This window comes from Lethenteron reissneri, chromosome 40 (genome assembly GCF_015708825.2).
Source record: "Lethenteron reissneri isolate LAM-NWPU_2019-01 chromosome 40, ASM1570882v1, whole genome shotgun sequence".
Classification (NCBI taxonomy): Eukaryota; Metazoa; Chordata; class Hyperoartia; order Petromyzontiformes; family Petromyzontidae; genus Lethenteron; species Lethenteron reissneri.
Genome location: NC_083818.1, coordinates 10,966,966 through 11,088,861, shown reverse-complemented (window position 1 = coordinate 11,088,861; position 121,896 = coordinate 10,966,966). Strand labels below are relative to the sequence as shown.

The 121,896-nt window shown below is 46.5% G+C and overlaps 1 protein-coding gene across 1 annotated transcript; it reads right to left on the bottom strand.

The window, feature by feature from the left end:
• Nucleotides 1-15,283: 15,283 nt before the first annotated feature.
• On the bottom strand, nucleotides 15,284-64,906 carry LOC133352406 (neprilysin-like). Its single transcript, XM_061568027.1, has 22 exons — nucleotides 64,720-64,906; nucleotides 61,507-61,548; nucleotides 58,204-58,365; nucleotides 55,336-55,419; nucleotides 51,891-51,986; nucleotides 51,041-51,159; nucleotides 49,828-49,893; nucleotides 49,108-49,242; nucleotides 48,083-48,172; nucleotides 46,702-46,840; nucleotides 43,118-43,209; nucleotides 42,087-42,215; nucleotides 38,323-38,421; nucleotides 33,654-33,737; nucleotides 32,489-32,592; nucleotides 31,706-31,764; nucleotides 30,155-30,274; nucleotides 29,062-29,195; nucleotides 22,269-22,334; nucleotides 21,001-21,096; nucleotides 17,492-17,568; nucleotides 15,284-16,906 (listed from the first exon to the last, which is right to left on the bottom strand). The coding sequence occupies exons 1-22, from the start codon at nucleotides 64,862-64,864 to the stop codon at nucleotides 16,807-16,809; spliced, it is 2,238 nt and encodes a 745-aa protein (XP_061424011.1). The 5' UTR covers nucleotides 64,865-64,906; the 3' UTR covers nucleotides 15,284-16,806.
• Nucleotides 64,907-121,896: the final 56,990 nt, after the last annotated feature.

Sequence of the window (121,896 nt, the reverse complement as noted above, 5' to 3'; positions counted from 1 at the left end):
AAGATACATATTTTACAAAGTGCTTATACTTTCACGCTATGAAGCATCTGTACATTAATCACCATCATCAATAAAAATCCACTGCTGGATGAAGGCCTCTCCAAGCCATCGTCATCTCTCGGGGAATCTGCGATGTAATAATCCCCCTAGCACCTGTACACGAGGCGATTTCATCGCTCTATCTCCTCGGTGGACGTCGCGCTCACATGCCTTCCATGCATGCCAACGTGTTATACACATTTTTGCACTGCGGCTTTCATGGTGCGTTATAGTGGCACCCAGAGAACATACTACGAGTTTTAGTATCGTGCTATAATAAACTAAAGTACGTTATTAAAACTAAAAAAGTTTTGCTGGCTGGCTTTCTAGCTGACTGGCTGCCACGTGGATGGTAACGTGCGCGGTGTTGACGTCACCGCGCTCATCTGTGCGCGGTGACGTCACCCGCGTGCCACGACGTTGAGCCGAATTTGTGCATCGCGTGGACGCCGCCACGACCCCCTGGCCCACCTCCTCCTTCTTCCCTGCCCGTAGAACCCACGCCGATGCCGCGGACAGTGCGAGTTACTCCCGACAAACGGGGCTCAAAATGTCAAGCAAGAAGCCAAGGCGAAAGGAATTGCTTTCACCTACTGCACACCAATTACCTAAACCTATATAATGATCCATTACTCTATACAAATCCACGAGTAGTGTGGTGGAGCAGTGGCACAGTGGTTGGAGCGCTGCGCAACGAACCCAGAGATGCTCGATCATGGCTAAGAGGATTGGCGAGTGGCATCCCAACCACTCCTATGCAGCCCGCGCCGAGCAAATTACTTGGTAATACCGCAACATTGAGAGTGGTTTGAAGGCACAAATAACAAAAAAACGCCAACACATGCGTCAATAATACTGTGACCTTAAAAGGAAAAAACAAATAATAGGCGGAGGGTTACGACACATTTATAAATAACGCGCTCTAGCCCAAAAACCTTTATTATGAAAATTCTACTATTTTATATATTACCATGTAAAGCCCCACTGAGCTATTGAGCTCTTTCAGATTCGACCGGGCCACAAATGCTACCTCAATGAAGTGGCTTATCAGGTGGAATTTTCAAGCAGCTAAATACTCTAAACACATGTTTTCTAAATGTGGAGGGAAAACCGGAGGGCCCTTGCAAATATCCACGCGACCACAGGGAGAGAGACATGCAAACTCCAAATATACAGCAGGCGTCTGGGTCGGGATCGAACCCACGCGCCCCTGTATACCAGGCGAGGTGGACAACATCTCGCCACCGCGGCGATAAGATGTTGAGCGGTGTTGGGGTGAGCGCAGAGCTCCAGAGCTAAAAGCATTCCCTTGCATCTGCACAGAGCTCGTCGCAGCTGTGTGCACGTGCCCCTCGGACCAGGCTACAGTTCACAGCACATCAGCTGTGAATCCTGAAAATTGCGGCGGCGAAATGTGGTCATGGGTAGGGCCTTTGTCTAACTGTATATAGGCGGCTGTTACACTGTTATGGACGGACCTTTATTATCAAACAGTATGTGTTTTTTTTTGCGGGATCACTGACTTTCACGCGCATTTCAATCCGCTTTAAATATTTGAAATGTATTTTTGGCTCAACGTTTACCAGGACAATACTGTGAGTTGTCATGGAACGAACACAATGATGCAATCAACCACTGCAAGTGTTATTTATAGGCAATAAAAAAATAATGTATTGCAAATATCAATATTTCCAAACTTCCTCTCATGCTGCGAGCGGCCTTCAAAACGGCCAAGCGCCCTCTTTGCATCATCGTCAAGTTTCGCGTGAGAAAAAAAAATGCGTCATGGAATAACATTGGAATTACGAGATTGGCTGAAACAACAACAACAACATCGCACCAGTGAAACTGTGACGACTCTCCAGCTTCTTCCACTTCATATCTGTGGTCAAAGAATTCCGCAACAAAAACAGAACCTGACTTCTCAATGACGAAGCTCACGAGCATAATGACTAAACATGCCCTGGCATAGTCACAACGCACTGCTGGGAGATGGCACCGATGACGTCTACACAATGAAGGTATTAAAGCCACAATACGCGTGGCCTGCGTCATTTCCGTCCAACACGAATTCAGACACCCGTTGCTGCTGACGATATGCTTGGTTAAGCAATGAACCGTAGGCGTGATGATTGGGAGTGCTTTGATATAAATGCACCATACTACCGCTCCAAAGATAAAGATCGCCCGTCTAGCCTCAACAGATTGTTGGGGCAAGTACTGTTAGCGAGCAGCACCTATGAAGACTGGCACGGTACACGAATAGTGGGTGACTAGCACCAAACCCGGCCGCCGGGTTTTGATGTTTACACACTACACCAGGTACTAATTTGAAGCTGAGTCGACCTAGGGGAGGCCCAGGACCGGTTCAGATAATCGTCGCCGGTGTTGGCATTGGTTGGGGATCGAACCCAGGTGACCGACTTCGTAACGCGGCGCGCTTACCGCTCGGCTCCCACTCCCCACACGCGCGTACACACCGAAAAGCATCTGTATCTTTCCACCTGTGATGGTGTTTAGATTGTTGGGGTCAAGGGTGTTAATAGTCACCTTTGTTCTTGCCATTTCTAAGAACTGACGCATTTTCGGTTCATACTAAAACAGGGAGGGCCCAGGCTTACGCACGAACACCTATTGCATCTGACATGCGTATGTTAGGTTGTTGGTGTTCTATTATAAGAAATAAAAAAAAGGCCCCGCCTCTCCTTGTAAAGTATTCTTGTTGGAGGTATGTTGGAATGTTGATGAAAATGCCCATGCGGGGCCTGCGCTGGGATGTTTGGTCAATTTCACTCCTGGGTGTTTGACCTGATGTGGAGAAGAAACCAGAGTACCCCGAGGGAAAATAAAATAAACCACTACCTTCACATATTCTATGGGCGTGACACTCAAGCACTGACATCTCCTCGCAGCCGCATGCCTATAACACCTGGCAAGCAGCCCCAGTAGTCACCCATACAAAGTACTAACCAGACTCAACACCCGATGAGCTTCTACTATTTCACGAGGCTGAGCACATTTATGGTGGTTTGGTAATCAGCATGTCCATATTCTATTACGAGTGGTTATCGCTTAGTGCACTAATTACCATAATTACATTTTGTGAAATAAAATATTAAATATACGGGGGCAGACACACGAGCACATGATAGAAGAAATCACTCGGATGACACGGGGTGGGCGGAAATGCTCCATCAAACCGAACTATCGCTCTATTGCCATCATCACGCACGAGTAATCCCCAGGGTTCATTTTAACCGCTTGTGGCACCCCATCAAAAATGCTAAACCTGCTATGAATTTGATGGCAAAAGAAGAACAGCTGTTGTAAATTAGATTAACTTTTTCGGAGTCACTCATGATTAAACTCAAGTGCATACTTCACGCTGGCATCAGTCCCTGGTTTTCTAATTATCCCCCTTTTCTCTCATAGGTGTGTCTTGTTTGAATAAAAGTGTTTTTTTTTATTAAATAATTTTTAAGGGGGGAAAAGCGTTTCTTTAATATGCATCAAGCTCAAGACTGTGACATTTCAGGACGACAACGACAACAATGATGAAGAGTCTCAACATTGTGTTGTTAGTTTTTGTTTTACTTTCAGAACGGTTTCTTGCATTTGGCACGTTCGGCCAATTCCTTTTTAACAAACGGTTTTGCATGCCGGAGGAAACGGAAATGGCCTGGGGTAATCCGGAGGCACCGGTGGCTCTCCGTTATAAAGCAAACGCGGCAAACGATTTGGGGGGGAGGGGAGGGGGGGAGGGGGGCCGAGAAGGTCGAGGGGAATCGCATTCGTGATGTGATGAAAAAAAATGGACTGGAACGTCCCAAACAGTCGTCTCTCGAATCCAGATCTTCGTAAGCGTACCGAGCCATATCAAGACTTGTTTTGATTGTACGACAATAATTAATCTTGCGAGCATCTGTCTGCTCTCGTCTCGTTCCATCTCTACCTCATGCCTATATATCTTATGTCATCTCACGAGGAATTTATAGACTGAAAGGAGGATGGTGGGGGGGGCAAATAAAATGTCTGGCTCAGCACGGCCCCGGCATGGTTTGTTTGTAGAGTTGGAAAAAAATGGGTTTACTTTACCAAACAAACATTGATTCCGCACCTCTGATTAGCACGGTTGGTTACGCGCGGCGCGAAATAATGGATGCATACTCTTTGGTTCTTTCGGTGAAGTCACGTAGAAAGAAAACGAATTAAATAATATTATTTAATGTATTAATTCATCGAAAGAATTCCTGCGGTCACGAAAGCGTCAAATCAAATGTAGACATACACAAATACAAACGATTCAAACAATCTGGTTGAGTACACGCATACGACAGCGGACACCATCGCCCCTGAATGGTCTTCCTAGGCCATAGGCGACAACTTTTAAACGGCCACAATAGAAATTCCTGACTGGGCGTGAACACTCAAATCCAACTTATTATCACTGCTCAGCCAATGCGCCTCTAACGTGCCGCCCCAAGAGAATGCGGATAATCCTCAAAGCCATAACCTATTCTTGTCGTCAGTCTACTCCGCGGAGTTTATTCCCAATTGTCGGTGCCAATCACCGACCCCCCCCCCTCTCCAATGTTGTGAAAAATCGCCGAACGTTAAATCCCATAATTAGTGTCAGTCTCTCTTCAAAAGAGCTTAACTGTACAAACACATACTGCACGTACCATGTTGCTCACTAAATCCAGAGTACAAATGTTGCATTAAATCAACACTGCCTTTGCATTCAATAATATGTTACATCATGGATGATAACTCCAGCTCCCCAAGTCGCATTTTACAGAACTGCATTATGGTCTCCCTGCCGTGGGGCATTTCTGAGACGAGTATACGAAATTTGTCGAGCTGGTGTAGATTACGTGTGTATGATTTTGTTGTACTTCACTCGCTGAACGGCTCTGATGTTAGTTGTGGAGCAAATTGTGCCTTTAAAAAAGCACTGGGCAAACCAACATTTGCTTAATTGAACGTATGTATTGGTTGAACTTCTTTCGCGCCGTACGTAGCCAACCGTGATAAACGGAGGCGCGGTACACACCCTGCTGACGAGACTCGGATAAGTCCAAACTGGTTCAGTGGGGGGCTTGCCTGCTTAAACTTATCTTGTTGGGAAACATTGGCATTTTTATGTCTGATCGACCTAATTGCTATAATTTCACAATAATTGGCGATGCGGTAAAACAGACCGATGCGCATGGGAGAACAACACGGAGTAGACAATCCAAGCTGGTTGATCAGAAAGACTCTTCCTCCACTGTCATGAATCGGCCATCGCCTGCACTGCCCCCCCCCCCCCCGCATTGCACAAGACCTGGGGGGCAATGACGGGAATTGGCTCCCAGGTCAACCCAGACACCACCCGCACCTCCGATTGGCATGGTTGGTTATATACGGTGCGAAAGAATTTCAACATACATACGTACATATGTAATGGCAGTAGAGTCGGCCTACAGTGCGAATTGACTAGTGGCCACGGGAGGTAATAACAGGGGAGTCAGCTTGCAGTACGAGTGGACTGTTGGCTGCGGGAATGATCGAGAATTGGAGCGTGGCCAGGTGACAGAAGTGGACGTTGGAGTCTGCCGGTAGAGCGAGCGTCTAGAACAGGGGTCCTCAAACTTTTTAAACAGGGGGCCAGTTCACTGTCCCTCAGACCGTTGGAGGGCCGGACTATAGTTTAAAAAAACTATGAACAAATTCCTATGCACACTGCATATATCTTATTTTGAAGTGAAGAAACAAAACGGGAATAAATACAATATTTAAAATGAAGAACAAGTAAAGTTAAATCAACAAACTTGCCAGTATTTCAATGGGAACTATGGGCCTGCTTTTGGCTAATGAGATGGTCAATGTCCGGTTCCATATTTGTCACTGCTAGTCGTAACAAGTGATGCAAGTGTGCATGACTGCTGCTCATGGTGACAGGAATGTTATTAGTACTACATATGCAGCACGGGCATATGTAGTACTAATCACATTCCTGCATTTCCTATAAATATGCTAAATTCCTCTTGATATTGAAATTATTTTGTCAAGGCGCTCTTTCCCCCGCTTTCAACGCAGCTTATATATGCTCCAAGCTCGTGTGCTGTTTCATTCAGACGCTGTCTCCCCAACAGACCTGGTTTTCACCTGAGGACGGCTGCTTGCGTTGTGGCCGAAACGTCGTGAGAATTATTTTATTACTTCCCTTCTATGTGACTTTACCGAAAGAACCAAGAAGATGAATCCCTGCAGTCACGAAAGCTTAAAATCGAAAGATATCCTCTCCTGTAGTTGTTCCTTTGATGCTTTGCAGTGCAGCAAGCTCTTCTGTGACTTCGAAATAGTCATTCGTCGCACGAATAAAAATTTGAAGTTGTGCAGAATCACGAACATCATTGCTTTCGTCGAGTGCCAAGGAAAAATAGGAAAGTTTTTTTGTGGAGTTTTGCAAATGCTGATGCAAATTGTCTCCCATTTCTTCAATCCTCCGTGTAATTGTAGGTCCTAAAAGACTCACTGTACTAAATAAATCGGCCTTCTCTGGACACATCTCTTTGGCAACAGAAAGAAGGCATTCTTTAACAAATTCTCCCTCCACGAATGGTCTGCCAGTGCACGCTATTAGCTTGGAAACTTGAAAACTTGCTCGCAGTGATGAAATATTTAGCTGCTTCTGCTTCACAAAACTATTTCGCTGAGTTGTTAATGTATTTTTCAGTTTTAATATTTTATCTTTTCTCACTTCTCCGACCAAACAAGCATATTTATCTTTATGTTGAGTTTTATAGTGTTGACGTAAATTGTATTCTTTGAACACAGACACTATATTCTGGCATATCAGACACACAGCTCTTTCCTTGTACTGCATGAAAAAGTAATAAGTCCACTGTTCTTTGAATATCCTACACTCCGAGTCAATTTTTCTCTTTCTTGACATCATTGTTTCCTAGGGAGTCAAAATTGATATTAGTAAAATACCAATATATACAGCGCTACAAAAACAATATACCAGTAATAACTTTGCCCACACAGAGACATACAGACTGCACTGCCCATCAATGCAGTCTGATTGGGGGAAACTCCGCCCCCTCTCCCTCTTCCACCAATGACCGTCCTTCTCATCTAGAAAAAAAGTAACAGACAGGCAGCGGCGGCAAAAACACCCGGCGGGCCGGATAAATGTCCTCGGCGGGCCGCATGTGGCCCGCGGGCCGTAGTTTGAGGACCCCTGGTCTAGAACCAGCGAGAAGGTTCGGGCATGGGGGCGTGGCCTCGGACCGTATATCAGGGAGATGCGCTGGAGACTGGGGGCTGTTGCAGTGGGGTCCTCTGCCTGTTGGAGTGTGAGCACGTGGCTGCTTAATAAAGAAACAATCTCAAGACAAGTGCATCCAAGTCGTCATTACACATACAACCCGGCTGTTGTGGCTGTAGGTCGAGACACGGCGGTGGCTAGGAGATGTTAACTCCCTCGCCTGGTATGCAGGGGGTTGTCGGTTCGATCCTGACGCTGACAACTGCTGTACATTTGGAGTTTGCGTGTCTCTCTCACCCCGTGGTCGTGTGGACTTTTCTCCGGGTCCTCCGGTTTTTCCCTCCACATTTAGAATCAACATGCGTTTAAGAGTATTTGGCTGCTAGAAATTTCAACATGGTAATGCCGCTTCATTGAGCTATCATTTGTGGCCAGGATCACTTCTGAAAAAAACAGGTATATCGCTAAGTGGGCCTTACATGGTAAAATTCAAATTTTATTCAGATTAGTAGAAAATCTGGAACCTCGATTGAAGGGGCTTAGACAGTTGTGGCAGATCTGTGGGCGTTGAGGAGGGCACTACTACGGCCCCATGCTGATCGAGTGTCTTAAGTGAGCGAGGGTATCCCTTGCAGGGTAGGCAGACCATGCCCGTTCGATCCACCGACACCCTCCCACATGATTGAAATACCGGCATGGATCACCACGTCCAGACAGATGCTGCAGTGGCACAATGGTTAGCACGCTGGGCTTGCTACCCAGAGGTCACCGGTACAATACGATCTTCTCCTGGCATGGCAGGTTTTGAAGAATTCAGTGATAGTGGTGTAAAACCTGAACCCATATAATAACTTTTTTTTAATATGACTGCTGAACGAAGTGCCCAAAGGCCCAAAATGCCTGAAGGCCAGCAATAAAGAGCAACCATCAAAGTTGTTAAAGATTATGGTGTAAGGCGTCTCTTGAATTGAACAAGGTTACTTTCATTGTTATTGTTAGAGCTTGTGGGGAAAAGAGCCAATGGGAATGAATTCCCAAGTGGAGCGGTGCGAGGGTCGAAGCAGAAAGAGAAGAGCTTTGATCTACAGTGTGGCGGTTGAACAAAGTAAAGATTTCAAAACCGATCTTATCCCGCAGCCTGTGTCAAAGCAAGCATACTCTGGACCGGTTTTAACCTTGTGGGCTTCATCAGCAAAGTCAGGCTTGTAATACGTGAGTGGCATCCTCTCTTCCATGGACATTTCAAAACTCTGTAATGTTCCACAGATCGGTTACGTGAGAACAGGGCGCCAAATATATGAACGAATTTTAACAATTACTTAATTCACAATTGCTCTTCTAGATTACAAAGTTGAACCAGTCAGCTTCCACGCTGCCTATAAAGTATATTGCACACACATTCTTTGCAAAAATGTCTTAGTGGCTCAAATGTGTGACTAGTGATAAGCCGTCTTGACGTCATCAAGAGATAATGGTGGCAGTATCAATTGACCTTTGAAATTAGGCATTTTATGGCTTCGTGAAATAAGCATTTAAGACCTCTATAAATCGGAAAACAGTGCAATGGTTTGAAAAGATTTTTCTTGCGCAATCAAAATAAATGATTGCCTCTTAAAATGTGTTTTTTTTAACGACTTCAAAGAAGACGTTCTCACTGAGTCCATTTTTTTTAAATCATGGATACGTGTTCACAAAATGTGTGCGGAGAAGGGCATTGTTTAGAGCTGGGCTATCTTATTATTAAATTAATACTGGTAGGAACCACCTGGTTCCACCAACCCACAGGGGATTATTGTGTCCGTCCGTCCGTCGTGTATCCAAAAATGGGAGGGGTGGGGCTAGGGTGGAGAGGGGAGGGTGGGGAGGGGCTGGGTGAGGAGGGTGGGGAGGGGCTGGGTGGGGAGGGGAGGGTGGGTTGGGGCTGGGTGGGGAGGGTGGGGCTGGGTGGGGGTGGGAGGGGTGGGGCTGGGAGGGGAGGGGCTGTTCACCCCGTGGTGCCCTTATAAAACTCAACGTTTAACCTACTCACGCTGGCTTGTGCCCGCCCTCACCCTGGCCATTGACCGAGCAACACAACGTTTCTACCAGCTCCCTCCGCAGGAATGTGTTCAGTTAATCTTCTGATTTGGTTTGTTCAACTCGGATTACACGAAAATAGCTGGAAAAATAGGTTTCACCTCTGTTCCCACGTGTGCCGCTGGACGGGTGGTGATGGACGGAACTTGTTGACACCATCATGAAGGTCATCAGTCGCGTCACGCTGGGCGTGGCTTGTCAGGGGATTTCCCACCTTCGGGGAGGGGCAGCGTGGTGCGACTCGCCATTTGTTAAAGGGACCCAAAATAATCGATTCCACAAAAAATAAACAATGACTCACTTTTGTTGCTAAATTAATTGACTTAATAGACTCATCAACCAGGCTCTACCGCTGTTCAAAAAATACCGAATCGTTTGAGTACAGTCCGGTCTTCTATAACACGTGCGGTTTTCACGACGCGAATTGGATATAACGCGATGAATGTATTAGGGAACACATTTTTGTTATAATGCAGATGCGAATTGGATACAACGCCATCGAGCGAACGGAACTACGTATTGCTAGAAGGAATAAGTCGTTGTACGGCTGCCTCGCCGTAGCATTACGCAAGGCATTGGGATGCTGCTGGATGTTTCCAGATGCTACAACTGCGCCTGAAGTCTTTGTTCAGCCTGCGTACGCATCTCACGTGTTATCGTGGACAGTGATTTACCCCCAATATTATTTATTATGACGCGATTTTGCCATAACGCTGTGTTCTTCAGAAACGCAACTATTGCCGCATCGCTAAAGGAGAACGGACCATACTTCCCTGGCGAATGTGTGTTAGCCAACAGAATGGCACTTAATTAAACACAGAGCACTTTTACAATCAAACCACAGTAATCACAATTAAATTTCGATTTAAAGCTTTCGTGACTGCAGGGATTCATCTTCTTGGTTCTTTCGGTAAAGTCACGTAGAAGGGAAATAATAAAATAATAAAAATAAAACATAATAAAATTATTCTCACGACGTCTGTCGGAAAGACAGCGTCTGAATGAGATGCTGTCTTTCCGACAGACCTGTCTGAATGAGACGCTGTCTTTCCAACAGAACTGTTCTTCACCTGATGACGGCTGCTTGCGTTGTGGCCTAAACGTAGTGAGGATTATTTTATTGTTTTATTTTTATTATTTTATTATTTCCCTTCTACGTGACTTTACTCAGGAATGCTACGCTGAGTCGGAAGACGTTGATTTTCAGGAGACCAACTAAATTGTATGTGTTTAGCTATTGGGGTAGTGGCCGTGCAACACACAGTGGGCCACGTAGCGAACCTCTGTAGTCGACACTCCTTCAAAGGCGGAGGAGGAGCAGCAAAGCTCCACGACTGAGTCCCTCTTTCCTGAAGCCCTCTCGTCGTGACCAGCATTTAGCTCCGGAACATTTCGCCATCGTACGCAACAATAGGCGTAGTAGCCATGACAGGAAACCGGACAGACTGAAGGAAAACCACGCAGAACAGGAAGAGAACGCACAAACACCACGCGGAGAAAGGAGGCGCCCGCAGGCAGGAATCGAACCGGGTGCCTACTTGCTATGAGCCACGAGCGTTGCCATTCTCTGCAGTGGCGAGGTTGAGTAATAACAAACGGCAATCGTCGGCCTGGGATTTGTCCTGGAGAATGCGAGCACGTGGACAACGGCACGTAGAGAATGTGGGAGTTTGCGGCGGTTTGGTTCGTGGTTTTCTTGTGATAGATTTCCCCGGCGATCGAAGTTTTAGAAGTCAATTTCCTCCCTTTTCATGATTAACCACTGCATTATGAAACGTGTAGTAAAAAAACAACAAAAAAGCTAAATAACACACACATAAAAGTTCCTACTGTATTGTAACATTATGTCATAATATATATTGTCTATGCAATGATATACCTGATCAAAATGAGCAAATTGCAGCTATTTTAAATTGAAAATGTTCTTCACAGGAGCTATCTATAAAACCGTTAAATCGATGGCATCAGAGAGTTTTCTTCAGTAACAGTTTGATCTCGTCAAGGAGCACAAATAATCACACGAACTCCGGTCATCCTTGACGCAGCAGCAGCTTTTGGCTGGCCATCGAACAAAGACGGTCACCGCATCGCGCGCTTTCAGATGCGCTTCTGCGGCCGTCTGGAACGCTCTTCCTTCTGATATTAGGAAGCCACTTTTCCATCTAGATCAAAAACTTCGTTTTCGCTACGTATGGTGCGAAAGAAGTTCGACACACATACATTCAGTAACCTTATATGCAGGTAAAGGTGCAGCCCTGATATTTCGACTGCTTAAATCATTGCCCCCGCTAGAGGGAGATTAAGAGAACCAAATTTTAGAAATATTTTGGCCTACTCTTCCACACTGGCCATAACAACTTCGAAGAGGTCGGAGTACAAACACTCCCTCGTCTGGTTTTTATTTCTAACCAATCTGTTACTTTAAAATGGATGTTGTGGCTAAAGCAACCTTTGGAATCAATGAAAAAAATAAAAAAAACGACTTCAACAATGAGCGATGGCTTGTGACGCAATCAACATTGGCGATGGAAATTTTAAAAGCTCAACCATTTACAGGGAAACGTTGCATCGCATCAGCAACGCCATGTGTTTTGCTGTTACCGTCCAATAAAACGAGACATTATCTTGCGACGAGGGTTACGCACGTACATTTGAAGAGGGTAAAAATTATTTTAAAAAAACTTATCAACCGCACTGAAAAGTCACGGCCAGAGCCACGACGAAAGATTGACGCTGCGGCCGTGAGTTGTTGTTGCATGTTTGACTGCCACGCCGGGCGAGTGCGGCACTCCAACGTTGTGCGACACCGTGACGCGCGGCTCACGCAGAGGTCGAGTGGGCAGCTAGAAGGTCACGCAAGGCTCAACTGTGGCACGAGGCGGTGAGGAGGAACTCAGGGTGTTGTGGCATGTCAGAGAGGATGCCCAGTAGATGGGACCGTGAGTTGGAGGTGGGGTGTTTTTTTTTTTTAGAAAGGGAATATTTTCACGCAACGCAGTTAGAATCGTCACCGAGATTACGGAGGGTGTAAATATTTGACCCCGGGGATGAAAATGATAGGGGTGGAACTAGATTCGAAGCTTTCGTGACTGCAGGAATTACTCGTTGGTTCTTTCGGTAAAGTCACGGAGAAAGAAATTAAATTAATAATGGAATACGACGTTTCGATTGAAACACAAGCAACCATCATCAGGTACAAATGAATGAGAAAGCAAACATATTCGTGGTTCTTTCGGTAAAGCCACATAGAAGGGAAATAATAAAGTAATACAAATATATAACAATAAAAAGTATATATACATTGTTTTATATTTGTATTCTTTTATTATTTCCCTTCTACGTGACTTTACCGAAAGAACCAAGAATATGAATCCCTGCAGTCACGAAAGCTTTAAATCAAAATAAAACAAACATAGTCAAATAGTAAATATAATGCATTACAACAAATGTATTAATCTTTTGGAAGAACGTAAACAACCATGTGGGTGTTGACAGTTTTGTTGGCCGACTCTCTGTGTTGTATTGCATTATATTTCCAAGTTGACTATGGTTGTTTTCTCATTCATTTGTACCTGATGAAGGATGCTTGTGTTGCAAAAGAAACGTCATATTCTATTCTTATTTCATTTATTTCTACGTGACTTTACCGAAGGAACCACAGAATGATATTGATGATTCAGAGGTTATAATGCTATTGAGGATTTGTTTTTTTAGATACTGATGAATGGGAGCTCCTTTAGTAGCTGGAGGCATGACATAACCCCAATTAAATATAAATATTCACAGGCACAATGACACATTTTTAGTTACCTACAGGATCAATATTTACAGATTAATCGATGCATACATCCACACCTACTAATCACTGTAAATACGTCACTACCAACACCGACACATGTGATTTTCTTGATGAGATATACATCAGGAACAGAAGCACTGAAGATGAGTCTCACACGAGGCTGTGGCACATATCCAGTGGTATCCTAGTCTTGCTGTGTGACATTCGCCCCATCACTGGCAACCCAGCTTGGTGGGCCAGGAATGACCTCCGTTTGTGTTTCAGGGTCAGCAACGCGGCCCTGGGGATCTGTGCCCCCACATGTAACACATTTTTGCTTCGGGGCACCCAAACGGCCAGGCCCATTGCACCCCTCCCGGCCCCAACTTTCCAAACCCAGACGTGGCATCGGCCTGGCCCCAAATTGGGCCCCTTCCTCACGTGAACCGGGGCCAACGAGCCCCGGGTTCGCGATCCGAGTCGGCATCACCCTTCCGAGTGGTCACGGGAACGCGGGCATTTGGACCACATCGAGCGGGCCATTGCGTGCCAGCATCGTGGTCCACATTCAGCAACAACCGGAACATTATTCGCTTGGAAATACAAACAGCAGCAACCCCCCCCCCCCCCCCCCTTCAACACCCTTCGCCCTACTGACAGATTAGCGTCCAGCTTGCAGGCCAGGCCCTGAGTCAGTCAGTGCTGCACACGGACAGCTGACCCTGGGGGTGCCCTGTCGTATATTCGAGCTGCGATGCCAGTTCCCCATCGCGTGTAAAGCCCTACGATGTGTCCCGGCGTAAAGGAGGGCAGCACTATGACAAACAAACCATTCTTATTTTACTTGAGCATGCACAGTGTGCATGCCAATGCAAGTAGAGAGCTTTCTGCAACCACTCAACATTGACATTACTTTATTTATCCTCCACCAATCAACCAGAGCCTGAATGAGCATTACTCCCACCACACCCCTTTAAAAGTATGCAGGGTCCTCTGTGTTGGATACAAACATTTTGGCGACACCGACATTGACAGTGGCGCACAACCACAAATACACGTAACAAATGCAACACATTCAGCAACAACACTGTGGCCGAAAATGCTAAAAGTATATAATAGGTGACGTTTCAGGCAATGGTCCTTCTTCATATGGCACAGGGAGGCCAGAGAGGTACCGTGGATAAGATTTGGAATTGAGCATTAAAATTTTTTTTCAGACCAGGCTACATGAAGTTCCTATTAAATTGAAGGCCTTTTGATCTCCGATAATTGTGGCAGAGGATTAGCCGCTCCCCCTCTACTCGCTCGTGTAAATATCCCCAGGTGAACACAAGCGTGTCTCCCCTCGCCGCCCACACAGAGCCACTGGAAGCTTGCCCAAATGGGTGCGAGCAGTCGCTGATTGCAGCCTGTCGCGGCGATTCAAGGGGGCGACCAACGCCCCCGTCGCGGATGAACACACTTCGACGATCGCGCCCAGAAACGCACCTCCACGCCCGTTTCATTGCCAACATTGACACAGTTGCGGTCAGAGTTCAATCAGTAGCGTCTGCATTACGGGAACACAAATCCTACCTAATCCTTTATCGACACGATTGTGCCTGATCTCGTTAGATCTCATGGTGCAGGTTTTTAGTAGTCGTGCCTTGCGGCTCTCCTCTGGTGAGTTTTCGCGTTGTGCCGAATGTTGCTGTTCGGCGCGGTGACCGACGTTTCGCCCTCAGTTCCTGAAGAAGCCGTGGAATGTTTTTAATTAATTGTACTTTTCAGCGACGTGGGCCTACGGCGGTGTCATTGAGAGCCGCGTCGTGATCTGTGCGCTCGTCAACTGTGCACAAATCGACACGATGTTTGGTGATTGCGTCATCCCTCCAACTCACCGAGTTGAAATCCCGATCGAGCGTCGATCCAATTAAGCAAGAATGGGTAACCACTTTGTGAGAAGTCACGAGTTAACATTCTGTGGAAATATTCACTCCTGATGTAGTAATGCGAAATGTCCACCCCCTGTCCCAGTGGTGCCAAAGGAAGTGAGCACCAACCCCAATTCTCCTTCAAGGTAATATATTGCCGTTTTATTTGACGTGTCTTGTTGTTCGCCGTTACAACACAGGCCTCGCTGTTCGTGACACACATATTGCCGGGAATGCTCAGGGCTAACAGACTGACACGAGCAGGCGCGATTATTTTTTATACTTTTAATGCCATCTATTTTTCTCTTTTGAAACGCTTTCATGGTTAGTCACACCGTAATCCCGAGATGCTTGCGGTGAAATCCTCGTGTTAAATTTGTCTTGGTTTACATTTACAAAATCGAGTATGAAAATATAATGTACGGCAACAACTACATATGCTCCCAAGAAAGAGTTATATATGTGTGTTGAACTTCTTTCACACCATACGTAGCCAACCAATAGTAGGATGTCACTGGAGCTATGCACTTTAAAATCTGGAATTGAAACTCATTCCTTTACAACTGCTTTTCGTGTTTAGTTTGTTGTCCTTCCCCTGCATCTCTGATTAGCGCGGTTGCTTACGTACGGTGTGAAAGAAGTTAAACATACACACATACACGCGATCTAATCGGAGGCACTTGGGAAGGACAACAAAGTTAGCCATATACATAAGTTCGCTCGCCCTCTTGCTCACGTTGCAAGACTACACATTCAAAGCAGTACATACAAGTATGCAGGACACAGACGTTTCCCATGGAGCAATGTAACGATGCGTGGACACACCGATGGTAATAAGACAGAGGGTGTGTGCATATGGCGCGCAAGCAAAACGAGCCCGTACCATAGTCTAGCTTTCCCGTGAAGTCACACCATTGCTTAACACGTAGGCCTTTCGCGACCGAAAAAAAAAACCTGTTCTCATGGATCACACCATTGCATTTGAAATCTGTTCCTGACCGTTTACATATTCGTACGAGAGTCGCCCTATGTCACCTGAACAGGAACCAACTTTAACTTTGTTAAAAGGCACTGGAGTTTTTATTATCTTTGCTATTATTATTATTAACGAGATCTAAAGGGTGAGGATCGTACATCATTGCTGGTACATATATATGTATTGTATATACAATCGGAGTAGCAGGTGTTCGACAATAACTTAAGCAAACGTTGGGCACATAATATACATTTTTTTTTCAAATTCCCGGGAATGTGCAGTTACTGTTCCACAGTCTCAAGTTGTTTGCTGGATGTGACAACGTTTAAAGGAAAGTAAGTCTGGAAAGATACTGACACATACACGAAAACAACATCTTGCTCAATCATTGCAAAATAAAACAAGTATTTGTTTTATTTTTACACAGTGTGTGGGTGTGTGTGTGTGTGTGGGGGGGGGTCTGGTCACCAGACCACTAATCCCACAGTGGTTAACGCACTGCACTACGAACCCAGCGACCCGAGTTCGATTCCAGCTCACGACCAAAAAAGCAATACATGTGGAAATTATGTGAACTGGTCTTGGGCCTACCCTAGGTCGACTCAGCCACAAATGAGTACCCAGTGCGGTGTGTAAACATCGCCACCGGGTGCAGTGCTGGCTACCCACCCCCTCGTGTGCCGATGCTGGCCTTCATAGGTGCCCGCCAATAGCGTTTCCCCCAAAAGTCTGTTGAGGCTATACAGGTCATCTTTATCTTGCCTTGTCACCAAACGCGGCATTTTTGAGCTGGGTGCATGTAATCGCCGTGCTTGCACTGAAAGGCGTCGGAAAATTCCTGAAAGTTTTGCAAGGTCCCAATGACTCTGGAAAGGCGAGAAAAAGAAAAGAAAAACACGTACATATATTACAAAAAAAAACAAGCGGCTGAATAGCACACAGTCTATATTTCTGTTTAGGAAGTGACTACTACCATACCAGGCAAATGCATGGGAAACAAACTGCGTACGTGGCACCATTGTCCCCGCCTATGTTTATCCAATCGTAGACAAAGGGTCTCATCCAATCACTGAGCCCCCTTGGGTTTCTGGCGATGAAATATGTAGGGTTTGACGCTTCTTTAATCCTCGTTGCGGGTGAATTATTTCGGGTTGGGTTTTAGTGTTTGGGCTTTCGGAGCAAGGGATATAATTTGTGGTTTAAAGTTATGGTTTAGGGTTAGGGGGCCGCGGTTAGGGGCAAGTATTACCGAAGACGATTCTTCTCGGCGCAGGTATGTCAGGTCAAGTGAAATATAAGACAGATTTTCATGGCCTGCATCTGTGGGGTCAGTAGTTTTGACCTTTTTTTGTTTTTTTAAATCATAGAATACAGCATAATAGTACACTTTGCAAAGAACTGTACTATCAATACCTGAAAGATACATACACATACTTAGATTTTTTGCTCACCTGAACAAGCCCGGACTGTGGACATCTGCCTTTATCATGCTGCTCGCAAACTCTGGCCGATGCAAACCACACCAGACCTGGGAGCGGTGAGTGAAAGATGAGCAAGCCATTTGCACACAATTGGTGTATTCATTTTAGCGTAGCTTATTTAATTAATCGATTAGTTTGCTTACTTATGCACCTCTCCTCTTATGCTTTCAAGTGACAACGAAGGTTCACTCGCTGTGGACGGCTTCTTCTGCGGCCGTCTGGAACGCTCTTACTTCTACATTAGATGTTACGAAGCCACTGGAGCTATGCACTTTGAAGTTATCGAAATAGAAACACTCATTCTTCAGGACCGCTTTTTGTGTTCAGTTTGTTGTCCTTCCCCCCGCACCTCCGAAGAGAACGGCTTGCTACGTACGGTGCGAAAGAAGTTCAACGTGCATATATACACGAACAGTGGAGATGCTCCCGGCACGCGAAATTAAACGTCGGACATCGCGCCGGACAACACGTGGTGCGACCCGGAAGCGCATCGGAGACAGCAACCACGAGACGCAGCAGAGTCACCCAACTACACAGTGTTGCCATCTCTGTCCAACGCATGTTTTGTTCGTACATTCGGTAAGCCATTGTAACTTATTGGAATTGCTTACGTTATTATAATTTTTACTTTAACAGTGGTCGTGCATGAAAACACGCAACACGAGCGTAAAAACATGATGATGATGCGAATAATAAATTAAACTTGTAACGCACTACACCGTGTCCGCTCGCTCTCGAAGCGATAGAGAAAGACTCGGAACCGAGAGAAGGAACCACGAACAAGCTGGAAGGTAACGGCCAGGCGGTGCTGCCAACGATTTCCCAAGCTCTGCAGCCCCCTCTTTATTCAGGCGTTATCGGCCAATCAATGAGTGTTCACACATCTGGGAGGAAGCTGCAGTTCCCGGAGAAACCCCACGCAATACTCTCTCCCATACGAATGGAACAGATGGAGATTATCCCCACATATGCGAACAATAAGCAGACAAAAAATATATAACGATAAGCAAATAACTGAGAGGCCTGTTTTTCAAAGAGAAACTCGATCAACATTCTATTGCTTGAACTCATTCGAGCGGCTGTCAGAACACCCTCTATGCATACACACGTTTAACCAACAAAATAAGTTAAGTGTAAAACACAAGAATAAGCAAAATGATACGCCTCCGTGACACATCTGTCCCTCAACGTAATAAATACAAAACGTCGGCCACACGGCCTTCTGAGATTGTATAATTCCTGTAACATTCGCCGCCACTCTCCGATTTTTCTTAAAACACAACCACATACTTCATAGATATTTTTGAGTGTCAACAATTTTTAAGTGGACATTTTAGCCACGCTTTAATGAGCACCTATTTTCGAATCGACTCTGGACATCTTTACCACCGTGCTTCTCCACTGAGTGTGACGGGAGTTGGTGGTGGGTGGGTGGGTGGGGGGTGGAGCGGCTGGGAGGATGAATGCACGGCGAGGGCTCCATGCAGCGTCTGCGGCAAATATTTTGCGCGCGGATTCGTTGGCAATTGTGTTTTGATGGGTGGACACAACGGCGGATACAACTGTGGACACAACAACTGTGGAGGCGTTGAAGGCGGACGTTTAGTCGCGAATGTGGTGGCGAGGTGTTAACTACCTCGCCTGATATACAGGAGGTCGTGGGTTCGATCCCGACCCTGACGCCTGCTACTGTATATTTGGAGTTTGCGTGTTTTCTCGCTCATCATCATCATGGTGGCTAGGAGATGTTAACTACCTCGCCTGGTGTAGTGAAGGTTGTGTGGGTTCGATCCCGACCCTAACGCCTGCTGCTGTATATTTGGAGTTTGTGTGGTTTCTCGCTCATCATCATCACGGTGGCTAGGACATGTTAACTACCTCACCTGGTGTAGAGAATGTCGTGGGTTCGATCCCTGTTGTATATTTGGAGTTTGCGCGTCTCTCTCCCCGTGGTCATGTGAATTTTTCTCCGGGTCCTCCAGTTATTCCCCCCACATTGAGAAACATGAGTTTTAGAGTATTTTGCTGCTGCAATACCTTTCCACATGATGATAAGCCACTTCGTTGAGCTATCATTTGTGGCCAGGTCGTTTCGAGAAAAATGACTATTTAGCTCAGAAATAAATGAAAATGTGCCTTTAATTTTTTCTGAGAAAGATCGTGACGTAATTGTAATGTCTTGAACCCCAAATTGTCAGGAGGTCACACGCCCTCTACTGGCCAGTGCAGTTCACTCTGTCGTTTTGTCGCTACTTGAACGGCGCTTTGAGATTTTTGCAGCACGATGGTGCGATATGAAAAAAACACAGCTGCTCTGTTAAAAAAAAATAGCTGCTGTGTAAAAAAAATGGAGTTTGAGGCCCAGGAAGCAAGGTTAATGGGTAGAAAATAGGAGATTGAAAAAGTGGCGGTCAAGGTTAGGGTTATTATCTTGATTTTCAGCAATTATGTGGGCGCAGGGTGGAGTAATGGTAACGCTTGCACATCACAGCAAGAAGGGCTTGGGTTGGAATCCTGACTCAGGAAACCTTTCTGTGTGGAGTTTGGATGTTCTCTCCCCCTGTATGGTATGGGCTTTCGCTGGGTTCTCCAGTTCCATTCCATTGTTTAAAACAAATAAACAAAGGTACAATGTAATAGGAATTGGACAAACATGCCAGTGCCAATTAATACGTGACTGAAATTGGGATTTACACAAATCAACATCGCCTTGTACTGAGCAAAAACCTTCGCAGTACCTTCCTGGAAAGGAGTCTTTGAACTCGGAGAGGCTTTTCCTGAGTAAGCAATTGTAGTAATAAGAATGAGTACATTTGGTATCCACACACAACGTTGCATGCGCGATTATATATATATATAATCTCCCGGTAGGGGGGCAATGTTGCTGCAATGTGGTTTTACCCGATCTTTTTACAACTCCGCAATTTTTTACCGTGAACTCTGCCACACAAGTATGTACGTGTGTTGAATTTCGTTCGCACCGTATGTAACCAACCGTGATAATTGGAGGTGCCTTCATCTAATTGGATGGGATTGGAGGAATGGTGGGGGGGGGCAGTTAAGGATAGTTTTAAACTAAATTGCTGAACTATTTATAATTTTACCAGATAAGGCCCACTGTGAGTCTTTGTGTCTCTCTGCTTGTGTCTGTGTCTCCGTGTCTGTGTTTTGTCTCTCTCTCAAATTTAGTTCTACCTGATGACGATTGCTTGTGTTGAAATCGAAATGTCGTATTCTATTACTTAATTAATTTTCTTTCTACGTGACTTTACCAAAAGAACCAAAGAGCACTAATGATAGCTCAACTGGAGGACCCGGATAAAAATCCACACCACCATGGGGATCAAACCCACGACCTCCTGTATACCAGGCAAGGTAATTAGGCCTGCTGATTGCTCTACAGACAAACATACAAGACGCTCCATCTAGAGAGGCGGCGAGCACCTCCTGCGCATGAGCCCCGGGTGACGTTCGCGTACCTGGGCGAAGTTGAGGAAGAAGAGCTGCTTGTGATTCAGCGCGAGGCCGGGGAGGCGCGCCTCTTCCCCGTGCTCCTCGACCCAGCGTCTGTATGCCTGCGACACAAGAGCAGCCGACAAACGCATAAAGATAAACATCCCCCTTCTCCGGTATAGCCTTAACAGACCGTTGGGGTAAGTGCTGTTAGTGAGTAGTAGCCATGAAGGCACACGATGGGGTGGGTGGCCAGCACCATGCCCGGTCGACTTTTGTCACCCCAGTGGCGATGTTTACACACCACACTAGGAATTCAATTGAAGCTGAGTCGACCTAGGGGAGGCCCAGGACCGGTTCAGATAATCGCCACTGGTGTTGGACGTGAGCGGGAATCGAACCCGTGTCGCCAGGTTCGTAGTGCAGCGCGCTAACCGCTACACTACCGCACCCATACACACGTACACCCATACACACGTACACACATACACACGTATACCCATACACACGTACACACATACACACGTACACACATACACGTACACACGCACGCGCGCTGTAGCCGTACGCATGTCACCTGCCGGCAGTCTTAATGCGTGGTGCTCATCGACTGAGCACAGCCCTGCCAAACCAGCAGTGGAAATTCCACATTCCTATGGTGAGGGCGAGTTCATCCATAGGACAACCACTGTTGACTTATGTGCAAAGTGGTACCCATTTTATTGATCCTCGAATGATGATGATGATGGGCCGAGTTCAACCACCAAACTGGGATTATGAATTCGCTCTATCATTGGGCAACTTCATTAGCCTTTGGAAGTGTTTAGACAGAGCATCTTGAGATGGCGCTGTATGAAGATAATATACACATCCAAATCATCATTGTACGTGCATACGAGTGATGTGCATGCACACTGCTCCACGGAAGCGGTGGCATTGCACATACTCCACACTGCGATCGTCCGAATCACGCCCGCTCAACAATGCGGCGAGATTATCCGCGACATCGCACGCCGTACAACCTGAGCATGTTGATGACCTTTTGCATTTTTTAAAGGTGCATTTATAATTCGCGAGGCAGGGAACTCGGTATATGCCATAAAGCATGATGATCATTATCCAAGTCGGAATACTCCCTCCACAGGAGAACTGCCTGAGCTGACCCCCCCCCCCCATCGCCTGAGTACAGCCGCGCCAGCTCTTACATGTTTTATTCTAACCACTCATTTCCTTCCACGGCATCATTTAAATTAATCATCTGTCGACTGACAGCGCGAGGAATGTCTCTCATTACCCAGTAGGCATGGCGAACGCCGCCGTTGTCCGCAATGTTTTCTCCCAGGGTCTTCACTCCGCTGAGCTGGAGGAGTCAAACGCACGCGCATTACATATACCACACGCGCGCACACACACACACACAAAGACAAAAATCCCGCCTAAACACCCACTCACTCCTGGATAAGCCTTAACAGACTGTCTGGGAAAGTGCTGTTTGCGAGCGCCTATTAAAGGCACACGACGGCTGGCGTGCACCACGCCCGGCCGCCTTTGTCTCCCGAGTGGCGATGTTTACTACACACTGTACCAGGTACTCATTTGATGCGGAGTCAACCTACGGTTCGAATTCGTGTTGCCGGGTTCGTAGCGCAGTGCGCTAACCGCTATACTTCCACTCCAACAACAACAAACGCCATTCGCCACTGAGTGGCGGCGATATCACCACGGCGCTTGTGCCAGGCTATGTGCACTTTAAGGCCACGTGAAATGTCGAATGCCCACTGGAAGGAGGTCACGCCACAGACCCAGGTGTCCATGGGTCGACTGACTGAGATGAGTGGCAGATGCACCGCCTGTGCCAACTTGCCACGAAAACGCACAAGCGACAACAACATCGCGCGGTGCAGTCCAGGAAGACACGTGCCGCGAACGCGCACTTCACTTCTAGAAGAACACAAGTCCATTACGACGTGGTGGCCGCGCAAATCACGACACAGATGTGCCACGCAGAGGTTGTGCAGCGTTTAGTGTGGAGTGGTAGTGTGAAGTGGTAGTGTAGCGGTTAGCGGCTGCCGCCACCACCAGCACCACCGTACCGGCAGAGTGCATCGGCGTGGATGTTAATTATCATCTGAAGTCTCCGCGTGGGCTCTCACCCGTGGCTTGAATGGGACACACGGCGGAGCTGAGAAGCCAACATCTAACGAAGCAGCGGTCGCCTCTCGCCAACGAAGCGTCCACACATGCCAGGGACGGGGCCCGACAGAACGAATTCAATGCCTGGTCAAGGGTCATGCCTTAGCCGCGCGGCCGCTCGCTTGCACGCCACTGTGCCCTCGACGACGAAGCCTATGACGTTGCGGTGATTTGGCCTACTCTTCCACGATGGCCAGACCTGTCGATTGCATCAACCGCCGCACCAGGAGACTGATTCGGACCGGCAGAGACCGCTGGATTGCAAGACCAGTTTGTAAACCGTGAACACCACTGCAGATAAATTTGAATATTTGGTAAAATTTTGCGAATATGATCATTAATTGAAGGTCATTATTTTCACGGGAAATGTTACGTTGACGTTATTTGACTTCAAAATAGCCGGAAAAAAAATTCACTTTAACTCGAAAACCAGACTGACAGTCATCGACGTTTACATTAACAGGCGAGAGACGTTTAACAACTTGTACTTTCCTTCTTTATACATATAAATATTACATTTTTATCCTCGTGAATTAAAATAAACGTCAGCCCACGTAGGGCACGCTTGCCACAGTGCATGCCTGAATGCATTATTCAGTGTTTAAAAGTGACAGTATTTTCTTACAAATGAAGTAAAGTACAGCACAAACAAACACACATACTGGGAATTGGCAGTCATCCAACTGAAAACGTCACCAAACATTCTGTTCCTGTGAAGTTTAAGCAGGATGAGCACTGCATGTGAATACCTTAAGAGGATCAAGTCCTCCTCACCATCAGTCGTGGTCAAACCACTGCTGGATTAACGCCTCCGCCGAGAAAACGGAATTTGTTTAATTGAAGTCTTGCGTGGGTTGTGGTTAAATACACACGAAACTGTGAACTTGTAAACAGTGCTTGGAAGATACTAGATTTGAAGTTTTTGTGACTGCAAGGCTCCATACCCTTTGGGTTTAATCGGTAAAGTCACGTAGGTGAAAATAAAAATTAAATAAAAATGAAAACAAATACATTTAATTGTTTTCATTTTCTGTTGTTTTCATTTTATTTCATTGTTATTAAATTTTATTTTCACCTACGTGACTTTACCGAAAAAAAGAAAGAGTATAGTGCTTGTAAGCATGTATAAGAACACAGTCGGGCTCTGAGCAGGGTTGCCACCTGTTATGGTTTTCCTAGTATCATCTGGTGCAGAAAGCCATGACGATGAAGCCACTTCCAGAACATATCAGCCTCTCAGTGGGTCTCTATGCGAGTCGATGGTTCTGTGTGTGAGACTACACCACCACCACGACCATGACTACACCACCACTTTCAATAACCGCACCCCTTATCTTAAACACTATCTGACGTGCAATGTTACACTTGCTGTAAAGCAGGACCAAGTTTCAAGTTGACGCTGTTTTTTGTTTTACTCCCGGGCGAGAAGTCAAGAGACCATCAAAGGAGTCTCGTTTGCGTGCGTGACCTGAGTCACCACATTGACCAAGCGACTGTCATTCTTTCCGGGTCCACTGACATCCGCTTCTGCCCCACACCGGTTGTGTAAACGCGGCGTGACACTCCGTGACGTGGCGCGTGCTTAACGTGACGTTTCAGTGACCGTATCGGAAGGAATCATTCGAAACAACACTTCAACGATTCGCTCAGTCTTCTTGGTTCTTTCGGTAAAGTCACGTAGAAGGGAAGTAAGAAAATAATTAAAATAAAACACAATAAAATAATTTGTGAGAATTATTTTATTGTGTTTTATTTTAATTATTCATCTTCTTGGTTCTTTCGGTAAAGTCACGTAGAAGGGAAGTAATAAAATAATTAAAATAAAACACAATAAAATAATTTGTGAGAATAAAATAATTTGTGAGAATTATTTTATTGTGTTTTATTTTAATTATTTTATTACTTCCCTTCTACGTGACTTTACCGAAAGAACCAAGAAGATGAATCCCTGCAGTCACGAAAGCTTTAAATCGAAAGATTCGCTCAGTGTTTGTTCACGTTGACTGGAATGGTATTCGCACATTAGGCTCTTTTAACGTATTCAGACAACGTACTTTAATGTCACTGTACTCAAGAACAACACGATAAAGAGACCCCCCCTTACAACATCATACCAAGCTTACTTTGAGATAATTTACATTCAGTTGTTTAACAAACATCACCTCACTATACAAGGTAAAGGTGCAGCCCTGCAATTTTTTTCTCCTAAAACCACTACTGGCGAAAGCCTCCCCGCCCCCCCCCCCCGCTAGAACGAGCTCATTACAGCCCCTCTAAAGGGCGCTTGGCCTACTCTTCCACGTTGGCAAGACGTGCCGGAAGAGGAGGGGAAGTCTGTTCACGGCAAATAATTTTTTGTTTCCAAATATAACCGGATTCAGCGACTTTTTTACCCAAAAGTGTTTGAAATAACCTAAAGGCCGAGCTAGATTTTGCAAATATAGCTTCCAGCTTACAATCTACAATGCATTCTGCTGGCTTGATGTCGAACACGAGCTGAACACAGCCATGCTGGACCCGACTCGCGCTTGCGGGGATTTGGTTCTCGTAATTGGTGGCAGTCTGGATTCAGCAGCTTATTAAATCAGCACTTCGAACCAACTGCCAAAACACTGCACCTTCATGCGTTCATGATTACAGCTCGTTTAAGAGAAGTACAATTGTGTTGTTGTTGGTGTGGGGGGGAAATAAATCAACGTATCAAAAGGTTATTGCGTTCACATTATCTGATAATGTGAAGGCACCCAAATGACATTCCTATCGATGAACGTGTTTCTCACGTGTACCTTAACTATAAGCCAAGGGCCAAGTGGGGCCATGGGCAGGTCACATCACTGGTAGGAATCCTGGCCCAATGGACGAGACCGGTGAATGCATTTCAGACAAATGAAAGAACGCGTCCGGTAGTACGTATGTATGTTTAACTTGTCACACCGCACATACCCACCGGCGCTAATCGGATGACGATTGCAGAGATGTAGCAATGAGATGAAACTTTGGGCAGAAGCGTACTGGATGGTGATGATGCTGGGGGGATGACTTCATCAGTGGATATATCATTGCTGCTGATGATGATCTTTTTAAAAAGTTCCCTGCAAAGACTCGATTGCTTCCTCACAGAGTTCCTAGATGTTTCTTCGTTTTATAAATCTATCCCAACTCTCAAATCAAGAAACTCTAAACGTATACAGCTATGCAGGATTAACAAGGTAAAAACATTCAACCGTATTATTTTTTTACATAGGTCAAAGGTCATATATCTTACGTTGCTCATCATCAAAAATCGCAGCTCCTTGGTTCCTTACAGGGAGAACGACTTTAATCAACCCTGTTAAAATAACTCAAGCGCTGTGATTAACAGACTGACTCACAGATGGGAAAATTTCTGATTTTTTTTCTATCACGTACATAAATAGTGTGGATGTTTCTTTTTATTCTGCTCACTCTCAATCCCAAAATAGCCTCCGCCAAAAAAATTACAAATCCCACGACCAACATCTTTCAATATAAAAACACTAAATTGCAAAATTTGCCTCAGATTTTAACTTTCAACGACCTTCATGCTGACCTCATGCATTTTCAAGCGTTTCACTTTCATCAAGACTGCCAATAAAGAGTGGTGCCACATTCACTCCGAACTGAAGGCAAGCACAGTCATATATATATATAGCCTGTTCATTTCACATCAGTTCAACATAGCCTCATTTCCCCCACTGCACTTCAAGCTCGATGACGCACACACATATGCAGAGCTCAGAGACCCGATTAATGAAAAAAATTAACCCGTAAAATCCAAGTTTTTCACTCTAAATCCTTTATATGCGTGGCGGCTCGAGTCCTCTCGTCCTCTGGCTTGAGATGGCTGCCACCTATGGGTCAGATGATTGTCTGCCAGCATTAAGCAATTGGTAATTGAATATTTAAATGTTTTTCCCTAAACAGTGTAAAATTTTGGAAAAAAAAATTCACGAAAATTAATTGTCACGCACAACGAGTCTGTGTGCAAAATGTCAGCTCGATTGGATCACGGGAAGTGGGTTAAAAAACGACCGAAAGATTTGCACGGTCGTAAGCAAGCAAGCAAGCACGCAAGCACGCAAGCAAGCAAGCGAACTTAATATAAAGGATTTTAAAAAGGACGATGTGTGAAATGCACACTCAGATGCCGATTTAAACTCCAAAGCATCCCGTGCAATCTTTCACAATCCTCCCAACAAGATGCGGCCTTCTTTTGGCTCCGTGCACGGACCATCGATCTGGAAGAGTTCTAGTCTTCGTAAGCGTTTGAAATTGAGATGTATACTTTGCTTAACCAGGTGGGAGAGTTCAAGAGACTAGGAAGAGACTCATTTGCAAGCGTGACCTGGGGCACAGTGTGCCAGCATGGGGCGATGATTGCCATCGACAGTCATGGGTGAGTAAATTTGCGGTGCAATTTTTTTCATTTTGGCAAATTTAGATTTTGACGCTGATATGCAATGGCTTACTCTTGCAAATGATGTCACGGGGGGGGGGGCGATCTTTGACGTCCACAGTGAAGCTGATGGCACGTAGCGTTGTTATTATTATTACATATTACACGTAACAGGGTCAACCAGGTCGGCCGTTAGTTTCGCGCAAGCGAACCTCTGCAACTAGCGGCCGATCGCCGCCACCGCTGAGCCGCGTCACGCGTGTCCGCGTGGTGCAACGTTCCTTTTTGCGAGATCAACCGTCGTGAAAGCTTTAAAAAAAACAGCGGCCGTGTGGGAGTTCTGTGCTCCCGTTTGTGCTCCGGCCACTCAGAGCCGATTTGCAGCACGTGATTACCCACCGCGTTGAGACACCGTGTGAGTGAAACACTGCCCCTTGTTGAATGCGCGAAGCTTCCAAAGCGGTGAAAGGAAAAAGCCACTGCGGTTCATGTTACTGCGCCTGACGCACGGCAGTGAAACGGTGATTATAATTCAAAAAGCCAGTGGTGTTTACCTGCAGAACTCACCTCTTCCCCCACCCACCCATTTAAAAGCACCATATATGTTACACGCGTAGTGCTTGCTTTTTAAAATACACCTGGCAGACACTGCTGCAACCACAAGGCATAGTCTTTATCTATAGTCGCTTGTTGATTCCATTCCACCCGTCTTGAGGAGTTGGTCTGCCAGGCTGATTGTTTTGTCTCATCCATACTGTGCTCAACCGCCACCACACTGCAGGTCACTATAACACACTCACCTCACCCACCCAATCATTAAATCACTCACCCACCAAATCATTCACTCACTCACCCACTCAACCATTCACTCACTCACCCACCAAACCATTCACTCACTCACCCACCCAATCAATAACTCACTCATCCAATCATTCACTCACTCACCCACTCAACCATTCACTCACTCACCCACCAAACCATTCACTCACCCACCCAACCATTCACTCACTCACCCATCCAAATCATTCACTCACCATCCCAATTCATTCACTCACCCACCCAATCATTCACTCACTCACACCAACCATTCATTCACGCAATCACCCACCCAATCATTCACTCACACACCCACCCAATCATTCACTCACTCACCTACCCAATCATGCATTCACACACTCGCTCGCTCACCCACCCACTCGCCACACTGAAGGTCCATATACTCCTCTTTCCCCGCACCACCCGCATGAGAAATTCCCTCCCATCATCGTCTCTCATTTCCCCCAAGATAATATAACCTCGCTCGTATCAAGAAAAGTATATCTACTGCACGTTCATTCGTGCTGTTTGTTGCCGACCAGTTGGCACTGTGAGCCTCGGGGATCTGTGCTCAGCAACTGAAATATCAACAAAACGACGACGCGGTGAGCTGGAGGACGCGAGCGTGGAACCGTGAGCTCCAGGTGGCGGGCGCGTCACTTACATTTTGTCCAGAAGCCAGGTCCCACGTGTAGCTGCTGTACTGACTGACCAGACACCTGGATCTCGAGTCAAAGCCCTCATCAGACTCGGCGGTCCACCAGTCTACGAGGTTGCCCTCCTTGTCGAACTTACGGCCTGGCGAAGGCATCGCAGAAACCGCGTGCCGTCAGACAAGAAGTGAAAGTTACGCAACGGGTGACGGTGAAATCTATCCGGACCATCGATTGCAATAAGTTCTCATGCTCACGATGAACGTATCGAATTGTGCCTGACAACGGATTAAAGCTGAACTATCCGATTGTTAGAGTAATCGATTACCCTGCAAATAAGATTATATTCGCAAAAACTCCGAACCCATTTGGAGAGGAGGTGATGGGCAGGGCTCAGTGACTTCATCGGTCACGCCACGCTGGGCATGGCTTGTCGGGGGTTTCCTGCCTTCGGGAGGCAGGATTTTGTGGTTACTGCCATTTTATTAAGAGGCCCAAGTGTTCAACCACAAACGAGTCGACGATAACAACTTTAAAGAATTAGAGCTCTGATTTTGTCTTCTTGAGTTTTTGTGTTTTGTCTTTTTTCTCAATCACGAAATTCCAGTCGTGTCACGTGGTGAACACAATGTGTCACGTCACGTGGTGAACACAATGTGTCACGTGACGAGGTGAACACATTGTGTCGCGTCACGTGGTGAACACATTGTGTCGCGTCACGAGGTGAACACATTGTGTCGCGTCACGTGGTGAACACATCGTGTCACGTGACGAGGTGAACACAATGTGTCACGTCACGTGGTGAACACATTGTGTCACGTCACGTGGTGAACACATTGTGTCACGTGACGAGGTGAACACATTGTGTCACGTGACGAGGTGAACACATTGTGTCACGTCACGTGGTGAACAGATTGTGTCGCGTGACGAGATGAACACATTGTGTCTAGTCACGTGGTGAACACAATGTGTCACGTGACGTGGTGAACACACCTCTGTTCGGACTCACAGCAGAAGCAGTGCATCAGCTTGCATCGGAAAAAAAGGCTCAGGAAGACGGCGTCACAGACCCGCTTTTTTTACGTTTGCACCGTGAAGTCTTACCGAAGTTGTCGAAGCCGTGGGTTATCTCGTGCCCGATCACCATGCCGATGCCTCCAAAGTTCAAGGACATGGCCTGGCCCAGGCCGAAGAAGGGCGGTTGCAGGATCCCCGCAGGGAACACTGCGTTGGTGGGGAGTGGATTGAAACGCATTCAGCAGGAAGCAACAATTACATTTGCGGGTAGAAACCTAGCCAGGAGAGCACTGCAGCCTCCACCTGTACTATGTTGCGCTAACAATAATAACAATACAATTTGTAACGCGCGCAAATTTGCAGACGTAGTGGCCGCAACTCAGAGGCGCGGAGCCAAGCTCAGAGTCGCTCGAAAGCATGATTGTAGAGGTGAGTTTTTAAGTGTCTCTTGAAGGAGGCGATTGAGGTGATGCTGCGAATGTGCAGAGGGATATCGTTCCAGACTGTTGGGGCTGCCACCGAGAAGCGGCGCGTAGACATGACCATCCTGGATCTTGGTATTGAGAGGAGGTCGTGAGTCGCGCTGCGCAGGCATCTGCCGTGTGCTGAGCTGCAAGTTGTCAGTAATGAAGAAAGATATGGCGGGCAGGCAGATGTGAAGGCATTGTGGCAGAGGCAGGCGGTCTTGTATGTGACCCTACTGGCAATGGGGAGCCAGTTGAGAGCGCGGAGACGAGCTAGTGAGTCGAGGCGGGGATGACAATGCACGCATACTGCAATTCTCTTTCGTTGTTACAAAAATAAAATGACGATTAAGGCGCAGTCCTGTGACTGCTTGCTCACGTCACTGCTGACAGCAAGGCTGGCAGTGGATCATGCTGTCACGCTGGTCACACATCTTTGGAAGAGAATCTCATTGTGCAATGGTTGTAAAAGGTAGCACTGTTTGCATTTTATTTGGTGAAATATGTATATATGCGTGGCGGTTATAGATTTTCAATGAAAGGCTTAAAATGTTTTTTTTTTCCGAAACATATGTACGTCACGAATCACGTGAAGTTCCACGTGTCCATTACTAATCGTGGGACACAATGTACAAAACACGTCCCCAGTATGGGCTCTCTTAACTACATTCGACAGCCCTTTTAAAAATGTGTTTGACCTCGCTTGTATCATTTTCTATTAAAACGAGACATTAAACATTTTCACATTTTCCCTGGAAAAATAAACACTTGATGATGAATCCCCCCACCCCTGCCCACCCCCCTCCCACCCCCACCGCCCCCGCTTAATGACTGTGAGCAGGTCTGTAATAATTTCCTGGGTCACACTCACATTGCACATTAAGAAGGACAGTGTCAAGTTGACCCAGCAATATAATTTGCGCACATTCGACCAACTCCAGCCGAGGTGGTTGTTTTGCCAGCGAAACCGCATACGCTCTAGATTTGCGTCACTAATGAGCAATGCGATTAATTAAATGAGATGCACTCCTGGATGCCGCTTGCCTCAATCACACTGCTTGTAGCCAACATTAATTGGTGCGTGCAGCGAATAGGAATTTTGCTTCTATGCCTACTAAGTGCGCTTCTGGTAAATAATGGATTTGCACGATCATTTGCTCTGAAAATGCATTACCGATCTGGTTTTTGCTCGGGTCGTAAAAGGCATTTATTGTTGCAGCGCCAATGTCCCACCTAAAATAAGAAACATGAATACGATCATATGAACGCAATTCCTGTGAAAACGGACAACACAATATTTCATACAATAACGATCAAAGCGATTTTCTAAACCATAAAACCATCATGATGACGACGATGGTGGAGGTCATAAACTCATCATCGTGATATTAAAAAAGAAAGATGATAATACATGTTTAGAGGGTCATTTGTCCTTTTGCAATTCATACAACAATCATCAATATACAGTTTGTATTTACGTATGTTGAGCTTCTTTCGCGCCGTGCGAAGCCAACCATGCTAATATTTAATGCGTCAAAGACCAAATATATTGCGCGTGGATGGGGGGGGGGGAACAAACACAACTCAGGTATTTATTGTGATTAACCGATGCAGTCTTAATCAATGTGGGATATGTAGGCTTGGGCTGGCCACATTTATGGAAGGAATGGTGGCTGATGGACGAGAGATGAGCGCGGGCATGCAGAGGCCTTCATTCAGCAGTGAATAAACAATGTGATCATGTTGGTGATCATGATATTAAATAACAGTGAAGATTAAATATTGCCACGCAAAACGCAAACAATGTTGGATCCCTGTTACGTGTCCATAGCCATGAAAATGTATTCATCACAGTCTTTGAAAAAAAAATGTTATGCTAATTATCATTCATTAATGATTTACCAAGGCAAGATGAATCTGCAATTATCCTCCACCAATCACCGCATTCAAACCTTACTCTTGCTTGCTGGTTGTTCGTCGGAGCCTTTTTAATTCGTTTTTCACTGCGAATTCTAAATCTTGAAGGGTGTTTTCAAAATACACGTCTTCATCGTAGTTCAACTTAAAAAGCACATAAATAAAACACATGGCCATATAGGTTACGAAGTTAGCCCAGGGTCACGCCACCACTACACATGGCGGGCAACAGGGGGTGGGTGCAACAACACAAATCAACGGTTGTACTCTATTATTATCTGGCAACAAAACTGACACCTTTTTTTACGAGGAGTCATGTTTGCATAGACCACAATACCCGCAGTCATAATGCAAACAAAAAACATAACTCTGATAATGTATGCACTGTCATTGAAGTTGATTGGTCCACACGTTGTGCGCCTTTTGGCGTCATATGGTCCAACACCATGTGAGACTAGGCTCTAAGAAAAGCTGTCTCGGGTGTGGACCAATCAACTTCAAGGACAGTGCATACATTATCAAAGTTATGTTTTTTGTTTGCATTATGACTGCAGGTATTGTGGTCTATGCAAACATGACTCCTCGTAAAAAAAGGTGTCATTTTTGTTGCCAGATAAAAGGGTAAAAAAACAATTATCATATTTTTCTACTGGCAAATGAGGTTCCAATGGTGGTTGTACTAAGCTTCCATGCTGCAGCACCTGTGCTCTCGGCACCAGTCAGCGAAACGGAATAACGCCCGTACGGCATGGCGGAGGCCACTCATCCAGCAGTGGAGCGACAAAAGCGATGCACTCGTACGTGCGTACATTGAACGTGATATCGACAGTACGAATACGTGTCCGCTTGCACGTTCAAAATTAATATTAACAGTAGCCATCGTTGGCCACTAAGTGGCAGTGACGTCTGCTATGCTCGACACACGGGGCTAGCGTGAAGTGCCGAAGGCTCGCTGGGCACGGGAGGTCACAGGGCAGACCCAGGTGTTGAGGGCCAGTCGAATGGAATGACTTGTGGATGCACCACCAGTGCTCCCCACTGCGCACCCATATATACCAAGGCAAAGACAGACACGCAGGCCTATGCTTGTTAAAAATAAAATATTCTCACAATTGACCCAATGTCTCTCTTGCTAAAGAGACGCGTGGGCTCTTAACTGGTAACGTTATTGAGTCGAGCGCACAACGGGGGTGATAGTTACTTACGTCTGCGTACTCTTCGTCAAGCCTGGGGTTGTTTTCGTCCACAATGTAATCCGCGTACCCCATCTGAGTGGTGATGGCCAACGCCTGTGAACGAAAGTCAGGGTGAAAAAAAAACAACAACGGCCTATTGGCTACACTTTGACTATGGGCATCGGCCATGACTTATTCACTGCTGGATGAAAGCATCACCAAGTCGTTGCCCACCATCACGCGTCTCATGACTCAAGAATGCATCTCGCCTTTGGGCACGGACCTCATCTCATCCCTCCGTCTCCGTGCTCTAGGGCAGTCGCTCTCAACCTTGTTTGGCTACTCGAGCCCCCCTGTTGAATTTTGTCTCAACCGAGGAGACCCGCGCCTTGCCTGAGCCAACATCGTTCTGAGATAATAAATGTATGAATAACGAACATCAATATATTAACCAATTGTCCATTTGTCGAGGTACCCGAACGAGCGAGTAACTGCAAGGAAATGTGTTCATGCTCACTGGTTACTCTTGGAAACCGCAATTGTGTTTAGAAAAGTATGTTATTCAGTTTTAGGTTTCCAAATAGATAAAAATGTCATCCTAGATATTTTATGCAGGCTGGTTCGTAGACGAGTATTCACCAATGACTCTCACGCACGATATAATTTCACACGTTTATAAAAATCACCTTTCGTACCCCCAGGGGTCCACGTACCCCCGGTTGAGAAGGACTGCTCTACGGTGCAATTCCCTCGTCAGTATCAACCATCGGCCACCACCCCCTCCGAACAATGAGTCTGTCCCCGAGCACACAAACTCGTCGTGACAGTCAAATATCACGTCCCTTTGTTATCCTATCTGTATGCATGTGCGTGCGTTGAACTTCTTTCGCACCGTACGTAGCCAACCGTGCTAATCGGAGGTGCGGCGGGTGGGGGGAAGGACAACAAAAACTAAAAACAAAACACAGTTCTAAAGTAATTCGTTTTCAATCTAGATTTAAAACTGCATAGCTCCAGTCGCTTCCTAACATCGGAAGAGCATTGCGGACGGCCGCAGAAGCGCATCTGAAAGTGCGTGATGGGGTAATCGTCTTTGTTCGATGGCTCGTCAAAAGCCGCTGCCAGGATGACCGGAGTTTGCGCGATGGTTTATGCTCTTGACGACATCAGCAAGGTATTGTGGTTCATTTTTGGCAACCACTTTGTGTGTAACGCATGTGCGACCTTATAACGCATTCGTTCGGCAAACTAGGAAGCCAATGCAGCTTGACGAGGACTGGACAGACATGGTAAGATCTTGCAGTACCCCGTCACGACACCTGCCATGTTAGCCACGTGTTTTCTTTTCCGACTCCAAGGATGGCACCACTCCGTGCTTCTTTGCACACTTAAGCCTTTGTTCAGTTTCCTTTTTTTCAATGTCCACGTTTCCGATCCATGTCGGTTACACTCATCCGGCCTAATAGCAGCTCTCCATTGACCATGGCCACCAAGTCAAGGCCCATGTAGATAATTGGCAATACATCGCTGGAAGGTGCCAATAGCGAGCACATCTTGCCCCCAGTGTGAGGGTTGTGCGATGGGATTGTACCGGGCTAGCAGAGATCAATTTCTAGTGGCAACGCGAGGCAGAGGAATCTATTGCAATCTATATCCATCCCTCTGTCGGTATCTCATGGTACCAGCTGACCAGGTAGGGTTTTGGTTGAGCGCTTGATTCACAATTGGAAGGTCGCAAGTTCAAATCGCGGTCAGTGCTCGATTTAGACCATCATCCATCAGGAGCATGGGTCAATACATTGAGTACCATTTTGTGGGGAACCTTTCAACCCGCGGGTTTTTGATGGCTTGTGAATTTGATTCGCACTGCTTGCAGTCACGAGGCCTACCGCTTTTGAAATGGCCCGCAAATTATACATATTTATATATGTACACCCGTCACTGCCAAGCATCTTAGCCGCACTAACCAGGTATTAGAGGGGAATAATTTCAACATAGTATGTATATTGACGTAGTAGGATCTATATAAGGAACGAAACAGGTGGACTTCTCCACAAATCTGGCTGTTGCCTGATAAAGATAGTTGAAATTATCGGCGAAATGTCACAACCGGTGTGCTGTACTAGTATACTACACTATACACTACACTACTACACACTCCACTATACACTACACCACTATACACTACACTATACACTATTATACACGACACTACTATACACTCCACTATACACTACACTATACACTACTATACACTACACTATACACTACACTATACACTACACTACACACTAGTGACGAATTGGCACGTTCTGTTTACGTGACAACCCTTACTAGTTGGCTGTGTCGGGTGGTGGAGGGGTTTAAATATTTACGTAATCTAACCCATAAAAACCCTATATTATGGATGATATTGGTCGCGAAAGCCTACGTGTTAAACTATATTGAACTTATTTTGCATCGTACGTAGCCAACTTTGCTTATTGGAGGTGCTGGGTAAAAGATGGCAAACTGTGTCATGAATATGGAATGTTCATCCACTTCCGTCACTGCAGGAGGCCTCTTGTAGTGACAGAAGTGACTGAGGCATGTGTGTGTGTGTTAATATGTGGTTGGCTGCCAAAGGTATTTTAAACTCCCACCCATGGGATTTCAAATGTCCATAACTGCCTCATGCCGACAATAGAAATCAGTAACACCACAAGCGTAGCTTTTCACATTTGCGCTGTTTAGCTCTTGGAGGTGTTTTTTCTTTCAGGTTGCGCTGCTGGTTAATTGGCACGGTGTCCGACGTTTCGATCAACGTGCTGGGAGCTTCTTCAGGAACAGAGCAAGAATTGAAGCACGCGGAGCAAAACGTCGGACATCGCGCCGACGAACATTAGTACAAACCTGGAAATACATCAGACAGCTGTAGAAAATAAGTGCTGCTCAATTGCTCATTTTAGCAGGGAGTCGCAAGTACTGCTACACAATAAGAAGGAAAAAAAAACAGATGTGTACAAGAAAATACATCCTCCAGAGAGTCAATTACTTGCGTGCAATGGAAATCTCGCGGCACAATTTGTGAAATAAAGCCTCACAACAATGCAACTGCCCGGGACATTGTGATCCGCCAAAGTTTGCAGGGAAGATGAATGTACACAGAGAATGAAACGCTGCAGACAGGGTCAGACAATAGCATGGCGGCTCCCCGCTGGGTAAAGGGGACAGTTGGACAATGGGCCGTTGGCAAGTTGCAGAGGTTCGCGGTTCGCGGTTCCCACCCGACAGGCCGCCCTGGAGTTTACCTCGTTGGGTATTAACCGTAAAATACGACCACGGCGTCTGTTTCACGGTGTGGACGTTAAAGATCTCGTGACGTCCCCTGACTCCCCCAGGTTCACTCCCTCCACCCTCTCCCCTGCCCCTTTCTTTCCCTCCAGTACGTTAGTTATCCTCCCCTTTAACCTCCTGTTGTCCAACCCCAGCACCATTTCCTTCCGATATGAGGAAGCCACTGCAGCAATGCACTTTAAAATCATCTCGATTCAAACTCCTTTCTAGAGAACAACTTTTTTGTGTTCAGGTTGTTCTCCTCCCTCCGCACCTCCAATTTGCACGGTTGGCTACGTACGGTGCGAAAAGAAGTTCAACACACAGCACGTGACGTTATTACCCTTGTCCCAGCCTCCGCGTATGAACGTTCACGTGCTCCTGGTCCCCAAACCCGGGATGATTGCACTCAGGCGGTGCGGCGTCTCCCCAAGTAGCGGGGCATTTGGTGAGCAGCTGGATTTAATGATGGCATCATTTATTTGGGGAGAGGTTTCCACCCATATAAGGGGGCTGGAGCCAGTGATCGGTAAGTGTATTTGGGGATCGGGCAAGCTGCTGCCTTGGGCACGGCTGGTTAGCTCTCCGCTATATGTCAAGCTGTTTGTAGGATAACTTTACATTGTTGTTTTACATTATTGACTAAATTAAACCCGATGGATACAGAAACCTGCTGTGGCTGCTTCAATTAACTCCGAGTCTCACCGCCTATAACAATGTTAACTACCTTGCCTGCTATGCAGGAGGGCGTGGGTTTGATCCCGACCCTGACAACTGCTGGATAATTGGAGTTTGCGTGTCTCTCTCCACGTGGTCGCGTGGATTTGTGTAAGGGTCCTCCGGTTTTTCCCTCCACATTTAGACAGACGCGTTGAGAGTATTTGGCTGCTGCCATGAATGTCCCCGTGATAACAAGCTACTTGGTTGAGCTGTCATTTGTGGCCAGGTCGATTCTGAATAAAGAGCTACATATCTTCTTGGTTCTTTCGGTAAAGTCACGTAGAAGGGAAATAATACAATAATAAAAATAAAACATCATAAAATAAAATAATATAAAAATATTATAATATATATTATATATAATATTATTTTATTATGTTTTATTTTTATTACTTTATTATTTCCCTTATCCGTGACTTTACCGAAATAACCAAGAAGATGAATCCCTGCAGTCACGAAAGCTTTAAATCGAAAAGAGCTACATAGCTCAGTGGGCCTTACCTGGAAAAAAAAATGTTGTTCAGTTTAAATTAATTGCAATCGTGGTCGGCGACTGCAACATTTGCCAAATTTGAATAATTCCACCAGGGATGTGTCCCTTTGAGGAAGCCCGATGCATGACAGGCTGGGGTGGGTGCTGTTGGATTGCTGCACATGAGAGCACCTTTTCGCGCGCCCTCGCTCGTGTCCGATCGTCCATCCACGTCATCTCGTCGAGCGTGCGAATGAAGGCTTCCCGCAGCCTCTCGATCATCATCTCCACCTGGGGACAAATCCACACCGACCTTGCGCTGCCCCGTTTGTGACTCGCAAAATAAATATAACTTTGAGCAAAAATTGCACTCGACACTAAAGCCCACGCGCAGATCGCATTATTATCCTGCCTGCTGGAAGGGGGCTGCCACAAGATATAATCAACGCTACTGCTCGGGTATAGCCAGGTTTGTAAAAGTAATACATATATATACATACGTTTTGCATGAGAAAAATGTACAGCACAAATAATAGATGCATGGCTAATTAGTTATTGAATGCGACAATACACGTTCATTTGTATTGTTTGTTTCTTTGTATGCTATTTATCAAGAACAATTTTCACATGTCCAATAAAGCCCTGCAATATAGACAGACACTAGTCCAATTGGTCATGCATTTTTTATATATTCATTTTTGCCTATAAATCTATGGACCAGCACCACCCCCAACCAACTGCCCTTCATCCCGAGTATTGATGTTTACAAACCACGTGCCGGATACTCGTGTGATCCTCGGGGATATTATCACTGCTGTTAGCCCAGGGCTCAGGAGTCAAACTCGAGTTGACAGCGCATTACGACGAACACTACGCCACTCGCTCTGGAGTCACACACACACACATGTACGCATGTACGAACAAAAGCAAAAACAAAGAGAGACGGAGGGATCTCCCGTTCTAGTATTTAACAGACTATTGCGGCACGCGCTGTTAGCGTGCGCCAATGAAGGCCAGCACGGATCACGATGGCGTCGGTGGCGAACAACACCAAGCCCAGCCGCCTTCCTCTCCTCCTCGGCGGTGAACTTTTATACACACAGCACCGGGCACTCATGAAAGGCTGAGTCGACCAAGGGGAGGCAGTGCGATATCCACGGCACCACCTGCTCTCCAGAATGTGCGCACGCACGCACGCAACCCACGTGCACGCACGCACGCACGAACCCACGTGCACGTACCCACACACATATACGGGGCTTCATTGAGGCAAGTGCAGAGACGGTAATGTACGCCACGGTAGATTGAACCATGGCGACCATTAATCTTGTGGTCGCCAGGCAAAATAAAATATGACCGTCACTTAAGCGCCCTGCCTCGCGCTGCGTTACATTTACTCACGGAGGCAAAGAGCTCTCACGCCGCTCGGCTCCAGCCGCAATCGGCGAAGGAAACGTGGCACACTTCGGCGCTGCGACGCGCAGCACGCGCAATAGGACGACTGATAACCACACTGGCCCTTGGGTAGCCTCCAGCAGCGCTTCACTCTGTTTAGACGTTGACGTTAACCTCTGGCTGCCGGCACACACCGGCACACACCGGCCGTAACGCACGTTACAACGTGACAACGTGCGCCGTGGAGCATTTCACGCATTCTACATCGCCTAGAAAACAACCGATCCTTCCCGAGCCAAATCTCTTCACACCCAGGGAGCGACTAAGCTGGGTCGAACCCTGGATATAGTGGCCACCATGTGGAGCAGGTTGTTATTGGCTGTGGGGGGGGGGGGGGCTATGTTACGCAGCAGTAGCAGCAGAGGACACACACAACCCAATGTTGGACTCTACTTCTATGCTCCGCAGCATTCATGCTCTCTGCCTTCACCAACCCACACCGAGCAGCGTGGTGAAGAACGGTCGAGCAACTCCCATGGGCCGCACTGCCTGGGGAGGCCCTCATCCAGCAGTGGATTCACAAAGACTCGACATGAGTTATTCAGTAATTGTCTGCAGATGAAATTGAATCAAATATTTCAAAGGCTGCTGGGCAATGCTATCGAATTTGGTGGTGAATGGGTCAGGAAGTTGCGCCAGAATCCCCGCGACCCAGGAATCGATGCCTCACCCACGGCAAACATCAGTGGCAAATTAACCCGTCGGAACCCGTCCTGTCTGTCTGCCCACCCAACTCTTCAACAAACCGCTCTGACCAGCGTGGTGAGGTATGGTTAAACAAACACTATTACTGACATGGCGAAGGGGGCTTTTATGCATTTGTGGATTGAGAATGATATTTTGCCCACACATTTGGTACAAAAATAATGACAGTAATAATGATTAAACCAAGATGTTGTTCATGGGACGTATGTATGTTGAACCTCTTTCGCACATTTTACGTTTCTATAGCAAGCGTCGAACAGCTCACCGCAGCGCAGTGTGTGAGATTACACTTGCAAAATACACACGAGGGTATTGCTTAATATTCACACGCCTATGTTGCATGAAGCCAGAGCCCTGCCTTCCCCTTGTGGACATCGAGGGTCGTGGGTTAACCCCAGTGCTGCGCCTAAATTCGCACTCCAAGTCAACATGTTATCGTCGCTGTCCAGATCCCCGCTTGCACGTCAATCACGGAATCACGATTCCTTCCCGCTGCTGCGCTGGGACCGTCCCTGTGAGCGGGAGAGAGATGTGTGCGCCTCAAGGCATGGGCTCCACTGTAAATGCAGTTGATAATGATGCAACAAAAATAATATAATCACAATGGTAATCATAAAATAACGACGCTGCATCCACCAATGGACTTGCAATCCAGAGTTGAACGGTTCGTATCCACCTCCAGGCGAGGGCAGTTGAAACGAGTTTGATTAATTCCCCACCCCCACTGTGCCTCCGTCGGCCCAGCAGCAATAAAGGCGTGCGTCACAGTCAGTGGATCGGTGCGTGTGCGTTTGGTGGGTCAAAAGTGTAGGTGACGTCAAACCATCCCGCCACAGGAGCTCCCGACAGCTCCGTTTAGTCGAGGCTCTTCTGCCAGCAGTGTCGAGAGAGCGAGTAATTGCAGGGCACCACCTTTATCTTTGACTGTCGTGTTTATATGACTCGGTAGTATACGCACAACTCACAGTTGCAAGGTTGCAATTGCAAAATCCTGGCCTGGGGTTAATAAAAAATGAGTACCCTTTCGTGAGACGTCTGCAGCAGTTGTCCGATGGCTAGACTGCCCCCCTCCTCCCCCCCTCCCTCCTAGCCCCGGCATACGAATGTGGAATTTCGACCAATCTCTCAGGCGCGAGGAGCACCTCTCTAGTGGAGGCCATTCAGCCAGCAGTGGCACGAGCAGCCGCGTGGAGCTGCACCTTCATCTTCTTACACTTTTTACAAAACAGGACGGAACTGAATGAGAGCCTGCCGAGTGGGCGACGATGTGGCACTGCGCCACGCGCGTAGAGGGGGTGTGTGCCACCTGTCCACGTTTGAGCCGAGGCACAGTCCAGGGGATCGCCACCTGCGTCCAGGTGGCGAGAATTGATCCGTGCCGACGACTGGTACCCGTCTTCTTGGTTCTTTCGGTCAAGTCACGTAGAAGGGAAATAATAAAATAATAAAAATAAACGTAATAAAATAATTCTCACGACGTTTCGGCCACAACGCAAGCAGCCGTCTGCCGAATCGTTGTGAGAATAATTTTATTATGCTTTATTTTATTATTTTATTATTTCCCTTCTACTTGACTTTACCGAAAGAACCAAGAAGATGAATCCCTGCAGTCACGACAGCTTTAAATCGAGACTGGTACCCGGTTTCGCGTCGACGTTCATTCCAGTGCACGGCACGGTTTTCGACAAGCCTCGACTGTCTTTGAGAAATACGCGCGGCTTTGATGCGCCGTGCAAAAAAGGTTGGCGAACCCCCCTCCAACGCTCCCCTTCCCCCACCCCCGACGCGTTCCGTACCTTTGTCTTGCCGTGTCTTGGGAAGGCGTCGAGCACGTACAGCGCCCCCACGGCGCTCGGGAGGGCCGTGTTCACGTAGTCGACACAGTGACGCCAGCGAGCCCTGGCCAGCAACACTCCGTACAGCATCTTCACCCCCCACCCCACACGCACGGCGCATTTAATGTGCTTCGCGCAACCGCACGCAACCGCACGAGAGCACACTTCTTTTAACTCTATCCCGTTCCGATGACGTGCGTGTCGATCATCGAAATGAAACCAGAAGGAAAACTAAAATAAAATGACTCAATCGATACCGAGGGACCCACAAGGCCAAGCGGGAGGGTGTGTGGCACAGTTTGGCGGCAGCTATCGTAGAGCGCGGTCGTGTCGCTACAGTTCTTTGCGCTGAGTGAGATGTCTTTAAAAACAACGGCGCTACGCTCCTCTATTTAACATTAACGCCGAGCCGCTGGCACGTTCCAATATTCAGAGGTGAACGGGACACCCACCCTGCAACTTGCAGATGTCTCGGAACGGGAAAGGGTTAAGCAGTGAATCAGCCTCGTATATATGCAGTGTTATGCACAACCACCTTGCCATTCCACGGCCGGATGAATGCCTTCCCTGCAGGTGCTGTTTGACTCGACTTCACTGGTCAGTGCGGAGTTGGTGAAGTAGAAACGAAGGAATGGGAGCGGTTTTGATATCACTCGCCCCTTATGTGAGCCGAAATGAGAGATTAATCATTCGTAACGGCAATAGAAACAAAAAAAAACACATCAATGGTGTCGACCAATCAGTTTCAAAGACAATGCATATATTATTAGAGCATGCTTGTTTGGATGTTTTGCCATACGCACGCGTGGTTAATGCAGACTTGATGCCTTGCAAGGTATCTATTTGGTGTGTGAACATCTTAACACCTGTTGTGTTGCCAAAAAGTCTAAAACCAATTCTTATTTTTCCATCATTTTTGATAATAGCATAAATGTCCCATAGATATTTACAAATATATATATCAATAACAATGGCTCCCAGAGTCACGGTACCTTTTGGGTCTCGGCGATGGCCTCCTGGTATTTGTGACTGAGGCTGCGGATCACCTCCGTAATGAGCATCCACACCACGTAGTTGTGCACAGTCACTGTTCACGAACACAACGAGAGTGCACACGCGCGCATGCCATGAACGTTGCGCAAATACGCATACAATAAAAAAAATTACGACCTATTTCTGTATATATCTGTTAAGGCCCACTGGGTGATAGCAGCTCTTTTGCTCAGAAGCGACCTGGCGATCACAAATGATAGCTAAACGAAGTGACTTATCATCGTGTGGAAATATATAATGCAGCCAAATACTCTGAAGGTGTGTTGTTGATTCCGAACGTGGAGAGAAGAACAACTGGAGGACCCGGAGAAAAATCCACACGACCACGGAGAGAACACGCAAACTTCAAATATGCAGCAGTAGGCGTCAGGGTCGGGCTCGAAACCAAGACCTACTGTAGTATACCAGGCGTCTTGCCACCATGGTGCCCAATTCAAACTAATCCAAATTAAACGACAAATTCTAACCCCACCTAAGAGAAAATTGATTTTGCACATTTGCACCACCTGGAGTTTTTAAAGGGTGCTTTATCCAAATATGACAAATTTATTTCAAAATCCGATTTTATTTTTCAATGGTCTTAATATATCAGGAATTAGTTGTTTAACCTTCTCAACCTAGGAGAGTTTGTATCTCAAGAATTCTGAAGGGTTCAAGTTGATTTCATTAACTGGGTGAGAAATCAAGAGGCCAGAATAATATAATTTGGAAGCTACCTTTGTCATCAACATGGCAAACGTAATGAATAAAGAATAGCAAGAAAATAGAAAATCAGTGCAAAGATGCTCAACACAAAAGTAGAATCATAGTGTCTGTAACTCAATCTCTTGTGTAAGTTTTCGAAGGGCATGCTAAATAGTGAGGTCAAGTCTGCTGCAGATTACTTGTGCACATGCTCTTAAATGACTCAATGAGAATTTGCATTCTGAAATTGTCGCATATTGAGAGGAATTATTTCAACTCAACACAATTTGCCACAACTGGATAGAATTTTCCACGCGCAGACTTGGACAGGGGAATGAGTTCCCCACGGTACTGGAAATACGTTAAACACAATTACGCTGAAAGTAACCTAAAACGGAGAGATTAGACATGCCTTTTTGCAAGGTGTGACAAGTGGGTCGTGAAATAAATACAAAGACAAAGTCTACCCCTGTAGCCTTTCGTAGACTGGTAGGGCAGCACTTCTCAGCCGGGGGTATGCAGAACCCTGGTCGGTATGCAGCAATATCCCAGGGAGGTACGCGAGATGATTTATAAATGTGTGAAATCATATTACACATGAGTTGTTGGTGAATAATCATGTATGAATCTGCCAATGTAAAATGACTACGATCAAATGTTAACTAATACTATAACCTCAAACGGTATATAATACCTTTCTAAACTCATTGATCGTACACAACGTGGTTTCCTTAAAGAGACAGCGAGTGTGAACGAATTACGACGTGCATGCAGTTACAAGCTCGTTAGGAAACCTCACAAAATGGACAATCGTTTAAAATGTTGACGTGCATTATTCATACATTGATGATCTCAGAGCCATGTTGGGTCAGGTTGAATCAAAATTCAACAAGGGGGGGGGGGGTTCAGTAACCCAACAAGGTTGAGGGCGACTGCGGTAGGCCAAGTGCTGTTTGGGGAGCACCTACGAAGGCCGAAACGGCGGACTAAGAGATCCTGTGGCCAGCACCTCCTCGTGCCGCTGTTTACACACCGCACCAGGTACTCATTTGAGGCTGAGCCGACCTAGGGGAGGCCCAGGACTGGTTCAGATATTGGGCACCCAGCTTTTGTATGTGTGTAGCGCGGTGAACATTAGCTACTGCTCCACCGTTCCCCAAACACACACATGCGTACACACACCCCCCACCTCGTGCACGGATTGACTTGATCCACAAAAATCAAGCGAGCGACAGCGTTATTAGAAACATGATCTGTGCTTTTTCGAGAAAAAAAGAGGAATAACCTCGAAGAGGTGTGGGGCAAATCCATCTGATAATCTGCAGATTAAGCACAATGATATTCTGGAACATCTTCATAATAACAACGGAAAACAGGATCTTTTAGTTGCGACAATCAGTCGACGGGGTCGATCGGTCCACTCGAAGTTGTAATCGGCTACTTTTTTTATAGTCGATGACTCAAACCCCTTTAAAAACAGAGGTCACCCCCACATTCTACCTTCCGAAGGCGGGAAACCCTCCCCAACAAAGCCACGCCCCAGCATGATGTTGCGAATTATGCCCCGCCCATCACCTCCCGTTCAGCGGCACACGTGGGAATGGAGGTGTTATCCGATTAGTCGAGTAATTGAACCGATGGTTGGTAAAGCAATCGATTACTTCAAATAGTCGGATAACCTAGCTCTAATTAGGATCCGCCAATATAATCACCCCCCTCTTTACTGACGCATGACTGTGTACATGCTTAGTAGCACTTAACCCTTTCTCAATCCAATAACGTACGTACGTGTACTTCACGAGTTTTTCTTCTGATTCCATCCCGATGACGTACACGTATGTATGTGTACGTATGCGTACGTCGTCAAAACTAAACCAGAAGTAAACGAAAATAAAATATTCAATCGGTACCGTGGCTCTCACAAAGCCATGCGGGAGGGCGTGTGGCACAGTTTGGTGCCAGCTATCGTAGAGTGCGGTCGTGTCACGACAGTTCTCTGCGTCCTTTGCAATGTCTTTAAAAACAGCGACGCTACGCCGCCCTAAATACAATTAACGCCGGGCCGCTTGCGCGTTCCAAGATTCAGAGGTGAACGGGACACCCGCAACTCCGCAAACCTGCAGACGTCTCGGAACGGTAAAGGGTTAATATGGCAAGCACACAAAGCGCTGTAATCTGCGTAGCACATCAGGCGCGTGTCCGAGGCTCTCTGCAGCTTTAAGCTGACAGGGCATCCTTTTCTCACCACAAGGGAACTCAAGAAGCCGGCGAGCGTTCGGAACGTTCTGTGTAACCGCAGTAATTGTTGGTAATTCCCCAAAATTATCCCAAGATGCCGGTACAACGTGGACTGTTTTCGTGGAAGTCGTTGGCTCTGCCGAGTTTCTGCGAATGGCCAGACGATGATGAACCTCTTCGGCAGTGATCCCTGTTGGGGAACTGAGGCTGAGAGGCCTGAATCCAGGCACTTGCCACGTGGTCAACCTGCAGGCTCAAGTAGCAACAAAACCCCCGGTGTGTGTGGAGCAAATGGTTACTTGTACTGCAACACGATCCCCGAGTCCTGGGTCTCCCCTAGTTGGACTCAGCCTTTAAATCAGTACTCGCTGTGGTGTGTAGATGTCAGCACTGGGGAGACAGAGGCCTCTGGGGCGTGGTGATAACAGCACTTGTCCCAACAGCCTCTGTGGGCTACATGGGGGATCTTTGTCTTTGTGTGTGTTAATGCGTATATGTGGCCTTAAAGTGCTGATAGCCTGGCACAAGCACCGTGGTGACGTCACCGCCACTTACTGGTGAATGGCGGTTGTTGTTGTTGTTTATGTGTATATAAACACAAACCTGGGTGGATGCCTGGTCAGGATGTCAGACAACTGCTCCAAATATTCAGGAGCCGACACCAAAATTTCCTCACTCGCCTCCACTTCAATGTCAACCGTCTTCATAACCTCGTTAATGAAGAATGTCCAGTTGAAACCCTAAATAGAAGCAAAGATAAAAAAAAAACATTGTTCCATTAACTCTCTGCACAGACCCGGTTCATTCGTTTCCCCTATTAATAGGGACAGCTGCGATCAGGGTATCACCTCGGCTTAAAAAATTACCCGTAAAAACAAAGTTTTTCACTATAAATCCTTTATATGCGTGTTCAATGGGCCACAACCCAGCCCACATTGGTCTTTGAAACGGGCGGCTAGAGTCCTCTCGTCTTCTGGCTTGAGATGGCTGCCACCTATGGGTCAGATGATTGCCTGCCACCATTAAGCAATTGGTAATTCAATATAAAAAAAATTCCCTAAAATGTTGAAAATAAAAAAAAAAATCACGAAAATAAATTGTTACGCACAACGAGTCTGTGTGCAAAATGTCAGCTCGCTTGGATCACGGGAAGTGGGTTAAAAAACGACCGAAAGATTTACATGGTCGTAATCGCGCAAGCAAGCAAGCAAGCGAACTTAATATAAAGGATTTAAAAAAGCTTTTGGCTTGTTACATTAATACAAAATTTTGTTATTTTTTTGTGATATTATTACGAATATTGAACTCCTTCAGCAGAGGTTCAAGCCAAGAGAGCAGAGTGGGTTGTGAGCTGGTCTTAATTTTTTTTAACAAAGTCAGTATGAACACAATTATAGAATTGTGGAATCGAGGCCACTTTTCGCAAAAATAGACTCACCCTGCTCTCTGAGTTTCTGGTTTAAAAAAATAAAACGTGAACCTTCGTTCTAAATTCAACTACATCTCTGACGTGCTTTAAGCGGCAAAATATAATCATCGACAAACGTAGAGTGAACCTCTATTAACGACCACCCTTGTTAACGACCAATCACTTAACGACGGGGGACACCAAAGAGTCAAATGTGTTTGCTTACCCACCATTCCCCTGTTAACGATCGGCTGTTGTTGGTCCAATCAATATGAATGAATGTATTGATTAACCACGTTATTTAAATAGTATGTGTTTACAATGTTGTTAGTATCTTTGTGTATTAATATCCATTGTTTAAATATTATAAATTATTGTTTTTGGGTGAATAAGTGTAACTTTCAATGCTATCGGAGCGAATTAAGCCTTTAACGTGTATTTCCAATACTTGCTTAACGACCAAATCACTTAACGGCCGGTTTTGTCTAACCAGTTACCGTTGTAAACAGGGGTTCTACTATACATATAAATAATGGACCATTTGAATTGAAAATAATAATCATAAAGTACTCACATTAAGAGGAAACTCTTGCTGCAGCTGCATTAAGGTCATCCGGTTGAAAAGTTTCGTGACGTCCGTTCTGTTCTCTGCTGGAGTTATGGCCTGGGAATCGCACGTGTCACAGTCGAGGTTCACGGCACAACCACGTGGTGGTAGACCCCAGCCCTCCTCACCAGCTGCAGCTCCGATAAGTTGGCTACGTACTTTGCGAAATAAGTTCAACGTACCGAAGGCGTGGAGAAGCTATTCCTCACTCCGGGCAAAACAGAACTTTCAAATGCCTTTGGCGGGTCACGCATTAGTCCGCACATCTGTCACTGCAAAGGGTCTTGCGGTGACGGTAGTAACTGAGCGTGCTACAATCGGAAACGTGCTGTTGTCAGGTGGAACATATTCTGGCTCCACTTCGCTGCTATAAATGTGCATGTGATAAGCCACTTCGTTGGGCTATCATTCGTGACCAGGTCGCTTCTGGAAAAGAGCTATGTAACTCAATCGGCCTTTTCTGGTAAAATATAAATAGTTTTAGATTTTTAGTTTTAGTCCCACGGAAAAATAGGTAATTAAAGTTGGAAAATGAACAGCAAAACAGAGCAGTTTTCTGTGAGTAGAAACTATAGAGAGAGGTGTAATTTATGAGATAGAGATGCAGCCCGAAAATTACTTGATAATAAAATCAACGTAGGGGAGGGCCCCATGACCAGTTCAGATAATCGTCACCGGTGTTGGCCGTTACTGGGAATTGTACTCGGGTAGTCGTGCTCATAGCGCAGAGCGCATACCACCACAACAAACATACACACACACACTACCCTACGAGAACGACTGAAAATACAAACGTGACCCTAAGGTGAGACGCATGCCAAACGCTTTTTTTTCGTCGCGTAATTTACTCAAGCGGAAAATCTTTATTTGGGGGAAAACGAACGCAAATTTCCCATGTCACCCATTTCGCTTGATGCGCGACACAGCGAGATCCGTGGCGCGCGCCGGGGGAACGCGCACGGATGGCAGTCACTGCCACTCGCTCACATTACCTCCGCTATTTCCATCTCCAGCCGAAAGGCGCCTTCCATTTGCTCTTGAACGAAGTCAATATCGTCCGTGATATTCTTGTCCGCTCTGATTATCGTCGCCACAGCAATCATAGCCCTGAGATACGTGTCACGTACCTGCACGTGTGTGTGTATATATACAGGCGCGATAAGGGAAGACAGTGGTGGAGAGAGCATCGTGTTAAAATAGAACACATCTTCAAGGAGCCAAAGTGAGTGCTGGCTGTATTGTCATATTGGCCTTCATTGTTGATCTGTTGTTGTTGCGTTCTTTGCCGTTCTCTTCTTGGTACAACGGCCTCCAATACTGGGAGCTATAAGGAGCCGCTCTAGATGGTATTTGGCCTACTCTTCCACGCAGTTCAGGCGTCAAGAAAGAGGTGGGAGTACGCCAATCTTTGCCTCATCACGCGTTCCATGCCTGGACGGCCGACTGTGTCGGTACCCATCTCTACTATCGAGTGGGCGTAGACAGTGGAGGATTTAATCAACCTTCGACATTGTTTGAAATGTCGTGCCGGGAGGTGGAATCGAACCGGTGGCCTCCGGATCACAAGCCCGGCGTGCTCACCATGACACCACTGCAGCATACCAGAGCCCCATTCATCGTCAACATTTTATTCGTTTCTAGCTTCAGGAGTTTAGCGGCAAGGAGCAGCAACGTGTATTTTTCTCAATGTGATGCCACCGTCGCCACCTCACCTGGCTGTAGTAGCCGTTGTCAAAGTAAAAGTCCCGGGTAGGGAGGCCCAGCGAGGGCTGGTCGATCTGTCGTGACAATAACAACGACAAGGTCATACGCATGGTAAGCAACAAAACAATCATCTCCCTGTGTAACGTGTTAAGACTGCTGGGGCTAAGCGTGGTTAGTAAGCGGCTATTCATGCCAACACGTTACCACTGGGCGAAGACCCCATAGCGGGCCCAGGGCACGCTGCTGGCGGTAGGACGATGTCGCTCGGCTGGCCTGGGAATGCCTGGAATTCCCCAGGAAGAACTAGAGTCTGTGTGTAGTAGTGTAGAGTAGTGTATAGTGTAGTGTATAGTGTAGTGTATAGTGTAGTGTATAGTAGTGTATAGTGTAGTAGTGTATAGTAGTGTATAGTGTAGTGTAGAGTTGTGTAGTGCATAGTAGTATAGTGTATAGTAGTGTAGTGTATAGTGTAGTAGTGTAGTGTATAGTAGTGTAAAGTGTAGTAGTGTATAGTGTGGTAGTGTATAGTGTATAGGAGTGTATAGTGCAGTAGTGTAGTGTATAGTAGTGTATAGTGTAGTAGTGTATAGTGTAGTAGTGTATAGTGTAGTAGTGTATAGTGGTGTATAGTGTAGTGTATAGTAGTGTATAGTGTAGTAGTGTATAGCATACTAGTGTATAGTGTAGTAGTGTATAGTGGTGTATAGTGTAGTCGTGTATGGTAGTGTAGTCGTGTATGGTAGTGTATAGTGTAGTAGTGTATAGTGTAGTATAGTGTAGTAGTGTATAGTAGTGTATAGTGTAGTAGTGTGTAGTAGTGTTTAGTGTATAGTATAGTAGTGTATAGTGTATAGTAGTGTATAGTGTAGCAGTTTATAGTAGTGTATAGTAGTGTATAGTGTAGTAGTGTATAGTGTAGCAGTGCTGGAGTCTGTCGACAGGGAAAGGGACGTCTGGACCGCCACTACTCAACACGCTGCCGCCGCGACTCTCGCCAGGACACGCGGATTGAGAAACGAACGGACGAACGAAGTTATCATTGGGATGAAGTACACATGGTGAGCAAACACTCAGAACACCATCAAATACCTCTGCAAAAGGTATTTTAAAGTCCTTAGCTTGGTTCCCCTCCCCCCCCCACTGTGCTCACGAGAGATTCTGCGATTGACCGGGTGGACGCGTAGCTGGCGTGAGCTGGGGGGGTGGGGGGGTCATACGCACGTAGATAGAGGAGGACTTGGAGTCATTAACGTCGCTCGCGATGCCGATGTCGACGATCACCCGATTGCCGTAACGTGACGTCATGAGAGCAAGAACCTCCTCGAGCCTCCACTGGCTGCCTGCAGCACAAATCATCACGGGACGATTCACGAAAGAAGCAAAAATCATCTCCTCCCAGCAGCACCTGAAGAAGCTCGCCGCAGCACGCAGAGCGAAATGTCGAACATAACGCAAAAAAATCAAAAATAAAAATAAAAAATATATTATAAAATATATATTTTTTATCTATTATTATTTTACCAGGTAAGGCTCAGTGACCTATACTGAATCACTTTTTTGATAAGCGACCTGGCCACAAATGCTAGGTCAACGAAGTGGCTTATCACGTAGAAATGTATGGCAGCCAAATAACGCTAAACGCATGTTTCTAAATGTGGAGGGAAAAACCAGACGGCGTGGAGAAAAATCCACGTGACCACGGAGAGGATATGCAAACTCCAAATATACAGAAGGTGTCAGAGTCGAGATCGAACCAACGACCTCCTGCATACCAGGCGAGGTAGTTGACATCTCGCCACCGTGGTGCCCAACATGCGGTACGACTAAAAAAATCACAGCGGAGAGCTGTAAACAACAAATTACATTTACATGACTTACCGTTGATTAAACGCACGCTAATCAGTAGCGGTACGGCCGGGTACAGGTAGCCGTTTGCGACCCTGGTGCGGCCGGGTACGGGTAAGGAATCAAACCCCGTTTGCGACCTCTGCCTTGGGGAGAGCCGCAGGCGGCACCGGAGGCGCTGGTGGCCGACGCTTGCCCGAGACCAGCGCGGACGCGGCACTCCTACCGTAGGTGGAATTCCAATCGACGGTGGCAACGGGCCACTCGAGCACATCCTCCAAGAGCCACAGCAGCGGCTCGGAATCTCTTTCCTCAATAGCTTCTGTAACAACACACCGTCCACGAGTCACGTGAGCCTGCCTGGCTATCAATGGGATGGCAAACAATAAACATAACTCTGATAATGTGCACATTTTCAGAGTCATGTTTTTTGTTTGCATTATGACCGCAGGTATTGTGGTCTATGTAAACATGACTCCTTGCAAAAAAGGTGTCAGTTTTGTTGCCAGATAGAAGGGTAAAACACCAATTGTCATATTTTTTACTGGCAAATGAGGTTCCAATGGTATCAATGGGATCTCACGCACTGCGCACGGCAGTGCATGCAGACGTTCAAGCCGGCCATCACGAGTGTGCCAGCCAGTCAAAGTGTGCGGATTTTCTGAGATATAAAATGCGCGTGTTTGTCAATCTTATGCCGTACATGCCGTGACGGGGGAAGGGGGGGGGGGTTATTTGATCATTCTGTACCGTTGTGGTTCGTGCCGCTTGGTGAAGGCGAGGGGGGGAGCATAGATGTTGGAGCACAGTACAGTAGAACCATCGGATATCGCCGCACGAACTTTTGGTGACAAGAGTAGCCCCGAAGCAACAGCCTATAACACCTGTGCTGTGCACAGTGGTCGCCCATCCGAGCGCTGCCCGAGGCTCAGTACCTGCTTAGCTCCTGTGATCCGAGGAGATCGAGAGAACTCCGGGTGGACGTGGTGTAAAGCGATTAAAAAATAGAGAAAGTTAATTGAAATATAAATTACATATTTACATGGAACATTGTGCTCCCAACTAATGGAGGGGGGGTCATTACACATTGCATGGATAGATTGACAGAGACGTGTATCATTTAACACATTTATACTCATGAATGAGTAATATTGCTGCATGTCATCTTTGGCCACGCGATATAAAACAGGAATGTTATCATCATTGAAAGGTAAAGGTGCAGCTCTGCAATTGCTTGCTCACGCCACTGCTGGTAGAAGGGCCTCCACTAAAGGTAGGCTGCTTTCAAGGGCATGTTTGGCCTACTCTTCCACGCAGTCCAGACGGAAGTACCCACACTTTGCCCTACCACATTCAACCTACCGATATGCGAACTGTGGTGCACCCGTTGATGCTTCTGGGTGGACCGAGGGGACGGGAAGGAGGAGTATTTAAGAAACCTGCAGCGTTGCTTTGAACTTCTGTTCCGGGAGGCCGAATCGGTGATCTCTGGATTGCACGTTCAGTGTGCGAACCGTTACATCGCACAAAAAATGTCCATTCACAATACACTCCCAAGAGATGTTGGTTATTGTTGTCGTCGTCGTCGGCAATGTAGATTGTGATTGAACCCCTGTATTAAAGTACGTTATGTCTTTTTTTGCTTGTTCGCAATACGTGATGGGAATCGAACGAGAGGCCTCTTGCATTGCGAGTCCATCGCGTTCACCATGAGACCGCGGCAGCGCTCCCAACGATAAAAGTGCCACTTCAGAGGCAAGCCCCTAATGCCCCACGCTGCTTAAAAGGGCACCTCGTGAGGTTTCCTGATACGTGCCATTAAGCCCAGCACGTAGCAGAGTAAGTGCAGGAATGCAGATGTCATGTCGACTTGCAAAAGTATGCTGGGATACCAGTAATGTTTTGCTCATGAAGATATCTCTTTCAATACGTACGCAATTTTACATTTATATATCCTGCATCTATATCATCCCTTGCAATAATTCCAGCATGCTGTATAATGCAGGAATGCTGATGTCATCTCGACTCGCAAAGCATGCTGGGATTCCAGCTATGTTATATCTCTGTGCATATGTTTGCATATATACAGCGTATTATCCGTGCACATTCACCGCTCTCCTCCGAGGACAATGGGAGCCCCTCAAGGCAAATGCGTCTTATCGCCTTGCCTCCGGACACTTCATCCTAAGCACCCCTCTGCCGCATTCTAATGCATTCCTCCCGTTCTGTCATGTGCACCGCTTTAGTTGCAATCCCACCCGAATGCACTGCAGCGCAGGTTTCTCTTCTCCTAACGGAGACGAAGGAAGAGGCTCTGTAAAACGTTGCACGCTAATCTATCAACGTGTGCACGGGGTGGGTACGCAGTGGTTTGCTCGTGGGGCTGTGAACCCAACGAACCGAGTTCCCAGCTCCGATTAGCGCGGTTGGCTACGTACGGTGCGAAATAATTTCGGGATGGTCAAACCCCCACTCCTCCACGTACCCATTGTACTTCAACATCACAGATAACGCTGTGATGTTCTTTAGCACTGTACCGTGTGTTGCCCGGCACGATGGCCGGCGTTTCATTCCACGAATCAGCACTTGAAAAAGAGCACTGCCCAGCCCGCAGAGCGAAACGCCGGACATCGTGGCGAGGAGTGTGTGCTACGACTTGAATGCAACAGCTCATCAGAGAACTACTTCCTATCTCCATTAGTTTGCCTCTTCGCCACACTAGGTGGTGCACTGCCTCACATGCCCTGGTATGGAGGTGTTTGTCACGTGGCAATCAACGATTTTTGTTTAATTCTTGCAAGAGCTGAAGTGAGCTGAATTATGCAAAAATAAAGCTATAATTCTACAGCTGCATGTAAAAGCCTTGGTTTGATGTCAAGTGATTGCAAGCTGGATGTAAGGCCGTTATCTGTGGTGGCAATATGATGAACTTCGTTCGCACCATATGAAGCCAACCGTGCTCATCGGAGGTGCGGGGGAAGGACAACAAACTAACCACAAAAAGCAATTCCAAAGAATTGAGTGTTTCCATCTCGAATTTCGAATAGCTTGACAATATTTTCGTGCGTACATCCGAGACCAGGCCAAGCTCATCGACACGCCACACTCGAAAAATACCGTGGGGTTTTCATGACAAGTGTCTGAAACCAAAGATCTCAACTGGCCCAGAAATCTCAACGGCGGAGGGTCCGGCGCTCTGCGCGTATGCACGCATTGTACGTTCTCAACTTCTAGATTTGAAGCTTTCGTGACTGCAAGGATTCATATTCTTAGGTTTTTTCGGTAAAGTCACGTAGGTAAAAAAGTTAAAATTAATAAAAGTAAAATAAAATAAAAATCACGACGTTTCGGAGGCAACACAAGCTTCCGTCTTCAGGCTGTGACGGTTCCACCTGAAGACGGAAGCTTGTGTTGCCTCCGAAACGTCGTGATTTTTATTTTATTTTACTTTTATTAATTTACATTTTTTACCTACGTGACTTTACCGAAAAAACCTAAGAATATTTTCTCAACTTCCTCCACGTCGTACGTAGCCAAGCCGTGTTCATCGGACATGCCCCGGCACGGCCACCTGGCGATCAGCGGCTCTGCGACTTCTCCATGTGGACTCGTCCGGTGGCTCGGTGGCGTTGTTCACCCCCCCCCCGGCCCCCCGCCCGGTCGCCACTCACCCTCGTCCATGCAGGACAGGTAGAGCTGCTTGGCCTTCGTCATCGCGTCTCTGTCCCCGCTGCCGGCGACCTCCTCCAGCAGCCCTGGGGACAACGCGAGAGGCGTTCTTCTCTTTTTTTGCGGGGGGTGAGCGATTCGCATGATGCGTAGCGGTGGATGTTGACGATGCGATAAGAGGCGCCGGCGGGCTGACAGTGAAGCGCAACACGGTAGCACGGCGCAGGATGGAATTCCGTTTTGAAATGGACATCGTAAAAAAATCATGCGTGTGCATCCCTGGCCTGATATATCATATTCGTGCCGCGAAGAAGGGCGAATGTCAAATATGCTGCCATTATATAGTTTGTTTCCTTTTAGAGAAATGTATTAACAAATGTGCTAATCGTACTTATTCACCACAACCAACGCAGTATCACATTGATATTCTTCTAATTCTAATCAAGTATAGATTTCACTTACAACCTATAAAATGTTATGATAATATTTAACTTATTACATTTTCACATTGGATCTTGTTTTCACTTTTCATTAAAGTATCAGTGACAATGAGCTGTGGAGGCCTTCATCCAGCAATGGATTGAACGCGGCTGACGATGATCAATATTGCAGGCTTTTCTTTTGCTGGTAAAATTGGAAGAACATTAATTTTGTTCATTTTAATTACATGGTGGCCTTAAAATAAAAAAATGCTGAAGCACCCGGCTTCGCACTATCCCGGATGGCAGCGAGTGATCATAAACTCGGCATGGGCGACGTGGGCTACATCCGATGCACAGTGGCGCTTATTAAAGACAGCCCCCCTTGCACTGCAACGTCAGCGAACTTCAAACACTGGAGCGCACCGCGAATATCCCCCCCCCCACCCCGCTAGCAGAACAACAAAAAAACTTTGTTCGGCATCAGATGATATTTCTTAACTGGCCATCTAAACTTGATCTACCCTTGCAAATGTTATGTCCACGCTGACGGAAGACGAATAAGACTGCACCGAGGGAGCCACGGCATGGGATGCCTGTGATTCAGCACTCTAAGAGGTGAGCATTAGTGCGTTGTACAGATCTGTGAACCTCCCAGATCCGCTGGGCAGGAAGAAGTACAGCAAGTGGGCTGTGAACCCTGGGCTGTGCTGATCTTTGAGTGGTTGTGTCCTCTTACTCGTTCAGAAACATCATATTTACATTATGTATTTATACTGGAGGAATCCGATGAGCTATTAAGCTCTTTTTTCACACAAATGTTTTCTCTCTGGACACATGCTTTTTTCCCACATGCAAAAACATATTTTAATATGAGTGGCCAAATAGCCCAATGTAGGGGCCTCCTGAAAGAGTGTCTTGGGAGTCAGCGAGGTTTTCCTGAATACATTAAATGAGTAAATAAATCATGGTATCCATCACTTATTTATCGGTTGAATCACACGCCCGTAAATATGTATGAGTTCCTGCTCCTGATTTACCGCAAACACAACAACTGCCACATCCCGCTGAGCAGCGGTGATGTCACCGCAGCGTTAGTGCCGGGTTAGGTGAACTCTGAAGTCAATTGGAGGGGGCGACGGCTTGCCGATGAAGAGTTCATAAGAGCGACTGAGGTATTACGAGCTAATAGATTGTGATGTGCTGTCAACTCCCTGGCCCTGTTCAAGTCAAGGTTCAAGACTTTCTCCCTTTGTCTCTGACTGACTGCCTCTTTCTCCCTCTCAATAATATAGAAACGTAAGAAACACGCATTTAGAGTGTTTGGCTGCCGGCTATAGATTTACACATGATAAGCCACTTCAATGACCTATCATTTGTGACCAGGTCGCGTTTCAAAAAGGACCCATTTAGCTCAGTGGGCTTTATGTCTTTAAAATAAAAATAGTTAAAATAGTTAAATATAAATATTCCCACTGCTTTTGCACATTACCTAGAGATACGGTTGCATCTCTAGACGACGTATGAATCAAGTGGATTTAATTGCAAGCGCATTTGGAAAAGCACTCATGAGATTCAATTGCAAATCCACACACTCAGACACACACCCACGCTGTGAAATAACGCAACCGGCATCTGGGAAGCATGTGAAGTCATCGATGCACAATCTCAGATAAATCAGCATTTTGAGGGATATCTGGAGCTGCAATGTAATGACACATGCGTGGCAACGCGGGATTATCAATGTCAACAACAAAAACAACAACAAAAACAACAACAAAAACAACAACAGCTGTTCCATTACGGAGCCTGCTACCCTGACGTGTCGGCCATCCACCAAAAGGTGGCCTGGTCCGGCCTTCCGTTCACGGCAATCGAAATGTAGTCTACAAGTTTTAAATTCTAGATTTGAAGTTTTCGTGACGACAGGGATCCATACTCTTTGGTTCTTACGGTAAAGTCAAGTAGGTATTAAAAAAATATGTTCCTTCTTTGGTTTTCCCACCTGATGATGATTGCTTGTGTTGCAATCGAAACGTCGTAATTTAATTTATTTTATTTTATACCTACGTGACTTTACCGAAAGAACCAAAGAATACAAGTTTTGTTGTTCTTGTATAATCCCTCCCGCGCCTCTGACAACCCCAGCAGTGTCCGTGGGTAGGCCAAATACCCCCTCTTGGCGGAGGCCCCTCCACTCGCAGCGGTATGAGCAATTGATTTCATGGATGCCGATTCACCCTTTCCCTCGCATGAGAATGATATTCACAATGCGGCCGTAAAGATGAAGGGTACCGTAATGAGTGTGTTAGGGTGGTGGTGGTGGTGGTGGTTGTGGTCCTGTACACGCCTGCAATAAGGTACATTTAAGGCCAATTTTCTGGTCAGTCTGATGCAACGCAGTCCTATACTTTGCGGCTTGGGAACATTGCGTGAGGTTTAATACTTAACTTTTCAGGACAATTTCCAGATGATCGTCCAGAACGTGAAAGGTTCCATAATAGCCACTGTCTTCTGGAATGACTTGCTTCTTTGGCCATCCTCCACAAGCGAACTCGTAGAAATCATCACACGGGTCAGCCGCAGGGTTCATGCCCTCCAGCAAACGTGTGGCTGGGAAACAGAATAACAAACACATGCATACGTAACAAAGGCAAAGATCAACCGGGTAGCTTTTAACATACTGTGGGGCAAGTGGTGTTATGGGGCACCTAATGAGGCCAGCACGGCATACAAGGGGGGTGGGTGGACAGCACCACTTCCGGTAGCCTATTTAGCCCCCCAATTCGGATGCTTACACAGTATACCAGGTCCGAATTTCAAGGCTGAGTCAATCTAGGGGAGGCGTCGTAATGGTTCAGATATTTACCACTGATGTTGGCCGTGAGCGGCAATCGAACACGGGTTGACGGCTTCGTAGCCTGGTGAGCTAACTACAGCGCCACCACTCCCCACGCGCCCTTGCACGCAGACACGCACACGTGTGTATGTGTGTGTGTACACGTGTGTGTGTACACACGTGTGTGTGCACAGAGATGCGCAATACACAGCCCCAGCTCCCACTTCCACACACCCAATGAACCTTGGCCATGAAATATTAGAGACCATTTTAAATAATTGATTTAACTCGTACTGCTCTTAGTTGTACGAGCCCTTTCAGGAAAAAAAAGAGGGTTTTATATAAATTATGATGATGATCCATCGCGGATGTACAACCACTCGACGGGTCTGCCCCTGTCCGCGATGAGCACCGCACGTGCCCGCGAGAGCAACTGGCCGCGGCTCAAGTGCAACCACCCCCACCCACCCCCCCACGGGATCCACTACGGACAACGAACAATTCCTGAATTCTCATTTCAGCAAAAAAAAAAGCCCCCAACGGACGCAGAGAGCAGCAGCAGCAGCGCACTCGTAATTAAATTGGCTCTGCCTCACATTTATCGTGGGGAATCTCTGGCAATTTTTTAATTCACGTCACCGACCGTCGGAGCGAGCCGAAACGAGTCGGAGCGAATGGAGAGAGAGCCGTAGCCAGCCGGAGCGAGCGGAATGTATATGCCCCCCTATTCGTGGAAGTGCTGCGATCGAGTTTGCGGCGGGAGGCATCGGTGTGGGTTGGGAGGCGTAGTTGGCGGCAGGGGGTGGACACGGGGGAGCGCGAGTGATTTTGGAATCAACGACAACCAAGTGGTCAGCAATGCACAGCTCCGCATCATCTATGCATAGTGTGTGTATGTATGTTGAACTTTTACTGGTAGGAACCTCCTGGTTACACCTGCTCACAGGGGATTATTGTGTCCGTCCGTCCGTCGTGCATCCAAATATGGGAGGGGTTGAGCTGGGTGGAGAGGGGAGGGTGGGGAGGGGCTGGGTGGGGAGGGTGGGGCTGGGTGGGGGGTGGGAGGGGTGGGGCTGGGTGGGGAGGGGCTGGTCACCCCGTGGTGCCCTTATAAAACTCAACGTTTAACCTACTCACGCCGGCTTGTGCCCGCCCTCACAGTCGGCCATATTTGCGGAATACACCACGCCGCCGTTGACCCTGGCCATTGACCGAGCAACCCAACGTTCCTACCAGCTCCGTCCGCAGGAATGTGTTGTGGCACCCATAGGTAGCCAACCGTGCTAATCGGATGTGCGAGCGGGGGGGATAACAAACTAAACAGAAAAAGCAGTTCTAAAGAAATGTGTTTTCAATCGAGTTTTAAAAGGCCATAGCTCCAAGACATTAACAACAATAGGCTTGTGTGTCTCGAGAGACAATTCTTTTGCGCCTTACGAGGTCAGCTGTAGGTTTTGCAGTGCCTAGAATGACTTAGTAGGCCAAAGGAAAGTGACTAAATCTTGGATAGATAGCACAAAAAAAAATGCAGAAAATTACAAATATCACAGCGATATGTATGACAAGTCATGGTCAAGAGGATATCATGGCCAATGGCATGAATACCACATTTCACCATCACCTCTTCCTTCTGATGCATGCCACAGCTATTACGCAGTTCACACCTGGCCTCCAAGATCAGCTCTTACACTCTCATCATCATCATCTAGATTATTGGGCTGATATACATTTTTACGTGACAAGCTATTTCGTTGTGCTATTATTTGTGTTTAGGTCGCTTCTGAAAAATAAGTTAATAGATCAGTGTGTTTTACCTGGTAAAATAAGTTTTTGTCTTTAGTGATTTTCTTACCTTTCCCATGCTTGGCACTCCAATCGTGTTTTTGTATTGTTTGTTGTTGTAACTTTCTGACCTGCCCCTACTGGACATCTTTTAACAGAGCTTAATAGCTCATCGGATTCCTTCAGTATAAATATTATGATTCTATTTCGATTTAAAGCTTTCGTGACTGCAGGGATTCATCTTCTTGGTTCTTTCGGTAAAGTCACATAGAATGGAAATAATAAGACTCTGTCTTCTCGACAGACCTGTTCTTCACCTGAGGACGGCTGCTTGCGTTGTAGCCGAAACGTCGTGAGAATTATTTTATTATGTTTTATTTTTATTATTTTATTATTTCCATTCTACATGACTTAACCGAAAGAACCAAGAAGATTATGATTCTAATCACTATCTAGCTTCGAGGATATCCCTCATCATCAACCTCTGGGTGCCAGTCCAATGCCCCGTCTTGCAAACCTGCTCTCCCTCCTTTCTGCATGCACGTCCCACGAGTCACAACCCCCTCTTTCCAATTACATCTATACAACATTTCCCTGTCACATTAATGTTCATTGCATTATCGTGCTACGAAATTACTCCCTTGTGCGACGGACTGAATTGGCTGGGCCCTTAACAACAGCGGAGCAAGTCATTTAAACATTCGGGAAAGGGGGAAAAAAAGTAAAGTCAGTGACATTTCTTGCTCATGAGGATTGAGACAGTGCTCATCTTCTGTTTACAGCCCTGAGCCAACGGCGGAATTTCCACATCTCTATCCACCGCCGACTTTCTTAGAACCTCACACAACCTTCCGACTGCGAGCCACCGGCTCGAGTGCTAAGCCACCTGACTCAGGAAAGGCTGGGCAATAATTTTGTCACTCACCTTTCAAACAACGATTGGATCACACAGATGCATTGCAAGTGGTTCAGGTAATTGGAGCAGATGTTAACTTTCCAACATGCAATTGCCGGTGTTCGCACGGTAAAGAGAACGCACGCTTCTGGTTTAAGCAAACACAGCAATGGTATTCTTAACACAGTTTACAATTTAATTGCGGGCATCATTGTTAAAAAAAAACATCCCATCTCACCTGCTATTGCACAGTCTGCTGATGTGCATGGTGTCACAGGATCTGTGGAACAATGATAGATGGAAAGAGCAAAACAATTTTAAAAGACAACTTAAAATGTACGTTTGCTGGCTTGTTCGGGTGGCTAATAATGCGTAACGGCACTGACCTGGCATCGCTGAGAACCTGGGTTCAAACCCAGGTGAAGGAAGAAAGCAAGCTGACGCTGGACTGGGTTATATCGTCTGTGTCTCATCAGAAGAGTCAGGCGTGTTAAGTAAATTCTGCTTTGTTGCCAAATGTTTTTGGCAAGAACACTCTGTTTAATTAATGTAATTCTGATAATACTGGTCTCCAATGCACACAGACTGGCAGGCTAAAATATATTACTTTTGTCTGGAGGGACAAACGGAGGACTGTTTATTTATTTTAATACTTAAAGCGCTCCACGACAATGCATAAAAAGTTGTTGTTCTTTTAAAATAGAATACTGAATACTCTCTGTATAAATGTAAACAATTTTCCAAGGAAATTAGAATATGTATCAAAAATAAATTTTAAGTTCACCAGCCTATTGGATTTCCAGACTAATCTGATCGAGCGGAATAATCTTATATGCTTCTTGTTGCCGGTCCTGAGTAGGTATACAATTTAATTCGGTGAAATTAAACCGGGGCGCCCACAAAAAGGCCATTTAAATAACCAATTACACTGCAATATATTGCCTTTTTAGCAATTTAGAAAAAAAAAAGAATAAACCATAAAATTCACTGCAAACTGAACAATTACTTGGATAATATTTATAGGTTGCGTAGAGACAGCTTGACTTTAAAATTCGGCATGAAGGTTTTGCATAACTCATCAAATTGCTGCACGCATTTAAACGATAACGGCCACTATATACACTCGGTGATTCCATGCACCGCGTCATCTGCTGCACATCCCACAATGCAGCAGAGCGAGAGTCACGAGGAGGCTCACGACAAGCGGAACCAGACAGGTGGCTCAGCGGTCAGCCCATCGTCCCTCTGGGGTCGATAAAACAGATATCACTTTCGCGTAGGAACGTAGTATTTCCATGACTGACTCAGGGCTATGAATGGAAGATGAGCACCGCCTCAACGCCCCGTTTTGAGCAGGAATTCAGTTACGATTTTTTTTCCCCCGCTCAGAACTAACGGCAAAATATGTTTAGTGAGTGGTCTTTAAATATTTACATCTTACAATTAAGCTTCCAGATTTAGTGGTAGGGAATAGCTGTTTTCCATTGCAAGAGTGAAATTTCTGCTTCATTTTCAGAATACTTTCAAGATATGATGACCTGCCAGGGATGCTCTCAGCAGGGCCATTGAAAATGCGTTCACAGTTGTACATTGAGAGAAAAAAAAATTGATGAACAAAAACGTCCTAAGCGGACGTCCGAAAACAATGAATGCATATATAAGAACTGAGTGGTGTCAATATATTTTCAACTAATGCCTAGCCAAATAAACTTGGTGTCCATTGCACATGCCCCATTCATGTTATGACCCACTGTAAAAAATTCTTATTCACGGTTCTACGTAAGTTTATCACTTCTAAGCACCCACTTTGTCTACCCAGTAGCGTGTTAAGTTTATTGTCCTTCCCCTGCACCTCTGAATAGCACGGTGGGCTACGTACGGTGCGAAATAAGTTCAACATACATACAAAGTAGAAGTGGCTACACCACAGTTAGTCGATTGGTGGTACTATTAAAGCGTGGGTCTGGCCGCGTCTGTTAGCGTGGCAGAGTAGGCCAAAGTCTCATCAAGTGGTGGGGGTGGGGGGAAGGCCTCGCTAAACTCATCCAGAGCTTCTCCGTGTGGATGCCCTTCCATCAGCGGTGGGCGTGAGCCGTGTTAACGTCGCCAAACGTACGCATTCCCACGAAAGTGGACGCTATTATTGTCGCCATGGCTAAGAAGCTGGCCCGGTGACACAGCGTCCTAGAATTACACGGTCAGAGAGGCACGCCACCGTTCTCTACAGCGCGCCCACACCTTCGATCGGAGTGAACCACCACGTGTAACTGCCGCATTTCCGACGTCGCAACGACGATCCTGTGATTGAGCAAACACAATGATAGGATAACGCACTTTGGCTCTGGCTTGTTATCCTGACATCGAGTGACAATCATCGGACCCGCGGAGTCAAACGAGCCACCATCTGCGACTCCAGGACAGATAATTCATCCACTTTACTTAAGCCACGTTGACGAATGACTTGGCGATGTCTCAGCCTAAAGCACGTGTAAGGCAGCAGCCCCATTACACTCGGGAAGGGAGGGGGGATGTAATGGCTGTGTCCCACCCATTGTAATGGCTGCTCACACACACACTGTCTTGAAGCGGTGCCCTTATTTCAATTCTTTCATTTGCAAGCGGGGCGACAGGCAGAGCAGAACACGCGACAGGCACAAGCACATCGCGTATCATTCTTCATTCTGTTTAGTATTTGTTGTTGTTGTCAGCCTGCAACTTTGCCACTGCTGGGCAAAGGCCTCCCCCCCAATGTTCTTCCTCTCCTCCCTTTCCCCAGCCTGCTCCTGTCCAGCAGTACCCTCCGAAGTCTGGCTGCTGCCACCTCTTCCACGGTTGTTCGTATCTTGCCCAGTTCCACTAAATGTTTTATATGTATATATTTTAAGCGGTCAACATTTGTATGAATATCTTTAACATCAACTGTGTCATGCCTCTGATTGGCACGGTTGGCTGCGTAAGGTGCGAATTGAGTTCAACGCACATACATACACACATACATACACACATACATACACACATACATACACACATACATACACACGTACATACACACGTACATACACACATACATACACACATACATACACACATACATACACACATACACACACACATACACACACACATACATACACACATTCACACACACATACACACACACATACACACACACATTCACACACACATACACACACATTCACACACACATACACACACACATACATTCACACATACATTCACACATACATACACACGTACATACACACGTACATACACACATACATACACACATACATACACACATACATACACACATACATACACACATACATTCACACATACATACACACATACATACATACACACATACATACGAGGATTTTTTGTTGCAGTACCGTCCCCCCAACCCCACTCCCAACGAGGTCACCCTTTCAGGGCCCAAAGCGAGCACCTTTCCTGGTCCCGAAGAGGGTAATGAAAACGACGAGGGCGACGGCCAGCACAGCCGTTGTCACGGTCAAGCCGATCTCCAGGACGGTCCATCGAGGCCTCGACGGTTTGTCCACAATGTTGGCCTCACTCTCCGAAATCTGCATGTCAGCTCAGCGCACCGGCCAGAGTAGCTGCGTCCGTTGACGGGTCTGCATCGGTGAGAATGAACGCACAGACTGACAATGAGGTTACTGCAAGGCTGCGTTGAACATGTAGTCAATCAGCCGTCTCACAAAGGCACCTTCGTGTTAAGAGAACGCGGCCCATGGAAGCAGATATTGCAGAACTACTTCTGAAATCCCTTCGATGGACCTCAGGCCATATTCGAGGAAATACATCGCCAGTTTTAGTCACGTGACTGCCAAAGTAATAGTTTTTATTCTCTAGGCTGGAATTTATCCAAAATTTGAAAACCAAATTCAACACGATTCTTTTGGTGCAGTTATCAAGTCACTTCACGTGAGAACCAACTTTAGTCAGCACATTCCCCGGCCTTGATTTGAACCCAGGAACTCAGCGGTACCAAACTCAGCTCCCTGACCTCCGAGCCACACGGGCAACTCTGCGTCATCACTTCAAAATGTAATTTAGTTTAAAATTTAGTTTAATATAGCGTCATCATTCACGCTGACTGCATCTCACAATCGCTGAGAGAGCACAGACCAACTGGAAGGCAGCCAAGTGGTGAACTGGCACCAAAAATTGCCCAAACTCTGCAGTGCTCTATATATTCAAATATTTTCAGCCAATTGTTGAGAGCGAGAAGCTTAAGAACGGTGCCAGAATCAGATTCACTCTTTCCTGTTATCCAAGCTTTGCTCAACTAACAATGCGTAGGACAAAAAACTTATCTTATCCCATGTGCCGTTTTGCCTTGCGCCCGTTAAATGCCGTAATCTCTCCCATTGCCACTCTTTTCAAGTTCCTAGAACCTTACTCGGTTCAAAATACTCGAATAATCTTCAGAATCATTTGTGTTCTTCGTTCCCGGCCACTTGGTGGTATAGGCCATGAAGCCTGTCCTGCAGCAACTACGATAAAACAAGAGATATTGTTGCACTAGCATACCTTACCCAAAGTCTCATACCCGCTGACAAGGCAGAGTTTATGAATACAAAACATTGCCGTTACTTCTTTATACATTGTCAGCAACAACATTATTATAGTATTTCAAGAGAATACAGTGACATTTAAATCCATGTAGCATATATGATCAATTGCACCTCGGTACGGTGTGCAAAAGAGCAGCACACACTCATGATGGGAACCACCGAAAGAGTAGATATAGATGGATATCGAAAGATATATTTTCCTGAAACTATAAAAGATAAAGGTACAACTGAAAAAGACTACATAGGTTAGAGACAAGGAGTCACAGGCAAAGAGGAACAACAATGATGGTAACGCTCTCAGCATATTGTAGATTTCAGATTGATCACTAAGTAGAGAAGTCATTGTCTGGTATAACCTCAAGTGATACAAGAGGAACATGAACTGAGCCCTACCCGAACTCAGTTGAAAGGAAGTTTAGTTATTGGCCACAATTCCCTCGATGTTGGCGTTTACAAACTCAATACACAAAACAAAGCACGGTCCAGTAATCACCGCTCATTAAATATGAAGAGGCCATTTATCTGTTATCGCTGAAGATCTCAAACACTCTTATGGACATCGAATTAATATTTAATTTGCCTTAAATATAGTTGCCCCTCGCCAGCGTACATCGCCTACATTTTTCGAAGCGCCCTTTGCAAAATTAAAAAAATAAAACAAAACGGCCCTTAAAAAAAGAGAATTACGTGTTAATTTTCGAACGCTTAAATACGCTCTGCGTTTCGCTCTGGCAAACCGTAGGGACCGCGCGTAAGAAATAAAGTCTTTCCATTTTCGGACACGCGTCTCGACAGGTTTTTTACTCGCCTGAAAAGTCGCCCGTCCGTTTATGGCGACACGGTGGTGGAACGGTGAGTTTTGTCCGCCCTCCCCCGTTTCATTCGGGCTATTTAAACCAAAACGTCCTCCCGTCAAAAATGTGGGGCTATCTGGGCCTTCTCTGTCACGACTTACCTCTCCGGGGCAAGCAGTGTGCCCTTCCCGGTGTGGCTTACACCTGCAACACAACGAGCCCCACGGTGTGGGTTACTCTGCTGGCGCGCTGTTGAAGAGGCGAGCGATGAGAGCGATGCACCGAGGACACAATGCCCGCTTTTAGTGTGGAACATTACCGCGCCGCGGATTAGAAACACACACGGCGCATTGTTGTGCGGTCATAACTTGAGACGGGCTACGCTCATACTTTGTTTCTTTTCTGTTAAGAAAGCAAATACTTTTCATTCCGTTAAAGTTTCACTTTATAGTAATATTTGTTTGTATGCTCCCCCAATTCCAACCAGACCCCCCCACCCCTCCCTTTTCCCACCAGTTATGTTCCATTTGTGGTTTCGGCATCAAGTCATGGCACAGAGACATTTCCATTTGGAACTCTGCAGCCATCAGTGCAGCGCCGTTGCGCATCATAGCCGGATCACTGAAAGCGACACCAATCTCCCCGTTCTGGCAAACGTCCTGCCGCCAAAACAAATCCCACATAGGCATCGCGCGGAACCGCAGGGGCGTTTGACACGTTTTCTTGCCAACGACAACCAACCCACAACCATCATCAACCAGGATCTCAACAGGGGGTCCTTGCCGCTGACTCATGTCCCGATGCCCCCTTCTGGGATCGCTGCTGCAGCTGCTGTCACTATCTTATAATCTCACGCAGCAAAGCAGTAGGGCTGTGCAATTGTATTTTAACACGCCTCGTCATTCTGGCAGAGTGAAGTTTTCCTCTTAACCGAACCAAACGTGGTGCCTAAACTAGTATGAAGTAAACATTGACAAGGGCAGGTTCACATTCGCACAGCTTGTATTGGATAAGCTCCATCACCAGTGTTCTTTTTTTGTCTCGCGCCCATTCTTCATGCTTTTGGGTGGCATTCGTAACGTGGCCAAGTGTATCATTCGAGTCCTTAAACAGATACGGTGTTTTACTGAGCACACGGTGTAATGCTTCGTTGTTGTTTTCTGCATGGGGTAAAAAAAACACACGTACTTTGACCCCGTGCTTGTAAATTACATGAAACATGTATTGTACTTAAATGCAGTGGAGGGTTCCTACCGCGACTCTGTCAGAGAAGTCAACTGCGCCGTTCATGAAATTGTGTAGTGAGGATGGCTTTAAGCGGTATCTCCCCATATCCGTTGTTATAAAAAGAAATACAAGATTATGAGTATTGTACTGATAAACGTCGTATAGTCCAGGTGGCTTACCTACAAATGAAACCTAGTTTCAAGGAGAGTCGAGTATATGGTCTCATTCCAATTATTATTGAGCATAAAACAACATTACCATGAGAAATTGACACTTTTAAACGTAATTTTAGGTCTTTAAATTCTGAGACTGAAACATATATTGATGTATCTTACATTTAAAAAACAAAAGTTGTCGTGTGTGCACCTCCCCCCACCCTCTTGAATGCCACCCCGATCGCAATCACATCAGTCAACCTGTGTCTACTTTTAAGAGACGCCGATGAAGGCTCCATCTCTAAAGTTCGGCTTCTGTGAGCGACACCGAGCCCTGAGCCTGGCTGCACGCCTCGGTATCACGGACATTCATGCCTCTGAGAAATACTGTGTTAGTTAGAACATTTGCCTTTTTATATTGTGATTAAATATTTGCAGGGCGTTAAAATGTGTGGCCTACTGTGGATAGATGCCAACAGAAGTGTCCTCAGAAGTATATCTGTGGCATTATCTTCCACACAAGGTGATACACTGCTTCCTGGAAGGATTCCGAATGGAAACGTCATAATCTCAATCATCTTTTGTACGGATATGAATTGAGTCGCAGCAAAAACAACGATGTCTCAGAAGTAAAATCCGCTGCTGGCTTCAGAGGAGAAAGACTGAATTCCACTCATACCCTTAAAGAAAGCTCACAGTGGACATGAGTTCACACATACCAGAGACCCACACAGAGACCCACAGACCCACACAGAGACTCATACGCTTGCAGTAGACATGAGTTCCATACCTGTCAACCCCTTATCAGTGCCCTACCTTATTAGAGACCAATTCAGACCTTATTGATCACCCTGTGCCCTTATAAATCTCAACGTTCATCCTACAAAGTCCCATCACAAGGGAGACACAATCAAATAAAAAAAACTGCCCATATTGAAACGACAGTGCACCATATGGACCGTAAAACTCAATTTCCATGTACAAGAATACGGGTAAACCCTATGGGTTCACAGGTATGGAGTTCACGCAGTAGACATGAGTTCACACAGACACCCACAGAGACTAATAGGCTTGCAGGTAGACATCAGTTAACACAAAGACCCACGGACTCACACAGTGACCCACAGACTCGTAGTAGACATGAGTTGAAAGTGTTCCATTGTCACGGTGCGCGGGAGTCACATTTGGGAGATAAATTCCAATCGTGGAGAAGGTGACTTGCACCTCCCGGAGCCAGTTTGGATACGATGTTGGGCAGCGCATTGCTTACTGGCCCTCCTGATGGCTGCTGGGGGTGCTGGAATTCGCGACCAGAGGAGCTTATTCGGGACAATGTTTGCTTTGTCGCAATTGTTCCTCCACCGGTTTCTCCTGCTGCCCGGGGTCAGTCCGATTCTTTCTTCACCTCAACACACGACGCTGACAGAACATGATGATCACTATCGCCGTCAGCCACTCACAATCCACTGTTGGATGATGATGAAACACCATCCCATCCCTGCCTTGTGCACATGCCATTAACATTACTCGTACACGTGTCCGTATTTATAGATTGACGTCAGCTGAATGTTTATTGTCGCTGCCACGAGTTGTGTACGTCGGTCGTCATATATTCAACTCATGTCTCCTACTGGTGCCTTGCAAACACCCCGTTGTTCATGAACTCCGTTCACAGAATTCATATTTCTGTGCTACTTTCCGTTTCAATCCTTCCAGTTTGAATATTGGTGCCAGCAAAGGTTTTGATGTGATTCCTCATCGAGGGTATAATGACACTTTGTAATTTCAACAACTAAAAATTGAGCAAACATTTTAGTTTTTTTAATCATCACCTCCGTGTCGTTCATTTCATCAGCGTGGCTATGACTCACTTTGGGAGGTGTTCATACTCCCGTGGGCTGCATTATCTTCCTTTTATTGCAATCGAACGACTGCGATCGTAATGGCGATGTGCTGTAGGGAGCTCACTGGTGGCCAAGCTTCTCCTGTGCCAGTGCTTGCTGCGTGCAATGGCACTGAAAGATTCAGTGGAATCCATCATCAGGTTCTGCGGAAACATCTCCCTCCCTCCTCTCCCTCACCTCTCTCCCTCCACTCCCTCCTCCTCTCCCTCCCTCCCTCCCTCCCTCCTCTCCCTCCCTCCCCTCTCTCCCTCCCCTTCCTCCTCCACTCCCTCCCCTCCCTCCTCCTCTCCCTCCCCTCCCTCCTCCTCACCCTCCTCCCTCCACAACTGCCAAAAGAAAAAACTGGCGAATCATCATTTCTCACTTTGGGACATCTCAATACACTGACGACTCCGTCTAAATCCACTGCTGGATGAAGGCTTCCCCACACCGATGCAAGTTCCCCAGGCTTGGTTGACCATAACTTACCAAGCTGCTGAGTGCAGGGAATTGAACTCGGGTCGCAGGGATCGTGGTGAAGTGTGCCAACCACCGTGCCACCACTCCATTACACATGCTATATAGCATGCACGTGGAATGTGAGGCTAAAGTGAAGACGCGGCCAAAAACTTGAAATTTTTGGTACAATGAGGAAGCATCCCCGCAGCGTGACCATACTTCACCGCACTGGTCAGTATGAGGTGAAGGGGGCCACATGCCCCAAGACCGGTTCAGTTATCGCTCGCCACTGATGTTTGCCAAAACCGGGAGTTAAACTCAGGTGGCCGTGTTTGGAGTGCAGTGCGCTAACCCCACTGCATTCCAGATAGCCCACACAACGGCATTAGTATAATAATACATGACAATCGGCAAATTGTCAATGAACTAGTCCACACGTCCGCTGGAGGAAGGAGGCTTTGACAGGTGTAACGCGTTGCAGGCATCCATGCAGATAACGGTAATCTGTGCCAGTTGCGTGCAGAGATTTGAACACTGCCGGTGTTGTTGCAACCTTGGCAATGCAGTCTGGGACAGAACACAATGTTACCAACTTTGGCGTTTCCAGAGATGTTGAAAAAGCAACGGTGATTGATAGTGAATAATAAATGCCCCTCCCCCATCCCCGTCAACCTCGCCTCCCTTTATTAAAGCACAAACCTCCATCCAGCTTCAATGACACTGACGCGTGGAATATGAAAAACATTATGAAAAATGTATAATTTGTGGAACGTTGGAGTGATTTTTTTTTTTACGAAATTGACAGCATGAAACCGAAAACGTGCGCGTAATTCGACCGACTTCATTTTCTTTTCTTTCTCCGCAGCCGGCGGGCCGCTCGTGACCCGAGCGTCACGTGTCCGAGTTGTCCGAGTTGTCCCCGCTTGACGAGCGTTTCTCTTCTCAAGATTGAGCTTTTTTGTTGGTGCGAAAGAAGCTCAATAACACCAACAAACAACATACAGTGGGTGGCAAAAGCCTGAGAAAGGTAAATGATTAACGTGCAGATGAACCCTGAAAACAACAATTTGGATAACGTGACTGATATGGAAGAACAAAAAAAACGCCACTGGGATAATGAATGATAATGAATCACTAAGCCGATATTCGAGTGCAATGAAAAACTTACCCCATTGTGATTGCTGAGGCGAGATCATTCGTCAATGTTTCTGTTTCATATGATTGTTGGAAAGTTAGAACTTGGTCCGGCTTCGCCATTCTCGTTGTGAGATGGAAGTCCCCTTCGTGGCAATGTTGAGCAGTAACTGCGGTGGTCTGAACTCCACAATTCTGCGCAACGAAAATCATTGACGGGGTGGCATTCGTTGGGTTAAAATACTCGGGTCAGGATCATTCAATCTTGATGAAGAGTTCATATCTTTAGATAGCAAAAGATGAACGCGTGAAAAATTAACGAGATGGGAAGTTTGACATTTCATCAAAGGGGTATTCAAAGCTTGGGTGATGTCTGTCTCGTTGTTAATGTAGATGATTTAGAATTTGCCATTTCAGGAGAAAGAAAGAAATTCATATCGAATTTATCGTGGATAAAAAATTAACCCGTAAAAACAAAGTTTTTCACTATAAATCCTTTATATGCGTGGCGGCTAGAGTCCTCTCGTCCTCTAGCTTGAGATGGCTGCCACCTATGGGTCAGATGATTGCCTGGCAGCATTAAGCAATTGGTAATTAAATATATTTTTTTATTTCCTAAAAAGTGTAACATTTAGCAAATTTTTTTTCACGAAAATTAATTGTCACGCATAACGAGTCTGTGTGGAAAATGTCAGCTCGATTGGATCACGGGAAGTGGGTTAAAAAACGACCGAAAGATGTGCATGGTCGCAAGCGCGCAAACAAGCAAGCGAACTTAATATAAAGGATTTAAAAAATGCAGCCATTTGTCAGTGCCACTACCAATGTATCCACTTAAGGCCGAGTTGACCTCGGAGAGGGCCGGTACCAGTACAGATATCATCCGCCGATGTATTAGATAAGACCATGAATCTAACTCAGAATGAGGGTTTATCGTGGAAGTGGAAGCTGGATGTAATCACACCTTATATAAGCACAGTTTGCATATGAGCAACACATTCTTACATTTTCACTGGAGGCTAATGGAAATGTCTGATACGAGCACACTTTGGATACGAGCACAACTTGCCTTGCTCCCAAGAGATGCGCTTATATTTAGCCTCTCTGGTATAAGTACATATACACACACGAAAACACACAACAAGGGCATGATACACATACACAGGTCAAGTCAAAAGTCAAAGTGGTTTCCTGCTTGAATGAGCAATGAGACAGTGGGCATCTCCTATTTAGTGTGCTGAGCCTGTATCAGGCGTGAGTCTGTGAGCCAGGGGCAGGGGTGAGTCTGTGAGCCAGTGGTGGGGTGAGTCTGAGAGCCAGTGGTAGGGGTGAGTCTATGAGCCAGAGGCAGGGATGAGTCTGTGAGCCAGTGGTAGGGGTGAGTCTGTGAGCCAGTGGTAGGGGTGAGTCTGTGAGCCAGTGGTAGGGGTGAGTCTATGAGCCAGGGGTAGGCGTGAGTCTGTGAGCCTACAGAGGTAAGCGTGAGTCTGTGAGCCAGTGGTAGGAGTGAGTCTGTGAGCCAGTGGTAGGCGGGAGTCTGTGAGCCAGTGGTAGGCGTGAGTCTGTGAGCCAGTGGTAAGCGTGGGTCTGTGAGCCAGTGGTAGGGGTGAGTCTGTGAGCCAGTAGTAGGAGTGAGTCTGTGAGCCAGTGGTGAGTCTGTGAGCCAGTGGTAGGAGTGAGTCTGTCCGTACAACAACCACTGTTGACGTGCCCACAAAGCTGTAATAATGATATACACCCCAAGCAGCATTTGCATTAGCAGCCTTCTGGTAGCGAGCCGCATGATCTCCTGTGGAGCGACCTCACCGGATTCGTGCAAACTGGCCGCGCGGTATATTCACGGGTTGTCAGATGATTTTGTCTCCATCAGCTGAGTAAAGACATACTTATAAAAAAAAACATCTTTCAAGTCTGAAAACACCTCGGTTTTGACGAGTTGCACGAGATGCAAAGGCCTGAAACTGTGCGGACAGATCTTGAAAAGGACTTCATCCTTGTGCCGCATACACACGGAAATGATTCAACCCGGGGATGCATGGCACCCTTGCAACGAAACAAATGTCAAATTGCCCTTGAAGCGATTCAAAAAGAAATCGTGTTCAGAACGTTATTAAAGTCTTCAATTTGTTATGTTTGCGACTGGGACATTCGCCTGAATGCGATATTTGTGTTTGTTGTTGTTTGTGCTGTAAGAACGAATGACGTGACCGTGCATCAGTCCCTGTGAGCATTTAAAATCACAATAAAGCAACAGAAGCAGCGTGTGCTGTTTTAAAGCAATAAACTCGCGTGGCACTGCACCCCTCATTATTAGATTAACTATCAACACTGAAAAGCGCACTGTGGCATCTGCGTAGAAGCACCCCCTGCACAGCACGTGCAATGCTCATTCAATACTTTGCTGATGTCACAGCTGAGTTGCAGTGGTCGTGGTAAATCGTGAACGTGCCACCTAGCGATGAAAGTATGGGAATTTCACAGCTGCGGTAAATAAGCGTGAAGGGATTGTGTGTAATATAAACTACAGACTCAACATTTTTTATTTATTTTACCAGCTAAAGCCCACTGAGCTGTATGCAGCTCTTTTTCAGAAGTGACCTGGCCACAAATGATATCACAACAAAGTGGCTTACCACGTGGAAATTTCTAGCAGCCAAATACTCCACGTTAATTATAAATGTGGAGGAGGAAAAACGGAGGACCCGGATAAAAATCCACGCGACCACAGGGAGAATATGCAAACTTCAAATACACAGGCGTCAGGGTCGGGATCGAACCCATGTCCTCCTGCATACCAGGCGAGGCAATGCACATCTTGCCACCGTGGCGAGATACCAGGAGAAATGTGTACGTTGAACTTCTTTCACACCCTACATAGCCTACTGTGTTAATCGGAGGTACGGAGTAAGGACAATAAACTTAACACAAAAATCAGTCAACAAAAATGTGCGTTTTAAATATATATTTAAAAGTGCATATCTCCAGCGGCGGCTTCCTAATATGGGAAGAGCGTTCCAGACGGCCGCAGAAGCGCATCTGAAAGTGCGCGATGCAGTGGCCGTCTTTGTGAGATGGTTATCAGGTTGATTGAATCACGGTAGTTTGGTATACATCAGGGCAGCACATCCTCGATAAAATGTCCATCTTGACGATGCCTGCAGACAGGAAAACAAAAACGCAAAGGAAATATTTATGTAATTATAAGCATACCATATGGGAATTGAACAGCATTTCAATATTCAAAATTATTTGCGTATATTTTTTTTATACATATATAACTGTATGCAGTTTGTATCTTTTTTTTTTTACAAATAATCTCAAAACATCAAGCAGGCAAACAAGCTCGAGGGGTGAGCTCTTAACCCCCTCCCCAACACACAAAATAGATAAAGATCCCCCGCAAATCATTTGCAGACCGATGGGACAAGTGGTATTTGCGAGCACCTATGAATGCCTGCACAGTGTGCGAGGCAGGGGTGGTGTGGCCAACACCATGGGCCGGTCACCTCTCTCTTTGCCCCTTATGCTGACCATGTTAAATATACTTGCACCAGGCACTTTCTCAAGGCTGAGTCGACTTAGGGGAGTCCCAGGAACCTGGTCCAGATATTCGTCACTGACGTTGATCACAGACGGGCATCAAACCCGGATCTTCGGGAATTAAACCCCACGTGAACACACAACGACAACAACGCAAGCGAGCGAGCGAGCGAGCGCAAATGCAGCACGGTGGTGAATGTAGAATTCAACCTCGGCTCCGACTGAATAGTGCTCAGGAAACATCGACAAATACCGTCTAGTATTGTGCACGGAAATGTGTGAAATGAAAAGCCCCCTATGGTATTCGCTCCCCATTATTGGCCACTGTGTGCCATTGCCAAGGGCACATTTTCACAATTACCCGTGGAAGGTTGCATTGCTCCTCGTGGTAGAATGCAAAGGAAAAGGCGCAGCCCAGCAATGCCTTGCTCAGCTCTGCCGACTGAAGGGCCTCCACTAGAGCGAGCTCTCTAGAGAGACCCTCTAACAGGGTATCTTGGCCTACTCGTCCACGCTGGCCAGATGTGCATTCACATTATTACGAGGCAGGGGTGGTGGCTATAGCCCACAAAAAATTTGTGTGTGCGTGTGCTTTGTTTTACCATAATTGGTGCTCCCTACCATCTCTCGCCCCTTGACCTTGCAAGACGAACCTAGGGCATGCGTTTTCGTATATAACCATGCACGCATACGCTGGCACGTAAATATTACGCGCACAAATACAGAGAGCAAGTGAATGCACCGAGGCGATGTATAAATGTTTAACATACCGGGTCACACGGTTCGAAGTTGGCAAATGCTCAACTCTGCAGTCGCGGCGTTAATAATGAATCGTCCGCTGCGTCGTGCTCGTGCCCTGTGGATGCCGACCGAGAGGCTTGCGGCATGAGGACACTGCCCTGCCGGGCGTAAAGACCCACGACGGGCGGAACGTGCACAAGCAACGACGCGCTTACAGTCAGAGAAAACAAATACGACAATTATAGATTTGAAGCTATCGTGACTGAAAGGATTCATACTCTTAGTTCTTTCGGTAAAATCACGTAGGTAAAAAATGAAATTAAAATTAATAAAAATAAAATAAAAAGCATTTTTTACCTACGTGACTTTACCGAAAGAACTAAGAGTATAAACACGATAATTGGCAAAACACGTAAACAAATGCAATTCCCCGTGTGTGTGTGCAGGGAAAGCAAAGGGCCTTGTTATGCCTCTGGTGAATCTGCAACACTTAGTCATAAGCCTGTCTGCCAGAAGTTAAACCAGACAATGCAGCTATTACGGTCGGTCAAAATCATTAAACTGGTAATACGCCCTTACAATTTAGCAAGCGCTATTTGCACTGAATCACTCGGTGTTCAATTGTATTAAAGACAATCTAATTATGTAGGATGCTATAAAATAAATAATGAAGACCTCTCTGTTCATCGCTTCACATAACATAACCATATAAATATCCCCATCAACAGCCACGGTCAATAACATTCTGGATGATAGCCTCCCCAAGCCACCACCATATCTCACGATATATTTTTTGTCTATCAGGCTGTTGGCGTTCCAGAGCAGGATGAATGGGTCCACCACGGTTCATCAATCAGCAGCTCAAACTTGTCGGGGCCACAAAGCATTGGTGCACTCCCACCTCTCCCATAACCATCTGGACAGTATGGAAGGGGAGGCCAAACATCCTCCAGAGGTATCATGGCCCTTTTTTGCCAGTATCAACCTATGAAAAATAATAGGTTTTACACTTTCTGGCAATAAAACAGGTGTTAAGATATTCTAACACAAGAAGGTTGTCTCTGGTGTAACCCAATCAGTTTAAAAAAAAAACAATGCATATATTATCAGATTATGTTTCTTTGCTGTGCATGTTCACCACAAGTACGTGTGGTTAATGCAGAAGATTCCTTGTAAAATGTATCTAATTGGTGTTTGCACATCTTAACGACTGTTTTATTGCCAGAAAGGGTAAAACTTATTCGTGTAAACTCTTCTGCCAGCGGTGGCGAGAGCAAGCAATTGCAGGGCTGCACCTTTATCTTCCTCAGCTACTTACAACAGCGCAAACTGATGTTTCTTGCAATGCAACATACACTTTATATAAATGTAACTAATTTGCCTAGGGACTTGTGAGATACAGGGCTTACTTGCAATGAGCTGTTAAAATTCCTGGCATAGCTCAAACATTTCCACACAGAAAGGCATACATTGTGGATATTATTAAGCAATAATTAAAATGATAACATTTTGATGGCATTGTGGATACAAAGCAAACGTGATTGCTTAACTTCATTTAATTTCAACAAATACTTCCCATTGCTCAGTGGTTGTAAGGAATATGTTCCGAATGTCATGTTGTCCCTTTTGAGTTATTTCGAGATATAAAATCATATTTTACACATTGCCTAAAAGTAATTTGTTTGGTCATTGAGGCATACGTAAAGAAAAACATTATATTTTACAGAGAGCAATGAAGCATCCTTGAATTGTGAAGCTGATTGATGGCTCGGGTTTATCGTACGATAAGCATCGTCTCCAGTAAAGAACACTGAGCACGTGACTGCATAGCTGAACGACAGGAACCAAATACATTTGACAAAAAAGAAAAATCCACCAAAACAAAACCAGGCATGAAACGAGAATGCACGTGACCTGGCTCTCGTCTACACTCGAGCCCGCTGCACACGCAAGCAAGGTCGTCGCTTTTTCTCCACCGAAACCCACGCGACACGAACACACCACGTGAACACCGCATGGACACGGCCACTGTGGAGCAAAGATGTCAAGTTAGATTGCCACACCACACGCCTGCTCTGTCATGGCATGTCCAGCCATTCCAGATAATTGGGCACCCCCTTGTTACTGCTCACCAGGCAATGTCCTCGTGTCTCCTTGGGTTGAACTAAATTTTTAGGTACGCAAAGCGTATTTTATCCTCGCTGGATGCTAAATCCACTTCTGGATTAATGCAACTCAACGTCGTATCAGTTACGAGGTGTGTTTGACCAAAGTTTACCGTGCTGTTTAGTGCAACCAGGATGGGTAGTGGGCTCGGCCCGGTTAAATAGTCACCCGGCACTGCTGTCTCTCCAGCGATGTTGTTTACACACCGCATCAGGTACTCATTGGAGGCTGAGTGAACCAAGGGGAGGCCCAGGACCGGTTCGGTTTTTCGGCACTGGTGTTGGCTGTGGCCAGGAATCAAACTCAGGGTGGCTGTGTTTGTACTACCGTGGTGGCGAGATCTTAAATCCCTCGCCTGGTATGAAGGGAGTCATGGGTTCGATTTTGACTCTGACTCTCTGTGTATTTGAGCTTTGCACGTTCTCCCCGTGGTCATGCGGATTTCTCTTCCGGTCCTCCAGGTTTTACTTTCCACATTTAGAAATGTGTTTCGAGTATTTGGCTGTTATGTATTTGCACATGATATGTCGAGTTTGCGTGTCTCGCTCCCTGTGGTCACGTGGATTTTTCTAAGGGTCCTATGCTTTCCCCTGCACATGAGGAATCCACACACGTTTAAATTATTTGGTTGCTGACATTAATGTCACATGATGACAAGCCACTTCGTTGGGCTATCGTTTGTGGCCAGGTCGCTTCTGAAAAATAGCTCAGTGGGCCTTACCTTGCAAAATAAAACTTTATAGTAGTGCAATGTGTGAACCAATGCACACTCTTTAACTCAACACCCCGTTCTCCGTTATTTTGCTAACTTCCTTTTGTTATTATTTCATTTTAAAGCTTTTTGTTGCTGTCTTTATACCGCTAGGGTTTATCATTAAAAATAAATGCAGTCTGCATTGGCTACGTATGCGCACACTTAGCTCTTAGGCCAGTGGCCCAACAAATACTTATCCGGTACTGCTGACGTTGACAAACACTCATCATGATTTTCTCAAAGTGTTTAATCCGACAATCCCAAATATTTCTGATAGCAAGATTACTTTAAACCTTTTTTTTTGAAAGACAACACCGTTCTTTAAAAAAGGACAACAATACCTACGGAGTTATTACATTGGATAAGGGGACATCAATTCGGAAGAAAATAAAAACTCGTGTGAAGTGAAACATCGAGAGAATGTTAGTAAGAGTGCAGATAAAATAGACCATGACAACAACAACAACAGCCGACATTCGTCACGAAGTGGCGGTGACGTCACCACAGCGCCCATGCCAGGCCAGGTGCACTCGTACACCAAGACATTTTCTCAAAGGTGGGCACTGGCAGAACTTGCCAACCCGAGCCGGTGTTTATCTAACCCCGTTGACTCGTTGGGCTAACTCGGCTCTCGCAGCTGCTGGGGCTACGAACAAACCCGCAGGAATTAAGGCAGCGACAGCTTTGCCTTTGGCTCGTAACGGCGGGTGATCTCGGAACAGATGGAAGCTCAGTCTGAACCCTTTATGTATTCTCGCTCGGCAAGTGATCGGAGAACGCCGTGCGATGATTGCGTTGTGCAGCGTGGGTCCGAAAATTAAGGGACGTCATGCTGGCAGTGCGCGCACACGAAGCAATTACAGGCCGGCCCGGGCGGATGAGTGGTGTTGTAACTGAAAAAAAATTGAAGCCATATATCACATTAATAATTAAGTGTGGTAGACAGCCGAGTGGGCTCTAGTGAGGCCCTCACGAGGCCCCGTGTCTCACAGCAATGAGCGAGCACCGTTGAGAGATTTCAGATTCAAATTCGGGCAGCCATCCATGATTAAAGCAGAATTTCAAGTGCCGAAAGGTCTGACTCAGACGGCAAAATAATGAGTTGACAATATTTGTCTGCCTGAAAGTACAGATGTTTTTACTGCTTCGTCAAAGCAAACACACGCACCGAAACAGATTGCATTTAATTTAATTTTATTCTACTTACCCAGAAATAAAGACAAACATACGAGACGGCTGATGTGAAGTGACCACTGTTTGTGTTTTGTGGAGGCATGTTGTGCAGTGAGATGCCTATTGAAATGACTCCAATCTTAGTTCGATGCTGTCAATACTTATTGATTGTATACATGATTTATTCATGTTTTACATTGTGTGTCCTGAAACGCATGTAAATGTTTGTTTGTTTGTTAATCTTGGTTCTTTGGGTAAAGTGATAAGCTAGTGCGATAAAGTCTCATGTCGCCGAAATGGAGAGTGGTGGAGCTTTGCACTTGCCAAATCCTGGCCAGCTGGCTCGAGAATCTCGACACCCACCAGGGCAAGCATCGTGATAAATCACTATTAACCCACCCGTATATTACGCAGTAAATTACGCAGACTTGACACACGTTTACTGGCTCAGACGTGGCCTTATATTGCACAATCTTTGCGCAAGTCTCTTTCATTAATAACCAGCCAGGCGATTGCCCATTGTAGAAATGTCTCTTCTGCAAGAGGAAGTTGAGTAGTAACCATTAATGTCCAATAGATGTGAAGTCTTTCTAAGACGGCAACTTTATCTTCTTCTGGCTGGATAAAAAAAATGTTGAACATGGATTTATGCAGGGTGCTTACATTTTTTGTTAACACTTGCACGGGACTATGACTTTTAATGGAAAAAGAACGGATAATACACTGTAATATAACCAATGTATGCTAATAGCTTAAAAAAGTCAAAGAGTCTCACCACTTGGTCGCCATCACTGTCAACGCGTGCCTGGAATCTTTTCCAGGTGATCTCCAGAGCTCGGAGGAGGCACATTTCTCGTGGTATCGTTGCAAATCCTCAGAAGTGTTAAAATGTTTTCGAAGCACCCTGGATAATTGTGAGATACATGACGGAACATTTATCATTTATTCCCAGCTCATAGTGGCTGTACTATAGATGCATCACTGCCATAGGAATGTGTAATTTCCACAAGTGATTTCACATTTATACATCCAGTCATCTTAATTTCACGGTGTTGTTTTTGTGAATTAAATTACAATGTGACTTATTCAATAATCATCATGTGGGTGATTGGCATATGCAGTTGACATTATACTGGTAGGAACCTCCTGGTTACACCAGCCCACAGGGGATTATTGTGTCCGTCCATTCGTCGTGCATCCAAAAATGGGAGGGGTGGGGCTAGGTGGAGAGGGGAGGGTGGGGAGGGGCTGGGTGGGGATGGTGGGACTGGGTGGGGGGTGGGAGGGGTGGGGCTGGGTGGGGAGGGGCTGGTCACCCCGTGGTGCGCTTATAAAACTCAACGTTTAACATACTCACGCCGGTTGTGCCCGCCCTCACAGTCGGCCATATTTGAGGAATACACCACGCCGCCGTTGACCCTGGCCATTGACCGAGCAACCCAATGTTCCTACCAGCTCCCTCCGCAGGAATGTGTTTCTGTTCTCAATGACCTTTGCGAACTAAGTATAAACATATGATGTTGAACCCATGCTGCCGCATACCTTCACTCCCAGAAAGCTGAGTGCCTGGTGAGACATAACATCGAAATTAACGTGGAGAGACAGCTATGGGAAGGAGGAATGTTATCTGATTGCTTATTTCGCTACTCATATTCTCCCTGACATTAACCATATTTACGTGTTATAGTTTTGAATAAAACTTGGACCCATGTACAGTGTGCTTCAAAATAAACACTTCCAAGAATTTGCAACAATACCACAATATCTGTGCCTCCGGGTTCTGGAGACCACCTGGAGAAGATTCCAGGCGTGTTTTGACAATGATGGCGACCAATTGGAGAGACTCTTTGATTTTTGAAGCTATTAACATACATTTGTTATCATGTTACAGTGTATTATCTGTTCTTTTTCTATTAAAAACGATAGTCCCATATAAGTGTTAACATTCTTTGGAAACACCCTGTAAAACGGAGAGGGTCCTTGCCTATAAACATCTGCAAGCTCACCAAGTATTGGCTCAAGCAAGCCTGATTCCACTGATTAGACGAAGCATGTCAAAACCGGTCCATAGTTTATTTGTAGTAAACCAATTCTGCCAAACAAAGTCACTCCTGGCAGGATGAGTGGCTAATGTGATGTGTAAAAATATACAGATGTTTGCTTTTTTTTTGTCACGTGGAGAGATACAGATACGGAAGGGAACATTCTCTGATGAGAAGCTAATGGGCCTGTAATTCCTAAAGTCGGTTTTATAACAAATGTTTGCATTCAAGAATGAGTGAGGCCTCATTGCACGATTGAGATAGTCACGTCTATTGTGTACATCCGAGTAAATAGCTCCATTAATCTTGTTCTAACAATTGCTCCTGCTTTTTAGTTGATGTCTGCCATTTTAATCGCTCGACCAGGAGCTTATTTAATGTGATTTAAATGGACTGCGGTCGAAGCAGTACATGTGGGCGCAGGCTGTTCAGCCAATTCATTTTAAGAGTAATGATTATAATATACTTTTGACTTTCGTGACTGCAGGGATTCATATTCTTGGTTCTTTCGGTAAAGTCACGTAGAAGGGAAAAAATAAAATAACATCGGGTGTGATGATGATTGCTTGTGTTGCAGTCGAAACGTCGTGAGAATTTTATTGTTTTATATTTTTGTTATTTAATTTTTTCCCTTCTACGTGACTTTACCGAAAGAACTAAGAATATGATTATAATATACCTCAAGTGTTTGCTCTTATTTTTGCCTTCTCCTCCCAATCACAAACCAGCTGTGCTATAGCATCGTGACTGATTTTCCACGTGAGATGTTCACAGCCATCAGTGCACCACCTTGCAGACTACAGCTCCAGAAAGCGATAGCACACGTCATGTCATTCGGCCTCTTTATCCACAATAGGAGCAACGCCTTCCACGGGCCTTACACCAAGTGGGTTTGTCACACGCCAGATCAAGATCTCAATTTGAATCATGGAATAAGCTTGACTAAAATGAAAACCCAATTTCCAGATCATGTTTGTACAAACGTCTTCTTATTATTATTTCGTACGGCTAATCTAGATGCAGAACAACAACTACAATGATAATTGTTTTTTACCCTTTTATCTGGCAACAAAACTGACACCTTTTTTTACAAGGAGTCATGTTTGCATAGACCACAATACCTACAGTCGTAATGCAAAAAAAAACATAACTCTGATAATGATATGCACTGTCCGTGAAGTTGATTGGTCCACACCCGAGACAGCTTTCATAAGAGCCTAGTCTCAACTTCAAGGACAGTGCATAAATTATCAGAGTTATGTTTTTTGTTTGCATTACGACTGCAGGTATTGCGGTCTATGCAAACATGACTCCTTGTAAAAGAGGTGTCAGTTTTGTTGCCAGATAAAAGGGTAAAAAACCAATGATCATATTTTTCTACTGGCAAATGAGGTTCCAATGGTGGGACAACTACAATTTCACATTCAGGTGTTCAGAGCAACACAACCGCGTCAGGGGCAGCAGAGTCAATGACCAGGCTGAGACCATCAATTCTCTATGCAGTACTTGGGAACCTGGTTAAATCAGTTGGCTGCTTCCTAGATTCAGCCCAGGATCTCAGCAGTGCTAGCTCAGTGTCCGGGCATCGTATTAGCCTCCTGAGTCAACTGGCCAGCATGTGGGAGGAAACTGGGTCGCTGGATAAGAGGAAGTAACACTCCCGACTGGCAACAACGGGTCAGAGACATAATTACTTGGCGAGATGTTAGCTACCTTGCCTAGTATACAGGTGGCCGTGGGTTCGATCCCGACCCTGATGACTGCTGTATATTTGGAGTTTGTGTGTCTTTTTCTCCGTGGTCGTGTTGATTTTTCTCCGGGTCCTCCTGATTTTCCCTCCAAATTTAGAATCAACATCACACGTTTAGAGTATTTGGCTGCTTTGAATTTCCACGTGAAAAGCCACTTCGTTGAGCTATCATTTGTGGCCAGGTCGCTTCTGAAAAAGAGCGATAAATCTCAGTGGGCAATTAGCTGATAAAATAAAAATAGTGTAGCGTAGTCATTTTGTATCATTCTCCAACCCCCCCGGCCGACCCCCTTTGCCTTCCCAATGCAATGCCTCAACACTTGTCCACCCCCCAGCTTTCCCGACGCCCCCCTCCAACCTTCAAGGCGAGGACAACGCCTACCACTACCCCTCCTTAACACTCGCGCCTGTTCCATTGTAACTAAAACTACACCACCCCCTTTCCTCATCTCAAACCACTATCTTCTCCTGGACAAGATTATAATCGCTGCCAAGCGTGCCAAGGAGATGGCGCCGCACACATTTCGTGAAGGTTAAATTACGATTCGTAATCTCGTTGAATAATAACATCCCAGAAAGGTGTAGGCAATCCACGTGGGCGCGGTGACATTTTACATCAGGTCAACTTGAGTGCTTCTTCCAGATGGGGGCAGTCTCGGGGCGACTTTTAACTAAAGGTGACGCGACCGGCGCAACGATCACGATCACGTGGACAATTTAAACGGTCGCATTTGCACGTGACAATAAACGCGACGAAGACCGAGCTCTCACCTTGAACGTACCAAACAAAGTTTTTGTTTACATCCAGAGTCTGGCGGTAAGCGTCGCGTTTTGGCGAGTTGACCGTAAAGGCAGGAGAAGGCGCCTGGTGTTGAGGCAGCGCCGCGCGTGGCGATGCCGCCCGCATCTCCCCAGTGCTTGCTGTGCCCCGTATCACACCGCGTAATCATTTTAGGCCGAGGATGACCTACGGGGTTGCTGGGGCTATATCACAAAGGTTCCAAATAGCAATTTCCACCGGTGCTTTGCACAATTCCCTGGAATTGAAAGCAGGGCCTTGGAGATCGGAATACGGCACGCCAACCACAAAGAGAAGATTCCCTATAACTATTGGACAACCAAATACAAATCGAGATATACGACGTTTGCAAAGAAACGCACGCCAACATCGTATACGACCAGGACCATGGCACCGACACAAAAAAAACACGGGGTTGTTGAAAACGGCTATGCAAAGCCTGGGATATGTGCTGAAATTCAAATAGAATCCTTGCAGTGGGAATGCTAATCCACTCAGCTTTCCTGCGAGCACTTACTCCAAGGTTACAGGAACAAGTAAACCAACGCGTGGCAAACCACGCCTCTTCTTTTTCTCTTTCCAAATAAAGCGTTGTAATTTTCGATTTAAAGCTTTCGTGACTGCAGGGATTCATCTTCTTGGTTCTTTTGGTAAAGTCACGTAGACTGGAAATAATAAAATAATAAAAATAAAATAATTTAATATATTACTTTATTATGTTTTATTATTATTATTTTGACTTTACCGAAAGAACCAAGAAGATGAAAGCGTTGTAAATTCGACACTTGTGAAATGCCCCTGAGAGCAAGGGGGGTACCTGGTTTTGGAAAGTTAGGAAGTTTTCGCCCTCGGGCCATATCTCATTTCACCAATTGTTCTCTACAGCCTTCAGCAAAAATAAAGGGACCATCGATATTGATTCGAGAGCTTCAGCATCAATTAAAATGTATTCAGTCTCATACTTCCAACGCAATAGTCTGCTGATGATACAGCTGTTAAGAGGTGCGAGTGGTGATGATCACAATGACATGGCAAATAAAGAAGAAATGATTGTGTGACATGTGATGAAATAATATGCATCGCCAATTCGCGTTATCGGGGGAAGCCATTACATTCTTTGCAAATACCGACGAGATAAAGTGGGGCCTTCGATATCCATACACATCAATGTGTGTGTCTGAAAAAGGGATTTCGGTAAGGAATACTTTAAAGCTTACATTGAGGTGTTGCAGCTCACAAATGCATTCACGCTGGAGGTCGCCATGCTAATCCTTTTCAAATAACCCAGATGAAGTGTATCGGAAGGAAGGCCTAGTGCCATCACCAATGTCATGTAACCCTGTAGGAAACGGCACGGAGTAATTATGGACAAATATACGTCCTTACGGGATATGTCAGCAAATTAATATCCACGAGAAAGTATCAATAATTCCTAAATAGTTATTGAATATTATTTTAAATACACTGGTGAATGGAGGATGGTGAAGGGGGGGGGGGCATTACTCTCCTATAGGATGCCACTGATGTGCTCCATGGATGGAAATCGCACTCAGGTCCCCGGCTACATATAACAGTGGAGCTGCCTAAAACCGAATACTTCTGATTGTCAGAAAGATATATGTTTGTAATTACACACGTTTGCATTTTCTCATAATCCAATTATTTTTAGACATTGATATTGAGTGTGAGCATTGCATTGCAGAGTATAAATGACCAACTACGCATTCCAATTCCCCAACCACGGCGCTGCAATGAAATGCATTGCCCCGCATGCCATTTGAAGGGAGGAATATAATTGTAGCGGGAGGGTTCCTCGGTGGAAATAAATCTTTTTTAAAAAACAACAGCATCCGCTGCCCCTGTCTTATACCACACTTAGCAACAAAACGATGATTTGTGTAACGTATTAAAATTGGGGTTTTATGAATTCTAATTTTCTATCGAGATTTTGTTGTTATTTTTTTTTATAGAATCCCATGGGACTTCAAAGCCACGTGTGTGATTCGGTTTCTGCAGCTGTAAGCGTCGCACAATTTCACAATATTGCCACCGCATGGAATATTTAGTTACTCTACAAAACGGATTGTGTCGTGCAGCAAACGCTACTGTTGTACCGTAGTTCTAAGGCTCCGTGTCTATGCTCCACACCGTCGCCAACCTGCATTGACGAGAGTGGCGAGGCGAGGCCAAATCACCCCCACGGCCCGCACGGCTTATCGGCACCTCGCCGGCAGTGGATTGACACGCACGGCCCCACGTGCACTTGCACAACAAGGGAATATGAACACATGGCACCGCGGATGTCACAGGTTCCAATGTTCACTTATCGCACCAGTCCCCTGTGGCATCCCCTCCTATCGTTTCTCCCAGTTCTCTCCCAACGTTTCCCCTGATCCCCAAACACGCACAGGGCCCTCTGTGTGTAGGCCAGAGGTCGCAACCGGGTACCCGATACCCGTACCCTACCCGATACCCGGCTACCCGTACCCGGGTACGGGTAGCCGTTTGCGACCCTGATGCGGCTGGGTACGGGTAGGCCGTGAGTCACTGGTGAGTAACCGTTTGTCACTCATTTCGGGTAGGGTACGGGTAGGGAATCAAAACCCGTTTGCGACCTCTGTGTGTAGGCCCTCCTCCCCCATGCGTCAGTGGGCTATGGCCAACTGTAGTTCAACGTTCGCCGAGCTGCATTCTCTTCCGGTGGCAGGCCAAACACATTATAAGGTGGCACCCATTTTTATGTATGTGGGTTGAACTGCTTTTGCACTGTACGCAGCCAACCGCAGGTGCAAAACATCGCTTGCCACAAACTAATACCTTGCTGATCTCGTCAAGGAGAAAGAAACCATCACGCGGACTGCGGTCATCCTGGAAGCAGCGGCTTCTGGCTCGCCATCGAACAAAGACGGTCACCGCTTCGCGCACTTTCAGATGTGCTTCTCGAGCACTCTTCTTTCCGATATTAGGAAGCCACTGGAGCTATGCACTTTTAAATCTGGATTGAAAACAAATTCATTTCCCACTGCTTTTTAGTTTGTTATCTTTCCCCCACGCCTCCGATTAGCGTGGTTGGCTACATACGGTGCGACATAAGTTGAATATACATACGTAAAGTCACGTAGAAGGGAAATAATAAAATAATAAAAATTAAACATAATAAAATAATTCTCACGACGTTTCGGCCACAACGCAAGCAGCCGTCCGCTGTCTTTCCGACAGACCTGTCTGAATGAGACGCTGTCTTTCCGACAGACCTGTTCTTCACCTGAGGACGGCTGTTTGCGTTGTGGCCGAAACGTCGTGAGAATTTTTTTAGTATGTTTTATTTTTATTATTTTATTATTTCCCTTCTACGTGACTTTACCGAAAGAACCAAGAAGATGAATCCCTGCAGTCACGAAAGCTTTAAATCGAAATTTATATACATATGTACAGAAGATGCTTCAGAGATATGTCTATGCGCACATGTTCACACTCGCCCCCGCATGATGTTTGGTACGTAAATACATGCCCATGAAACGCCACCAACAATAACGTAGTTCACTCTCTCAAATGGGCATTCCACGTGCAATTTATGTTCTCTCTCCCCTTTTGCTTTCGAACAACATTTCATGCAAAGAAGCACTCTGCGATTAATGTTGCGGTTTGTGTGCATTAAAGGAAATGAAGACACAACAAAAGTAGGCACTCCAGTATTTCAATACGCATTTATAAATGACTATACTGTGCGTGTCATCATTACAGCGATGTGTGGGAGAGCATTTTCCGTACTGTAATTACCAACCCTCCTGGTGGCTTGGGTTCAATTGCTGGCTATGGGCGAATGGCAAGGGTTGTTTCAAAACTTGCCCTGTGCCTCCCCCTAGGTCGACTCAGCCTTTAATGAGTGCCTGCACTGTTGTGTGAACACCGGCATTGGGGAGACAAACGTCACGGACGGAGGGGGGGTGCTGACCATTCCACACCCTTTATGCCCCGTGCTGCCTTTAAAGGTTATCGCTAACAAACTGCACTTGCGCCTAAAGTCTACGCTTCGTTGCAAGGGCACCGGGGTGTCGTTTCCGTCAGGTGAGGATGCGTCGGCTGGTGCAGGGAGACCGCGTGTGCCCAGTCAACACGATGCTCAAGCGGCCTTTTGTTTCGCTGCGTAGAAGGGTTAAAACGGGTGCAACGCGGGCAAGAGTACAGACGAGAGGGTTATATCCACGTAGACTCACTGATGTGCGTGTACATGTTGAAGTTATTTCGCACCGTACGTAGCCAACCGTGCTGATGGGAGGTGCTGATGAGTGGTGTCGGCGGGATTGAGGATGACCTCTGCGGAGGGAGTTCACGAAAACACAACACGGGGTGAGCCGAGGCATCCAAGCTACTGGACATCTGCATCATCGCCTTCAGTTTGCAGGGGTGTCCGTGATGAAATAAACAATAATAGGCTTTACCCTTTCTGGAAATAAATCAGGTGTTAATATGTTCAAACACCAAATAGATGCACCTATTTCAAGGCATCGAGCCTGCATTAAGCACACGTACTTGTGCAAAAAGATGCAAATATGCTACGATAATGCATGCATTGTCTTTGAAACTGATAGGCCGATACCAGAGAAGACTTTCTGTATGGTCTCGTCTCACCCATTGACAGAGCCAGTTGGGGGGGGGGGGGGGGCACGTGCCCCCTCAATGATTCGATCGAAATCTCTAATTTCGATCGGATCATTGGGGTATAATAATAATAATAATAAATTGCCATGTTGCGACCCCCATTGCCACTGTGTAGCATATTATTATGTGCCAGGGACTCTATGAGATGATAGGACAATAGTCTTGAGTCCATAATTGGCAATAAGTAACGGCAAATGAGTTATAAGCGACTCACAGAATTGTGCGCAGTTGCGTATACAGCACACGACTTCCCTGAAGGCATCATCACCTTCAGCGAGCGCGATGCCGATCACACACGGTTCGAATTCGACCCTTGATCGATGGCTGCACCATCGCCGCACACGCGTCGAATAAAAAGCAAGGGACAAGTCCTTACTTACTAACAACTCCTTTCATATTTCATTGCTGGAGGGGTTGCCCCCCCCTACCTGAAAATCCTGGCTACGCCATTGGTCTCACCCCCCAGTGTTACACCAGAGGGAAATGGCAACAGGCGACAAATTAGATGTTCATGGTGTTGATTAAAGTTCCTTTATGAAGCAAATGCCACTGACTTTTTGGCTCATTGTAATAAGGCCCTCGCGTTTGTACAAGCAGAGGCATCTTTTGAACGTGATCGCCGTGCTTCGTGCGAGCAATCTCGTGCACGACGATCACCGTGGCATTTTCCGAGGCGACGCTATATCAGCGCATGCGGCTGATTCTACGCCGAGGATAAGGTGTGCACTTTGCTATTCAAAGCTTTGCAATGTTACACATTGAATACGACGGGAGCTTTTTTTTTTAAAGGTCATTCGCACCACAGGAGAGAAATCGTATCTGCATAATTGGTTGCGGGAATAGGCCATAGACCTACCGAAATCTATTTTTGGTGTGTCTTAAAATAGACCCGCAAAAAATGGGTTTTCTAAATTTAACTCGCTTTAAAAATAAAAAAGATCACAAGCCACCGTATTAAAATGAATAGACTCCTAAATAAATAACGCCTCCAAGGGAAGCTCAAAAGGAATGTTGCGGAGATTAGAATCGCTACAGCTGCAGCCCCGCAATTTACTGCTCAAGCCACTGCTGGCACAAAAGCTTTGGCTAGAGGGATTCCTGGATAGCTCCTCATATGGGTATTTGACCCATTATTGCAAATACATATATAGGCTTAGGGTTCATAGTTTGTACATTGTTGCATGTTGCCCCACAAAACCAGCTACCTGAAATTGCCCCTAAGAAATTGTTTTGGTTAGATCGCGTAAATATAAATGTGTCGTTAAACCCGCCACCACACGACACAGCAAAATAGTAAGGTTTGTCACGTAAACAAAACATGGAAATAAATTGCTAGTTCCGCAGACCGATGAGTTGGAGAGTAAACCCACAACATTTACAATTTGAGTACGATGTATCACCGGTAATTACAACCAGCCTCATATGGCGACAGCCAGAAATAGTTGTAATATTTACACAAACATACCCATAAAACGTATAATGTGGACAGTATTGGTCACGAAAGCCGACATGTTAAACGACCTCAGTTCGATTTCTGGCCACGGTGACGTTTGGTCAAATAAATCCTCGTGACTGCCAGTGTAAGAAGGGAGGCCTTTATCCAATCGTAGATTGACCAACAGTGATGTAACCATCTATATATCTGCACAACATGCATCAGAGGTCGCAAATGGGTTTTGATTCCTTACCCATACCCGATACCCGGCCGGGTATGGGTAGGGTACGGGTATCGGGTACCCGATTGCAACCTCTGGGATGAAGCCATGTTCCAGGCGTGGGTGGGTTGATTCAAGGAACTTGAATTGTGAGAAGAGACAAGACGTTGGGAAATGAGTGACAAACGGTTACTCACCAGTGACTCACGGCCTACCCGTTACCCGTACCCGGCCGCACCAGGGTCACAAACGGGTACCCGTATCCGGCCGGATACGCGTAGCCGGGTATCGGGTAGGGTACGGGTATCGGGTACCCGATTGCGACCTCTGACATGCATATATATTCCCCGTGGATGTATGCGACCCACTGTTTTTGTGCAGTCTTGAGAATCGGTTATATTTCAACACTACATAAATCCTGATTACATCTGTAAATGTAACAGCATGCAGTATAATTGTGGTGGTTTAGGCCAGCTGTTATTTATCACCATTTGGCGAGATAATTAACAAAGCGAAATACAATACCAGACGCACATTCACACCACTAAAGTGCCACGTTAAAATTGCTGCAAATAAATATTGAAACAAAAATTCGACCGTGGTGTGATCATCATTAAAAACGCTTGGCAATTAATTGATACAGATTGTGCTCTTGAGTCTGAGAAATGAAGGTGTGTACCGAGGGTGAACGACCACCCCCTCAAGCAATGAATGTGAAAGGAGGTGCACCCCTATCGCAATGCTTTATCCCGAGCACAAGTAAAACAGGATATATATTCTGATCATGATTTTGAAAGTGATCTCTGGCTCAAATGAGCATTGAGGCAGCACTCATCATCTCCCATCTACAGCCCTGAGCCAGTGGTGGACATTCCTCATGCCTGTGCCAGAGTCGAGTGTATCCAGAGTAGTACAATTATGGTATTAATTGCATTGACCGTGGAGGGATAATGGGCTGAGTCAATCCTCAACTAAGGATTTGAACTTGCAATCTTTTCTGATTGCAAGCCACTCGCTCTACTATTGAGCCGCCTGATCGGCTGTTGTGATGCACTACACTGTGTAAAAGCGAGGAAGACGTTGTAGATCCAGATGACAATTTCAGAGGTGAAGCTGAGGAGAGAAACCCATACTACCCCAACCAAAAACACCTCAACGACTTTATCAAAGATCTTGGTCTCACGAAGTCCAATGGCCGAGCTTTTGACGTCATGGCTCAAGCAGTAGAACTTGTTTGATAAAAGTGTGCAAGTCGCAGATCAGAGGAAGTGTTACCAACTTTTTTGCAGCTTCTTCACCCGTCAAGATGGGCTTTGCTTTTGCCACAATGTGACCAGTCTGTTCGAGGGAATTGGAATCGCCTGTAACCAGAATGAGTGGCGCCTCTTCATTGACAGCTCATCCAGGAGCCTCAAGCCGTGCTGCTCCATAATGGTAACAAGTACCCGTCTCTTGCCCTGCCTCATCCGGTGCACCTCAAAGAGGATTACAACAGCATCAAGACCTTGCTGGACGCCTTGAAGTATGATGAGTACAGCTGGGAGGTCATCAGAGACTTCAAAATTGTGGCATTCCTGATGGGTCTCCAAGGCGGTTTTACCAAGTTTCCCTGCTATCTTTGCCTTTGGGACAGCAGGGACACCAAGGTGCACTACCACAGACGGGACTGGCCACAGCGGACCGAGTTCTCTGTGGGGAGGAACAACGTCAAGTGGGAGCCACTGGTGGACCCCCGGAAGGTGCTAATGCCACCACTGCACATCTAATTGAGCCTTATGAAACAATTTGGTAGAGCTGTAGATAAGGAGTCAGCAGCCTTCAAGTACCTTCAAGACTTCTTCCCTAAGCTGTCTGAGGCAAAGGTCAAAGCCGGTGTCTTCGTCGGATCACAGATAAAGAAGATCCTGGAGTGCAATGAATTCCCCAAGAAGCTCACTAGTAAGGAAAAAGCGGCTTGGGACAGCTTTGTCGCAGTAGTTCGTGGCTTCCTGGGCAATCACAAGGTCGAAAACTATGTGGAGCTGGTTGAGACTGTTGAAGAACTACGGCACAATGGGCTGTACAATGTCCCACAAAGTCCATATCCTTGATGCTCATCTTGATAAATTCAAGGAGAACATGGGAGCATACTCGGATGAGCAAGGTGAGCGCTTCCACCAGCATGTACTGGACTTTGAATGCCTCTACCAAGGACAGTACAACGAGAACATGATGGGAGACTACATTCGGGGGCTGATTCGTGAAAGTGATTTACAGTATAATCGTAAATCTCGAAAAATTACTCACTTCTAAATCTGTTGTAGTAATTGTTGTATTACTTTAGTATAAATACATGTTAATTTTGATTCATATGTTTTTTTCTGACTTTATGTGAACGAGCAGAAACAAAATCGCCCGTTTTCTCATTGAAAATATGTAAATTTCTAAATATCACTGTCCTTGTCACAAAAGCAAAGTTTGTGGGGAATAATAGCCATTTTCTATACTTTTTAGGCATAAGCAATTTCGAAATAGCACTTACTACCCAGGGACAAAAATTGTGTTACATAGTGTTATCGATGCCTCGTAAAGCCCAGGCACTGAAACCGTTATTAATCTTGTCGGAAGGTAACGGGGGGGGGGGGGGGGGGGGGGGGTCTCGTAACTCACAGTTGTGCTACGTTTACAAATGACGATGAATTTACGCCAATTTCAACCGCACACATTCCAATGCTGTTGCTGCAAAGACGAAAGCGACAATCACCGTTTGTTATTTTAGTCGTAATGTGCACGTGCGTCCAATTCAGCACAAATACAAAGATCCCCCATATAGCCTTGAACAGACTTTTGGGTCAAGTGTCTTTAGTGATTACCTGTGAAGGCCGGCATGGCACGCGAGGGGGTCGGATGCCAGCAGCACGTCCGGCCGCCTTTGTCTCCCCAGTCCTGATGTTAACACACTGCATCATGGACCAATTTAAGACTGAGTCGACCTTGGGGATGCCCAGGACCGATTTAAATATTTGCCACTGTTATTGGTGGTGAACTGGAATCGAACTCGGGCCACTGGGCACGTAGCGCCATGCGCTAACCACTGCACACACCACCCAAAATCACACAACTTCATTGAACGTTATCCGGCAGTGCTGACACCAACAGGGCACGTAGTACATTTTGTACAGATACACATTATTCAACACTTACGTCAACCTGCTGATTTGGGAGTCGGGGACACCCAGTGCGTTCTTTGTGTTCCTGTGAAGATATTACGACCCCAGCCAATGGGTTTCACATCGTGGCTCGCGTAACAGAGTCGGCCTGTGAGGTGTCCGGGTGTCCGGGTGCCCAGCTCCCCCACCCGAGTTTAATGTTATCGCCGAGACAATAACGCTGTGAGCCAGGACCACCGGTTCAGCGGGAGATCCGGGACAACCACTCTCCGGAGACTACGCTGACCTGTTGAGGCTGTACCGAGTTTCGCTGCACGAATTTGAGTTTTCAGTCACGGTGCAAACAATTAAGGCATTGCAGGAACTTTTGGTAGAGACAGCGTTGTCGTTGTATGTATGCACGTTGAACTTCTTTCGCACCGTACGTAGCCAACCGTGCCAATCTGAGGTGGGTGTTGCCCGTCGCAAGCGCGTTTTATGTCTCCGCATCAGCCGCTACGAGACGACCTCAAAGCTTTCGCTCGACGTTTGCTTGTGCTCTCCTTCTTGCTGCTCTGCAGCCGCCATCCTGACATCACACCCCCCCCCCCCCTTCCATCTCTCCCTTGGCTTGCGGCTCTGCAACCGGCACGGAACTTCGTGGCCCTTCTATTGCATTTTGTTCAACCGCCGGTCGTGCCGAATATTCAAAGGACGCAAAGACAAAAATCCCCCTTTTTAGGCTCAACAGACTGTTGGGGAAAGTGCTGTTAGCGAGGAGCACCTATGAAAGCTGGAACGGCACACGAGGTGGGTGGGTGGCCAGCACCATTGCCGGCCGTCTATGTCTCCGAAGTTGCGATGTTTTACATTACCGGGTACTCGTTTGAGGCCGAGTCGCACTACCGGAGGCCAAGGACCGGTTTCTGAAAATCGTCACCGGTGTTGGCCGCGAGCGGGGAATCTAACCCGGGGGTCGCCCGGTTCGTAGTGCGGCGCGCTGACCGCTACACTAACACGGCTCTCAGTGAGCACAAAACAGTGGGAAAATTGATCACGATCGATGTATGTACGCGTCCTTAATGATAGGGAACCTTCTGCCGAAACCAGCACGAGGCAGCAAAACTCGCAGTGTATCATCACGTGACAAGTGTAGCAAGGGCATGAGAAACAGCAGGGACTCAGGGCAGCAGCTTGTGTGAGTGACCCTATCACAACTCGATCACAGGGTACACTGGACACGTGATAGGGGGATAGGAGTGTATTTATTTTGTACGTATGTATGTTGTATGTGTTGTATGTATACATGTATGTTGAACTTATTTCGCATCGGGGGGAGGACAACAATCTAAACACAAAAAAGCAGTTTTAACGAAGTGAGTTTTCAATCTAGATGATTTAAAAGTGCACAGCTGCAGTGGCTTCTTAATATCGGAAGGAAGAGCGTTCCAGGCGGCCGCCGGAGTGCGTCTGAAAGGTCTTTGTTCGATGGCCAGCCAAAAGCCGCGTGATGGAATGTCCCTCCTCCTCCTCCTTCCCAGTCAAGTTGCTGTCACGATTTTTTATGGGTTGTGACTTTATTCAGCACTCGAGAACACCACGACTACGATCGCAACCACCGCCGATACATTACATCACGACCAGAAACACCACCCACAACCACTCAGAAACATTATTTTAACCAGCCGTGCCAGGAGGTGGAATCGAACCGGTGACCTCTTGAGTGCTTTAACCATTGCACCACGGTAGAACTCTTACCTCTACGCGTTAACACCGAAATGCTGCATGCAACCTTCAATGTGAGTTTCAAAACATTTTTGTACCTTAATTTAAAAAATATATTTTTCCGCACCTCCGATCGGCATTCGTCGGCTATGCACTTGCGAGCATGACGTCTCCTTGCACTCTGGCGTTCGCATTTCGAACCTCGCTGCCAGCTGAGTGATATCGGCGTTGCGCTTCTGCAAATGAAGAGCGTGCAGAGATTGGCTTCGACTCTGCAGTTCTCACGCAAATTGGCCAATTTCCTAGAAATGCGGCGCACAATGGCGAATTAAGCTCTTTAGGTGAAAATCAAAGCCTGCCGAGCGAAATGGGTCTCTGAAAATGGTCTCGTTTAGTTATGGCTTCCCCCTTTCCACCGTTAAAATCGTAGAAATATTTTGTAAGTGCATTTTTGGGGGGCAGAGTGCATGGTAGAGTGGTGGCACAATGGTGAGCACACTGCACCGTGCTGCAATATGAATCCCGCGAACCGTGCTTCATTTATAACCACGGCCAACAATATATGCTTATTGGCAGGTGCCTACAGCATAGACCCTGATGTAAAATGTTCGTACACTTGGATGATTGGCATTAGAGCTTATCGATCACCCTCCACACTCGGAACATGTGCTGAATTTTCCGCAGTAGGATACACTCACCGTGCACGTTCACACGTGTACATGGCCAAGGAGCGATCCCGCAAATTACCTTCTCATAAGACTTCTTGCTTGGTGAGCTATAAGTGGAATGGCACATGTCCTTCAGCAATCAATAGCAGTATTACCATTGAGTGTCTTGTTCTAGGCTACATCATTATCGCGGACAAAAGTGCCAAAAGTGTTTCATTTGTCCTCTATCAAAGTGCATCTCCGGCTCGATGCACAGCACTCCCCGAACGGCAAACGAGCGCAGGAGCCAAGGAGGTTGTTCGGTGCCAACTGGGGTGGGACTTGCTGACGGTGTCCTGCTGTGGGCAGGACGCGGGGTGCACGGTATGAAGGGTCCGCTTCCTCTGCACGCATCATATTTATTTTCAAGTTTTCCCGAGATGTTTCAAATTACATTGCCGCGGTTTGTTTCTCCCCAAAATGCGATTCGCCGCCATCAAACGAACTCGGGGAGCCACGTCCATGACAGCTGGCTTTCTCATAAAATGAGAAACACTCGGACCGTGCGATCATACATATTTATGATCTAGAGGTAAAACTCATCACGAAATTCGTTGTGGGCATTCGTCGCCGTGGGGAGTACCGAACATTTATTTTCGGCTCAAGTGGCTGCACGACCAAACTGAGTAAGCTGCTAGATTTTCTGCATCATGCGCAACGGGGAAGGGGTGGGTGTGGACATGCTCCGAATGTTTATTTCATTAGTCAGATCTTGTTAGGCTTGCCGGGGCATACATACACACTCCCGCATCTCCCATGAGAGCGGTTGACTATGTACGGTTACGAAAGATGTTCAGCAGACATACTTACACTCAATCACAACCTTAAGACCGAGGTTTTCGCAACCGATGGTATAATTCGTAATTAGTGTACGGGTTAGGCCACGTAATGATCTGGGCAAAACTGTGTCATTCTAGATAGTCAAAAAAATGTAATGTTACATGCGTTTAACAACGCACCAATTGTTATTGTTGTTGTTTCAACTCACCCGGTCTTACAACCACATTTGGCAATCAGATAACAATGTTTCACTTGAAACTACTCCAAGCATCGTCAGTACAATGTCCGGGAAAGTATAATAAATGTGTCACCTGACCCAGCTTCCCCAACAAGGTGTGAAGTCATTACAGGATTACCCAATCAATTTGAAACTAGAAAATAACCATTCCACGTTAATTTATCGAATTCTTATTTGAACGTATCTGGCCCGATGATTAACATGATACAGCATTGTTAATTAAAGCCACTCATGAATATCTATATTCCTTCATTACAGCCACATTTTTGTTTTTGTAAATTGCAACATGACTCTAGCCCCGTGACAATTGGCCGTTCGCCGTCGGCAGCGAACAGAAACTCCGCGAACTGCAACTCGGCACGGCGGGGTGGAGGGTGGCCGAATTGGACTCGCTGCCCCGGCCAAGGACGTGCGGATTCATACGCGGAAAGGAAAGGGGGAAAGAGAAAACTTAGCTAACATACTGGGGGAAGACCAGGGGCCGGAGGGATGGAGGAAGGGGGTAGCAATGTCAACTTGATATCAGCCAGTTGAGCGGTCGGGGGTTTATTAAATCCTTTATATTAAGTTCGCTTGCTTGCTTAGGACCGTGCAAATCTTTCGGTCGTTTTTTAACCCACTTCCCGTGATCCAATCGAGCTGACATTTTCCACACAGACTCGTTGTGCGTGACAATTAATGTTCGTGAAATTTCCCCCCAAAATTTTACACTTTTTAGGACAAAAATATTATATTTATTTACCAATTGCTTAATGGTGCAATGCAATCATCTGACCCATAGGTGGCAGCCATCTCAAGCCAGAGGACGAGAGGACTCTAGCCGCCACGCATATAAAGGATTTATAGTGAAAAACTTTGTTTTTACTGGTTATACTTATTTTCGTACTTCTTTTCGTACTGAGTCGCAACTTGACGCGCGCACCCTCGATCCCTGCAACTCCTCGACGATCCATCAGCCCCTCGTCCAAGTGAACGGCCCGCTGCTGGAGCAAGGCGATAAAAGCTCGCCGCCGAGATGGATGCCGAGCCTCTGAAGTGCGGCAAACGCAGCCTCTCCCCCCCCCCCCCCCCCGAACGAGTAGAGCTCGGGCGACGTCAAGAGGCCGAGCGCCACTTGAGGACACATTTGCGTGTTCACATTTTCCCCCTTAATTGGGACCAATCAGAGAGCAACAGGTGCGAGCATGGCGGTTGTCGCCTCTTCTCTCGGAGCAGCGATTATCTGCAGAGAGACAGAGAGAGATGAGGGGGGGGGGGCGAGCGGGGGGTGGGGGGGGGCTATCTTCGCTGCCGATGAATTGCGTCGTCAGCTCGGCGCGTCCGGCTGGTCTCGCGGTGCGGTCCTCTCTGGCCGCGGTGCCGCGTGTGGCCAGCGCGTGGGCGACGAGAGACGGGGCTTTTCACGACACCGCCCTGCTCGGTTTATTTGTACACGGCATTTGCTGCTCGGCTTCCTATATACCGCAACTGCTGCCGCCACCACCACCGCCGCCACCAAAAAGAGAAAGACAAAGATCCCACGCATAGCCTTAACATGCTATTGGGGCAAGTGCTGTTAGCGAGTAGCATCTATGAAGGCCGGCACGGCACACGTGGGGGGAGTCTGGCTAGCACCACGCCCGGCCGCCTTTAGCTCCCCAGTGACGATGTTTTGCACACCTCACCAGGTTACTCATTTGAGGATGAGTTGACCGAGGGGAAGGCCAGGACCGGTTCAGATAATCATCACCGCCGTCACAGCCACCGCCATCGCCATAACTTGGCCGCGGCTTGCTGAAGATTGGAAGGTGTAATGAAGCTGTGCTGCCCGATGCGTGGCACGGCACGGGAAGGACTAAGGTCATCGTCACACCATGATATCTCGACCTATGTCAGGGACCCCTCCAAACCGGATTGTTTCCTTTCACGCATACTGTGTTCAATCACCAAACCGCAGCACAAAATAATTATCTTTTTCACTAACCCCGCACTCGCCAGACTTTGGAAACCTCCTCCGCCAGCCTCTCTTTCCCCAGGTTCCTGTCATCCTCATCATGAGTTGTCATCTATCCGCTGCTGGATGAAGGCCACCCGCGAAGTCCTTGCCACGTCTCACGGTATCGCGATGCAACAGACCTTGCAGCTCATGCACCCGAGCTGAATCAATTGCCCCATGGTGGACACCCTCTTGAACGTGTTCACTCCTACATCCTTGACCACGGGTCCTCATCCAAGCCAACTTCATTGACTTTACATTGAATTTGACGCCTCTAACATGCGTGTATTCTGCGATGCATGTGTTCTTCGTCTCTGCCTCGGTGTTATTCGAAGCTTGCAAACTCTCCACGCTTCATCAAATGTTCTTTCGTTTTCTCTGTTGATGGCGATGTTTTTAATCCATGTAGACGATTGCAGGCAGTGCGCATCGATTAGGCACGTTCTTCTTCAGGCACATTGGGAAGTCACTTTTATGCTCCAGTTGCCTTGCTTGGATGCTGAACTTCTTTCGCGCCATACGTAGCCAAACCGTGCTCATCGGAGGCGATTCAATGTGTGACTACTGGACATCTGTGACTAGTGGACATCTGTGAAAAGGAGCTTTATAGCTCATAGGATTCTTCCAGTATAAATACTTACTCTGATTCTGATACGGCATATATCCGTCACTTCTGGGTGCCTCGTGTTTTTTTATTTAATGCATATAAATTTGGGGGGGGGGGGGGGGTGAGCAGAGTGGATAATGGGGGGCATGGACAAAAATGAGAGTTTGAGGCAAGGATTCTCAAACACTGCACATAAAAGGGCAGCAGCCCACGTGGTTTAGCGGGCATCCATCGCCCACGGTGGGCAGGAAGTGGATCGACTAACCCGCCCGCATATGTACGCGACTCATCCAAGTTTCACCAAGGTCACGGTGATCCGTCCCGGAGGAGCCGTGGTCAAATCCCATCCCACGAGCAGAGCAATGCGGACCTCTTGAAGGCCACTGCCTCTGAAGTGGCACTCAAAAGGGCTGCTTGAGTCCAGAGAGCTACGTCTCACTTCTCGGGCCCGGAGTTTGAACAGCGCCGCTCTCGGTATGTCACAGCGCTCTTCAAATCCATGCGGGTAAAATCTCTAACGAGGGCATCGCTATGTTTCCACGTCCGTCGATGTACTCGAGCGTCAATTGATGCTGCGTTGGGATCAATGCTCGCCTCGTGGTCGAAGATGCATTGTGGGTGACCACATTGACAAAGGGTAGGAATGTGTGCACCCGAAGGTGGAGACCATGACAGTGATGGCAATGATGCGCATTGGGGTGGGGAGGTTGGTAATTCTTGTTTCCCGAAAAATTTGGTGAATTTTCTGCCACAATAGATAATTGCTTGAGTATGATTCATGCTCTGTACAAATGCATATATATATATACATATGTGTAGTGTCAACGATTCAGAGACGGAGTTTCTAGCAGGCACTTTCTTTATTAACAACTTTCACGGTCTCGTCCGCACACTCTCCACAGCAGCTCAGCCCAGCCTGTACACAACACTGGCCGTCTAACACTGACGGCGCCGACTGAGATAACCAACTCCTCTCCTTTGTAGCGCAACATCTATTGGAGACATTCAGCGACGACGGCGACGAGACGACAGCGACGATGAGACGAGTCCACTCCCAGAACGGGCAGCCTCGAGCCCCCCGATCTCGTCTCTTTTTATCCTACCAGCGTGGCCCTGGCTCCGCCCTGACCGCGCCTCCCTTCTCGAACCCACCGACAGGTTCCAGGGGCCTCCAGATGGGGTCCTCCCTGACCCTTGCCCCAGTTCCTCCTCTCTGCCACACACCGTGCGCGCCCTCATCGGCGCGTGCGCTGTCTGTCCACCACAGTTGCCGCCGCTTTCCAACAGCTGGTGCTATTACACTACACATGTATACTCAAGGTGAATTCAGATTCAAGGCTAGGAATCGTAAGAATTGGCCAGCTCTAGTTCATTGGGGAAATACTGCTTCAGTTCTATTGGTAAGCATCCTGGACTTGAAATCCAGAGGTCAGCGGTTCAACCCACTGTGACAGCAATTAAAACAACAGTGCAAGTTTCCTAATTCCCATTTCAACTCTGTCAACCCAGCAGCATTAATGTATAGACTGCCATTAATCGATAGGAGGGTCACGCGTTGGTGACTGTCAGCTGCTCACTCTACCGGGGAGACACTTGGCCGTTTATAGGACCACACATGAACAGCCACAGTAAGGTGCATTTCCTTGTAGGGCGCGTCCACCGCTGGTGTTGTGGGTGTCTGCGCCCCTTCATTATGTTTAGAAATCCCTAAAGAGAGACACCCACAACATTTTGGACAAGATTGCTGCTCCAGGGTCCAGTCGTGGCATAGATTTAATGCAACTGGAGCACAGTCGAACTCCTCTTATTCGTGAGAAAGTGGGGGGGGGGGGGGGTGTAGGGGGAGGGCGGGGGGGGGATGAGCTTCGTAGATTTTCTCCGCAATCCAACCAATAGCCATCGGAAACCATACGCAGGAAGGAAACCCTCAACTGCCAAAGCGTGGCTGCGCTACTGCCCCCTTGAATGAGACATTGGTCGGTAGAAAGAAACTACGCATGAGAGCAGCACGGATATCCATGTGCAGGAAACAGCATCAGACGTCACACGCAGCGAAAAGGGCAGGCGGCTCTGCTTCCTAGTAGCCAAAATGAAGCGGGGCCCAATCAATTTTTCATCTCCATTTCAAAGGGCCGCTTTTTGCTTTTAAAGGGATGCCCTTATCCAGTTAAACCTCGGCCAGCGCGTTTCACGTTCATTTATTTAAGCTCCCGCTCAGGTCCACACATAGATTAATTGATTTTCCCGATTGGGACAACAAGCATTTCAAGCTGGATTCTCAGGAGTATGCGTGTCACGGTCAATCACAACGCAGTCTGCAAGGGTGTTCTGTGAGAATTCAGGATTTCGCACCAATTAACTTGGTACGACCCATAACACAGCAAGGGGAAACTCTCATCCAGCAGTGGATTGAAAAGGGCTGTGCATTGCACATGCAGAGTACATAACTGGCTGAGATGGTACAAATATTATGAGTCGATCCAGTCTCATTTAGAAAATTAAACAGCATTTTGAGATCGCACGTCTGTAAGGGGACGTGTGTATTCGTATCTGGGTGGCTGAACTGGCATGCGTTCCTCAAATGTGCACCTGTGATCTATTAACCTGATGCTACTGATGATGATGGTGGTGGCGACGGTTCCTTCCAATTACAGTGTTCAGCTTTCTCATTATGTTTGCCCAAATTCATCAGAAGCATAGGGTTTGATAGCCTTATAATTAGTGTCAACACAATGCCACGAATTCAAATATTGATCTTTTCTGTGATTCCCATCTGTACTGCAGTGTTAAAATTTACATTAAAATGTGACACTAATTAGCCAGCGTTTTACTTCAGCACCCCAAATAATTATAGTGCTTGTGGCAGATGTGCGGCATTTACGTTTAAATGACTTTCCCTGCAAATTCTTCAATTGCCTCATTAAAAAAAAAGTGGAATGTTTTATACACATGTACAATTTAAAGTAATAGGCAATTAATCTGCATATTCTGTTAGTTTTATTTCTGGAAATTTAATTACCGCCAGCCGTGATCGACCCACTGCTGAATGAATGCCTTTGTTAATTAGCTGCTGGATGCTATATCGGTCCTTGATCAAACCTCTCCACTCTGGTGAGTGGGGGTTGCTGAATGCACATGGGGGCGGCAACAGGAATTGTTGAGATATAACTCACCACTGACGTTGACTGTGAGTAGAAACTTAACAACACTCAACGTGCAAATCCCCCATTATCACCGCCCTCAAAGACTAACTTACACCACTGAAAGTGTGTCTGCGAGTGCAACGCAGATTTCTTGAATGCAATAGTTTCTGCTATAAAATTAACACTACCCTTGCCAATTAAATCATATAGGCATACTTCGAATTACAAACGAGTAGGCAAGCCCTATCGGGTGGTTCATATAGGCGTAATTACAGCACAGCAGTTTATTAAAGTATAATGCAGACTAAAGACATCATTCAAACGATTAACAACTGTCAGCGGGGCTTGGGAAAGACACCACCGCTAGATGGGTGCGACGGCTGATGGTCAAGAAAAATGAGGGAATGGCAGCCAAGGGATGGAGCGTGTCCTAAAGGGCGTCAAGCGCGGAGATTGAATGCTGAAATCAGCGCACTGTGCAAGTGCTGTACGTGTACTGTTTCACTGGAGGCTCATGAGAGACGGCGGTGATTTGGGGAGGACTTCATCTAGCGGTGGATCGATCGTGCCCAATGATGAAGATAATTTATTGCCATGTAGTTAAAAAAAACGGAATTTCCATTTCCCCCGCTTGTGGTCTATCCTTTCCATGTCAAACAGACAGCTCACTTTAACACGTAGGCTTTCGCGACCAAGCGCGCAGAAGCGTGGTCACCACATCTACGCCTCTATATAAGGAACGAAACAGGTGGACTTATCCACAAATCTGACTGTCGCCTGATGAAGCTAGTTGTAATTACTGGCGAAACGTCAGACTCAGATTGAAAATGTTGTGGCTTGGCTCTCCAACACACCGGTTAGTGCTGTACTAGTGACGAATTGGCACGTTCTGTTTACGTACCAACCCTTACTAGTCGGCTGTGTCGGATGGTGGCATTTATATATTTACGCGATCTAACCCAAAAAAACTCTATTATGGAAGACAGCTCACTGTTATAACAAAAATGTACACGTCACAATACACTGTCGCTTGGTTAGATAACGCATCGACTGATTACCAATGAGATGACCTGTTGTGCCCGGGACAGCTTGAGCTGTGGTTCAAAGGCGACATTGACCCTTCAATTATTGATCCTAAGGGTATCCTGCACACCCCCCAATGGGCTTTGAAGAGGGCTCTTAAAAGAGGTGGTCCAGCCACACATCTGAGGTCTTATTTTCTGTACTGCAGAGCACAAAGCATCCAATAAATGAGAGCACACACACAGACAAAGATCCCCCGTGTAGCCTTGAACAGACTGTTGGGGCAAGCACTGTTTGCGAGTAGCCAATACCATGACCGGCCGCCTTTGTCTCCCCAGTGGCAATGTTTACACACCGCACCAGGTACTCATTTGAGGCTGAGTAGACCTAGAGAAGGCCCAGGACGGGTTCAAATAAGTGACACTGGTGCTGGCCGTGAGCGGGAATCGAACCTGGATTGCCAAGTTCGTAGCGCAGCGCGCTAACCACGACACTACCACTCCCCTTCCAGTCCAACACACCGCACTTATGACCTACACACCAACACCATGGCTCTCAGTCCTACACACCACACTTATGTTGGTGGATTCAGCTACGCGACGCTGGAGCCACCACCAATGGCTTTGGTTGGAATGGCTAAGGAGCTAAGGGCACGCTCAAAATCTATGCCAGTAAGCTGTGTGCCGACTGCGGAGTGTACAGATTACTGATGTCTGTGTGCACTCCCTACAAAGAGCAAACGGCACAAGCCTGCCCTCTCAATCCGCATGTGTCCATCCTCCAGCCCTTGCATTATTGATTACAGGCAGAATACCATGCAAAATGTATTTCTTTTAAGCTGAACAAAAAAAAAACACGTTATTACTCTGGGAATTCTTTTTAAGCCTTTTGAAATCGTTTCATATAGTACTTTTTTCTGATGTTATATCGCTTTTTTCATCTTTAACTTCCTGTGTGCAAACAGGCATTAATGTTTTATTTTGTTTTGGAACAAAATTCGTCTTTTATCTCTCTTATCGTTGTGCATTTGCCCCCAAACAGAAGCTTGGATTGTTTACAAATAAGCCGAGCTTTAGTGGGTAAGGGGGGAGGGTGTTATGATGCATCACTCCATTGATCAATACACACATGGCTATCCGATATGTGTTTTGAGTTGTGGTGTTTTCCGGAATTATAACCGATGTTTCACAACACGTGCTGGGAGTTATTTTTTCAGAACTGAATTTCTGAAATTTCAATTCGTTTCCTGAAGAAGCTCCCAACACGTGGAGCAAAACGTTGGACACCGTGCCGAACAGCGCGCGGTGCAGCCTGAGAAGAGATTGAAGAGCTACATGGCACAACCACTAATCGTTTTGACTCGATCAACGCAACACTGGCTCCCCATCACTCTTATTTGACAGACAGACAAATCTAAGTGGTGGGACAAGTGATGCATCAATTACATCATTGGACCCTATCTCGCAGCCTCAATATGTACATGTTTAGCCTAGTATGCCAACCCAACGCTGGCAGAGGGCCTCCCGTGTGTGTGGTCACATATGCGGGATATGTGACCTTACTTCACCTTGCTGGGCAGTGCGAGAGAGAGTCGAAACTAATTTTTCCAACGAGAGGACGAAACTGCCGGATGAAACGTAATGTTTGCGCCAATTGTTTAATTCTGGCAGTGAACTAGTAATTGCATTAAATCTGAGATAATCATCACAAAGCTGCATTGTCAGTGTATTTTCGGAAGGTGCATTTACATAATTGTCCTTATTAAATGTCGTAACGTTTGTTTACAGTAATTAGTAGATATTACAACGGTTTATTACCATTTACCTGGCAAACATAAGCAGATGCTTCTTGTTTATCAAAGCCCTGCAACTTGTAAATAGGTCCTGTGGGATACAATCCCATCGAGATCCCCTTATATCAGTGAAAGTTGAAATGTTTTCCCACCGTACGTATCGACCTCCATTATCTGCGTGCCAAGATTACTCTGAAGCAGCTCAGAATTAGTTTTTTTTTCATCACCGTTGTTTTTTGAGCTGACAAGGTCCTGTAGCTTGGAAGGGGTGGTGCTCTGGCAAAAAAATACCTGGTGAGGAATACCGGAAAGACCCAAAAAGTGGAAACTGGTCCAGGGATTTCTTGCGTAGCAAAACATCAATCAACTGCTGGATTAAGGCTTCCCCTTACCGAGGCGGTCATGAAGGATGCTGTATTGTTTGACCATACTTCACCAACCCTGGTCAGTGTGGGTTAACGGAGCGGACGCCCAGAGGCAGTTTAGATATCGCTCGCAACCGATGTCAGCCTTGGCTGGGCATGGAACCCAAGCCGATGGGGTCCACGGCACAACGCGCGAACCACTGATCCACCGCTATTAATATGGAAATTAATCAGAGTGATTCAACGGGCAAGAGACCATGCATGCAAGACACACAATTGTGATCGGCCCACTCCACGGGGATTGTTTAAAATGTATAGATTTGCGCCACCTTGCACACAAGCCAAAGGTAACGTCACGCCGTACACAAAGGGCCCGCTATCCTTTCAAAAGCGAGGGGGTGGTCTGGCTTACTGAGGTCCGGAGCGTTTGAAATCCATTTCTTCCCAGAATTACCGGTTGCCATGGCAACACACGCACACCACATTCACGAGGCAGTCTCGGTTTTGAATGGATTGTACAATCAATTCATTGTGCGCACGAATGGCGCGAACGCTTCACTTAGAAATGTATAGAAACGATGATTGCTCGTGCATTGTCTCTATCCGGCCGTGTGAATCACCGGCCATAAACCTGCCTACTATCGTGCTATGGAACTGTTTGGACAATAGCTATCTATGCCTAAATGTCCCTCTCTTCTCTGTGCTTGTAAAACGTGGACCTCTTTAAAGGAAAGCTGTGCCAAATTGAAACATCCAGGATGTCCTGCCTCCGATCCATCCCGCGTTAAACCAGACTGGATTGCGTTAGAAGCTCACAGATCATTGGATGATCTGGACAGATCCATCAGTGAGCACCTCCAGCAGATGATGTTACATTGGCTGGGTCATCCACCGCTTGCCCAAGGAGTTTCCGTCTGGTCGGACAGCGGGGGGTGAACGGTAACAGCACGGGCTAGAGAGAAGGTGTATATGTATTCATGTATGTTTAACTTCTTTCGCATCGTATGCAGCCAACCGTGCTAATCGGAGGTGCGAGGTGAGATGATAAAATCCAGAAGGATGTGAAGCTAACTGGTCTTGGAGGTGTCAAGATCGGGCCTGTGTGATTCTATGTACTTACCCCTCCAGTAACAATGGAGGGCAGAAGGGCGACGCTCACAACGTACGGGTCTCCCTTGTGTTACCTTTCGTTGTTATCTTAAAACAAAACTCCAAGAGGATTCAATACAAAGGTGCATTTATGCATGACACCGATTGACATTGGAATCTTAAGCATACAATATACCTGTGTAAAGAATCGATGTTTCATAATTCATATGCACCGTTTGCAACTGGGTGGGTTAGTCTGATCTCTGCAGGCATTCGAGGAGCCAACGTTCACTGCCTTGGTAAAAAACACAAGAGATGTTTCTAGTCGAATAGAAAGATTATTTGAATCGCCGGGGTGGGGGGTGGGGGACCATTGTGTTAATGAAACTTGTGCTTTCAAAAAGGTTAATCTATTTTTTTTAGGTAGAAAGGAGAGGTTCAATATTTCGTCTGAATGTCGTTCAGAGACGACTCAAGGCCGCGGAACTGAAAGATGTATTGTTTGCTGCACTTTGCCATTATTCTACAGTTCCCATTTTACCCAGCCATGCAGCACCAACGCATTGTACAGAATACACAAATAGTAAATGAACCTTATGGCGGGACCCCGGGTCCCCGAATAAACGGAAGAAAAAATAGAAAAATTGTATAGAAATGTATTAATTCATTTTTGGCGACTCCGTCCCACAACGCACATAAACGTCGTGAACCACCTGGCACGGATGATTCTGTCGTCCAAGCGCAGTGAGGACGAATGCGCAGAAGAAACAAAACTTTGATTAGCGCATCGTGTAGAGCTCGTCGAGAAAAATAAGTTGCCGTGTCGTTCGCCTTCAACAAACATACGATGACGTCGCAACGCAGTTTATGCGAGAGCCGGGGGCTTATGGGACCCCGGGGTCCCGCCATAAGGGTCAAACATATAATGCATAGGTACAATTTTTATTTTGAAGGGTTAGGCCACGTGATTGTTTCATGACAAATTATTATCATTAAGCCTCCACCACCCGACAAGCTGGTCTCGTTTACAAAGACATTATTCATACGTGCCACGGTATTGATCAAATTCTGACCAAGTCAGCTCGCGCACGCACGCGCACGCACGCGCACGCACACGCACGCGCGTGCGTGGCGACGTCACCGCCTCGCACGTGCATTTGGCTGCACGCCAGCCAGGAGTCCAGACACGAGTCCCGGCAGCAAACCTTTTGTCAAACGCCGTGTGAAATGCAGAACACTGCCGTGGTGTGATGTGGTTAGCACATGTCGGGGCTTGACATCTAGAGGTCGGCGTTGGATTTGAGCTCTTTGGTGCGGAAGTTGCACCGATGATGCCAGTTTCTTAAGTTTCCCAGCCACTTGCCTCTGGAATTTAACAAGGGAAAAAAAAGATAAGTTCCGTTGATAATTAATTTGGACAGTCATTGGGTACTTGGGCTGAGACCACCAACTCGCTGGACATGAGAAGCCAGTTTTGTAATTACGGGTGGCCGAATGCCACATGCGATCCGGAAGTCGGCGGTGTAGCCTCAGTATTGTGACCCTGAACCACCTGGCCAACGAAAATAAATCTAAATAACTTAAAGCTAAATATTGCACAGGCATTCTCTGCCGCTGTGCATCGTGCCTGTCTGCGGTTTAATAAAAGGACACCACACACTGACTGTTGCATGGACTGAATATTGCTCATCCGTACTGAACACTCACCACCTGAAAGATTCAGCAAGGAATTTCAGAATGTAATAATTCTAATAAAAAATGAACAAAAAAGCCATTCTTCAACAGACATCGCTGCAATTAAACTGTTGGCCCCTGCAGCCTCCAGTAATGGTTTTATCGCTGAAGCATGAGCGCTGTTCAAAGCTCGACTCTGCAAAGATGGGATTAAATTACATGCTTGTGAAAAAAATGTGTCAGGCAACAGAATGTCAGAAAAAAGACTGGGAATTATTTGACTTAAACATCGAACGCCGTCAGACTGATCGTATCGCCTCCATGTTAAGCATTTTATTTCCTGAGACAAAATCCACACTCGAAGAACATTATTACGTCAAACGTGTGCCTAAAATTGTTTCAGAGTTTTTTTGTTATTTGGAATTTTTTTTTCTTTAGACTATTACATTTAATGTAACCAACCCCTTGAAAGGCATTGCAGCTCGGTTCCAGGGTAAATCAAATGTTCGTTAAAGTATTGTTCAAAGCACATCCAACCAATGCTATCCTTATGTTCAACTTCATTCGCACCGTACGTAGCCATCGGAGGTGTAGGGGGGGGGGAAGAACAACAAACAAACAAGCTCTAAGATTGAACGATGACGCTCACTTTAGCTCACCTTCGATATGGACACAAGGGGAAGGCTCTTCCGAGTTGCCTCAAGGGGGGGGGGGGGGCTTCAGGAGGTGGGGGGGGGGGCGTGAACGAGAACTTGCAGCGCTGCACCTTCACCGTTCGCAACCCCCCAGATGCTGCACTCCAGCGACTGATGAGGTTTTATAAAATCTCATATTCAAGACTCGCGCACACTCGTGGGCAAGGCGGGCAGGGGTGAGGGGTGCGTTTTCTATTCTACCACACAGCAGAGAAGCGTTTTGAAGGTTCATATTCTTAGGTTTTTTTCGGTAAAGTCACGTAGGTAAAACATTAAAATTCATAAAAGTAAAATAAAATAAAAATCAAAGGTACTTATTGAAGGTACTTATTCTGCACACTCTGTAACTCTCTTCCTCTCTCTCCCTCTCTGTCTCTCCCTCTATCCGCCGTACGCATTCACAGCTGGGTGCATCCATTAGCTTCACCTTGAAAACGGACAATGCAAACCCAGGCTCCCGTGAACCCACTCCGCCTACCTAACAATGGTCGCTCAATTGGATTCGGATCCATCAACCCGATTGATGCAAAGCATCCTGGGGGCATTTCCACGATGGGGTTTATTTCTTACCCCAGGGTTGTGTGGGATCAGGGATTTAACAAACGTGATCGTCGGGTGACCCGGAGTCATGGTAAAACTCTTGATTCAGAATACAGCGGATACGGAATACAACGGCACGGCATTGGTCACACTCGGTGAGTCGATCCGATCCTGTGCGGTGTGCTTAGGTCGACTTTTACCCGTGGCACAGGTTCGAAATACACTTCATTACCGAGAACAGATTAATCGGATTGCGCGTGCGTGCATCGTTTGCCAAGGCAGCGTGATGCCAAGTAAACAAATAGAGGAGTGAGATCAGGTTTGGAGTGTTTTTATTATGAATTGAACTTAATAAGGAAGCGTGCCAATGTGCCCTAGGAAAAATGTAACGTTTTCGGCGAACCGTGCGCTACTTCCGATAATGCACGGATCGTGAACGTGGAGACGACTGGCAAATAAAAGGGAACAAAAGCTGAAATGTGCACGAAGGCACATAGCGAGATGTGTGCTTGGGAATTGCACTTCAGAGGCAGGAAGAGGAAATCACGGAGGAGACGAGAGAGAAAAGGCTGCTGTGGCTCGGTGATGTTGAGAAACAACAGGAAGATGATGTGGGTCAGAAGGTGCAAGTGATGCAAGTGGAAGGAAAGAGATCGAGAGGAAGGCAGAAGAGGTGGGGGGAGGGCGATGTGGTGCGATCGGAGCACGGTGACCAGCGGAACCCACATGAGTGGGAAAAACGCGTCGAAGAAGAAGGCAGGAAGAGGAACACAATTTTATTCTTCTCCAAAAATCAGAGAACATTACGCAAGCACGAGACGTCGTATTCGCCGAGACGGCTCTGGCAGGCCGAGACGGTGGATAGGTTGATAGGGGAATGGGTGAGTCTCAACTCTTACCAGACTATTTTTTTCTATTTTACCAGGTAAAGCACACTGTGAGCTACATAGCTCTTTTTCACGTGGACATTTGCGGCAGCCAATTACTCTGAACACGATTCGATTCTAAATGCGGAGGGGAACAACACGGAGGACCCGGAGAGAGTAAAATCCACGCGTGCACGGGGAGAGAAACAATCTCTAAATATACAGCAGGCGTCAGGGTCGGGATCGAACCCGCGACCTCTTGTACGCCAGACGAGGTAGTTAACATCTCGCCACCGAGACTGAATGATAGCCACCGGGGAAAGCTCTCCTGAGAGAATGTCCACCATGGAGATGAAGAGCGAAGAGCTGAGCTCATGTGCAGGTACGAGACCATGACTTTGGGAGCCCTTGATCGAGCAGTGGATATATCGTGGCTGCTGCTGTGATGCTGAATCCAATAGAGAGATGGCAAAAGCCAGCTTTCATTTATGTGTCTGTATACTGCATTATAAGACCCTCCGGAAAGGAAGACCCACCCCAAATTTGTACATTGTGTCAATAAAAGTATACAAATATAGTCAAACGACACTAACACACATAAGCCAGTTTACAAGACGCTGCCCGAAATTTAGCTTTTAAACACAGGGAGAAACGAGTGTCTTAATCTTAAGAATACCAGCGCGTGATCGGAAACATGCATGCATTGGATACAGTTTGCACTAAAAGACTCAAGGGTAAAAGCTAATCCTCTTTTCCATAAAATCTCCAACGTTAAGGGCAAACAACGAGTGACTGAGCAGTTGGCAAAGGGGGCAAGCTGAGACTGCTGAGCCACATTATCTGGAACACACTGAGATAGGCTACCAAGAAGAGCTACGATAAGGAGATGAGGAGGCGCACAGGGGGATAACGAGGCAGCGCTGGCCTGCACATTAGTGGCCAATTTGCCTTGAAGGTGCCCTTGGTCTGGCCCTGAATTCGAGACGTACAAAGTGACCTGTGATGACGCGCAAAGTTGACAGCCGCGCACTGCCGAGGATCGGGCGAGTTGATACCGAAGTGAACATTCACGCAAGCCAACGCTCGGTCACGTGTCGGTGGCACTGCGGCAGAGTTGCCCGACCTTGCGATGTAAGGTTGCGAGTTCAATTCCAGGGTGAAAATTCAATTTCCAGGGTGGTGAATTGAACTCACTCGGACCATTATCGAGTGGCGACACTTTGTGAAAAGTGAACAACACTCCGTGGGTTTTTGCGGTTGTGCTGTATGTAGCTCTATGATGTTGTTTTCGGGCATTACCGCGTTTTTTATGGTGCAATGTCCGACGTTTCGCACCGCATGCTGGGAACTTCTCCAGAAACTGAATTTAAGCTGGCATTGTTGAATCAAACAACGCGGGATACAACCCGAAAATACATTGGAAAGTGAAAAGTGGTTTTCTTTATGGGTATTATTATAAATATCCTGCTTATTTACCCAGGAAAGCCTCACAGTCTCAAGGTTATTGTTCAGGAGGGTCATGCCAAGTCGTCTCAGTCGGGGGATGATGTTGCGATGCGTAATCATAAGTTTAGTATATGGAGTGTTGATTTTTGATAAAAAAACTTGACAAGTTTGGACCACGATGCCGGCCCACATTGGTCTCCTCTGGCGAATGACGTCACGGAATCTTTAAAAGCCACCGAGAAGCAGCTGGAGGGAATATTTACTGTTAATTCACCAGCAGTAATAATAATCAGGGCGGCCCCCTGGATTCGAACCACAACCATCCGCAACAAATGGCGAATACGATACCACTAAAGCCATGCCACTGGCAAATCGAGGCACTTTACATTCAAATGTGCAATTTTCACTGCTGAAATAGCATCCGTGGTGGTGAGACACAGTGCCCCAGTCAGGGCTCGTTGGAGTGGGTGGCAAACGCCGACTTGGCAATCACAGCAACACCAGACGATAAAAAAAAAAATCTAAACCGCCAATCGGTGTCTCGTCAACTCGCTTGTCAACGGAACACGTGAGTGACGTCTGCAATGAGGTATCGGGGCCGCGGACCACGGGAAGTCCACGCGCGACGCGGCGCACGATCGCCTTGCTTATGTGCGACGGTGGCCTTGTCGAAGCGCGTGCGAGATGGGGCATCACTCGGGGTGTGACGATGGCGGCGGCGGCGACGACGACGCGCGCCAGCGGACGCTGAGAAATCTCGCCGCTGCGACAACACCGGGCGGCCGTGCACAACGGACGACGATGCGTGGCGTTCATCGCCGCAGAAATCACGGGAACATTTTCGAGCTTAAAGAAATGCGTGTTTCTTATTCTTTCGTGCGGCCGATGGAGATGAAGAGCAACAACTACAATTTCACATTTAGGTGGTTAAGCCACATCGCCTCGTCAGGAGGAGCGCAGTCTTTCATCGCTGTGATGTCTCCTTTGTATTCGTGGATCGGGCATTGCGTTGTTTAATGTTGTACGGTCTGTTCTGAATGACCAGTCGCACACAATTGCAGAGTTTTTAATTTTGTGTTGTTTTTATTATATATTAATCCACAGTTAGTGGAACGTAGGATTCAGAGGCGATCGCCTCTGCGCTAATATTTTCCCCAAGATTTTAAAGAGGCAGGATTCAATAGCGCGTGCTTCTCTATGTGCAGCAATTCATCTTTATCTTTGAATCGCGTTATCCTTCCGCGTGCGCCATAAGATCGATAAGTCTTACCCGTGTCTGGAAATAAGGGTTGCCGCCGCAATACGGCGATACTGCGAATATCGTACGATACGAGAGCCATAAAAACAACAACAAAATCAGACCAGAAACAACCACGTTACAGACCACATTGAACATAACGTAATCTATGTTAAGTAAATCATTTTCCAAGCATTCAATTCGTGCAGTTGAGAGCGGTGGGATCCGAGGGTGGATTGGGATGCTCACTTGGAGGATGGCGGTTGTGTGTAAGGGCAGGGTTAGGGATCAGGGTGCCGTGGTGGCGAAATGTTAACTACCTCGCCTGGTATACAGGAGGTCGTGGGTTTGATCCCGATCCTGATGGCTGTATATTTGGAGTTTGTATGTTCTCCCCGTGGTCACGTGGATTTTACTGTGGGTCTTCCGGTTTTTCCCTCCAAAACTTTGAATCAAGATGCGTTTAGAGTATTTGGCTGCAATACATTTCCACAGAAGCCACTTCTTTGAGCTATTATTTGTGGCCAGGTCACTTCTGAAAAAGAGCTACAGCTCAGTGGGCCAAAATGCATGTGTTTAAATGTTTGAGGGGAAAACGTGAGGTCCAAGAAAAATTTGTATTTTTCCATCATCAGCCCGTGCACTATCCACTGCTATTTAAAGACCATTGCCGCCCCCTCAGTCTCGCAATCACAACAATCCACTGAACTCCTGCAAACGCTCCATCTCCACGGCGGACATCCTCTCGGGCATATTCGCTCCTCCGGCTGCAACTCTACTGCTGGTCTTGACCATCGACCATCCGATTAGCACGGTTGGCTACGTACGGTGTGCATGAAGTTCAACGTACACACACTAACCATGCCCGACTTGCTGGACCCCATCTTGAAGTGCCCTACTCTCTGCAACGAAGAGACTACCAAATGGCACATTCTGTGGCGCCTACCGCTAAAAAAAGGCCTGTGAATCTAAAGTGTGTTATGCTCCATAAAGACCAAAACAAAGTGTGTACGAGACTTTCAATCCATCACTGCTGAATCAATCTAACTTTAGAAATTCGGTCAACTAGCCACTCACGATATGCCAACGAGACATTTGTTGAACATTTTCATCATAATTATGCAATGTTTTTATTTGGGGTGCGGGGGGGGGGCATCCATCTCGTTTAAGCAGAATTCTGTCTATGAGCGTGTCCCAGCTGTGGCCAAACTCGGTCCATTATGTCGCAGATAGAAACGAGGCAGCACTTACTTCAACGCGTGTGTGTTGCATGCATTAGGATAACACAGAGAAGAAAAGCTGAGTGTATCCCCCTTTCACCCCCCTCCCGCCCCCAGGATGTCTTTATGTATGTGTTTGCATATAAGGCCAAACCGACACGAGGAATTGTTCACAGTTGCTCGAACTTGCTGTCAAGGTGACCTCACACAATAGGATCACAATGTACATCTTCTTGAAATGCTGACGTTTTACTGAGTAGTGCACAAAGACTGAGTGCTTTTCACGCATTGCACGCATTTCTCGTTTGGAACAGACGTTCGCAAAAGCGACCCTCTCAACGCACGACTGTCTTCACCTCAGTCCTCTGTGACGTGGAAATGTGGCATTTTATTGCACTGTTTGCAAATAACATAGCTGAACATAATATAGTGCATTTGTCAATCCACTGGTGTATGAATAAATTGCACAAAATTATGCATAAGTGAACCAAATACTTTTTGGATTGTGTTCACAAAATATGCAAATCTTTACTCCCAGGCCATGCTTGAAAGGCTGCAAGAATAGAGTCACAATCAATGTGGGCTCAGTAATGACCTCATCACATAATTATTGTATTCGCCCTATACAGGAGCAAAACATGATGTCACTTTTTTTATCGTAGCGGGCGGAATCATTCGCCTTTTGCTGGACACATTACATTTAATAACACGACTGTGAAACACAAAGCACAAACCTGGACAGGACAAAAGCATGCACAATGCAATTCAAATCGATGCACAGTACATTTGTGCTATAGTGTATACAGGCAAACCTCGCCGGCCACGGGGGGTTACGTTCCTGGAAAATGCCTTGTTGGGAAAAACCGCGTTCGACAAATAATAGAACTCATGGGGGAAATAGGGTTGCATTCACGGGTCCGAAAGAACGACCCCATCTCCCTCTTTGTTTAACTAATTCTACAAAATTTCCGTTCCTTGCTATTGTACTCAAGGATGCCGATTCGCTCTCCATCTCGTGTGTGTGTACACTCGTGATTTTTCTATTTCACCTCGAAACAAAACCGCCGTTTCCATTCCCCTTGCCGCACCGCGCCACTCACGCCCGCCGCTCGCCCCTTTCACCGTCACTTGCACGTTCATGATTCACCGTCTCGTCGTCCGTCTCACGAATGTCTTCAACGAGTGGACGCACGCGTAAGATGCATGCGCCAATGTGCATGTGCGTCTGCGTTGTGACGTCGTGCGTGTTTAGCGTGGTGCATTGTCACACGGGGGAAAAAAAAACGCGCACGTGCTTCGCGGAGTCGATTCATTCACTCCTCCAGGGCCTATGCAGCACCCTCACGGCACCGCTTTTCGAGGCGCGGAGATGAGACGCCTCGCCGCGTCAAACCGCGTCAAGACGGCACATCACCGCCCGTGTTCCAGGAGGAAAACGGGTCTCATGAGGCAAACCGTGTGTAGCCGAAACACGCGTTCAACCAAACCGCGTTTGATAAAGTTTTCCCTGCACTTGGAACGAACAGGTTGCAAGTTCCAATTCTGTGCAGGATTCAAATCAGCCTCTTCCCCCCACCCCCTCCCCTACGAGACCACTCCTATTTGTGCTGAGCATGCAGCAGGCAGTGAGATCCAAATTCGTAGGATTTCTCTTCTATGTATGCGGACACCTGTGGACTCGTTGGTGTGCACAGCCCGTGTGAGCCCCACAGTCTCGGTGGTGTGGAGGCAGACGCATGGTTACCCCACTGCGATCGAGTAACAAGAAAACAACTTGACGGCTTGCACGGCTCCAAGGCAGCACACGTGGAGGCGCTAAACCGTTGAGTGCTGTATGCATTCGTTGATGAACGCCAGGCTTATGCAACCAATATCGTTTAATCATGGTAAAAGCTCAGGGCCAAAGAAGTTATGCTAAATTATGAAGGGTGTTATATAATGCATAAACTGGTATGCTTTTAACAGCCACTAATTAAAACGTCTTCGATATGTTTACACTTGCTCGCATACGCACACACACACACGAGGCTAGATTTTGCACACGCAAATTATTGCGAAATTCGGCGCGGATAAAGGAATGAAGCGAAACTAGTTCAGCTTACGTCTGGGTTGAATGTCGCACCGGTAAATAAAACCAATGTCAGCCAATTAAGTGGCGCTTGTCTGAGCAATGAATATACACCGTAACCCAATTAACCTTCTCGTCACAGATGTACGACCAGATGGGTGACTTTAATTAGCCGCCTTGAGGTGCGCGCGGGTGACTCATACCTTCCAGATAGTGATTCACATTTGTCGGCAGACAGACAAAAACAGGCGACGGAGGGGTCGTGCACAGAAGGACAACTGCCGCGTTGAAGTTGGCGTGTGCGAGGCAGATGGCACGTGGGGGTAGGGAGGATGCATCCACATCGTGCCAAACGATGGAAGAGAGAGAAACATTGTCCATCGCAACGATTTAACCTCGGTTGGGCAGAAGGCTCACGGGCAAGCCTCGCCTTGGGCATTGTGCTAATGATTTCGGATGCCTTCGGCAGGGAAGACTTGCGCAGAGATTCATGAGCGCAAACTGCGATAAATCCTGTGGATATCCTGCTACGACCAATCAGGGGCACCTGGCGGGGAATGTTATGACGAGTCTTCGATGATTTATTTGGTGACACCGGCATTGGCAGTGGAGCGCAAGCACAAAGACGATCAAAACAAACGTCAACATATCCGTCCACGATCTCTCTGGCCTATGTGCTGTGAAGAAGGGCCATTGTACGAAACATCACTTGCTATTTACTTGTCCTATTTTTTAAGGCAGCGTTATTGACGAATGTCTTTAGTTTGTTAGCTATAAGGAGTCTTGATCTATAACTGATATAACACGTGCAGTCTCCATCTTTCCACAAGAAATGCTCCATAAAACCTAAACATTATTAGCCACATGCAGAGACATCTTTGAGGAGATTTGAGTTCTTGAATGAAAACCATATCATGTAAATGGTCAAGTCATTATGTAAGCATTTTGCAGAACTTTGAGACTAAAAATCAATACCATATTCAGAACTGAAAATGTGACACCGATCTATTGAGACGAGACTATGATCTGCAACATTAAAGATTTCTGACTTTAAAAAAACTAATAAAGTTACGCAACTATTTCGGCCACAGTAAGGAGGAGTGGCGGTTCACACACACGAAACTCTCAGCCCAAGTTCAACTCCCGGTCATGGCTGACGCGAGCGGCATCTTAACGAGTCCTGGTGGCACACGAGTTTCATCACTGACCTGTTCGGTGAAGTATAGCCAACATGGCGTGGAGAAGCCTTCATAGAGCGAATATATGTTCAACATAATAAGTTGTAATCTAATTAGGGGTTGCCCCATTTACTATATGCATGATTTTAATCATTTAGAGCTCTTTGTCCATCAACTGCTGGATGAAGTCTTTCCATGCCGGCCACTGGGTGCAATGGTGGAGCCAGGATTTTCAGGTAGGGGGGGAAGCCCCTCCAGCAATGAAGAATGATATAGGAGTTGCTAGTAAGTAAGAACTTGTCCCTTGCTTTTTATTCGACGCGTGTGCGGCGATGGCGCAGCCATCGATCGAGGGTCGAATTCGAACCGCGTCGTGTGATCGGCATCGCGCTCGCTGAAGGTGAATGCCTTCAGGGAAGTCGTGTGCTGTATACGCAACTGTGGACAATTCTGTGAGTCACTTATAACCGCTTTGCGGTTACTTATTGCCAATTATGGACTCAGACTATTGTCATATCATCTCATAGAGTCTCTGGCACGTAATAATATGCTACACAGTGGCAGTGGGGGTCGTAAAATGCCGATTTATTACTAATAAACCCTAATGATCCGATCGAAATTAGGGATTTTGGTCGGATCATTGGGGGGCACGTGCCACCCCCCCCCTACTGGTGACTGGGTGTGTTTGACCGCGCGTCACCATGCTAGTCAATGCACGTTGATGAAGAGCTGTGAATTATTCTTGGTAACGATTAATAATTACATACCGTACTTCTACAATTTATATTTTACGCGGAAAAAATCTCATCATTATAATCTGTTATTAAAATAAATGTACCGTATACGAGAATGCCAATTCCTTTATAAAACACATTTGCACTCACGTGCAACCTCTCTTCTTTCCCGACCAATGGGAGCTGTTGGGACTGCTCGCGTGTGTCAGGAAACAACGGGTTTGAGCAATTTTATTTCACCCCTCATCTTCAGCGGACATCAGACTGATTGCACGTGTCACACCACACGCAGGGGTGACAAGCTTATTAAACTGAATGATGGGGACCCCCCCCCCCCACCACCTCTCCATAGGTACGTTACAGGCCTCTCATGTAAAGAGGCTGACCAAGACGGGGGGAAATTATAGAGATGAATATTGTACACGTTGCCTCTCAACACGGCCCATTTTTTTTCTTCATCTCAACGGCCCCTGTTTGGCCAAACACTCTCACAAGCCTTAACAGCAGGTGCATGTCTAAGGGGGTGGGGGGTTGGGGGGAGGAGGTTTAAAAATCCTGGTCAGCATTGATATAAAGGGCTACACAAAGGCATCGTAATACAATTGAAAACTAATTTCTTTAAGAACTGCTTTCTGTGCGTTTAGTCCGGTGTCCTTCCCGCTCACCTCCCATTAGCACAGTGGGCTACGTACGGCGCGAACGAAGTTCAACATACCTGCATACCTGCCAAAACATCATTAGAATCACACCGAGAGACTGGAGAATATGGATCACAGAACGTAGGCCAATAAAAAACCATGAAAATAATTGCTAGAAGGCACGATGGCAGATGGTTAAAATAAACGACGGCGGAGTGGCAGCCACGCAACGGAACGCATCTGAGAGCACGTCCACGGTGGAGATTGATCGATGAAATCAGCTCGTTTAGAAGTGCCAGATGGATCATTACATCGCCAAATTTCGAGAGATGGTGGCAGCAGCTCGGTGAGGGGGCCCATCATCCAACAGTGGATTGTGCATGGCTTGCTGCTGACGATGCCGACAATAAATTCATCGTTACATACCCCAGAGTTACCGTGGCACCAGCGTTGACTTAGAGGTCGACGTGTTTACGTAACCATCCCGGGACCTTGTTTTTGTTTCACTTCATCCCGCATCCCTTGATGCTGCTGCTGATGCTGCTATTATTTAGGACGTGAGAATTCGCTAAGAACCACGGACGGCACGCAGAGAGCTCGGCGAGCCGCGAAACCCACCTCCACGAGTGCCCTGCGGGACTGCCGCTTAATTCGGAAACATCAAACTTGCTAAAAAACAGTCCCGTGGGAAGTGTGTTGAGGCCACAGCTGTTTTCAATTTACACTGCATAATGTCACGAAGCGTAAAGCTAAACAAAAACTATTCCTCGAATACAGAAGAGTGTTGGGTATAAGTAGATTACATTTTCCGTGTTGGGAGATGTACGTATATATTGCCTTTGAATGTCCAAAGAGCAATTGCTTATTGACATGAATGGCCCGATTGAAAAGCCATATCTGCCGATGTGTCCTTCACGGAAATTCTTTTTAGGATATTACCTGCGAACGGACAAACCGAGCCACGCGTGTATCACGTGACTGAGCACTAAGGAAGATGATGTGATTGTGTATGCAATGTCACCAAGATCGTGGCGTCACCACGGCCACAACCGTTGATGCCGCCACACTTCCCCAACTAACCTCGCCAAAGCACCAACGGACCTCCCCAACGCTTTCCACACTTTGCCAGATCGCGAAGATGCTGCTCAGTCTGCGTGCACCATCTGCTCCTGGGTCTTCCTCTGCGTTGGTTGCTGGACTCACAGACTCCACTCCATTGTCCGTCTCAATAACTTGTTCTCCCCACCACCCGGCACACGTAGTCTTATGCAGCGCAACGACATTTGACCAAATTATATCTCCAACACTTTACATGCCACGTTGTTTGCTTGACTTCCGCGTGGCTTAGTTATCTTCGAAACGACTTTGCTCTCATTCAATTTGGCTTCAGCTGAGGAGGTAGCTCGCCTCGCTAGCCTGTGTGGGTTGCAGAGGGGACCACAGGCCCACTTCAAATATCACTTGTGGCTGGGAGTCCAACTCAGGTCGCCGAGTGTAAAAGGCAGTGTGCTAGCCACAGCACCGCTGATGCTCGGTGCTGCTAACCTGTTGTTAACTTTTCGACACAGTGGCGAAATGTTAACTACTTCGCCTGGTATACAGGAGGTCGTGGGTTCGATCCCGACGCTGAATCCTGATGGATATTTGGAGTTTGCGTCTTATCCCCGTCGTAGCATGGATTTTTCTCTAGTCCTTCGGTTTTTACATCCACATTTAAAAACATACATTGAGGATTTGGCTGCCATAAATGTCCACCTGATAAGCCACTTCATTGGGCTATCATTTGTGGTCAGGTCGCTTCTAAAAAAATAGCTATATAACTCAGTGGGTCTTACCTGGTAAAATAAAAAAAAAAGTTTAGTTTGCTTAACGATCAATAACAGCAGTATAATAATTGTGTATGCGAATTATTTTCTTATCCTAATATTTGGACACGCATCGAGTGTATGGAAATTACATATTTTTTTTCTACGATATAAATGTAAAATAAACCCAAGTAGAATTGAAGGAAATGTCAAGGATGCAGCTAATGCAGCAAGCACAACGTGAGTGGGTGGCTTTGCGGCCCCTCATGAATAATTTCAGCGCTTCAACCAGGAATTTATCCACATTGATTAAAGCCATATCGCCCACTATTATTACAGACGGCACGAAGCAATTTTAGCTGAACAAGTGGTTCGGCCGTAACCATAAACTATGCTGCCGATAGCAATTACCTTGCA

What these genes read in the sequence shown, in the direction of transcription:
- LOC133352406 (XM_061568027.1), bottom strand. Translation starts at nt 64,864, where the DNA reads ATGCAGATTTCGGAGAGTGAGGCCAACATTGTGGACAAACCGTCGAGG. An exon ending in TGGAGATGGAAATAGCGGAG is followed by an intron (nt 48,173 to 49,107) that starts GTAATGTGAGCG and finishes TGCGATTCCCAG; the next exon opens with GCCATAACTCCAGCAGAGAA. An exon ending in TTGACGAAGAGTACGCAGAC is followed by an intron (nt 32,593 to 33,653) that starts GTAAGTAACTAT and finishes GTGCTTTTTAAG; the next exon opens with TTGAACTACGATGAAGACGT.